Genomic DNA, 144179 nt, shown 5'->3' on the forward strand with positions numbered 1-144179 from the left:
GGAGGTGTTACAATTACCATGCCAGGTCACTAAAAATAACAATGCCACTGGAAATAGTGACATTTTTAATAATATATCACTCATACTCCTATGTGAATCATGCTTAAACCTCAGCTTTGAAATCATGTTATATTCATATTGCATGTAATTTGTGTCAGGTGGACTTAATGTAAGAGTTCACCTATTTGCAGATGTTTGTGAGATTTAAGAGTGGATTTTATGATTATTTAAAGCTTTTTCAGGCACACGGAAATAAATAGGTAAGTCAGTCACGACATTCTGAATGACGATAAAAAGCTAATCATACCTGTGCCCAGCAGCCCAAAGACCTGACTACAGCGAAGCATCATGTAAAGTCTGTAAATTTTTTCTATTCACATTTGTGAAGTATACTGACCAAAGTAGGAATAAGGTGGAGAGAATATATTAATTTTTTTTGCCAATTTAATAGGTATTAATCTTCTAGAATATGTCTTGATTTCATTCTAAATAATTAAAATGTGGTTACAGTTTGAAATAAGACTCTCAGAGAAAAGTAGTAATTCACAGTTTGGGAGGCCAGTCGCTGATGAGAATGGCTTATGGAGAACTTCAGTTATCTAAAGCATCTCAGGTTGCTGTTGTAGACAAAAGCAGATTAAGTTAAATGAAATAAAAACATTGATTCTTTTGCTATCAATATGAATATTGCCCACATTGCTGTTAACTTCAGTGCTAAGACTCCCTGCCAGGTATTCTGTGTGACAGTTTTAATGTCACTACAGAAGTCTTCACTTATTTGTGGAAAGCAGATAAACCTTTCAAAAAAAATGACCTGTGAGTAACAACGTATGTGGCAGGAGATATTGTTTTGTGTCTCACAAATAGACAAGAGCAGCTCCAGAAGCTACAGCATGTGGCATCTTGCGTGTGACAACTTGCCCAAGGCTTAGAACAGAACTGAGAGGGTTTTTTCATTCTTTGTTTGTGGGTTTTTTGGTTTGTTTTTTTTTTTCCATTTTCAAAGGTTAAGCAAAAACTAGAGATTGGTGACATTTTTGTAGGGAAAGGAAAGGAAGGAGAAACAGAAAGGGAAGGGGGTAACATCAGGGATTCAGATAACAGTTTCACCATGGCAACTACTGTACCACAGAAAAGATTGCTTAATGTAAACCTGGAGATTAGGATCGAATGACAGTGGTGTCACTAACTTTCTTCTTCCCTCCCTTCAAGGGATATGTTTTTCCTCAGGAAATATGAAGATGGCCAAGAGAGATATAGAGCATTTTATTAGTTGTTCCCTATCGAAATACAGAGAACCAGAAAACATTTGTCAGTCTTTGCCCCTGTGATGGTACGTGGGTCACTCAATTTGCTCTCTGCTGGATATGCTAATGGAAGTCCTGCTGTGTCCTATTTCTGCAAGCTATAAACTTTGACAACTTTCTGAAAGCTTGTATAGTAAAGGGTAGGTTTTAGACGAACTCATGTTAAAGGCTTATCTTGTCCTGGAAGGTTCCAAAGTTTCATCCAAGCAGGTAAGCTTTTTTTCAAGACAGGAATAACCTTCAGATAAGAATGTATTTTGGTTCTTTTAAAGAGTTTTCTTGAAAGAATTATGTCCTTCTTCACCCTTACTGCAGACTTTCTGCTAGATGCTAGATTTATTTATGATGATGACAGTTTAAACACCTTTTTCTGCTTTTAAGAATTTTAAATATTGATGCAAAGCTAAATCTGTATAATATCAGATGAAAAATGTATTTTAGCATGTGTGCTATGAACATAACTTAATGAAAAGATGTTTGATGCTGATAAACACAAATGCAGCATGTCCTGATAGCCCATTCATTTGACTAGGCAATTCATTACAGCAGCTGCAGGGACACATGTCACTCTTCGAAGTGGTGTAGTCACAGTGAAGGGTACAGCAGGGCCTTAATCAGCATTTGTAAGTGCTTTCTGCAGTAGCATGGCTACTGCTAGTAGAGCAGCTAGCAGTCAGCAAAGCATTTCTGCACATAGCTTAAAAGATGGGAATCCTGGATTTTAAATATATTTTAAAGTGACTCTGTTGCATTTTTTTTTTCACTGATGTCTCCATGATTCCATTCCTCATCTCCTCACCTCTGATGCTGGCTTTTTAATGATCATAATTTTGACAACTCTGAATCAAGGTTACAGATATGGGCCTAGCTCAGAAATAAAAGGGATTTTTGTCTAGCTAGATTTACATTTTCAAAGAAATTAAATACTAAAGCATTAAATATGACTTTCCGCACTCTTCCAGTAAAAAAACCCCAAACCTTAAATTACAATAGTTAAACTGGAAAAAAAAAAAAAAAAAAAAAAGCAGTGCAGAGAGAAAATATTTTAGGATGTAAAAGTTTCAGTGAGATGCAGGCAAGATGCAGGTCAGAGGTACAGCAGCAGCAGTCTGCTGATTACAATGTTTTCATTTCCGACCCTATACAATCTCTTTCTCTAAGCTCTTGTTTTGTTGAAGTGCATCTGACCTTTCTCTTCCCCTAAGTGCAGAGAGTAATTCTCTATAGAAGTCGCCAGCTATACTAGTAGATGGAACAGAATGTAAATGATAAAATACAGTGTTCCCAGTGGGCCTGTGGGGAAAAAAAACCAACCCAAACCTGATAGTTTTCCAGTCTTAGAAATCAATAACAACAACAATGTTAATTACCAAAACTAAAGTAAGTATTGAGTATAAAAACTGTGTAAAAAATTGTAGGTTTACTGAAATTATATGATTTTGTATGCAGAGGCTTACACTGCACTGCCACTGAAGACGTGAAAAAAGAAGTGAAGACACAGTTATAAAAATAAAATCCCATTCTGAAGTCATATTCAAGCTGTTCAATTTGTTATAAGCTACCAAAACAGGTTCGCTATTGCCAGCCTGTGCTTAGGCTTATGTATAACATCAGAGTTGGGAATTGATGCTCAGGGAAAGTGACTCTGGAAGTGAACTTGAATTCTAATTCAACCTCTCACCTTGTCGTTGATTGCTTCATGGGATGAACAGGGTAGCTGAAGGCAAAAGCGCATTTCTTTTCCGTTCAGCGCTGAGAACAACCTCTGCCCACACTTGTCCAAGTTTCCTTACCCTGGGTTGACTTACAAGGGCTCAGAATTAAAGTGAAGTATCTTCAAACTGTGGTAAGTCTTCTCTGGCCAGATTAGGAATCCAAGTGAAAGGATACTCCGTCAAAGGATACCCTACTCCAGATTCTAAAAGTTTTGAAGAATGAAAACACTATTGAAAGGAATAAATTCTTCCCATCTTTTTGTTTTATCCCAATGCTGACTGCCATGCTATAGCATACTGAAATTCTTTCCAGGTTTCAGATTTCTATAAAGGCAGTGGCAATGACTGAAAATGTTTTGGTTTGTTGTTGTGGTTTTTTTGTAGCTATTTCACTCAGGGAATATTCTTGAAGTCTCATAGGATAGAATCTGTGATGCAAGTGGGAAAATTGTCACCAATATATTAGCAAAATATTCCTCTGCTTCTCATGGCATGCATATCCTTGAGATACTTATAATCCATCATGTGAAGAAGCTATTGTCAGTCATCTCTAGGTGGTTAATTGGTATGGATATACTTCAGAGTGGAATGATATGGATTTAAGTGTGAGTACCTGACATACGTTTATCTGTTTTAAGGGATAGCGGTAGCTTAGTGAGGAATAATTTATTGGTACCATATGGCAATCCCCCAAACGATAGTCTAATTAAGATTAATTTATCTCACAAAAGCCCCAATTTTTTGTCATCAAGAAGGACTTAAGGAGTGAAAATATTGTTTAACTTAGCTTGTGGGTTTTTTAGGATTGTTCCCTTTTTTCCTTTTATGACTTCTTAAGATGTTTAGTGCATCATTTAAGCTGTATGCTGCTACCATAAGGAAATAAAGTTCAGGAATGCCTTTTTAGGTATTCCCAAGTGTTCGTTTTAACGCTGTTGTTTTAATAACCTCTTGCAGCTTGCTTTGAAGGCTTGTTTTCTCAGAAATCTCTCAATCTCCAGAGGTCTATTAAAGATATATAGTAGATACCTAGAAATCTGCTACAGATCCAGAAGTCAGACAGAATGTATGTGCAATAAACTTTGTGATTCAATAAAACAGTCTAATAAGAAGCTCTTCAGCTTACCCACATAAAGCAAATTAAGAATAAAGTTCCTTTAAAAGTATGCTATCTCTACAATATGAGAGTAAAATAAAAAGAAATATATTTGATGCTATGACTGAAAACAAGTGCAGAAATATAGAGGAAAAATTGCTTTTGAAACACTTAGGTATGACCTCTAAAAATATAGTAGAAAATCAGAAAGGAATGTAAAAAAGTTCATAAAGGGCTACGTTATTACTGTATTGCGTGTTGTATCTTTGTGCTGAAATTGAGTGCGTGTTGCAAACTGCTTTTTCATTGTGCCTGGTGTTTAATCAAAATAAGAGGACCTGGGAAATTTGAAACTACTGCTTAATATGACCTACTCTATTGAATTTATGTTGGTCATTATGATATATAGCGTTTTAATTGCCTACTGCAGGACATAAGAGCTCACAAAATTACAGGAAATGCCAAGTTTCTTTTTCCGACCTCCTCAATGAAAAAAGAATGACAATCTGCAAATAGGGCCTAAACAACTACCTAAAACTACTAAAAATAATCTATTTTTAGTAATTATCTATAATCTATTTTCACTGTCATATTTTTATATCAATGTAATTATTAGGAAGGTTAAAATTGCAGTTGCCATTATTGGTACCACTAACTAATAAATAATATTATAAGCAACAAAGGGAAGAGGAAACCTAGAAGTCAGTTTCTAAAGCGAGTATCTGTGAAAACAGTTTATGTAAATATTAGGTGCACTTAATATACTCAACAATACAGTAGAACAGTATAATAACTTTAAAAGATTCAAATACATATTTAGGTACACTTTTCTAATGAATATCAAAACCTTATAAAATCAGTGTTTCTGGCAAGCACATAACATTAAAAATCTGAAATGAAGAAACCAAAAGGCAAATTTCATTTGGAATCTGTTTTCTCCCTTATCTGGAGCAAGTTGCAGGTGTATATTCCCCTCTATTTCACATGACACATGTGTGCCTTGCTTAGGGAGTTTGTCCATGAATGACTCAAGGACAGTACATAGTAACATCTGTTACATATGCATGCCTAGGTCTATTAAACAATTCTATCATGCTGCAGAATAGCAAATCTGCATTACAATATACAACATCCATTTAGTATACTTCAGGAACAGGTTTTCCTAAATTTTTGCATAACTGTTTAATGCAGCTAAGCATATAATTTCATTCAGATAATATAATCATGTTATATTTTCCCCTCTTTTTTTTTTTTTTCCTTTCTTGTGATCATGCAATGAATGTAAGCAGAAGAATATTTCTGACTAATTGATTTCAATATTTTGGGAGGACTGCTGGGGTGCCTTGTTCTGTTTTATTTTATAGATTTCTGTCAATTATTAAAGGGTTTATTTTTCCAAATGTGGTTCTAGATCTTGCTATTCCTGAGCCAAAGCTCACCAGGAGAGTAACTTAGACATCTAAATTCAGGGAAGGAAGAAAAGTGATGTCCTACCTCCTCTTAAACTCAGATGCAAGAGATATTATAGAATGTCTAAATTTATGAAAGGGAAAAAGTAAAAAACTTCCTTGTGAACAATAACAGACCTTTACGTACTCAACTAGAGGTTTTGTTGCCTTGACTTAGATGATTAGAAAGGTAGGATACACTTCTCTGATGCTCTTTAAAATCCAGAAACCAGGCTTTTCCATGCTTACTTATATTCAGGATCTGAATTTTCTAAGTGTTCTTGGAGCAAAATTAACATACACTATAGGAAGTGACTCAAACCTCTATAAAAGAAGCTTGATCTTGTAACTTGGGCATCTTGACAAGCCTTATGTTTTTGCATTTTCAGTGAAAATTCACATGGCAGGATCATGCTTAAGAGGTTTCTTAGATGCTAGCCATCCTGTCCCTCAGTTTGAAGATGAAGGAGTTTGTAGCCCAAGATGCCTGACTTGTGGGGACCAAGAGGAAACAAGAGTGCGCCTCATTAGTGATCAAATTCATATCTGAAGGTAACAGGTCTTGACAGTTAGGACTCATCTTTTGCAGACAAATATACTAATGACCTAAGCTAAAGGTGAGACTGAGCAGCAAAAGCACCACCACCACTTTAATAAAAAGCACGATACAGCTGCCTTTGTCTTTTGCTTTAGCTACGCTGCTTTCCAAGCAAAAGATAAGTCTTCAGGCTCTTCACAGAATCACTCACCTTCACTCCTGGGTTCAACATGTTCTTGTATGAAGAACAGTGTTTCACACACAACCTTATGCTGCAGTTTCCTGTGCACCGACTCTGGTCTGATTGCTGTGATTGCCAGTCCAGGATACCTAACTCTCCTCCCAAATGAGCGTACCAGCATTACCAATGACGGTCTCGGAGCTAGCTGCCTATTTCTAGGATTCACAATGTTAAGGGTTACAACGTCAAAGTCGTATTTTTGTATCTGACTTGGACTTTGGCTGTTTTAAGCCATTTAGACCTGACATTGTCAAACAGAGCAGCCTCTACATAGCCTTAAAAAGTGGGCCCAGGAAAAAGTACGAGAGAAGGGCATGCAAGTTAGTGACATTTCACTTCTAACATGAAACTACAAAGAATTCAAGATCTGTCATGTTCAGAAGAGATGGCTCCTAACAATAGATTCTGTGGAGAGTTTCTGGTAAATAAAGAAACAGAAAGGAGGAAAACTAGCCGCTAGTTTATTATTATTAATATGTTTGGATGAGGATGTTAGGAGGATTAGCCAGGATAAAGACTGTACCAGCTAAGTGATTTGCAAAGAGACAAGGTAGTGGAGAGCTTAGGGCGATTTGGAAGAATCAGGCAAAGCTGTGGACAAGCTGAGGATGGGTTGGAAGAATAAACAAAAAGACTCTGCCAATGGACTTAAACACCTTTGGGATGAAAAGGAATGCTGTTTTTTCATCGTAATGTCTGATTTCAGGGTTTCCAAGACAAAGCTTCTTGCTTTCTTTCAGGGCAAAAGAGGAAAAAGCTCCTAAGAAACTCCATTGGGATGGGGGTAATTTTAGACAAAATTTCCAGAGGAAGAACAGCCAAGGAGAGGCAAAGGCAACTCTGATTTGGTTCTAAACCTTGTTATTGACTAGGAAAAAGCATTTTCATTTGAATAGTCTCTATATTGTCTCTCTAAATAGCATCTCTGAAGCAAAGACTGAAGCAATGTCCAGAGGGAGGTAGTTAGTCTTCCCTATCACAGAAAGATTAAATGAGCTCATCTTTCCTTCTGGACCAATTGGGTTGTGCATAGTAAAACAAGCACCATGAAAAAAAATTCTTATGATTTATGAAGTATGGTCCATCTGCGTGAGATCCAAAGCAAGGTAGTAGAATCTTTTCTACGGTTGTAATTCTAGCACATTGCTGGTATTAAAGTTTGCTTAAAAAGCCTGAAATTCCACAGTATAATTTTCCACCTAATTCTAGTGGTTATAAAATAGATCCTTTGCAAGGAAGCTGAAGTTCTTCTGTGTGAAAAGAATGAATTTAAAAAAGGTTCAAAGTGACAAAACCATTAAATAGTCATTTTTATGAACTCAAATAAGCAACCTGATGTAAGGGACTGGTAATTTGAAGAACCATAAGAGATATTGCAAGAAACAGAGAAGCAAATTTTAAAGTGATATTTAAAAAGATTAGGGATGTTAAGAAATGTGAACACCTACATATAAGTGAAATCTGAAAAAAAAGAAAAATAGGCCTAGAAAGAAATGGAAATAAAAGTTTAAGTAGTGGCATTTACAAGATATAGATAAGAAATGACAAAATTCATACCATTTTGTTTTTTACGGGGAAGATTTAGTCTTTGTCTGAACCCAAGGATGGCAGGATGTGATTTACTGTGTTACACTAGAATAAAGCCTTAGGAATCTAAGAACTTGCTATTGAGATATATATAAAAAAACCTAATCTATATAAAATATTTTTAAATCATTTTCCCATATATTTTAGAATGGCAAGAGTCTTAATTAACTAAGAACAGAAGACAAAGACAGAAAGAGAACAGACTCTTCTTTTAAATGTGGTGCTTTGATTCACAAGGTGTAGCTGGAAATTTCACGGTCTGTTCCTCTACTTTGTTTAAAAATACAATTGTGTATTTATTGTTTTGGCTAGCTAAGCAGTTTATAACGAAATGTCTGAGGTCATAAAAAGTTATGAAAGGATTTTTTTAGGTTTCACAGGTTGATTTGTTGAGAAATCACATTCCACTGTGATGAAATTTTTATTCTGGTTCCCACAGAAGCAAGAGCTTGGAAAAACTAAGTAGCAGACTGAAAAAACTCTCAGAAGGTGGCCTTCTTGTATTACCGGAAGGCAGTGTTCTGTAATGTTTATGAAATTGCCAATGAAATTAAATAAAGTCAATATTATTAAAGAAAATGTTTTTCTAAGGTGGAAAGAATATGTGTTTGAAAGTAGATAAACTATTTGGACTCAGATATTCTCTCCATATGCAAACTGTTGGTGTCTATGAAGAAAAATTTAATTACATTATTACTGACAACTTTATTTCAAGTTTCACATTTTACTGTCTCCAAATTTGACCATTTTCTGCATACTTTCATAATATTGCCAAAGGTATAGTAGCACATTTTATTCCAGATTTCCAAACAAGCCATATAGTGAACGAATGTTCATCGTTTGCTCCTTAGATTTCAAAAAGTACAAGTTTTGCCTCTCCCCTATCAGTGCCTGTTTCAATTAGAAAGATGATGCAGAGGCCCCACTTTGATTTTCTCATTTTGGCAGGTGTAGGCTTAAACATAGGATCACTCACTGCCAATATGTTTGCTGAGGCGACCTTATTAGTGGTTAGTTGGTTGTTCCCTCATCCAGTCTGTATGATCACCATGTAAAAGATTTTCTCCAGAGTGCTCACCTTCACTGTCACATTTTATTTCTTCTGTCTGACAGCTGCAGTTTGGCTGCATATTTATTTAGTCAAGAAATTGATTCTAATTTTGTGTGGAAAAGGCTTAGAAGACTTTACTGCCTGCTGACCTCAAATCGACTCATAATGCATGTTTTCAAAGCTGGCCACTCTGATGGCATGATTCATGTACACATTTATCAATCAAACTATATTGATATTGTGCATAATGGGGAGAGTGGGCGGTAAAGAGGAGTGTTTTGAAAGGACACTAAAGATTAGGCAGATGAAGCTGGATAAGGGTGAAAAGGAAAGAGTAAATCTAAGTGTACCGTAAGCTTAAATAGTGTACCTATAGTTTTATCATATCGATAAAGCCTTGAAGGTACAGTGGGAAAAGGAGATGCATTCTACAAAGAAAACCTGGTAGTTTTAAGGGTAGTCTGTCCTCTTTAACATGGCAAACAGGAGACTTGTTTGCTCAGCCATTACCTTTAGGAGATCCATATGGAAGGATTTATACAATAATAAGATGTAGAAAACCATAGGAGATAATGCGGATTAAAGCAGCATTTTCTGCACCTGCAGAAGTAAGACATGAATAGGACAAATTTTCTGTAAATGGCAGATCCTGTGGTTCACAGTCTTGCAGACACTGTTGTTATGAAGTCCCAAAAAACAACATCAGGATGTTGGAAAGAGTTTAGCTAAAATTAATGGGAGCCAGCTCACTTTTCACCTCACTTACCTGCTTGCTTGAGGTGGCTTCCTGTCATAAAAATGAAGAGGTGATCTAAATCCCAGACAGCAATCTTGATCTAGGCCATTATACGTATGTATAAAATATGTATTTTAATAGTAGAAATTAGCAATCACATCACAGTGCTTTTCCTTTGTTCCAAGTCTTTACGATGTATTACTGAAGCATAGTCTGTTAGATGTGTCCTTAGTGACGTTCCTGGCTACAAAATCTGTTTGAATGTACTAATGTCAATCCTGACAAAGAAATGTCCTTCTGACTCTTTAAGAACGTGTATGTATGGATAACCCAAAGTAGTAGTAGTTTTTCCGAAGGTACTGTGATAGCTTTTGTAATGCAGGCTGAAGTTTAAAAAGCTTGTGTCCTTGCAAACTCTTGCCGTAGTTCTGTTCCTATGAGTAGGCTGACATTTTCAAACTATTTCCTTTCTTTTCTCTCCACATTTGACACATCTGAAGATGTAGTACCTACGGTCAGCCTGTGTGCAGCGAGCCGAGATTTTGACACTTTGCAAAGGCGCATGCCAGAACATAAAATGACACCACTGAGAGATGAGAAATAGGTATGTTATTTTGTTAGCCTACTTAGCTGTAAAATTGTAAGTGCTATAATGGCCAAGATTTTGATCAGGTATATGTATAAAAACACTTAATATCCGATAAATACGTATTTTCTCTTTTTCCAACCCTTAAAATGCGGGAGAAAGCTTGAAATCAATTTCTAAATTTTCCCCTAAAGAAAGCATATCTTTTTCTTTCCTTTTTGTACAGAAGATTGCATTTAGTACATTATGTAATGCAGTATGAATAACTCATCTGCCAAGTTCTGCTACAGCGCAGCTGAGTGGTCTCAGCAATAGCTCTTAGCTTAAATGCTGCAGAAGGGGAAGTACAAAGGATGCTGGCTGTACTAAAGAGTTAATAAACTAAGGATGGATGGAAAGAGAATCATTGACTAAACCAGACAGATGGAAGGGAATAAGAAACCATTAAGATTATACTGATAAGCATGAAAAACAATGGGCACAGAACAGCATGCAGCCTCCAGGCTGTCACAACTAAGAATTTCAGACCGTTTTCCCACAATCTTGTCTCTACCTGACATAAGAAGCTGTTTAGATGGTTAAATGAAAACCAACACAAAGGGGACATGACCTGAAACAACACTAATGTCTTAAGAACTTGATAGGTTGTGTACTGAAATTATTTTATAACATGCCTCTAGATCAGGTCCTTCTACTTGCAGATGTGCACTTTAAACGGGCATAACACACAAATCTGTGTTCCTAGGGAGGAAAACAACTAATTCGTGCAATGGCTGAAAAAAGTAGTCTTAATTTACTAACTCTCAGGTACTGAGTGCATCTATTGTCAGTGTCAGTGTCATCTTCCAAAAGATGAAGTTTGCTTTTACTTTCCTTTAGCTTAAGGTTCTATATTGATCTATGGGATCACTCCAGCAGGTTATAACTATACAAAATGAAAACTATTTGCCCAATACAAAAGTAGAAGAGAGGCAGTACTTTAGTGAGGTGATGCATTGTCCAGGAATATTCATTATCTGATCTGTCTAAATGAAGTCTGACATATCTATCAAACACTTTTCCATTTGATACTTGGTGCTTGGCTCTTTCTTGCAGAACGCAGGAAATGGTCACGTACTTTACAGTTGGGTGGTGGTTGTTGTTGCTATTGCTGTTGTTGTGGTTGTTTAGGGATTTTTTGTGCAAAACTGCATAACCTCCTGTATTCTACTGAAACATCCCTCCCAAATACACTTATAAATTTTTAGGCTGTTCTACTTTAAAGCAGTCTATTTCAAATACTTGTAACATCTAGAATGAAGAAACCGAATGCCTTCCTCTCTCAGTAAAATCCCAGGAAGGAGATAAAAGAAAAACAGCTAAAAGTCAACCCAGGGGAGAAGGAATTATGGCACGGATGTCTCCCATCTGCTAATTTTGGTGCCTTTCAATGTTTATTTCCCTTTCTGTCTTGTGCAGATTATGAAAGCTTTAGATTTTGATTTTGCTCCGCACTTAAGAACTTAAGCAAATATAAGCCAAAATGCCTCAAGTCAGGGACGTAATTAGGAAGTGGTCTCTAAGACAGAGGAAATCTTAAAAGGCTGCCCTCTTATTGACTTTCTTAAGTATCTATTTGGAAAATACTATAAACCTAACAACCTATTCATTAGTGTGGGTACATTAAAATCCTCAACCTACTCGTAATTTCTGTTCAAAAACACTAAATCAATGTTTTAATTCATTCAGTAGCACAGACTTCCCGAATTTATTGTTCTTGAGGTTGCACAAATACTGCATCAGCCCCTCCGTACAAATTTGTCAAACAGCTAAATCAGTTGACGGGAGCTCAAGTTGTGTTGGCTGCAAATAGCAAGCAGAGACTTTGGCGATGGTAGCAGCACAAGGCTCCGAGCAACTCTATTAGTGTTCCTAAACAATTGATCCTAAACAAAAATAGATAATTTTCTTTTAGTACTTCTGATACGTAAAGTAAGAGTAATAAGAAGAGTAAGACTAATAATTTATTTGTAAATAGCTACAGCCTCCTGATTTGCTGAAAATTATGACGTTTCTTTGAAGGCTTCTAAGATTGGTGTCCCCTCGTATAACTTGAAAAAATAATCTCAGCCCAGTGTGTATCACCTCTGCCTCAGTTCTAAACCTCTTCAAAGGAAAAGAATCAGGTTATTCTCTGCCATTGTGAACAGCAGTGATATCACGTCAGATCACTGTCTTTGTGCTAGAAACCTGATGACACATTCCTGACGACATCAGTAGCTAATGCAGAATTTGACTATTGCAAGGTTTACTTCTATGGTGTGTTTAGCTCTTGGTTTCTAAGAAATTAGTCCTGGAGCTTTCAAAAGAAGTCTTCAATATAAGGAAGAAGCAACAAGCATGAGAGGCAAGAACGTGACATATACAAAAATAAATGTCTGCTTTTTTTTTTCTGCCCTAATCACATATTTACCTCATTTGGACACCAGGATCCAGAAGAATGATCCGGTAGTGTCTCATTTTAGTAAAGTATTGGACACTCTTAAGCCACAGATTAGTAAGAGTATTAAAGGACTTTACAGGTTTAGAATAATTTAGGGCATTTTTAAGTAAGTAAACTGAAAAGGCAATTTGATTGGTCAGGAAGAGGTTAAGAACAGAGAATTTCTGGGAATTAAATTGTAGTAATCACCTTAGACACAGTTGAGGGGATTTTCTGTACTTTGATGGACTTTAATTATGAACCTGGCTATACAGAACATCCAGGCACAAGCACCATGAGAAGTCTCCAGCCAAACTGCCTGTATTTCTCACTTTTGTGAATGAATAGCACTTACATTGCCATTACTGTTTCTAGGTTCCTTTTCAAAAACTATGTAATTATTTAAAAGTATAATACAAATATGAGAATAAGTTTTCTGCATTATAATAGAACCCCATAAAGGCTTGTTCAATGTCATTTGTTTCAAGTTTTTATAGAGGAAATAGTGAAATACTTTTTACCATATTCTTATGTAATCTTTTCTTGTGCATCCCCATAAAGAAATTGTTAGTCGTATTTGATCACATTCTTTGACTCAACTTTTCTTCACCTGTTACATGTTTCAGGTCAAATTTATATCTCCTCCTTCAAAATGGGTTACAGCTTCCTCAGAAAGAAACTGTCTATATTTTAAAGACCTGAACACTTAATGAAAGGGGGTTTTATTTGCAATACAAAAATTCATCTCTGGTTTCAAGAAATTGGTGTTTTTCAGGCACAAACTAACGTAGTTACTACAAATGATGGTCAGACAGCCTTGTTGTTTTCAGTGGCATTTGATAGCACTGATATTGGACTCTATTACTGTGGCTGAGTACAGCTGGGTTGTTTCACACTAGCTCTGCTGAAGCACCGCCAGCTAGTAGCAGTGGCAATTTTTCTTTTGGGCATCCAGAAACATATATGTTTCCCCAAGGAACCATGCTGACCCAACTGTTTCTGAAGCTACTATATGTTGCTTCTTGAATAGCACTATTAGAGGCTTATACTGGTGTATGACTGTTAGGAAGGTGATCCCTAACTATATATCTCATGCTCTTTAACAATTGTAGGAGGCAGTAGACCCCTCAGCCTTTATACTAGAAAAATCCCAGAAGAGCTGTTTACAGGACTGAGGTTTTGAATTACAAGCTCTGCATCAGATAGATCACATCTTCCCAGATTTCAGCACAAAACCCAGTCAATTCTGGGTAATAATAGTATTAGAGAAATATATCTGCTTTAAATGCTTCTCGTATAAAAACATTGTAACATTTTATCAGAAGAGCTTTCAGAACGTTGTCTCAAAGTTAGGAGATTCCAGAATTTGCTGATGAACTATGAGATGGCTCTTGTGCAAAAGCATTGCTTGACAGAATATCAGACATGAAATAAGCATATGCACAGAGGCATAGTTTTCTGTTGGTTTTTCTATTTTTTTTCCCCCTCCTTGTTGATCATCTCCTAATTTACTATGTATTACTGAAGACTTTCTTACAAAAGAAAAAAAAAATTATTTTTTGTCTACTCATTTTCTCTCATGGCTATTATTATCCTGTTGCAGTGTTTCAAAAACACTAAGCTCTGATGAACGCTTTGACCAAGCATGGCACGCACTTCCTACCATGCACTCCATCTTACTCTACATTTCACCCCATCCTCATCCGAGACCCACTCTACAGTTACCTGATGTTGAAACTTCCATCACAGTCCGTTCTTTTTTCCAAATGAGTAGCGCTTGTCAGATACTGACAAAAATTGCGCTAAACCCCTTTGTTATTCCACTTCTACTATTTAATGTTACCTAATATGTATATATATTACAGTGTTCATTTCTTCAGGCTGCTCATTCCAGATCCTGTTTGCCCAGTGCCCATTAATTTTCTCATCTCCTTAACCTTCTTGCTTGATCACCTCTCCTTACTAGTGTTTCCCTGCCAGACTCCTCCTTCCTTGCTCAGACAGAATAATTTCTTCTTGCTTCCCAATCCTCATCAAATCAGTTTATCTTTTCTCTGTTTATGCAACCTACAAGAAACCCAACTCATGCCAGGGCTTCTCCTGGCTGTTTAGCCCATCCTCTTGTTCATTTGGTCACAGTTCTTTATCCACTGTCAGTGTCCGTGGGACCTGTGAGTCTTCATGCTTCTCCTTCTCTTGGAGCCATCTGTCTCACAGCCGAATTAATACCAGCCACCTCTGTTGCCATTCTAATTTCTATCTTACCCTTTCCTCTCCTCTATAACGAATAACATATTCCTGACCAAACCCCATCAAATACCAGATATCTTTCTTGTAACACAATGATTCAGTTCATCAGAGAAATTCCTAGAATTCCTTAGCACCATTAAAGCTTGCCTTTCTCTACCTAACAATGACTGAATTAATTTTGCTGAAATCTTCAAAAAATTTAGTCCAAGTAAAAACATATTAGGTGGAATTCCACAGAAAATAATGACTTCTATTTTCATTCTTACATATCACAGTTGAACAACCCTACAAATGGGTGATGCTGTAGACTACTGATAATATAACTAATATATGTTATATTTATAGGCACTGCAATTTCCATAACCCCTGTATTGTAGTCTAAAAAGAAACATGAAACTGACAATTATCAAGCTGTAAAAGGAAATTGCTTCACAGAGCCTTAGAAATGAGATATCAAGTTTAGTGACTTTTGTTCTTGTTTTGATAGGTTTTAAATTTTATACATATGCTGTCTTTTTTTAACATGATTTGTGAGGCATATATTTGGAGTAATAGTAAGAATAAGCATAATCAGAAGCAGATTCTTGAAACAATAATAAAAAAAATAAGAACAATAGCAGTTTTAAAAATCCCTTTAAAATTCCTACTACTGTAACTAAACAAGCATATGAACCTTTCATTAAATCAACATATAGATAAGTGTATGTTAGTATCGGTATGGTTCAAATATGTCCCTATCTTATTCCTCAACAAATATTATCATTTTAATCTTTTAGCAGACTTCCATTATTGAAAGAGCTAGGTTATTTTAAGAGTTCTCCATAGATAAAATTCAGGTGAAAGTTCTAGAAAAATGAGATAATAAAAACCCCTCTCAAAGTAATTTATCATTAAAAGGAGTATCCATCCAACTCCACTGTAATACTATAATAAGAAAAAGCATTCTCACGAATCTTAGTGCTTTTTGTCTTCTAGCACTTGGTTATATTTCTTTAGACAGATGTTAAATGTAGTGCTGCAAAAGCAAAAAGTAACATATGCCAAATATGTGGCAGGAAAGCAGCAGGAAATAAAGCCCCTTTTTGAAACAATCAATTACCAAGAACAGTGCAGCAAAAAGAGCTTGCAGAGAAATGAATCTTTAAAAGAGGTGGGAAAAGTGCATAGATGGTTGGAAAAAGAAAGAGAAAGGAAAAAAAGAAAGCTTGAGCTTTCCAGAAAAAGAGGTTAAGAAAGGTTAACCATCTAAAAGTTAGGCATGTCTTAAGCTAGTTACCTAGAGAGTCAATAGAGGTAAGCAGCTCCTGAGAAGTGTCTGTAATATGAGAAGGTAAGTAGACCTGCAAGTACTTAATGCTCTTGTAAGGGGAACTTACAAGGGGAACTATAAGGGCAAGCTTTAAAGAAGGATAAATTTTGGAGAAAAGAATAGCACACTAATGCAATAGAAAGAGACAACAGATGCTTGAAACCTGGTAGAGACTTGAACCTTGAACTATAGCATTAAAAAAAAGTCATAGTCAACTTAAATTTTGCCCGCTATGAGACTGCTATGCTACTATTAATGAAACAGAGTAAGTTAAAAAATCTTCAAAATGCCCATTACCAGAAGTGTTCATAAGAGGAAAAATCAGCTATTCTTGATAAAAAGAACTTAAATACTGAATAAGACTCAAAAATAGTCTTATTCTGCGATGCATATATACAGATGATGCAAGTTGCAGTGCGATATCATGTAGGCACAGGGATGACTATGAGTGAAATGCTCCTCTGTGGAGAGGTGAGAAGTCACCCAGGTGAACCAGCCAAAAGGCAGTTCTGAAGCTTTTTCTGAGTACAGCCCTGCCACCTCCACTTTGTGTGTCACAGCTGATTACAGCTGACACATACCTTCTCTATAAACAATATGTGATAAAAACAAGACTTTAAAGCACAAGGAGTGAAAACTGACGTGAAATAACACATGCTAATCTTTGATCAAGACATCAAATTTGAAATCTTATTAGCTATTGATATTGATTGTAAATCGAATTGTGGTAAATGTCATTTTAAAAAGCCATTTCTAATCAACCGATCAGCTAGATCATCAGCTTCATCCCTGTGGAAACTGATACCAAGGTAATTTGAACACTGAGAATTTTAGGTTCAATTTTGTAACATGACAGAAGTTGTGACAACTTGCAGCAACCTCAGAAGTTAAGATTGAGGAAGGACTAAGATGGGATGTTTCCAGTCTTAAAGTAGATTTTAGCTCATACTGGTGTTATGTTTCTCACCAGCTCATTTTTCTCCTGAGTTCTAGGGGAACTGGGTCCTAGATGAGACACTTAATTTTTAGATAGTTAACATAAGCTAACGCTTTAGGCCAAGTCCTCTGAAAGAAGCAAGATGTATGAAACTTTACTGTGAGGTGAAATACTTTTTGCAGAATTGAATTTTTCTGTCCCATATTTCCACCACTAATTTTTCTACCCAATGATTTTTACCACTTCCTTTTAAACTTTGGAAGGTCTGTCTTATATCAGGCTCAGTCCATTAGTGTGAAGACACAAGATAATTCAGCTTTGCTTTATGAAAGTGATGTTCTTTTAAATAGCCTAGCTCTAGACACCAAAAGTCATTTTCATCAAATGGCATTGCAAGACTAAGGGAGTATCTTTATGCCAATCTCGTTCTTCAGAAACCATTCTTCAAATATGGTATCAGTAAAACCGTCTCTAAGCTTACCTATTATTTAAAATACAATTTCTGGCCTTCAGTAACAGCTGGCTTTAATTGTGACATATTTTTACTCATTTTGAATTTCTCATGTTGTGCTTTCACGTGGAACACCAACAGAGACTCTTAACCTATCATTGTAACCTATATAATGTTTTAATTTTTTTTAAGTTAAAATTAATGATTGAAAAACAAAGATCCAAATAGCTCTCATTACTAGGAGTAATTTTTCAATAAATAATGAAATAAATATTCAGTTTTCTGGAGGAGGGATTTGTGTCCCAAAGAGTAGTAATAAAGATCTCAATGTTTATTTTTTTAAATGAAAAATTATCAATTACCTTAATGAATGCAGGTGCTCTAAAGTGAAAAATGTGAAACAGATTTTTCAAGCTTGCAACTGCTTAAATGTTTTCTGAGATGTCAACTTTCTTTTTGTATAAAATTAATATCCAGATTTGTCTAACTCTTTCTTCCTTTTAAAAAAATGTTTTTGTCATTGTGTCCTAAGAATAGCTCCTCTTGATCTGATTTTATCCCTTCTCATTGAAAAGTGTCATAGTCACCTTCAAATATTGGCTCTGGTGAAAAAGGCCTTACTGAGAAACAAATCCTATTAAAATATACTACAAAACTAATTTGATTCACTCTTTAGGGAGGACAGAGAAAGAAGAGAAGGTAATTTTAAAGCTCATCTCAAAGACACAGTACTCTGTAAATAAGAATAAGTTTTCTTCCAGTAATTCAAGACTATCACTGTGACCACTTTTCTAAAACACGTCACTAATTCTATCATTATGTTTCCTGGTCTACAGTTATGAAGTGTGATTATATTCTAAGCAGATGTAAATTAGAATATTTTTTCAGGCTGTATTAAGTTATGTTCTGCCTACCACGGTGACAGCTGATAGCCACTTGTTACTTAAAATAAATACACCAGATCAACATCTATTTTTTGGTATGTGCATGTTACATATATAAAAGTACTTTTACCTTCTGCAAAAAAAATCTGTTATTGAGTTTTCCTTCTCACGCATGGAAATCCACCCCATTCCAAGCCAGACCTCCTAAGATAATGCCTTGGCAAGGACTCTTTGGAAGCTATAGACTTCCTGGAGAACAGTCCTTTCGTTGAGATCTTCACCAATACTCCCTTCCCATATCATTTGTGCTCTGTGCTTCATGCCCTTCCAGGGAAGATTTAGACTCAAAAGCAGCTACATCCTCCTGCTTACTTTTTACTTAATCTTCCAAGGGCATCCTTAGTGCTGTGACTTCCCATTTAGCTGACCATCTATCTGACCTCTAACCATGTTCTTGACTTGGCCCTCTGCATTATAGTACCTGAGTTTTCTACCACGCTCTGGCCTGCTTTTAACTACAACTCAGTCCTTCGTCTTTAAGTTGTTCTTTTTCTTCTCTCTGTGGTTTATACGTTAGTTCAGACATCAGTTCTTATGGCTAACATGGTCTTCAAAACAAGCCCATTGCAGGTTTAACTGCTCAAAAAGACCTGAAGGTCAAAATTGAATATCACTTTTCTTTCAAAAAATGGCATCCCTTTAATATTCTTGTCCATTATGAACAAGCATTGCATCCTCCCATTTGTAGCCCTAAGATTATTCTTGAAGAAATACTGGATATAGGAAAAAAAAAATCTTTATGCAGAAGAAAGAGAAATATAGACAGTAGTAAAAATTTCTGCAAATTTGTTTTACTTTAGTCGGAAAAAATAAATGAACATCAGACACAGCCCTTTGCAGGCTAGTCTGCAAATTTTCGACTGGTTCACTGGTTTAGGTGACATGAGTAAAGTAACACATGTCACAAAGCATGACAACACCAAAACAGTCAGTTAAGGGTCAGCTTACATCTTTTCACATATTAAACACTGATAATAGAATCAAGGGCTTCAATAAGTGAGAATCAGAAGTATGAACTAATCCTTAAAGGACAAAGATCTACATCCAGTTTACAGCTACCTAGCTCCGAAGTGCTTTCCAGCCTTGCCATTACACACCCAAATTGGTAAAATAAATTACATATTATTTCCTACCACGTCATCAAAAACTCTGAAAATACAATGAACTAATATGTTGTGTCTGAGAGCTGTTTACATGAGATACTCTTCGTATTGGCAGTTCATTCAGAGGAAATAAAGCTTTCTTAATCATTAACTGCTTATTATTAGAATAAAATTGAATGCATTTCACAAATTCATTCTCTATTTATGTTAGAAAAAAATATAAAACACTGAGTTTTTTTCTGTATCACAGAATATAGCTTGGTAACTGATTTAGTGTACTTTAATAGCTGGTTCCTAGCTAACCCTTATATCATACACAAAGCGTCAGCCCAGCAAGGGCTGCTTGTTTAGAGCTAGTGATTCTTGTCAGACTTAAATAGATTCTGTTCCTATTCAGCCACATATTTCAATTAATAACTCCCGTTTCCAAGAGTTATAAATGGAATATGCTTGCTTCGTTGTTTTTTTCTCTAACGTTATTACAGATTTTAAAACTGTAAGTGTTCTCTTTGAATTGGTTTTCTGTGTAAACTGTGTTACATTCAATGCAGGAAATCTGCAGTTACTGCAATTGGCCACAATTTGCTTGGAATGAAAAGGAACTAATCAATCAGAAAACTCATTCTCATATCTATGATAAATAAAGCTGTTTGCATACATTCAAAGTGGATATGCTCCACCTGTTTGTTCAATGAGATGCCCTAGATTTAAGTGGCAATTAAAACTCATGACTCTCGCCTGAACATCAGCTGCCAAGAAATGCCCCACCCAGACGAAATTTTTGCTTAATTAACAAAAGAAGAAGTGTTCTATGAGTACTTAACACATGGTTACTTTGCACTGAGTGCTTTATATTTCCCTTTTTATGGGAACAAAACCATTCAATTTTATGATTTTCTTCACTTACGAAGCACTCATAAATATGAACCTGATCCTAGAAGATGCTGAGCATCTGGACCAGGTCCAGAAAAGCACTTCAGCGCATCTTTAAGTATGAATCTAATCTTAGGGTTTAACTGAGAGTTTTCCCAGCTGCCTATGGGCTTTCATGAATCAGTAGGGCTAGGCAGGAAGGATAGGGTTTTGGAAAACAAAATTTCTGTCTGTTCGTGCTAGGTACTGCCTGCAGTTCACTGCAGGGTTAGTGGAAAGCCCGGACATTTCCATAACGTGGCAGACCACTTCTTTATTACTGGCTGTTATCTGATAAGTGCTGTCAGGTACAACAACAAATGATGTGAATCCAGTTGTTTCTTGTAATAATTATGGAATATGACAGAGAATAGTGATTGCATGGTGACAAATATGCCAGAAGTGATGATGGTTCTGATTTCCTGTGGGTCTAGTCATATTTCATATCTCAGTGCAAAACCATGGCAGTTGCATAGTCCTCATCACATAGCAACGAAACCTTGCTGACAACTTTGTCTAGGTTAAGAGAAGCTCCACTGTTTCATAAAGAGTTTGATGAGAATACTTAGGTGCATAATTGAGCAAAAACTTAAGAATGCCCATTCACTGAGAGGTGGATACAACTCGCTACATGCAGAATTTGATCCACATGATCAGGCACAAGAATATGAGAATGGTTTCACAGGCCGAGACCAAGAGTCAAGCTAACCCAACATTATTCCTCCAACAGTGAACCTAAGCAGATGTCTAGGAAATATCAGGAGGAGGCCAAACATCATTTCTAACCATGCCCCTGCCATATCATCTGAACCTTGAATATTTTCATCTGAAAGGATTCCTCAGCCCAAGAATGATAGGTCGATTTAGCAACCCACAGTGGCTTACCCTTTCCATCTTTTCCACAGTTTCCCTGAGCCTTTTTAAACTTCTGAAACCCAGAACATACTTTGGCAAAAATCTGTTGCAAGAAAAGACAACTTTTCATGTTTTTAACATGGCTCCTATTGACTAGCAGTTTTATGAGTCTCCCTGATTCTTTTAAGTGTTATCTTGGCAGAGTTGTGAAGTTTTTATGTATATCCACTCTCTTCATGCCAAAAGTCTCATTATCTTGAAGACCTCTTTCATAATGTCCCTATATTCTCTTTTTTCAGGCTGCTCATATAGCATTTGATCACCCTGTTCTCATCCCAATCCACTCTTTCTTTTTTGGAGGAGGAGGGAATAAGGCTTTCCATGGTGAGTGTTTCAGTTGACTAGTTTTCTAAAGAGCTTATTCATTTGAATCACCACGCTTTGTCCTAATTAGTATGTGATAATTAATTTTTAGTGACTGATGTCAAAGCTTTACACTAAAGCCTATCTGTCCCAATTCCTCATCTTCTCTCATCTAGTTGCTTTCATAGAACAGTTGCATTAATTGCACTGTATAGTAACTAATCCATTTAATATAAACTGAAAAATTTTCCTTAGCGTTGGATCAGATCTGTAACAGAAACAAATGTTTTCTTTTCTTGTCATATTCATGACTTAACAAAATTGGTTTGAAAATGGAAAGATGTGAACAAAAATATAAATAGGATTATCTGTCTCAGGAACCCAAATACAAGCAAGAGTTATTGCAAGATGGAAAGGAGAAGACTGCTCTCGTTTGAATTTCAAGCAAGGTGAGCGAACAAGTGTAAAATGCTCAGAGTTCTAACCCATGAGCCTACATTCAGAGCTTTTCAGATCAAACCAGCATTGTGTGACCATTTATGCCAAAAAGAAAAAGTATATTTCTAGTCCATTCATGAATCATTTTGCCTAGGCGAGAAATAAAACTTCCCTGTAAAAACAGATATTGTGGTGAACTATTTCTATTATATTAGCATACAAAAATCTACAGATGGTATGCTTTGGAAGAACATGGATTAATTTGAATATTTGCTGTGAACGCTTTTGTTAAAGTAAAATGAACGTGCAAAGAATATCGTAGCTGTCATCCGTCTGGTCAAAGCAAAATTTGTGTTAAACTAGGGATTTAAGAATGATTATTTCTATTCATATTTAAAATGGTTAGAGTCTTATTAGGAAGCAACATTTCTAAGGGTAAAATGTTTTAATTTTCCAGTTCTTCTATAATGAAACTTCAGGTCACAAAATAACACAGATCAAAACTGTTAAAAATTATATAGGATATATCGACTTTTTAATCCCCCCAACAGAATTAATATAAGCATTGTGTACAAATAAATACCGCTGTTCTGATGGAGTACTGTGGTCCTTACAAGAATAAAGACTAAATATACCCTATTAACTCCTACAGTTCTTTAACTTAACCCTTAATTACTTTTGTATTTCAGGCTATTGGTTCTTATCTGCAAGAATATGATGCAAAAGTTGTTCACTCCTACCAGCACAAACCCTAGCCTTAGTGGTTGACTAAGGAATGGCTTATCCTGCTTCTCAAGTAGGTAGACTATGGGGCTATTATCTAACGTCAAGATATGGCTGAACCATTGCTATAGCTATGGTTCAGTACTGCAGGAACTGAGAGATTCTGTTTATTGAGGTTTAGTGATGGCTTATACCAGATCTGCATTTCTGGGGTAAGTTTTTCAGGGCTGAATGAATCTCACTGGTTTTTAGGACAAAAAAAAATAAAAGAGTTGTAATATGGTTAATGTTCTGAAACTAAAACCGAACTCATAAATAAGATATCTAGTAAGGTACCTTGAACACATTGACTCTTATACTTACTTCCCCTGCTTCACCTGTCTTAAGTCTTTCCACCATTTACTTTGGGTCTGATATCTCTGTGTGCTGTTCTCTTCTCATACAGAGTAACTCCAGTCACACATCAGTGATGATGCCTGCAATGAGTTCAAAGTTGGAGAGAATAATCTGTCATTACATGTTTTGCAATTGAAAGTGCAAGATGTGGCGTGGAAAATTTTGGCGAAGTAAGTAATCAGTGTTTTATGTGTAACTTGAAACTGCGATTAGAATATGACAAATAGATAAAAAAGTAGTACTGAATGAGACCATGGGTATGTAATACTTATCGAGTGGTAAAGCTGGCTCACCAAGTCCTTTACTTTGATCCAATCTGCCCATTCTTCCCATCGTGTCCCAAGGCTGCCACAACTATGGTGGTATAACTGCTTGTAAAGTAAACATCAAAAACTTTTGAGTTTCTGTCTGTGGGCTTTATAACCCGGTTCATTATAGCGATTCAGTTCAGAGTATTGTATCAGCACAAGTCACGGTACCACAACTGCCGCACAGGAGTGGGTACAAGTGACAAAGGATGGATGCATCTTAATTTATCTCACCACCAAAAAGTAAGTATACCGTGACAACCAGAAAGGAGGAGAGCACTGAATTTAAGCTCCCCTCAAATGAATTTTATACACAGAAAGGTTCTTATTGCATACCTATGATCAATAAAAAATATTTTCACTAACAGTTTGCCTGAAGTTAACCTGTTTTCTTCTCATATGCTGTACTACTATTGCTTTTCAGTTTTTACACTCCAACATTTCTGTCATTCTCTTCACCATCTTCAATCTATTCTTCACTTCTAGTGTCTTCACTATTTTCAGGTTTTTCTTTGTACTCATATAATCCTCTGTTCCATCTGTGGAATCTAAAATACAGTATTTCTTAAAAACATTAGCTACAAGTTCTCGATTTATCTGATCTGGTGGTCTCTTAATATAATGACAGAGCAGTTCTGCACCATTCCATATTTTTCCAGTAGAAGCTAGAGCATGATCCCTGCCAATAGTCATTCTGAGCATGAAGACTTCAAGTGGTCTTTAAAGGGCACATTCACTACTACATAAAGAGTTTTGATGTCATTCCTCTTTATATAACCCCAAGATCAATATTAATTTTCTTGGCAGTATCCCTCACAGCAAGCGTTAGGTGACCTTTGAACGTATCTAGGACAAGGATTCTTCTTTTTCTTAACAGCACACCAGGTCCTCTGAGCCAAATGGTGTTCATCCAATCCTTCATTAAATCTGTAGACATCCATCCTTAGTTTTGACACCTCACAATTATTGCAGTAGGCAGCTATTCCTTCGGCATTGCTTTATGTTTCCATATCACATATGGTAGCAATATTACACCATCTGTTAACACTGCTAACATTACTGTATCATGCATTTTTTCATCCATCAGAGCTTTGATGGTGGTAGATTTTGTACCTATTTTTTCAATGCTACAATGGATCTCAGGTCAATGTAAACCAGTTGTCTTGTGTGGCTCAGCAGATAATGAAATAAAGGGACAGATCCAGGCAAATTCTGAAGTTCTTTGCCACAGGCAAAGAAGATTATGTTGTATCATTTGAACACAACACCACTCACTGGTCTTGAATTCTTGCTGTGAAAAGTTTTGTACTTGTGCTGGTTCTTGATCTTTATGTTTAATAATTTCCCATCTATTTGGGTTTCCATCTCTTCTTTGACTATACACAAATTATACAACTTTGTTCTACCTCTCCATGGCCGTATCCTCTTCCAGGTCCAAGTGGGCATCAATTTAGTGCATAAAAGCTTCTATTTTGATTTTTTCAATATTCTCACATTTTCTTCTACCATTATATTTCTTCTAAGCCTCACAGCTGTTAATTGTTTCTGCACACAATACCACCATTAGTTGAAAATTTGCGTCATATCCTCTTCCTGTAACTTTTAGTACATTTCCTTTTGTACTCATACCTCTCATCTCCAGAACAGCTGCCATTTCACAGTTCAATTATAAGATTCAGGGAGATTCATAAAACCACCAGAAATGCCAGTGGGATTCTCTGAGCTACAGCAGGTCACACAGCCCGTGCCAGTGAGGAAGTGAGGAAAGCAGCAGTAACCATGGACTCTCTGTACTCCACCTTAGTCCCTCTGGGCATATTTGTGGTTCTTTATCACTATGCAAACCCCCCCCACTGCACAGTCATATTGCACTTTAACCTGAAAGGAAGATGAACCAGAATTTAAGACAACCCCTGATTTTTAAGTCAAACTATTTGGAAAGAAAACCTCATCTTCTTCTGGGCACATACAGTATATATTGAGTAGAGGCATTATTAGAGTCTTGATAGGATAAGGAAAATAAAACGTGAAGCTTTAAATTATTAAATACCTTCCTGTAGTCCAGCTCCTGAAGGTTGAATGAAAGGTTACCTAAATGTCTGTAGTGAAAAAAAAAAAAAAAAAAAAAGAGGTAAGCCCACCTTTGAGGTCCTTAAGATGGAGAGAATGGAGAGAAGTGGCGAATTGACTGGCAACAGGTGACATAACTTGGAGCTTCAATATGGTATCTTCCTTAGCTTCCTTAGGTATCTTCAAATGGTAATATCTTTTGTTTGAATCACCATAGAAGTTAATAACAGTTCTAGCTACACCAGCTATTTAAACAGCATAACTGAGGCTGAACTAAAGGTCCTGTCTTGTGTACATTCTGCAAAGTTTAACTCATCTACTTTTACTGAAAGTCAGCAAAAGTGAGAGATAAGGAAAAGAAGGCGGCATATATATTTTGTGTGAGTATCAAGCAAATAGATACATTAAATATTTCGTGATGAGACTGGAAGCTATCAAAAAAGTGAGGAGTTCTTAGCAAATCAAAGAAAGAGGTTTCCATAATGTATTTTGTTTCTGAGTGTAATAAGCAAATCTTTTATTTTAAACTAAAGCTGATGATTTGCTTCTCTTCAGGTCTTCTTCAATCAAATGTGCCTTATCTGATGATTAGATTTATAGTGAGGTTTTTACTCTCTCTTACGGTTTGGAGACTGAATCTGTCACATCTTTCACAGAGACATATATTGCACTTAAAAAGACTACTGGTATTTGATCCATCCTTGGGACAGATCAAAGATACAATAACCTGCATATTTGCTCATTTAAAACACTTCAGTACCTTTCTGGCCCTTGCATACACAGTAAATACTCATTATCGTCATTAAGAATTCAGCCTTATTACATAAAAGATATAGCCCTGTCTCTTAGATGTTATGATACTTATTTGAGTTTGAACATATGGTCTACTCTTCATACCAATACGATACAGACAGCCTTTGGAGATTTCTCTTCTTCTTTTGTCCTTCCAAAGAAATAGAAGGCATAGAAAAAGGCAACAGTAAAAAGAGCTTACTGGACATTAATAACAGCATGAAGTATAAAGCTCTATCGGGTCTGCTGGTAGTTAGTTCTCTATTTATAGACTAGATGTCAGAGGTATTTCCCTCTGTTTTGAATAATTGTTAATAGTACAGACTTTGACAGAATGAGCTGTCAAAAAAAAAATGTTTCACTGGTTTGGAAAGACAGAGCCCAGCTTTGGTTTGTCCTTTTTAAAGCTTCTGCCTTCTTTCTTTCTTTTTTTTTTTGAGAAAGTGTCATCGATAGCAGCTAATACCTGATGTGTCAAGGTTGCCAAGTAACAGGCCAGAGATGTGTCAGTGAAGGCTGGTTCTATGAGTGGAATTCAGTAGGTTACAGTTTCAAATACTTGGAAATAAACTCACTCCTGTGTCTCTCTCTCTTTTTTTTTTAAACGAAAAAAAAATTTGTGCTCCAACCAACGAAAACTAATGTAGGCAAACAAAGGATACAGTACATGCTTAAGACACAGGTCTAAAAATGGTAGCTGTGCTAATAGTTTGTGTTGCTTCTAAATCTTAAAAATAGTGGAATAATTAACATAACATACAGTTGCAATTTCCAGAAATTAATGTCTGATGGAAAAATGACTTGAGCATACCATAGTTTCCTGTGACGTTACTTGGATTAAAGAAGTGCTATAAGCAAAGTGTGAGCTTAATTGCTGAATCAATTTTAAAAGAGCAGAATTTGACTGAACAGAATAACAAGGTGTTAAGAAATTGCCAGTGTGAATTTCTTAGGAAGAAATCAAGTCAAACCAGTATAATGTTTTTCTTTTTTTCTTTTCACAGTCTGAGAACTGACTTGGTCAAGAGTGGGGAAAGCTGTAGACGTGACTCCTTACGAACCACTACTTTTTTGACACCGACTTTATTGATTCATGACTTACTCTCAGGCTGCATACCGGGAGTTTTGCGGTGGTCTGTGCCGGACAAGATAGCGGTCAATATCTCCATTAGTGCTTTTCATTATGGAATAAAGTGTTTCCTTATAAAATCCAATGGGAATGTTTGCAAGCACTTTGGAGGGCAGGATTAGAATTCACAGTGTTCTTGATAGACCGGAGAAACAGACTGAAATCAATAAGATAAAATTCAATAAGGAATAAAGACAAGTATAAAGTACTACACACAGGAAAGCAGAATCAAATCTCTCCCAAACAAAATTACTTCAGTGCAGAATTAAAGAATTAAATCATAAAATTCAGCAGTAGTTCCTTCCAGAGGACCATTTGCTTGCTTGGCATTAATCTGTGTATCCTCTTGCCATGATTTATGATGAGTAGTCTTTCTGATTAAGGACATTCCAACAAAAGGCAAAGTACATTAGGCTGAACTCTTTGCTAACAGCTCTGTAACTACCAAGAAAGACCACAAGTCTGGCCAATATGGCCAGGACAGTTTTAGATCCATCCAAGCTTGAACTGCATGGAGAGACCTTAAATTGTGTACTTCTAATAAATGTTCCAGAGCAAACTACCTATGATTTATGTATGAAGCAGCTAAATTAGGCAACCTGGATCTTTCCTCTCTATCTGGCCAAGAACGTGCTCTGTATACAGAGATGACATTCAGAGTAGTGCAGGCCTAAGTTTTCATGAGATTTAAATTTATTTTATGTCAAGCCACATTTGGATTTATCGATAGTTTTCCTAGGCTTTACAAAAAAAGTGGTGCCTACCATCTGAAACATACAGTAGAGCGTGTATTTTGGAAGGCAGGTTACAAGCTTATTTCAATGCATTGGGAGTATGCATGTCTGCCTGCTGTAAAAAGTATCACCAAGGGAATAGGACAAAAGGGCAAAACCAGAAATAATATCCACAAAAGTTTTACTGAAAACTAGTAAATTCCATGCATGCTACCCTTGCAAGAGGCTGCCTACCTACCTCTAACATCCTTTAATTATTTTTTTTTTCTTCCTTTCTCTGGCAGTGTTCCTCATTAGCATCTTGCTAGAAATGAGGATTATTACCTTTTTTTGAATGTGGTAAATGACACATTCTGCTAAAAGATGCTAAAATTATATAAACTCATAACATAATCAATAACATAAAAATACTTTGGAAAAAATAAAGTATTATTAAAACTTGCATGGATGAAACCAATGTTTTCAGTATTTTCCCCCATTTTAAAAATGAGAGTGACTATGGTGGAACACCTCATAGCTTGTTTCAGACTTTATTTGTCTTTAGGTTACGTACATTCAAGTCTCAATTTGCCTAACCCAGAGAAATTATATTCTTGAATTGTTCATGGTTTAGAGCATTTCCTTTGTTTGAGCTTTGGGTAGTGGGCTTTTTTTCATCTTTATACTGCCTTCTCTCTGTTTTCAATATGCACCTGTGCAAAGCAGGATAGCTGTAATAAAAAAAAAGCACAAACAAAATCTGCCTGGGAACCTCAGTAAGTTTGCATACTTTTTCTTCTGATAAATCATTTCTCAGTATTGAGGGAGGGGAGGAGGCAAAAACCAAGTTTTATTTATCTCTTCTGCTTACCTAAGTCTTGGACCCTAATATTAAAGAAAAAAATAATTTTCACAAATGGGATAAACTGAAGTGATCTAGAACGGGGTTAGTATTAGCCATATGCAAAGTAAATAACTACCTCAATTGACAGTACCTGTTTTGCCTATGCTAGATATTTCTGTTAGCAGTGAGTGTAACCTGGACAATCACTTGTTGCCGCTTCCTTGCAGCAGTCTCTGTTGCCACTGATGTTCCTGATGGACTCACAAGAAAGCTTGCAGTAAGCAACAGAGCCAAACTCCTGTGTCTTCTTCCACTGTCTCATCTTCAAACTCTGTCTCCTCTAAGCTCCCAGCCCCCCACCCTACTTTCTCTCAGCCTCCGCTGTCCTTACCTAGCACTCATCATTAACATCAGCAACCCACAGAAAAAAACACTTTACACTCCCTTTCTCCTACCTGCAGCCCAACTAAAGCCTTACTAACCTCTTCCAGTGCCGCACAGGTCATCTCACAAGAACTGCTCTGCAATTCTTACTGACGAAATGGGCAGCCTTGCTTTTTTACTTCCCCCAGTATAATCAGACTAATGGCATATGTGGCATTGACCCCAGTTGACAGATAAGCCCCCACCCACCTGCTCAGTCCCTCCCTCCACAGCTGAATGGGGGCAAGTATAGAAGACAAAACAAGTTAGAAAAAGTCATGGGTCAAGATAAAGAGAGTTTAATAAGAGAAGCAAAGCTGTGTGCACAAACACAGCAAATTAAGACATTTATTCACTATTTGTTTTTGGCAGGCGTATGTCCAGCCAATTCCTGGAAAGCAGGACCTCGGCATGTGTAATGGTTACTTGGGAAGATGAAAGCCATAACTGCAAACGTTCCTCCTTCCTCCTCCTTTCCTTGAGCTTTTGTGGCTGAGCAAAACGTCATATGGCATGGGTCAGCTCTCCTCGCCATGTCCACTCCCAGCTTCTTTCACATTACCAGCCTAGTGCCTTTGAGGAAGGCAGAGTGGCAAAAAGAAAAGGCCTTGATGCTGTGCAAGCACTGCTCAGTAATAGCTAAAATATTGGTGTGTTACCAACACTGCTTTAGTCACAAATTCAAAACACAGCACCATACAGGCTGCCATGAAGAAAATTAAGTCCATTCCAGCCAAACCAAGTACATGGCAAAATTCAATGTTACCAGCAGGCTAAATATGAGCAAGCAGTGTGCTCAGGTGACCAAGAAGGTCAACAGCATCCTGGCTTGTACCAGGACTAGGGAAGTGATTGTCCCCATGTACTCGGCCTGGTGAGGCCCCACCTCAAATACTGTGTTCAGTTTTGGCCCCTCACCACAAGAAAATCATTGAGATGCTGAAGTGTGTCCAGAGAAGGGCAATGAAGCCAGTGGGGGATCTCAAGAACGAGTTTGATGAGGAACATCTGAGGGAGCTCCTGGGGTTGTTTAGCCTGGAGAAAAGGAGGCTGAGGAGAGACCCTATTGCTCTCTACAACTACCTGAAAGGAGGTTGTAGCGAGGTAGGGGTGGGTCTCTTCTCCCAGGTAACAAATGACAGAAAAAGAGGAAATGGCCTCAAGTTGCACCAGGGGAGGTTGAGATTGGCTATTAGGAAACAGTTCTTCACTGAAAGCTTTATAAAGCGTTATAACAGGCTGCCCAGGGAAGTGGTTGAATCGTCATCCCTGGACGTATTTAAAAGACAGGTGGACGTGGTGCTTAGGGGCATGGCTTAGTGTTGGTTTTGTCAGCGTTAGGCTAATGGCTGGACTCGATGATCTTAAAGGTCCCTTCTAACCTTGACGATTCTATGATTCTGTGTCGCTAGGAAGTGCGGATTGACCTCCGGCTTGAAGTTTGAAAGTTCAGAATGAAAGTTCACAGCAGCTCAAAACAAAGCGGTGAAAAATTTAGGATTATATCAAGAGAACTGACATTTCTGCATTACCAATGCCTTACAAAAAATCTGATTATAATTGCGAACTTTATCCGCTTCAATGAAACTCTTGCTAATTTCCTTTCTATATTCTTCTAAATGGTAGTACCTCAATTTTAAGGTATAATTCTGAAAGAAAATAGAATATGTGTTTGAAAAGCACATTATTAATAGTAAAAATAAATATTAGGCTAATATATGAAGGAAACTGCTAGTTTGATTTTCCAATTTAGCTTCAAAAACTGACAGGATATCTCTGTCAGCAAACAAAAATATGGTGGAAGTCAGTTTATTTACTATTCCACTCGATTTCCATAGATGCAATATGAAAATTGTATGTACTGAACAATACATTCAAAATAATGGCAAATAATAACTACTCCTGTCTTTTTCAAATATTCAAAAATGCACTAAAATAACATTTTAACACCTTTTTGTGGAAATAAAAGATTTGCCACTGATATTTCAAATGCAGTCATACACTCAATGACTACTCACTATGCTTTCATTCCAATTTCTTTTGAAATTTACAGGAATATCGTACCATTGAGTAAAGAAGGGCAATTTTTCACTACTTTAGCTAATGCTAAAATGAAGTTGTTCTCAATTGTCATTGCTGATCATTCTCCATTATGGAAAACAGAACTTAAAAAGTAAAGGCAGCACTTTGCTGGGGAGCATGCAACGTCTTCTCTTATTCACAGTGCAAATTGGATTCAGCCCTCACTGCAATGGTGTGAACAGAGATAATTCACTGAAACTAGAGTTCTTAGAAAAGTGGAAAGAATGATGAGGAAAGAAGATATAGGTTTTCTTTCCTAGTACAACTTCATCACAGGTAGGTAGTCTCTTTCTGATTCAACTGCCAGGATTTCCAGGAGTCAGTAATTATGCTAGTATGTTCAGACAGCTGTCTGAACATCTAAAATCTAGAATCAAGCCAATCAACCCACACTACTTTAAAAAGCCACTCGAAACATTCTTTTTTTTCTGTTATACTTGATCATTCCAGCCATCATTAGCTTTTGCTTCCTATAGTTATCTAAATGGTAAGGAAAATTGGTCAAGTTTCTTTTTTGGTTCCTGCAATAATGCAGTGTTTAAGAAAGTTTTGCATAATTACTTCACTTTCTACCAAATTCAATTATTTCCCCCAATAAAATTGTATCTTTTCATCTTTCACAACACAAAGGAACTACAACAATGCTTACCCACCCTTCTGTATCAAGCACAATCTTTATATTCATGGGGACTTCCTCTCTGACCCACATAGCAAATGAAGCAGTATTTAGTATTCTGAAAGCCATACTGTCATAATTCTTGAAAAGGCTGCCAGTATATGGTACAACAAAATGTAATGATGAGCAAAACAGCTCATTAGCATTTTCTTTTCATGTTTAGTGTATTCCCTTTCAAATTACTATACTGCATAATAGTTGCATATCACAGCTGGACTTTCAAGTCAGCTATTACAAAATCAGCAAGTGCTTTGAAAACCATGGCTTCCCATGCCTAACCGAGTCCATATTCTCGGTTGTGTTTGTATTAATTGTCATGGCACTTTAAGTGCAGTATTTAGTCTCAGAAAATGTTCTGTAATCAGTCAACCCACAGGGCTCTTCAGAGCCTGAGGTGCATATAGCCTCCCTGAATAAAGACGAGCACAGCTACTGTCCAGATGGCTGCTCTGTGTCCTGGGAAGAGGATCTATGAGTTCCCTCCTGTCATCTCCACGCTCTCCTTAGGGCCTTCAGTGTTCTCGCTCTGACTAACATTATTATTGCACTGGAGAACAAGGGAAAAAGTGTCAGATGACACAGGGACTGATTCCTTCTCCCTCTATGCAGCCTTTTCTCTCAAGAGCTGATCTGTAGCATTGGTCCCCATCAGTAGGAAGGTGGAATTTCATTATTCAGCTTAGTAGTGAAATGATGAAGGGGGTATTCTGTAACATTAATATCTGCAGATTGAAAAAAGCTTAAAGTACGGGCTTTTCTGCTGGACTCCCATGTTAGAAACACTCTGTCGGGCCTGCTCCCCAGCATTACATATTGGGAGGAGCAACTGCAGGGTACGAACAAACAAGCAACCTGCACGTCAGCCCTTCAGGCTTCACTATTTCAATTATCTTCTTAATAAATACAGATCTCATAATTAATAGGATCTCAAAATCTTCCTCCAACAAGATTTTGAGATGTGTGCAGCAGGTGAGTTTATTGTTTGTCAGCATTCCCCTAGGTACGCTTACCTTTTCATCTGAAGTCCTTAATCATCTACTTGTGCATTTCCAGTTCTTTTATCTCTTACAGCTTTCAGTTTCTTTTTTTTTTTCATTAGTCTCCTAGTTTCTCATTTAACTGCTATTATTTATTATATCATTGCCCTTTTCTTATAAATTGCTTTCCCTTTTGCTTTAATCCAGACACCATTATTTTATAACTTGATCTTTCATTTGCAAAAGCTATAATGTATTTTTTCCATTCTGTGAAATTCTTTACTCATATAAAACTCAAAACATTCACTCTTAAACTGTCTTCAGTTGAATTCAAGAAAGTTCTAAATTTCTCCTCAAATGCCCCAGTATTAGTTTAACAAGAGTTATGTTCACTTACTAAGGTCCTGTAGTGATAAAACAGGACGACATTAATTACGGTCAATAGTCAATAAGCAGCAATTACTGTAAACTTAACTAAATTACAAAAACAAGTGCATCTCCAAGACACCTTCCTACCAGTAATCCATACGGGTTTTGTCCTTTGTTTTGTTAGAACATTGAGGTGTAACATTCAAATCAGCAATAAACAACAGGACTTAATCTCAGTATTTCAGCCAGATACCTGAGAGATTTTGACTTAGAGAGTCAAATTGAGACTTAGAACTGATTTCTAGGGGAAATGTGCTGACTTTTCAATTAATTGAGGAAAATGCATAGTTTCCACTGAAAACAAATAGTAACTCTCCTTTTTCTTCCTGCTTCGATCTGATAATACTCAAACCGTGATATCTTCAAATGTGTAGATTTGTTTACAATAAAATTGATGTGCTAGAAAGTGAGACAGTGAATCTGACAACAGAAAACACAAAGAAGGATGCCTGCAAGCTGAACCCATAATTTCAATAGTTCAAGGAATATGTTATAACCTCAAGTAATCTAGTTTGCCTATTATTTGAAATTGCCATTTTTACATGAAAATACAGCCTTGATATCAGAAAATATCTTGACAGCCTGTAAATAAGCTTAAAGAAATGTAAGCTTCAACTAGTAATCATGATATACAAATACCTCTTCTCTGATAAAAACCACCTCAACAACAACAAATAATGTTGTAAAAAAAAGAAAAGGAGTGGCTAGTAAGTTGATTGCATCTCTGACAGACTAGAGGAGTTCAAAGTGGTCTTGTAGCAAGGAAAATCATTCTTCAGTGGAATTGTAGTATGTCAATATATTTTAATATTATTAGACTTTAAAAATTAACAAATAAATAATAAAAATATGTGAACAAATAATAAAAGCATCTTTGTTAATATGCCTATTAGGAGCATTTAATTATATTTAAAACTAAAAAAACCCCACAACTTAAAAAGCACATTGGTATGTTTTCCTTAGTCCATCTTAAATGTAAGCCTTACCTCTGGCGACAGCTTTTGTAATTGGTTGGGATGTTATTAAGCAGACTGTGTTGTAAATGGCATCGAATTCTTCTGTGTTTATTTTCCATGAGAGCTTTTCTCTGACCTCCGGATTCTCAGACACTTTTAAGAGGAGGTTAAAAAACTATCTCTCAGGAACAGTTTTGATTTAGTGGATTATACCCTTTGATGGAGAAATGACTTAGACGGAATCTTGAGGTCCCTTCCATTTCTATTTTCTAATTCTGTGATCTCCCAAACAGATAGTCTAATTTGGAAGTAGCGTCCCTCTTGTGTACTCCCTCTGTTTTCTTTTGGTATTGTTTCTTAAGGAACAGTATTCTTAAACCTCCTTCTCTTCTGGCAGTCAGTGATTGACACATCTTTTTTAAGGTATCAAGTGGTTCACGCTGCATTTGTAAGCAATTGCTTCTTTTTTCAGATATTTGCCAATTTTCAAGAAATTATTTCTGGAGTTACCACAGGTGTCCCTTGATTATCCTTTTTTTTCATTTTTCAGGATGCCACATTAGAAATCAACCAAACCAGTTTCATCTCCATTTGTGCCCTACATGGCCTACTTTGTATTTCACTCGTTACTGTGCTTCGGTTTTGTATTTCCCTCTTGTTCTCTTTGAAGTGCACTGTATTTTGTCTATTTTCTGGTATCCTAGCACATAGTTTTCACCTGTAATAATGGGAGTGGCTGGTTTATCTTTAGGTGGAAGAGGATGACGTTTCTATAAATAAAACACAAGATCATCTATATTTTACACATGTATGTACAGGACAATTTAGTACTGTTTCCACTAATCTCTGAGGTAGGTGCAGGGGGAAGGGACCTATTCAGCAATGCCTTTGAAACTGAGCTAACATAGTAACATACTGTTCCTCCTGAAGTATTCAAATGCACATCAGTAGCTCTAGCAATGGCACACAATCACTGACATTGAAGTATTGAAAAAAAACACACCATAGCTACAGAAGGCTGTCTCCCACACAGTAATTCTCTTATCATTTTTTTTTTCGGTATATCAGTATAATTTTAAATATAACATTAAAAAATTACATTTTGCCACTGTGTGTCTAAGTTAATGGAAATAAGCTTTCATGGAGCCCTCTGGGACTTCAGGTTTCTGTGTGCAGAAGCAGTAAGAGAAATCATAAAATGGGATATTTGTCAGATACAGAAATATTTTTTCAAATGTTATTGTTCAGTGACAGGGGAAAAAAAACCCACTGCGGCACAGAAATCATAATTGTCCTGTACTAGCACATTACAATTCCAGAGGATTTAATGGTTTGGCACACAAATCTGAATAACTTAAGTCTGACCACCAACTCTTTTTAGTTGCATGCAATTTGTAATTGACATCTAGTATTTTATATACTAATGTGTACCAGTTTGAAACCTCAGACTTAAGGCTTAGAAAAAAGGAACTCGTTTCCCTTTGAATAGTTAGCAAGAACATCCTCAGTCGTTTGTAAGAGCTCTGTTAAGGGATACAAGGTATGAAAGGGGACTGGGTGGAAGGAGGCAGCAGCAGTGCCTCTGTAGGGGAGCTTTGTACAGTTCTGGGCAGGAAGCCTACACATTGGCCTGCTGTGTCTTAGGCGTAGCTATGCATTTCCCTGCCCAGAGAATTACCTTTTTGAAGCTAAACCGGATTATCGAATAGGGTTGCTTCTTGTCCTGTATGTCATATGTCAGAGGGACTTTCTAATAAGTACTTCAGAGCCATGGACATGAAACATGTTTTCTGACTGAAAGTATGTGTGGCGGTTTGCTTTTTTCACAGTATGAAGAGGTATTAAAAGGGATTCTGCAATTAATGTCTAATTTGTGTTGTAGGAGTGTGCTTGGTGCTTCTTAACAAGAAGTCTTTCCTAAATGGACTTCTTGATAGAAATTATCAACTTTAAGCAAGCAACCTAAAGGAAGGGAATCATAAACCAGTTCCTAGTGTTGTCACAAGATCCCTCTCAGAAGACATACACCCGATTATAACACTATGCTAGAAATATTTTTCTTTTATAATGAGTCTCTCTAAATTTTTACCTCTGTTTAGAAATATCCGTCAGGTCTACGGTTCAGTTCTACAAGTGCAACATAGCAGAAGGTTCCATTAACTCTTTAGGGCCTGCAGCTGCTTCTACCCAGTCTCCTTTAGCGCTCTGCTTTATTTGAAGTTTTCCTGTGGTCACTTTCAAGACAGAGTCTGATTGCCAGCACTGCTTAATCTCTCTAGTCTCAAAGAGATTAAAAAACAGTTGGTACTTTCACAGAAGTATTTTTCCCTTTTTTAACTTGCATCTTCTTAATCCTGAGTTGTTTTAAGCATCCCTTGTTCTTCCTGAAAAACAAAAATCATAGAAAACAAGATTTACTCTCTGAGTGACATGTATTATATAAGACTATCAGAAGATTTACCAGAATGATATAATGCATATATCATTGATCTGACAAAAGATTAAGACAGCAATTCAAAAAAATACTGAAACTTTCACTTCCAGTTCTTGATAAATTTAGCCCTAAGCCTCATTAAAATATAACATTCTAACATTTCAAACTGACATCTCATGCATTAAGTGTGACTCAGTTCTGTGAAATGACGTCTTCTGAGTAGTTTGTATTTAAATGTGTGCACAATGACTTTGAAACACCTCTGAAACACAGGAAATTAAAATATTAATTAGATGCTTGAAAATAAATAAATAGGACTTGGACTGTTTGGAAAGCTTTCCTCACTCAATCAAAGACACGGCTTTCAGTAAGACCTGTTAACATGGGACAATTAGCCCTAGCTACTGATAAGCGTAGAGCAGATTAGAGTGAATTACTGAAGAGATTAATGGTCTAGTACTTTTCCTTAAAGACTATTAACTACTATATTAATGCTCTTTCCACTGCACTAATATTAACTAGTCAAATTGCCAGTCCTAGTATGGGGTAATTCTAGGCATGTTGATGTCTAGAGACACGGTCCTTATGAAGTCCTCACTTATAAAGAGACTATGAATATTAGAGCCTTATAGAAGGAGAGAAAATATTTTTTTAAAACACCATTATTTTTTTAAATATTGCCATATCTAAACTCTCAATATTGTATACAGTAGCACAAACCTGGACATGTGTTGTTTATCCTACTAACAAAGTTTGGGTTTTTTTGTCTTTCAAAGAGTTCTTACGTATTGGACTTTCAAACCTCTAAGGTGATGGTGACTGCATGTATTTCTAGATATTTAATGCAGTCCAAATGCGAATGTGTAACACCTGCATAAGGACATTTAGGAATTATATAATTGATTATCTTTTTTGTGGTTACTTTTCATTGTGATCTTGTTTGGGAGATACCTAACACTTGCAAAAAGTTTCAATCATTTTTGCCTTTGACTCTACCTTGCTTTTCTCCATCTTCAAGTGTATTTAATGTTCTTCATCAATGTCTAAAACTGGACATTTTGTGAAACATAGGGTTGTGCAATTACTCATCTATCATGGACTGGATTCAGTGGGCAATTCAGGCTTGGAAATGTTTGGAGCTATTTTTTTCTGTAAAGTAAAAAACGCATTATCTGTAAGCCAATAATATTAGATCAAATGAAACAAAGCAGTATAAACAAGTGTCCTATGGAAGTTTCTGTTCTGAACCTTTCTGTAAGTCTATGTGAAATATAGTTTGTAAAAATTTTCATAAAGTAAAAAAATGGAAGACTTCAGAAAAGAAAAACAACAACAAAACCACAAAAAAGCAAAGACAGTTAAAGAAAAGAGGACTAAAGTAAAGAAACAAAAACTTAAAGCAGAACATCACAGATTCATGATAACAATGAGCAGATCTCCTTTTGGTAGTAGTTTCTGTAGCCTCCAAGAAAGATGCACTCTTGTCGGGAGTAAAGGACTAGTGGTAAAGCAGGAAAGCCTCACAGCTGATCGACCTGCTTATTATTTACTTCTCATGTTGATACAGTTCTCTATTATGTGGCCAGATGCTGCGAAACTCAGGTTTACAATACCTATAGAACAATATCTGTAAAACATCACAATGTATTTGTGTATTATCTAAATGGTTAACTATTGCCTCACTCCCATTTCATTTGAATGGTGTAAATTCAGCAGAAACTTCTTGCAAGTCCCCTGGTGCAGAGACACAAGGTGTGGTTTTCAAAGCCTTGCTAAGGCATAGACCACAAAAATGATAGATGGGAAAAGGAATGAGAGATTCTGACCAGCATTGAGGTTTAGTTATGGAGACGTATGTTTGTCATTTTCAGCATCGCAGGAGCCCTTCAGATAGTCATGTACTGACAAGCATGAAAGCACACTGACGTGAGTCCGTAAGAGTGAAACTGAAAAAGCAATCCTGTGAGTTAGTTGTTTCCAGAGAGGTTTAATGTATTTCATTCAGATTTTTAAAACATAAAGCTGTTAAACATCAAGGAAAATGGAGGATCTGCAGACTGTCAGAGCACCAGTGCATTAAACAGATTTAATCAGTTTAGAATATCTTATTTCTCCTCCTCAGGCCATGATTTGCTTATGCCTTTCACAGATGGATTTTACAGTGAATCTGCTGATTGTTCTGACTAGGTGTCATAGTTTCTGGCTTAATTTTTCTTTCTTTCCCTTTTAAAAAAATAATAAGAGACTTGATAAATCTGTTTGATGCAAACTGAACAGAAGCTGTTTTGAATTTTCTGGCAGAAGAATTTTATCTGGTTCACAGATCTCACATCTACAGCCCTGCTTGATGTCCTATTGAGGCACAGAATGAATCATTTCCCCCAAAATAGAGAAATAATGTCAAATCTAATGGCAATGCAAAGTGTAAGATTACCCACCGAATTTGGCTACACTGCCCTGACTTTCAGGCACATAACTTGTCAAATGGAATGGCAGTCTACAGCGGCATGTTATGTGGTGAGTTTTTGAGTCGCAGAGCATGCCTTGAGTCACCCTTCTGTCCTAGGAGAAGGATGACGACCAGCACATTGCAGCCTACTGTAGAAGAGGACATTCTGCAACTCCTCCTTTAGCTCAGCAAGATGCACCGGCACACACCGCATGAAGTCACCAGAACTTAGAGCATCAAAACACCCAGCAAAGCTCTGAAGTGCCTGCATTTCTGCTGCTCAGGATGAACAGCAATGCCTACAGTAAAGCTCCTCTTTGTCTATGCTGCATCCCAATTACACTGGGATTCACAGATTAGACCTCCGGGGTAGGATCTCGCAGGTGTGCTTAGTGCGATCTGAATCCTTTGCAAAAATACATGGAGAAGTGTCCACTCCTGCCATAGAGCACAGCTGCAGAGCTGACAGGGTGCTCAGCTGGGACTCAGTTAATGTCTCTTCCGTATCTGATTGCATTTTGATGAAAGTATTTTACATCTCAGCAGAGTGCCCTAATTGCAATGTTTCCAGATAGTCTGGGACATCTCTCTCTTGCTCTGAATTTCTTCAGCTGAAGGTATTTAATTAATTTCCCTACCAGAAAGTAATGAAATAGTCACTGGAACAAAGAGAAAGGAGAGGGAAGAAACACAAGGTTGATTCATGTGCAGGCTATAGTCCTTGCTCCAATGAACACTGAAGCCTCTTAATTGAAAGGTAGCATTTTCCACAGGAGAGAAATTTACCCTGGAGTACAGCTCAGCCCCGTGGTTGAGTTATTTGGTCAAGTATTAGCATAGACCTGAGCTCTGCTAAATTGCTTGAGACTGTAACTGGACTGCTCTGCTTGGGGGCAGGGGAGGTGCAGGGGAAAGGCTCTTTCTGCATAGCTCTGTCCATATATTCTTTACTGCTACCTGTTCCCTAAAAGCCCAAATATATTGTTCATTATAGAGAAGTTAAATTAGGTGCTAGAACATCTGCCAGCAGTCATTGCAATACCTAACTTCAATCTTCCTGTCAAATATAACCCCTCACGAACATTAGGGATGCACAGGTTTTGGAGTAGTGGGAATGTGGAGCTACCTACTATCTTTTCCCCTCCAGTGTACCTCTAGTGGAGGTGGTTGTGACTACTTACTACTTTCTGAAAAGGTAATTTTGAAACAATATGAAAATATATCAGCAATACAAAGTCATGCTGGAATGAGAGAGGCATAACTTCAAAACAAAGGCATTATACAGATCTCATGAAAAATCAGAATCTTATAACTCTACCGGACATTTTTAACCCTGTCAGCAATTATAATAACAGGTCATGACTGTCAGCGGGATGAATTTATTCCTACCTGCAAGGATGTATGATTGTGGAATTTGCATTGATGTTGCATTTGTGAGAATCAATAAATTAAATTGACTATCTATTTTCTTTTCATAACCAGTGTGTACATATATGACAGATGAAAAGTAGAGGTACAAAAAGAAATTTAATTTAATTTACAGTAAAGGAGCAACAGGTAAATGATGTATCATTGATGTCATTTAAGTATTAATAATTAGAGGGTTGTGAGACTGAAGCTATAACTGGTTAAAGAATCTTGTTAACACTGTGCTAAAATTAAGTATATAGTTGATTACATAAAATAAAATATCGGTATGGGATGAAGGAAAGGAGGGGAAGGAGTTTTTGTCATTATGTATAGATATAAATTGATACTGGGGAAAGGTACAGGAAAAAAACCCTCTACATAAAATTACTTGTACCCCAGAAAGTTTATGTTCTTTTGTTTTCTTTCCTGCTAAACTTCTCACTTACCCTGCTTAAGAAAGTGCATTTATTTTGCATCTACAGAAGGTTCAGTAAAATATTGCCATTCAGTTGATTTCACTTGTTACTTTTCAATTGCTTGAACATTGCTGGGACTATTTGTTTCTTTCCAGTCTCTTATGTCTATAGATCAAACAATAATCATATCTACATATTGTATTATCATCTCCACTTCAATCTATTCCTTCTAGAACACTCAGCCTTCTTCTATCTCCTAGTCTACATACAACACCTATTTTTCATTCTCTTCTAAATACATATATCTTCTCCATTATTCCTATCTTTATAATATCTGGTTTTATTCATTAGCGTACACTGGTAAATCTCTCTTTTCCTAGTGCTGCTTGAGTAATGCAAACTGATATGTAAATGGGAACAATGACTTTGGCTCACAGTTGCTTGTTAAAATCTTCTCATTAATGTTTTTTTTCCATTCACTGGTTAAATTTTGACACCCTGACAATTCAAATGGGACATAGAGTACTAATTATTTTTGTTGTTACATCATTTTTTAAAATGTTGCATTCATGCATATCAGAATTAATATTGCATGACTCAGGGGAATGGTTCTCCACAAAGGGTGAAATAACGCCATCAACCAAAACATTGCTTTTTAGTCTGTAAATACTTATGTAAGTAGCAAATGAATTATTAAAAAATAGGGTTGATTAATGAAGGATTTTCACATGTGAAAGCTAAGGTTTTTATCACTATTATTTGAAATAAAAAACCCTAATCAAGTCTACTGAAACATAATTGGGATCTGCATAATAGATGCTATGCTAGCAAAGGGTCAGTTGAGTTTCCACTGAAGACAATGACAATATTGTACTTGTTCAAATACGAATAGCCTTGGATGCTAAAGATATTTCATTGCATGCTTGCATAATTTGTGCCCTCACGCTGTGGACTTGAGCTAAAAACCTGCCCTTTCAAGAATACGTTTATCCACATAGTAAAAAACAAATTATTTAACTGCAGTTGCTACACAAAATTCTCACTCTCCTTAATATCTGACAGGTATTAACAAGAGTAAGCAATAAGTTAACATTTCTCCTATATTTCATTTTCTTTGCTTTTGAAGTGCAAAGGAAAACTTGGGAATCTTATAACTATGGAGGTAGAAGAGATTCTTTTCATGTACTACTGTTGATGTCACATTTGTACTATCCTAATGAGGGGTACACCTCAGCTTCTCTTTCCAACTCACTGATTTTGGTAGGAATTAGATATCCAGTGCAAATTCTGTACAGGATTCAGTTGGCTGAAGTAGGTTGTTTTTTGAACACAGGGTAAGTTTTGTCTGTATCTGGTTCCTAGGAAGCTGTTACACAGCTGGGAACAATTGCCTCTGGCAATAAATTTCAGTTGCTGATTAGGAAAACAGTTGGCCGGTGAAAAACATTAAGTATAACAGTGTCTGAGTCACTTGTCACAGCTTAATGATGGCTTCAGAAGTACTGGCAGCCACTCAGCTACTTCTTAGATATCTTAATACAGTAGTGCAGCTTCTGAAATGGTGAGCGGAACAAACTTTACATTTTAAAACCTCCAACATGATGTTGGAGGCCCTCTGTTACTAAATACCTAGTAGTCTTCCAAGCATTGGGATATCTGGGCCCTTCTCAGCCTAAAGCTTGAGCTGAATTTTTATTTTGTTAGTGTCTAAAGGTAGAAACAAAGATGAGAAAACCCACTATCTTCTTCTTCTTCTTATAACACACAAGATGCTACAGTTCATTTCTTAAAGACTTTATGTTCTAATTCAAAAAGCACTACAAATGTAATGTAAAGTCAAAGAGCTTTGAAGTGGAAGGGGGTAAGGTCCCTATCACTAAGCAAGTTAAATGGTTGTGAGTCACCTAAAAGCTTTTTTTTTCCTTTTCTTTAATTTATTCTTTATACAGTAATGCGTGTGTGCATGAATCCATATTTATAAAGCAAATAGTTAAGGCTGACACAACAGTCTCAAAGTAACAGACAAGGGTCATTCTCCCTGTTTATAAGTATTCTAAGTGCTAAAGAAAGGAGCTTCACTTAAAATTTTGTTTACCATATCCAGTACATCATACAGTCTCTGCATCTAAGGGCTGGATATCATTTTTAGCTTCCTAATTAACTATTCCCCTTTCCTCCCTTCCAAAATGACTCAATAACTAGTTGGGTGGCAGGTACAAAATTGGTAATTATGGAATTGAACAGCTAGTGGGCACAAACAGTCATGCATCCATTTATTCAGACATCTCTCTGGTATGCTTATGTTTATGGAAAACACTCATTTATCTTAGAACATAAATCAGAAGTACATTTTATTATTTCTACTTTCCCCCTGCCCCTGCTATTATGGTTCTCTCAGGAAATTACGTGTTCTATAGTGTAGGATTTTTTCCTTGTAAAATAGAATCATAGAATGGTTAGAGTTGGAAGGGACCTTAAAGATCATCTAGTTCCAACCCCCCTGCCATGGGCAGGGACACCTCCCACTGGACCATGTTGCTCAAAGTCCATCCAACCTGGCCTTGAACACTTCCAGGGATGGGGCATCCACAGCTTCCCTGGGCAACCTGTTCCAGTATCTCACCACTCTCACAGTAAAGAATGTCTTCCTAGCATCTAATCTAAATCTACCTTCTTTCAGTTTAAAGCCACTACCCCGTGTCCTATCACTACACTCCCTGACAAAGGGTCCCTCCTTCCTGCAGGCCGCCTTCATGTACTGGAAGGGCGCTATAAGGTCTCCCCAAAGCCTTCTCTTCCTCAGGCTGAACAACCCCATCTCTCTCAGCCTGTCCTCATAGCAGAGGTGCTCCAGGCCTCTGATCATCTTCATGGCCCTCTTCTGGACTCACTCCAACAGGTCCATGTGCTTCTTATGTTGGGGGCCCCAGAGCTGGATACGGTACTCCAGGTGGGGTCTCACCAGAGCAGAGTAGAGGGATAAAATCACCTCCCTTAACCCGATGGACACGATTCTTTTGATGCAACCCAGAATGCAGTTGGCTTTCTGTGCTGTGAGTGCATTTTTCTTCCTCATGTTGACCAACACCGCCAGGTCCTTCTCCTCAAGGCTGCTCTCAATTCGTTCTGTGCCCAGCCTCTACTTATGCTCGGAATTGTCCTGACCCATGTGCAGGCCTTGGCCTTGTTGAACTTCATGAAGTTTGCACAGGCCCACATGTAAGTAATTAATTGATAGATTCTTGAACCCCTTGAGGAAGGAAAGAATTAGATCTTAACTCATGCTAAAGTATTTTTAAAAGGTGCTGTATGTGTGTGAGATGGAAATATCAAGTCCTTGCCCTGGCCTAGAGCCGAGTACAATGCAAACAGCCTTGTGAGCTGTGACATGAACAGAGGCATCAGTAACTAATGGAAGAATAATACTTGAGCCTGCTGGAAAGGTATGCCATGATGTCACCATGGGCTGATCATGAGCCTGTGGTGATACCTCACCATAGAGACTCTCAATGGTAGACACCAGGAGGGATGTAGTTCTGTGGTCACCTGACACCACACAGAAGCAGCGCACCCAAGGGGAAAATACCTGCATTGGTGCTGAGCTGCCACAGAGGAGCCTGACATCAGGATGGGCTGGAGTGTTATGTTCATCATTCACTGGAGTGATAACTGGGGGTACAGGAGGCCTCCATCAATACTCTGTGTGTGCGCATTTGAGTGTGCACAAAGTTCTCCCTGACACAGCCTCCTTCAGTCAACTTAATGAACAGGGCTTAGCAGTGTGATGCTGTTTGGCATGTGAGTGTTGACGGGTTCACTTGTAAGTGCTGTACCCTGTGCGTGGGCCGGGCACCATTCTCTAAATGGAAAGATCTTCCTCAGCGCAATATTTTCATACAAGAGTTTAAGCATGAGGGAGAAAAAAAATAATATTTTTTACACAAGTGCCTGAAGGCCCCAATGACTACATAAATTATGTTAAGAAAAAAAGCCAGCACACACACACACACATAGCTGGGAGCCTCTGGCTCTGAGGACAAATGGTGGAGACTGGCTGCATTTCAGCTCCTAGTTTCCTGCAATACTCCTAAGACATGATAAACACTTTCTATACGTCTATGTGTGTGTATGTGTCTGAATGTTCAATTCAAGGTATATGAAATAATGCGAAGGCTGTACAGGCAGTTTCTGAAAAGTTTCAGAGCACGAAACTGGTGGATGTGTCACACCACAGCCCATGCAATTAGGGAGAAGGGAGAGGGCAATGCTTCCTCGGCTAGTGTTGAAAGTCACTGTCTGACAGAGAGGAGACAAACCTGGTGCAATCTTGTCCATGATGTCTACTGTGGAGCTTCCTTGGCCTGTGCTATGGCTTCAACCCAAGGCCTGAGAAGTGCTAGTTGAACCAAAATCCCATACCTCGGTAACAACTGATCAGTGTGGATATCAGAGGTCTAGTGCACAGACTTATTTAGATATCAGCAACAATAGCTGGGACAAATAGTACTAGGAATGCTTCAAGTACAGAGAAGAAAAAGAGAATACTTACTCCAAAAGATTATTTAAACATATGAAACTGAGAAAAGAAGCAACCTAATCAGCTTTTTTTAAAACATAACAAACCGCTGCACAGCATTATTACGTGACTTGCCATAAGCAATACAGTTGCACAATGTAGCTCTCCTGCATTCCAGGCCGTGGCTGTACGTGCTTATTTGCAAACTAAAGCAGCATTCTACCTATCGTTACAGAAGAGCAGCATTGTACTTCTCTGTTTTATCACGCTTTGTTGACTGTTTGTGTTCCCAGTAGAAGAGGTTGTAAGAAGGGAACAGAGGACTCAGAACTCCCATGCACCAGACCTCACCAGCCTCATGACACCATTGCCAGCAGCAATGTTCGGATAGCACGCTATATTTTAGTAAATAACTAATAATTACTAATATTTATTAAGACTCTGAAAGGTTTCTTGGCCTTCGTTTCTTTTCTACATGGCAGGGGAAAGTAAGATCTACTTCTAATTAATATAAAAGCTTTACTTCTACATATCCAAAGGCTTTGCAAATTCAGAACTCTCGTATTGATTTTTTGGAGATCGTTTGCTGTAAATTATTCAGGTGAAAGAATTGACAGTAAATGTAATGAATGGGCACTTATGGGATGCTCAGTACATTTCTATAATGTAAAACCAACTGAAAAAGGATCTATTTTAACATGTTTTTTTTTTAAGTTAACAGAGAATAACCTACCTGGGTCATAGCCAATATAGATAATTTTCTCAGTCTGTAGCTATTAAGTCAGTCTCATTACATCATTCAGGTAAAATATAAAAGCAAATTCTTGCTTTTTCAGTGAAAAGTAGCTTTTCAAGCCTCTGGCAGACAGAATTTAAACCATAATAAATAAAACTTATCTCTAATACAATTCCATCGCCATAATTTAAACTGCATCAAAATTAAGTTTGTCTTTAAAAACCATTTTGCAATGAGACCTTGCAGGTACCCACATCTTTTTGATTTAGATCACTTCCCTAGGAGCATGCTCTAAAAGCACTTTTTCTCTTACCAGATCTGGGCTTGCAGGCTGATACTGCTGCCAGGCTCAACAGTATGGGTGACGGTAGCCACAAGTGCAGAAGATGGCTGTTTTCCAACACCCTCCCTTTCATCCTTTGGAGGTGAGGTGCTTCTTCAGGACAATGTTAACCCAAGCAAGGAGGAGTGTCAAGAACGGGAGCCACTGCAAAATCATGAACAAGCTGGGGCTTCTAGCCCTCCAGCTGGACCTCTTTTGCAATTTGGAGCACATACAGCAACTATTCCAAGTTACACAGGACCAGCCTTGTCAGGGACTGGCCTTCAAGCAGACCACTTTAACCCACTTGAATATAACTGTGGAACTGTAGGTATCCATTGCTGTGCGCTAGGCCATCTTGGTGTAAATGCTGAAGGAGATCTGCTGGATCAAATTGTACATGCTCCTGAGACAGTTTCCTTCAAATAAAGGCCAGGAATTCAGTCTTCTAGTCATGCTCTTTGCTGTTAGCACCAGATCCCTAGAGCAAGCTGATTAAAATTAGGAGGTTGAGGTTCTACAGTTCTCAGGAGTGGGTTTTTTTCATGATAGGACACCAGAGCGTGTGTGCAGAGCGATGAAGGCATTTGTGGAGCAGTGCACTGTGGGGCAACCTATACTGAGACCTGTGTATGGGCAAGAAAGACAGTGTAGCAAAATCACATGGCTTTGGCCATACCGCTCACTGGTACCATTCTCTGCCCCAGTCCATCTCCTGTGCCAGGGAACAGGAATTGTTTGCTAGTGGTAGTATTAGCTGAACTGTCCTAGCAACCATTCTAAAAATACAACAGAATAAACATTTACATGCTGAGTGCATGTCATGGAATTATTACATTTACTAGGGTAACATAGCCTTTTCAACTAAACATTACCTAGAATTTTGAACATGTACTTTACAAGGAATCATAGAATCAGAATTGTTTAGGTTGGAAAATACCTTTAAGATCACCGAGTCCAACTGTTAACCTAGCACTGCCAAGTTCACCACTAAATCACATCCTTAAGCGCCATATCTACCCATCTTTTAAATCCCTCCAGGGATGGTGACTCAACCACTTCACTGGCAGCCCATTCATATGCTTGACAACCCTTTTGGTGGAGAAATTTTTCCTAATATCCAATCGAAAACTCCCCTTGAAGTTACTTGAGGCCTCTTGTCCTATCACCTGTTACTTGGGAGAAGACACCAACACCCACCTCGCTACAACTTCCTTTCAGGTAGTTGTAGAGAGCAATAAGGTCTCTCCTCAGCCTCCTTTTCTCCAGGCTAAACAACCCCAGTTCCCTTAGATGCTATTCATAACACTTCATAACACTTGTTCTCTAGACCACTCAGCAGCTTTGTTGCTCTTCTTTGGACCCACTCCAGCATCTCTGCGTCTTTCTTGTGGTGAGGGGCCCAAAACTGAACACAGTATTTGAGGTGTGGTCTTGCCAGTGCTGAGTACAGAGGGACAATCACTTCCCTAGTCCTGCTGGCCACACTGTCCCTTCTACAGGTGAGGATGCTACTGGCCTTTTTGGTCATCTCATATTCAGCCTGCTGTTGACCAATACCCCCAAGATCCTTCTCCACCAGGCAGTTTTCCAGATACCCTTCCCCAAGCCTGTAGCGCTGCATGGGGTTTTTGTAACCCAAGAGCAGGACTCACCACTTGGCCTTGCTGAACTTCATACTGTTGGCCTCAGCCCATTGATCCAGCCTGTCCACATCCCTCTGTAGGGTCTTCCTCAAGCAGATCAACACTCCTGCCCAACTTGGTGTTGTCTGCAAATTTACTGAGGGTGCGCTTGATCCCCTCATCCAAATCATTGATATGTGCACTCTTTTGTGACGTAAAGCACACTGAGGCCACACACTGACCTGCAAAAAGATGGAAAAGAGATATACCAAGCAAAATGCTATGTGAAAGAATATGGGTTTCCCTACCATTCACACATATATGCAAGAATCTGTGTCTGCTAGATCATCTAAATTAGGTTTATGGCTCCAGGATGACTAGAACCTCTGTTTTCACTCTTTCTCAGTCTGTGTCAAACAGAAGCCTTTCTTTCATCCAAATATCATGTTTTTCTCTTCTAGACTAGAAGTTTACCCTCTTTCTATCTTATAACTTACTTTTCTGATGTGTTAAGGCCAAATATATTCAGATGCTTATAAATGCTTTCCTGAATACAAATGTGTTCTTGAATTAAGACTGAGCAGTGATAAAAACTGAGTGCATGAACATTGAAAACAAAGTCAACTTCAGGTATTTTAGAAACATTCTTACATCATAGTTTATATATAGTGTTTGTTGCTTGCTGTTCCTGTTAGTCAATTAATCCCTAGCTTTGATCACAGTTTAGCAAATTGTGTCAGGACAACCACTCCTTTTTTTTTTTTTCATTTGGGTATGAAGATATAGTTTTGTTGAACAGCTTGTTCATAGGAGGATTGTGCCCAGCGGAAAACTTAAAAGATCTCCAGCACAGCACTTTTTTTCTGACAGTCAGAGGGCCTTTGCTGACCTAGCCCATAATGTTTTAGCTATGCAAAAGCTCCTGAGACACATAGTTTATTGTGCGGAGAGAACAATATTTTGCGAATGCTTATTGCCAGAGTAAATCAAAAGACATGTCAGACAAATTCATTGTCATTGCAATCACTGGCAGGGCAGGGCCAGTTTCAAGCAAGAGAAATAAAGAATGCAAGCAACTCATCTAACTGGCAAGAATGACAAATGGAGACTAGTCAATTCTACATTTTTCTGCCAGAACAATTTCTTCTTTAGAATGCTTATTTATCCACAGTAATATAAAATGTGTCACAAAATCACTGAGGTTGGAAGGGAGATTTTCTCGTCCAACCCTATGCTCAGAGCAAGGTCAGCATGCTCAAAGGCAGGTTGCTCAGGCCCATGCCCAGTCAGGTTTTGAATGGCTCCAAGGATTTGAATGGCTCCAAGGATGGAGACTCCACAACCAGCCTAGGCAACCTGTTGCACTGTTCAGTCACACTTACAGAAAATAAGGGTTTTTTTCTTTTGTTTAAATGAGATTTCCTATATTCCAGTTTGTGCCCACTGCCTCTCCTCCTTTCATGAGGGCATTGTTGAGAAAGGTCTGGCTCTGTCTTCTGTACACCCCCATTAGGTATTTGCATACATTGATAAGATCTCCCTGAACCTTCACTTCTCAAGGCTAAACAGTCCCAGCTCTCAGCCTCCCCTTGCATGAGATACACTCCAGTCCCTTAAAAATCTTTGTATAATTATGCGAACAAAAATATTTTAAATAGTATGATATACACATTTACTCCTTTGGCAAATATGAAGCTGTCATAATTTATAGGTGAAAGTATGCTTTCCTTTGTTCTTTAGCATGTTTACTCAGATTCCCGCACAGTTATTTCCAGTTATTTTTCCATTTTTTTGTGTTTTTTTTTTTTCCCATGAAGATGTCATTCCTCGTGCTCCATTAAGCAAGTATACTGGAGTTTCTCCTACAAGGGCACAGTCCTGCTTCCTTAGTTTTCTGTTGTTCTCATGCATTGCAGGAAAAATTCAACAATGGAAAAAACTAACAGACTAATAGCTTTTCCTCTAAGAGCGCAAGCTTGTGCCTGAAGCAATAGGTCTAGTCATCTGCAAAGACTTGGTCATTACTTGTTGAATTCATTATTATTTTAGGCTGGTTTATTTTCATACAAAAATGAGTCCCAGTTGAAAAAGCACATTTGCTAATGATATGTTGCAAACCTATGCACTTATGTAAGAGTACATCTTTTCCTATTCTGCCCTCCCCTAAATCTCATTTCTTTTTCCTTTAGGTCCCTAAAAAATCATTTCTATTCCATCTAAACTCAGCTCCCAGTCATTGCTAAGCAATGAATTATTTTTAAGCACAAGGTTCTATATACAAGTGATGGCCAGTGAATACGAAATTCTCTTTCTAATTTTAAAACATATGCATTGAACCAGTTTCTTGATTTAACTCTCATCTTAAAAACTTAGTGTACTCTGCAGCTTGTGTTTGACTCTATGTAAAGTGCTTTGTAGGGATGATGATATAAAAATCCAGCTTGCAGCACCAAGAGGTGCAAAGACTCTAAAAAAAAAAGAATAAATTGCAATGTAAATAAAAAAAAAAAAGACTAAAAAAAACCCAACTGAACTTTTCACATTTTTACTGTGTTTGATGCTGAGGTTCCTTGATTATCGTGTTGAAAATGTTAATGGCCACTATCTTGCATACTATGCAAAATATATATATATTGCAAAATATTCTTAACATCCTAAGAAGCTGGCATGATCCTTGTGCTACCTTATCTACGCAAGGAAGGAGTCATGGAGAGTGGGAAAACGCTGCCTGTATCTTATAATAAACTTCAACGTTATTTCCTTAAAATTCAAGTTGAAAGCATTCCTCTAGTATGCATTTATTCCCAAACAGTCATCCATGAGCTTTAACCCCTGCAGTACAGAGTTTTTAAATAACCTCAGGCAATAAAAAATTTTTGAAAGCGCTAACTATTGCCACTCTTCACCCATCTGCCTATTCTGCGGATTTTTATCCAATCACTGTCATAATAAGCATGAGTTTCAAAAACTGTCCTTTTAAAATTTAAGAGGTGCCTTGACTGATGCAATTTGGATATAGATTCAGCCACAGTTCAAGAGATGTTTTTTTCTTTTTAATTCCTTCAGGACATATATGAACAAATAGACACTTTAGGTCAAATTCCAGTACAGGAATCTGGAGGTTACATTTGAATTGAGCTCCATTTGCATATCTTGAACACTGATCATGGGAATAAATCACACCTAAAAACATCATCCTAATAATTTGTCAAATTCTTATCAGCATATAAAATAGCCATCAATTTAATAATCAGCTCACATCTTCCAAAGTAACAGTTTTGCATAGCTATAACTTTTCATAATCAATACTGATATTTCTTTACTCTTCATCTCAAAACATTAACTTTTAAAAACCATCAAATTGCATTATCATTTTACAAAAGATATTACCTTGAGGCTGACCAATTAATATTCCTTAGTATTGCAAAATTACTTAAGTACCCTTGTACCTCAATGAAGATATTAAATCAGTTAGTTATGCATGTGACCCATTCACAGTCCTCTGTATATCAAACCTGAATTTTTAGGAAATATATCTTTAGCTCCCATTGAACAAATAACACATAGAAAAGAATTCCTAGATGTAATCTTCCATCTTCCAGATCACTTTCAGATGAGTTATTTGTATCCATGGATACCGAGTCATTGTGAACAGCATTCATTTTCAGCATTGCGAATAATAACATTACCTTTCAAACCTAACCTTCAGTACTTAAATTTCCTATGTCAGATTTCAGTGATAAACCACATATGGATACAATTAGGGCATGAAACCCAGCATTTAGTCTAATCTCTCATTTTGGAAAACGATCTATGCCATCTGCTAGACGTAGAACTTCACAGCCAGGACTGTGGCTGTGCTCATGCAACTATTAGTGGCTGATAGTGAAGATTGGGATCAATTTTGTTTTAATGTAATATATTTAAACATGTTATACAGTCCAGAAGAGAGCATCTCTCATATTTATTCTACTTTTAGCATCTGAGTATGTAGCAATCTCAACAGCATTCAAAACACAGAGAAATGTTATTGACAGTATACCACTTTTCCATTTTTGTTTTTAAATAAAAACTGTTGCAATTATGAACCTGCCTTAATGTGCTTTAGTACCAAGGAAAACTTATTAACCATTTCTGGAAATTCTGCTTATTTAAAAACTTATACCTTCCAATCTCCACTGGTATAAATACCAGGGATAAAAGCAGTATGTCAGTACACACAGGTATACATATGCACATTTGTATGATAAATAAAACAGATCCCTATTTTCCCACAATCTCACTTTATTTTTTTCTCTCTCTTACACCTGTTCTGAAAGGAGCACAAAGCTAACAACAAGAAAAAGTAGGAAAGCAAGATGGTCATTTTTAAAATTGAAGATGGCTGTAATTTTCCGCACCAAAGGGTACAGTGGAAAGAAGGTCTGATACTTACTTGTTCAGACTGTACCAACCCACTCTATTTGCCAACGTTTCACGCAAAACTGCTAGCAGCCATGGAAGGTCAACTCCTTGTTGAAATTTGGATCCAGGTTTTTTGGCATAATTTCATGGAAAGACTGTTCTAGAAGCTTGAAAGTGGCTGAGCAGAAGGCATTATATAATATTGAGTTATATCATGTTCAGCAAATATGATACAAAAGATTTTTTTCTTAGGAATCTGTATTTCATTTTTCCAAACTATACAAGTGTGTAACAAGCTATCAGGTAGTCTCTAATGTGACCATTGTTAATGTTCTGTTCCATTTAAACCTATTAAAAACAAGTTTTAGGAAAACAAGTAATGTAGAATGTTATCCTAAATGCTCATGTTTTGTTGAATGCTCATATGGTTGTTTGCCATTACATTCCTTTAGAGTTATTACTTGTTCCAACTATTTTTTTCCTTATTACTGGTAACTGCAATAATGTCATTACTACTGAAACATTTACATTTATAAGTTAGTTAAACATAGGGAAGAATTTTAAAATAACATGCATTTTATATTGAAACACCCATCTAATCATGCCTAATATAATTTTTATCATATAATGTCACTTACTGCAAAACAAATTTAACCTATGCTTTTATTATTGGAAGAATAAATTAATCCTGAGTATTATTTAGAACTACTACATGATAGTAACTAACATGTTACAGATGTATCATATTTTAGTGCCACAAAAAATGGCATTTTAAGTCAATATTTCATAATTCTATTTAACACTGACCAGAATGATTATTATTTAAATATGTTCTCACTGCCTTTATCATACAGAACATAGGTGCAGGCTATTAGATTATACACAGTATAGACTGATAAAATCTGTTTCCACTTACTTTTACTTCAGGTGTTCTTGTTAACATTTTAATGGAATTTATATACTACAAATGTATGCAGAAGTATCTCAAGTCCTCTCCTGTTCAGGATACATACAGATATTAATTCAAATGGTCCCTAAGTGCACAGAGTGGGGAGCAGGGAGATAGGTGTAATTAATTTACTTAGAAATGTCATAAAACTCAGTGATGTATAATGAAATTACACAGCAATAAATATGTAAGCATCACTTAATTCCATTATAAACTCTGATGTGACAGAAGTAATGATGAATAGTAATGTAGGATGAAACTTGTTCTTGGCAATCAACCATTTTTATTAGCAAGGTCAAGTTTATGGTATTTAAGGTGAATATTTCTTTAAGAAATGTATATGGGTTCATACTCATCAACAATTAAAATTGGAAAGATTCACTGATACTTAATCATCCTAAAATAAATCCTCAATATTTTACTGTAGTGTAAGCTTAAAGACAATATTGATAAATGGGTACAAACATCAGAATAAAACTTCCAGTATTTCTTATTAACTTGTGTTCTTAATCAACAAACACCGTACAAATAAAAATGAAACAAAACCTCAAAATCCTCCCCATACTTGAAATATTTGTCTTTACATTGAAAATACTGAATGATGTAAGATTGCTAAAACAGTATGATTCCTTCTTGTAAAATGTAATCAGAGTTAGCAAAAAAAAGCCCTGTAGACCAGAGAAACAAATTGTTATTAAAATTACACAAAAAGCTACGCTGGAAAAACACCTTGAAAAATAAATAATAACAAGAAAAAGATACCAATTAGGCAATGGTGAGTTACATTTCACTTAACACACTAATCTTTCCTCCTAAAGGTTTTATCTCATGCATTTTGATAAAACAGAATAAGCACAACTAAAAAGTATAATCATGCACTAGAGAGTCTATCATAAATGTATATTAAGAGTGTGGCATGTAGAATTTTAATCTTATATTTCTCTGCATGGAGTCCTCTCCATATATTTGTAGTCTTCAGGATGACCAGATGAACTGACCTCCTGAGACACTTGCCAGGCTTTTTCTTATGACTTTATGTTATACAAAAAAATAACTCTCCATGCCTTGTTTCACATCATGCCCGGACTTGCAGGATGAAAATATACATTAGCTGACGTGAGAGTTGTCATAAAGGATACACACAATGGCCTTTTCCCAAATCCTAATGCAGTCCTCATGCACAGCATGACAACTACAGTGAAAAAGAGTCTGCTAGATTGGCTGTGTAAAAGGAACTGGAAAACTGTATCATTGCAGATACATACCAAAATGCAAAAGAAAAATATACACATGGGACCGCTTTAGAATTATAAATTGGTATAATTTATCAGAGTTCATCCACAATATGGAGAAGCCAACAGATGCAGAATTGAAACTGCCAGCATTAACACAATAGCTGTATTTTCATTACTGACCCTTTCACACCTTTCAGCAACAAATAAGTGTATTAAATCTAAAGCTCTCAATCTGAGTATTGGAAGGGTTCATGTGTTTGAAGGTAGAAATTCTTTATTAAAATTCGAGTTTACTTCAGGAAGGTTTAAGACGTGATTATCCCAAACAGCCATAAAAATCGGTTCCACTTAAGAACGGTGAGAAATGCTATATAGTTAGCAATTATAACAGCAGCACATTTTTCTATAATAATTGGAAGAACTCTGAAATTATACTGACTCTAGCTAACCACCATGAGTGCACTAGAGAAAGTAAAGAAAGTGCTGAGGTTCACCTGATGAGTTTTCAGAATCAGATAACCTGAAATGCTTATTTCCAGGTTAAAAGTAAAGACAATAATAGTTGAATAAACCGTAATTTTAAAATTATAACTTACTACAGGCAGTACAGTGCACCTTTATTAAGATTGCCAGGCATATCACATTTTCATATTTATACACAGTCTCTGTAATGTGAAGAAAATTCCAGTTTCTTGAACACTCATATCATCTTTTGAATTTGAAGGCCTTAACTACACATCTTTTTTTCCCCCTTTGAATTAAAATTAATAAACTTACTGTCACCTAAACCCACATTATCTTCAACCAGTAAGTCTTGACTACTTCTTACCAAAACTGGGTCTAATACAGATTCATCTTTTATTTGTTCAGTGATTACTTGGTGAATAAAATTGGTAGGTAATAAAAGGTTAAAAAAAAAAAAAAAGAAACCAAACCAAAAAAACCAAGAAGAATAAGTTCTAAGTCCTACCATGACTATTATAATTTGTTTACCTTTTTTAAGGTTATTTCGACACAAGCTATTTCTGTTGTTATTAGTATGCTGTCTTCCCATTCTGCCTGTGTTTTTTCAGCTCTTCAATGCTCATTCCTCCTTGAACACCTTTTATACTGCTTCTGCTTTTTTTAAATTTTAGTAATTGAGTTCTACTAACCCACTATCTTTCTGATATCCTCAGAGCACCTACTTCACTCCTGTAGTTCTGGTTCTTCTGTTTTTTGACCCACCTGGGTTTGTCTTTGGACTTGTTTGTAAACTTTGCAGTTATTTCTTGCTGACTATAACCAACCTTCTGTGTGCAACTTTTTCATGAACAGTTATCGCCTACTTTGCTATTGTGTTATTATTATGACTTCCTTGCTCATGATAAATCTTATCTATTGTAATGTCCCACGTGACTCCTTTTTTTCTTTTTTTTTTTTTTGCATTGTAAAAGTAGGCATGGGAATTGCATAGTGTCTCAAGATTTGTCTCCTTGAATTTCAGGATCTTTACAATCATGACTGCCTGAAGGCTGGTTCTCTCCAAAATGGACATCGTCCGATTACAGGAGCTTGTGTTTCTGAACAACTACCTATGGCTGAAGGTCTCAAAAACCCAGTAAATGTTATTTTACCTCCATAGTTATTTGTCTGTTTTTACAGTTTATTCAATCCTTCCACCTACTTTTTTAAAGATGAGAAAATAACACTTGAAATCCTTTAAGATTCTAATTCTTTGACTGCCTCATAGGTTGGCAAAGTAATTCTTGATACTTTAGGAGGAATCTGTCAAATCTATCATGATGGATGAATAGCAGATGCTACTGTGTTCACCTTTGGACTTTATTCAGCCTCAGATAAACATCTGTTGCCATTTATTCTTTCATATGACTTGGTCTCATTTCTCCTGTATCTCCAGGCTGTAGCTGTCTGCCATCATTCTTTTCTATGCTCTTGTGATACTAGCTGTTATTTTCTTCTTCTTCTTCTTCTTCTACTATTGGATTTTTTTTCTCCAGCAGCACATCTTTTTCTGAGCAGTCTTCTCCTTCATTTTCTATGTTCTTGGAGACTCTTTTCCATAAGCTTCTCAAATAAAATCTCCTTCCATTTTCACAGCAGCTCAGTAGCCACCAGGTCTTGATCAAGTGACCCTACAATCTTTCATTGGGGCACCATTCAAGATTAAGGAAGAAAAGGTGGACTCTTATTTTGTCATCGTTGTTGAAGACCTCCATTCTTCAGGTCCTCTGTGGCTCTGCATCACTATCGCCTTATTTTCCTTAGTTCCAACTCTGAAGAAAAAATAAAAAAAGTCTAGTTCTTTCTCTCAGATACCACAGGATATAGGATATAAGTAAGATATGAGAAGAGATATGGCAGGAAAAAGACAAATGCTGACACAAAGAGGGGACAAAAAGAAGACAAGCAGAACCTGTTTCTGCCACAGCACTTGAATCAATATGGACCAACAGAAATAGGAGATTATCTGATGGAGTTTTGTATGATTCATTCACAGTTTCCTGTTTTGGTTATGAATAAGATAGAGTATGACACCATTCATTAACTTGTACTCATTAAAACAAGGAAAATGGATGAAAAAAGTTGTAAATTAACTAATTAAAAAGTAAATCAGAATTAAGATTACCTCAAATAACTTCTATTCTCATCTAGCTTTAGTCAATTGACTTCATTGGATCTATGCTGATTACGTTGTCTGAGAACCTCGTCTATGCCTGGTACAAGGCATTAATTCAAATAGGGCACATATCATGTCAGCTTGGGAAACCAAGAACTTGAACTGCATGATGGGCTGTCTTGAAGTATTTATTGCTGCTATTAAGTAGTTATCCTTACTTCCAAAATCACATGCAACATAATTTCCCTTCAAACAGGTATTGAGTCTGTTTTCATTCGCTCATGAAGACTTCTTTCTGAGAGATATTAGAAACAAATATGATAGAGTTAGAGTTTACACTGAAGTTGAAAGGAATATCAACCTCTGTGAAAAGTTTGGAGAATGCTATAACAAAATCTTATTCTAGGAAAAAGTTTTGTGATGGTGTTTTGTGGGTTTTGGGGGAGGGTGTTCGGTTTGGGGTTTTGGTTTGGTTTGGTTTTCAGCTAGGATTCAAAAGGCCAACAAAAAATTCCACAATGTTTAACATTATCTTCTCTTCCGGTATTTCTCATCACAACGATATATCCCTAACAGTAGCTTTGTGTTGCTGTTCATTTTATACCAAATATTGAGTTATACTCTTGGATAGACACAAAATATTTACAAAGATGTCAATATAAATTATGCCAGCACATCAGTTGCCCTCTAATAAGCCCAGGTGAACCCTAGATGGCTCTGAAAAAAAAATCTGTCAAGCTTTTTTTCATGTTAGCTACAGCAGAAGGACAGACTTGCTGTGGAAAGGACTGATTCCAGCCAGGTCAATCTGCCCAGGACTGAGACTATAGGAAACACAATGCACAAATACCTAAGTGGCTTTGCAGGTGCCAGTTTTGCCTTACATATCTTGCGCTAAGCCAGAGCTAATCGTTATCGAACCATGCTGACTGTCTTGTCAGTGTCTCTGTACTTGACTTGATGTGTCCTGTAGTACCTATATTGTGTTTATTATAACTAAGGCATCAGACGTTCAGCTTGGAAAAATGGGAAAGACCAAAGCAGGGATTTGGAATCTCCTCAGTGTGGAGGAATAACACAGCACAAGAAACTTCTGAAGTTGATTCAGCTAGTTTTCTTACAGCCACTGGAGTAACTTTGGTTCCATTCATTCAGAGGCAATATTATTATGATGATGGGTCCAGCTTCTGCATCAACATGACACTCATGTTGTCCTTGAATGAGGGCTGTGAAGAGCCAAGCTGATCCATCCTTCTGCAAGTGGAGGAAAGGCTCTTTGTATGTCTCTACCCTTCTGACCCTCTTTTTTTTTCTTTTTTTTTTTTTGTCTGTCTCAGTCTCCTAGAGTTTAGGAAAGGAGTGAGCAATCTTTTGAGGTTATGATCGATCTTTCAAAAGCTAGGTTTTTCTTTCCCAAATTCTCTCTCAAAATACCTCACTCAGGACTGTCTCATTACCTATCTGCTTGACATTTAGTCAAACTGTGGCCCTAAATGAGAAGACCCAAGCAAACACACAATAGTAGCCAAAAGAGGGATAATAAGAGTTAAAAAATGTCCTTATTTATCCTAACTTTGATACATATTTTTGAGTGGAATTTCACTTATTACCGAAACAGATTATAAGGTACATCTTAAAATAAAACTGCCTATTCATAAAACTAAAATATGAATTTCCTAAATAATTCAGAAGAAATCATTATTTTACAAGTTTCCCAGTTAAATGTAATTAATGCCTGGAAGTATCAAAGACTGCTTCATAAATCAGAGATGTCAGAAATTCTAGCAATGTTCTTTTCTAGTAAATCTCTTCAGTAAATAATAGTAGATCAAACACAATAATTTCTTCACATTAAGGGATTTGCATATTTTTCTTCAGAGTAACTATAATAGGCATCATTTTTTTCATAAACTAAGAGTTCTTTTCAAATTAGTTTCCTCTATGTATGCTGAAAAATACGTATGTCCTTTTAAAACAGGAAAAAACAAGCAAGAGTAAGGCAACACATGGAGTATCTGGTGTGTTACTTGGCCTGCATGGAGGGAAGGAGTTCGACTTGTCAGAGAAGATTTTCTCGTTGATTCAAAGCTAAACGGAGATGGAAGGTCTGGTCTCCTGAAGGATCCTTCTTTCTTTTGTATGATTCACTATCTTTGTACAATACACTAAAGCCACAGAAAACTTGCAATCTGATTGCTGGCAAAACTCTCACATCCCAATTAGAAGAGGACTTGCCCCATGCACTTTTTACTCCCAGCTAGAAGTCTGAATCTAATTCATCACAAGCATGTTTCTTTTGCACCACATGGTCTCTAGTCAGAATAATTTTTTCCTGAGAGATGTATAAGCAGACTTTCTGCATATAAGGGTGCAGAAAATAAAAGCCAAAGCTTTCAATAGACATTATGCTGTTCTTTCCAGTGGTATCTGCCATTCTCACTTAAGATCATGCTGTTAGTCAGAATTCTAAACTTTTTGCTGAGTGTATGATCATTAAAATGATAAAAGTGTGATCTTCCCGCTGCTATTGATTTTTCCACTGAGTTTTCAGCATGAGCATTCTCTACTCCTGAGAGCACTCCAGCTGTGCTGCACAACAGGATAAATAACATCTTTCTGTTTCCCTGAGAAGCTGCTTTCTTCATCTTCTGATCTTTCTAACTTTTCCAACTCCAGTTCATTTTTCTTTACACAAACCAGTTTATGGACTAAATGAGAAGAAAAAATTAAAAAAGAAAACAGTCAAATGAAAAGGACATAAATGAAAAAATTACTTAGAAGGTGTTAAGTTCTTTCTAAGGCTCAACTGAAATATATGCTTTCTAGATTTCACCTTTTATTTTCTCATGAGTCTTCATGAGAAGGAAGGTTTTCTTTTTTTCAGTGATTCCAGGTAATTGACTTCCTAAGGAAAGCAAAGAAACCAGAAAATATTGTGATGTGGGTAGTTTTAATTTTGGTTTTAATGTGAAGATGTTTGAGATTTCTTGGACTTTATTTACACTGTCAGAGTGTATTTTTCACAACAACTAGCAGATACATATGAAAGCACAGCACTGTCTGCATTTTCTCTGAGCAGTAGATACAGATTTTTTTTTATTTCATGAATCATTCAAAATTTGTTTTAGTTATTCTATGAAGTGAGAATATACTGTATCCTCCTTGGCAAAGAGAAAGAAAAAAAAAAACAGTATTTTTGTCTGCTTTTCAACAACACATACTTGATTAGCCACACATTTTTTGTCATTAAGCTACAGTGCCATAAACCACATCAATTTATCCGTGAATTAAAAAAGAAAGATAATATTTTCCTGCTTTACTATGAATTCATTCTTTGCTGTTCAGGAACACAGAACATGGATACCCAATTTCTGGAAATTCACGAGCAAAACTGGTTCAAATTGAGTAGTTTTAATATTGACAAATATTAAAAGTATGCCTGGAAATAAATAGACATATTATGATGTTAGTAGCTACATATGTTCTGTGTAATCTCTGTTTTCCCTCAGTTGCTCATGATTGGATGTTATCATTAACCATTACCAAGCATTTAATAAATATAATTCATGACACTGTCTGCAAAATATTTTCTTTATTTTTAATTTGTAGGTTTTAGTCTCCGGGGTATACAGTGAACTTCATAATCCTCAAACTATTTAAAGGTTGATGTTGACATATAATGTAATGCTTACATTGGCAGAAGCAATCAAGATGTGCATGCAATGTTTCTCAATTGCCCTTGAGTAGACTGGGACATTATCTATCCTTAATGACCTGAAGTCAGCAGCAGAACCTACGTGCAAACAATGCTCTAGGACCTTTTTGCAGCCTTTTAGAGCTCAGATCAGAGCTCTTCATGAGTCTTCAGGTGACATGTTCTAATACTTAATCAAAATAACTATTATTTCATAGCAACTAAATGTGCACTACAACCATTTTCACGCAATTAAGAATCACAGAATCACAGAAAGATTGAGGTGGAAAGGACCTCTGGAGGTCATCTTATCCAACCCCAACCTCTCCCACTCACACAGAGGTAGTAGCCCTAGAGAAGACCATGCTCCAGATGGCCTTTGAATGTCTCCAAGGAAATGCGGTTCAATATTTGTAGTTCTTCCTAGTAAAATTGTGGGGACACAGTTGGAATTGGAGGATAGAGATACTGTTATTAGGATCACACTAAGTGTGCTGATACTAAATTGCCTTTGTAGCTATGCTTTTGTTGTCTATGGCTTAAAAGTCCGCTGCGAAGCAGTGACAGTGTTTTAAAGATGGCATAATACAAGGGCTTTCATACCACCTGACTTTGGGCACCCAAATTAAAAAGTTAAGTGAGTCAAATATCCTTCCTAGTGTTTTCTAGTCATTTCAGATATTTACTAAGTACTATGAAGAAACCTACATGATGTCTTCCTTGGATTGTCATCTACAGGATCCCACTCTCTCTAGTTTGCCTGCAGAGGGAGCCTAGGGAGAATAGCCACCTACTGTTGCCTGGTAGTTATGACTTCTCCCAGTCTAGCCCAGAGATACAATGCAGGAAAACAAAATGCTGTGGATTGTCTCTGCAGCTCCTCACTCAGATTAGCTAAGAAACACCACTTCATTCACCTCTGTTCTGCTAGTTGTCAGTATTCTGAATTAACATGGTCTCCAGTGTCTGGCATAACATGAATAAAACAGAAAAAAATAAAACTTTCATAATATATAGTGGAATGTGACAATCTGTGTTAATTCAAAAGATCTATATTTCATGCTTACATTCATAACCTATTTAAAGCCCCAAGAACAGACTCCATCAGAAACAACAGGAGGGCTCTCAGTTGCAAATGCAATAAATATACTTTCATAGACTATTCATAAATACACCTTGTGGTATGTGGTACTGTACTGGTTATTTAAAGTAGCACATTTATCTCTTTCTGATTCTAAACATACCTAAGAATAGTAAGAAAGCTGTCAATGTACATATCTTATTTTTCTTCACAACCCTTAAACTACCACTGTCATTGCACAAGGTTTTTCCTCTGCCTGCATATATTTAAAATACCACAAACCAGATTTGTTTCATTGTTAGTAGCTAGTGAGTAGGTCTTGCTGAGCCCAGGATGTTTTAGAACGATCGGCTCAGATTAAATTTACCAAAATCACTTAGAGCAACAACTGATGCTGTGAAGGCATCTCCTCTCCGCTCTCAAAACTCGAATTGGAAAGGGCTGACTACAAGCAGATGTTTATGGGAAGGTGAGAATAGGGTTGATACTTGAAGGTATTGTGCGATTCATTGCAGTGTTTCTGCAAGCTGTTATCAGAAAGCAGAAAGACTCTATGCCTTTTTGTGTATTGCTGGTTTTGCTCAATAAAATTTACATTTTAATCTACAGGTAATTTCATATTGTTCTGTCAGAGTAGCAGCAGATACTCCAGAAAGTGTTCAGTTCACTAGCACAACTACCTTGGCATTATTTTCTTTTCATGTAATGAAATCTATTTTTTGCCTTGAAATAACAGAGCAATCATATTTACCTTGTTCTTAAATTTTATATTGAAACGTGGCTAAGTCAATAGACAACCTGAAAATGTGCTTCATCTTCATTATGGCAAATGTGAAGTATACTATGTCTCGCTCACCCTCTCTCTTTCCCATTTTCTCGCAAAAAGTTGAGTCAAAGTAAATACTTTACATGTCAATATTTTTACTGAAATTTGCATGTATCTACATTTTTATTTAATTATTACTTATTTAATACATGTATTTACATGTATTAAAATATTTACATGTAAATTTTTTACGTGCAGTGTGGCCGTATGTTGAAACCTAAGGTGTCAGCTGGTGTCCTGGGATTAAAGGTAGCCTCTCAGACTTCCGTATCCTCTACGATCTTTTCTTGTTCTTTCCATTTTGTTAAGTCTATGCTTTGCCCTTCACTACTTCAACCCGTCCTCCATTAGACTGCTCAGTGTCACTTTTCTCTCCCTTTTTTTGGTCATGACACTCGCAAGCTTCCATACCTGCTTCTTAATGTTCCCTCATTACCCTGCATGTAAAAGAAATTGAGTTCTCTGTGGCATAGCACAGTCAGAGAACAAACTCTAATAGTATCATTTAAAAGAGTGTTCAGAACAGTATTGCTGAAAACTATGCTTGAATGGCTCAAAACTACTGTTCTCATTAACAGGATGCTTTTTCTGAGCCAACTGAGAGAAAATCAGTGGAACTTTATAATGAAAGGTGCAGAAACATTAGGAGGAAAATGCAACAGCAACAAGAAAATGTTGAAACGAGTGTTGGCATTGCAAGGTGTCAGTGCTCTGCTCTGACAGAACTGAAGTTAATATCAGTTTTGACAGAATTTAATGGGAAAAGCCCTCGGTTCGTTGTGAAAACTAATGTCTATTTTTTTGTTTGCTATTCATGACAAGCCTATGAAAACATATTACCTGCTGTCTGGCAGTGGCATATATATATGCTATTTATATTAGAGTAGCTCCCCTTCAAAGTCTGTACAATGCATTTTGTGCAGTTTATGACTTCAGCTTTGGGCAAGGATATGAAGGTTCTAAAAGCATAGTATCCCCTTGTGGGACACTTCTGGTTTTCATTAATAAAATTAAATAGCCTGCACAGGATTTTGAATCCATCACTTCTTTTTTTTAAATTTCAATAGGATTGCAGCTGAACGTGGGGAAAACACACTTGTCTAAACTACTATATCTTATCCTGAAAGCACAACACGACAGCTAGAAGGCAGACTACCTGTGGTTGAATTAGAGATGACATACATAGATTCACTCACCTATTAAGACACCAAATTTAAGGAGGTTTTATTTTAGATCCCTCATTTCTTCACCGAAATAAACAGACATCCTAACCCTGCAGCTTCAAGAAAAAAAATCTAACTCGTAACACTGTGTGATGACTGTGATGACTCTATTTTGGTCTCAAAGAGGTCCTCTGGATATTTTTCACTCCGTGTGCTCTGTATACAATGAGAGGGAAAGTGAGATAACATACCCCACAAGCTTGCATGTGACTGTGGCATTTATCAAAGCCGTTACATTCGATGACAGCTGAAAGGTGTGCAGTCATCTGATTGTGCAGGGGAGTGAATCCCCCTGTCATCACTCCGAAGCCTAAAAACTGCTCGGTCCTATGCCAGAAGCACTGCAGTTTAGCAAATGCAGTGTGTTGATATACCAATATTGCTTAGACCTAGCAACGCACTCAGGTTAATGACAGCTGCTCTGTCAACTGCTTCCTGATGCAGCAGTGTTTACAGATTAAGGAGTAAAGGCAATGTTTTGATAGGTTATTTTGGGTATTGTATTTGAATGTTTGTCTGGCTTTGTTTGTTTGTTTACTTTTTTGGTTAAACTCACATGTGAGGGAACTGGTAAAATATGCTTCTATAAACTAGCAATCATATACTAGCAATAAGACTTATTGCTATTGGGACTTTTCAGACAATATTCACTTCTGCAGAACACTAAAACATGATTCTGTATTTCATCTCCCTGAGAACAGGGCAAGAATGAGACCCTTTCCACCGCAACAACAGTTAAACTATCTGAGTAGATGTTTAAATGCATGCTGTTAAGTTTTTTATCTAACTTAGATGGTGGTTAGAATAATTGCTGAATCCAAAGAAGGCCAAAGCCTTATTTTGCCATCTGATTTGATTCTGTGGATGACCTCCTGACTTTACTAAGTCGAGCATAAATGTCTCATTTTCTGCAATGAAGGCAGTATTTCATCCTGCTTGTATCACTAAAGCGCAGCAAAATATACTCAGGTTTTGACAGACTCTTTACACAATTTTGCTCTTCCACAGTTAATGTCAGAACAAAACTGCTTCAGTATAAGATGCCACAAAATTTCTGCTCCTCTGGAAACTTTCATCATTTCATACAAATTAAATCCAGAGATACCATTACATGATCCTACATGTACCATTGCTTCCTAAGGTGCAAATGCAGAATGAGAAAGAAAAATCTGCAGGGTCTCAAGCAGCCTACAGGGAGCTGCAGCAGACGCCAGACACACAGGCAGGCGAAGGCCTCAAAAACGTCTTTTCATCTCTAACCTCTGCTGTGCCATCCTTCTTTAGAAATTTCAATTACTACATTGTCTGTCCCTCCGTACATCAAAAGCCAGTAGGTTTCACTCAGATATGCTCGATCAAGTGAAAAAAACTTTAGTTTAGTCAGCGAAATATTTCAGTCTTCAGAAAAATTAAAACATGAGGTACAGGTAGGGTACAGCAGACATTAAGGAACTGCTGGTGCCTGAGGCCCCATACAGACAGAGAACCTCTGCTGCTGTCCCTGCCCTTCCCTTTGAAGTTCTGCAAGGCCAGGGGGGCTTCTCAGCCCTAATATTTTTTTTTCTTCTTCTGATCTACATCTCTTGCTGAATTCGTATCTTTTATGCCTCCAGGCACTAACCAGGACATCTTAATGGTAAATGGAGAACAGCATTAGCCAGATATACTGACCCCCTACAAATTGATCTTAAATAACAAAGAAGCACGGAGAGTGGTAGAGAACTTAACAGGAGTCTGGATCCCAAGATACGGATGCACTGAATGAGGAGGTGCATGAACAACATTTCACTAAGCAGCATCCAGCAGAGATGAAGACCCTGTCCTGAATCTGTGCACGGACGCAATACTCACATTTGGAACTGGTGGTCTGGACTAGATGACCTTGGGAAGTACATTCCAAACACCATTCTTGCAATTCTACACTTCTGTGAAAATAGTCCTACAATGCAATAGTATAATGAAAGGTATACAGAACATAAACAAGTGCAAGATAAAGCTAGGCGCCAAGCCAAAATGGATGTGAGTTGTCATCAGTCACAATTCTGGAATCTATTGCAGATCACAAAATAAACATCAGCTAATAATATCAAGCTGTCACAAAACAAGGGAAAGTGTACTTGAGTGCATAAACAGACAAGACATCGGAGGAATTCCTCCTAATTTATTCAGTACATACAATGTCTCAGCTGGAATATTGTATCAAGTTTTGGTTGCTGTATTTCCAAAGAAGTGTGGACAGATAGAGAGTTGAAAGAATGATAGGACAGGAAGTTACAAAACACGATGCCCAAGAAAACTGAAACTGAGATCATCTTGTCTAAAAAAAGAGGTAAGTTTTGAAATAAGTGCCCTGCCTGGTTTGAGGGATGAATGAATCTTATTTGTTTCAGACAAGAATTTTCAGAGAAACCTGCATGGAAACAGGACAACATGCTACATCTTGGAGTAATTTTAAAATGTCTTAGAGAAACCTTTGAAACATCTCTTAGAGAGAAAAAGATGATCTGTGATTTCAAATAACCAGCACCAGTTTAATTTCAGAATATATTTTTTTCTGGAGCTGCTCCAAAAAATCTTTAAGGAATTAGTAATCATTATTCTCAAGTTATAGAAAGAGTAGACACACACACAAAAAAGAGTAATGGAGGTTCATCGCCTAATCAGTTGAAGCAGCTCAAAACTCTACTGCATTAATGATACATACTAAAAATGTCAATTTTACTTAAAGTAAGTTTTAAACATGAGGGTTTGTTTCATTTTTGTCTAATTTCTAGTTCATATGGGTATATTTGATTATTATGATAAGAAATAATATTTTTAGTAAAGCATGTCTCCAATCATCATCGTGCTTTTCCCACAGAGAAAGGTAGAACAGGTGCAATTAAAATTGGATTTTGGGTTTAGGTGACAATCTCCATTATGTCTAAAATGTGGAGTGCTACAAGAACTTGTCATACCTTTAAACCTTGGATGAAGTCTTTCTCAGCCTCAATGTCATGTTCTCTATCAAATATGCTTTTTCTAATGGAAGTACCTAATCTTCAGTTTCATTCACGTACAACTAGAAGAACAGTATCACAAGAGCCAAAACCAGCATCTGTTGCTTTATTTCCAGTTTTCAGCTGATCAAAGGAGATCTGGGAAAAAAAAAAAAATAAATTGACTACAGTTTCTGCTTTCTAAGAAAATGACTTTACACGGGATTCAGAAAATAAAATAATGTCTACAGGTGAGCTTGCCAAATATAATTTATCAAATACACAATTCATTGATTTTTTGTCATTTTTCATTGACTAATTTATTCAAAAAATACTTCTTATGATATTCATCCAATTCTGCAGCAGCCAAAATACACTGTCAAATAAATTATTTGACAGTAATTAATGACAGTATTATTCATATCCCTTACTCAAATGGTTCTATTTATTTATTTGTTTGGTTTTTTGTTTGTTTATTTTCAGCTAGCCACAATCTCTGCCATGGAGTCAAGCAACCTAAATATAAATTGATGCTGATGCCCATTAAATGCTAACAGTCATAAGGTTTCATTCCAGACAGTGCTGTATTTTCCACCAGTCTCTATCTTTCAGTTGTTCTTTAACAATTTTTTTTTTGTTTCCTCGGATCCTTCTTTCCTTACTCTTTTCTTCTTTCCAGCTTATCACATTATTTTCTAGATAATAATTGTCTTTTTTATATAGTTTATATCCAGGAGGTAACTCAATACCATATTTGAGAAATGCTTATGATTCGCAATCTTTAACTATTGTTAAAAATTTAACTGCAATTTAACTACTAAGATGTGGCTTCATAAAAGCAGAATTCTGACCACTAATGCTATTTGTGTACTAGAGAATGATCTGAGCTCTGCTTCAGTTATTGCTGTGGCTGAAAAATGGGGAATACATGGTGCAGCAATAGACAGGAAAAGAGACTATTTTGCAATTAGGAAAACGTTAGTATAGACAACTGGACAGAAACCTTGCCCATGGGCAGGGTGCTGAGCAAGTGGAACAAGAATTTTTATCAGTAATCACGTCTTCCACCTTTTCTGTATGCCCAGTGTGAGACATCTGGAGCTACATTTGTAAAATTACTGAGCATTCATGACTGCATCGAAAGTCAATCAGAGTCAATTTCAAATGCATGCAACACTTCAGAATTATTAACCTCTGCAGAAATAAATAAATAAATAAATAAATAACTACAATGCACAGCAATACACAAGTAAGTTTATCAAAATTAGCATGGAAGCTTCAGATGCCACTTGACAGTTTTGGCCTTTGTCACTGAATGCCTCACTTCTCCCTTCTTAAAACAGGGCCGCCGATGTTCCTAGAGTACTTGGATATTATGCAATAAATTTGTATTCTTTCTAAAGCACTTAAATGCTGTTTAAGAGAGTCTTCTGGGTTGATTTAAGAAGAAATGAATATTTCTTTGTTCAATGTGTAACTCAGATATTGTGCATTAAATACGGCTCGTGACCCTTCATCAATTAAACAGGCAGAATAGCTGCTTATTGAGTGAGAGAGTAACCTTCTGGCAATATACTGATTCTGTACTGAAGGAGTGAGTACAGCGCATAACCACAAAGCCAGCAATTCCAGTTTAAGTGGGCAATATAAGTTCTGTGGTGGGGTTTAGGGTTTTTTGGGTTTGTTTTTTTTTTTTTTTCTCCTTGAATTCTTTCTCTTTACGGCATTGCTAGTCATTTACTGTTGGGCAGAAGGCTGAGCCTGGGGTAGAGCTGCCACAGGTAGAAGCCCATCAGAGGGGATGAGGGGATGTCTGTTTTCCTGGCTCCTTGGTGCAGATCTGAACTGGGCATGAGAGGCTGGGGACATGGGTTGTGGGACTGCACAGCGTGTGTGCCAAAAACCAGAAATTTTAAAGTAGAAACTGTCAATCACCTGCTACATCCATCCTCCTTAGTAAATAAATTTCAGATTACATGCTTCTGAGCACTGTAGTTCTGTTCTTGTGGCCATCCCACCTGAATTCATCCTGACAATGAACAATTTCACCAGGTTTTAAACACCGAAGTTCCTCCATTCCTTGTGGGAACTGGCATTGAGAATTCAACAGGAGCTCAGATACCTAAATTTCTTCTTTATTTTTAATGATTTAAACAAGTAATTTACTACTTCTATCATTAATTTCAGGGACATAAAATTAAATTTAATTTTTTCAACAATTATTATATTGAACACTTGTTTTTTGTAAATTCAAGCTGTTTCTGCAACCGTTAAATCCAACTATGTGTAGGTGGGGCCACAACTTATTCAATGCACCTAATTATTCAGTCCAAACTCAAGAAAAGTATAATTAAGATGCTAAAAATTTGTAACTGTAAAAGTAGCTCTAAGCATCTTAAAATTACATCACCTGACAATCCCAAAATGGACTAGTTAATTTATTCTGCTGCAAACAAGCATGAATTTGTTTTGATTTATATTTTATATTGTATCTCTTTGATGGTTCTATTTTTTCCTTTTCGAAAACTATAAGCATACCTGTCGAATAAAGAATTGACGAAAGAGAAAATTCATGAGACCTAACACTGTAACGACCAAATAACATATGAATCACCCAGATAACCTTTCTCTCTGGAGTCAGATAGCCTTTCTGCTCTTAGTGTCTAGGAGTAACGCTGGTCCTTACCTGCAGTGGTCCTTTTATTAGCTTGTGTGACTTTAACGCTGCTCTCAGGACTGGATGTATGCCCAGATCTACTTTACATGTTTCTTTTTTTTTGTTGTTTTATCTCTGAATTTGTTTGCTAACTACATGAATGGCCATTAGCTGTAGGAATCCAATCAAAAAAAGTGAAGCAAATACAAAAGAGAAATGCAACCTCTTCTTAGTTGATAAACGGACAAGAACACCACTTACATCATTTTACCCATGTGCCACTTCTGCATACTTTTCAATCTGACCCCAAGTGGCTAAGGCACAAATGTTTATGTCAGAAAGAACAAGATCTGAGGGTACATATCTGAAATATGGAAATTTATACACTGATGCTCTGACTCTAAGCTTATCTGTATTTTCATAATTACAAAATGGATAACTAACTGTGATATTACAAACTCTGTCCCTATTGTATCAGTAGTGTATAATTCTACAATGATTATTCATGGAGGATTGATATTTATAGTATTATATCCAAGAAAGTTAACACAATACTGAGATTTTTTTCCTTTCTCTTTACAATAAGATCTTCATGGAAGTAATAAATAACACTTACAAACACTGAAACAGAGCCTGCAAACAAAATTTAGCATATGTTGTAGGACGCCTCTGAAAAACAAATGCTCTAAATGAAGTCAAAGTTGTTTAAAACGTACTTGATACGCAACCTGAAAGATTTTTTCTATGCGAGTAGGAAGATGATGTCAGAGTTATTAAACCCAGCACATTTCATGCAACCTTCTTTCTCCTTATAGCAGATGCAGTGCTGTCAAGAGAAACTACATGGCTCTGCTTTCAGCTGATGGTGTCACTGAAAAACATAAAACTTCAGAGTTTATCTGAATATCTGAACCACACACATAATTCATGATGTAATTTCTTTAGCACTCTAAATACAGTGTTATCTTGGGTGTCTGGCACAAATGATAACTTTGAGAATAAATAAAAAAAACCCCAAAAAATTCCTTAGAGAAGACAGTAGAAATGAGGAAGAGAGAGCTCTAGTCAGAGAAGACTCCAGAACAACAAGAGAAGACCTGCATACCCTACTCCACAGAAGCACCAAGAGCCAAATTACCCCTAACTGAAAGCCTGAATCTGAGTGACAGCTGAGAATCTGGCTCATGGTATTTAACTAGACTGCTAATGATTCAGCTGTGGGAAACAATGAATGATCTCTGTCTGATGCTAAAATTCACTTAGCAGCTGTGATGTTACTTTTAAGGATTAAAGTAACTGCATTAACTGAAAATAAAGAGTTGTTTAACAAAACTACTAATAACTATGCTTTAACTTCCCAAGTGGCTTTTATATAAAATGTAGAAACCAAAGTAATCCACCATATTAGTATGATTTATCTGCATGCTTTTAATGACTTCTGATTATAGCTTTACATAAACAACGTTTTGCAAATTCAGCAAGATAAAAGATTGCATTCTGTAGTAAATTTCTTCTTTATGAGTTGCTAATTTTTAGTTTTATGAAAAAAAACCACAACAACCAACCAACCAACCAAATCTGAACTGCAGTACGCCTGGCTGCCTTGTTTCAGGTGTGTGGGATAACGAGCCATCTGTCTTTCTTCCTGAACTAGGCAGCACACAGGCCAGACAGAGTTGATGCTTTAATGCTGCTCTGAGGCTGCATTCTGTTCCAAAGTGTGAAGTAAGGGGTAACAGGCGGGCAAAGCTAAAGCTAGGGAGAGAGCTCGTGCAGAGGGACAGTGCCGCAACCCCACTGCGAGGTGGCAGTTTGTGCACGGCCTTGTAGACAAATGAGCTCCAGGAGGGAGGCATGGCGTTCTCGGTGACCCAGTGTTGGTCTGAGCCACGCAGCTCTGTGTCTTGACGGGTTCTCACTCTGGTATTCATATGCATATTTTTCATATTTTATACAGCCTTTCATCTGTGAGAGCACATTATGACAAGAAGGGGAGAAAGAAAACGTAAGATTCAGCAATTATACCAAGAAAAATATATTATAAAGACGTATGCTAACTTCCTTGGTGGGAGTTTGCTGTTTCAAACATATGGCAAATTAAGGGTCTCGCTCTACATGTTTTGAAGCACCCTGCACGGCAGCATACGTAAACGCCCAAATTCTGCTACCCTGCACTGATGTGAATCAGTGGCAATTGTCCTGGTAAATGAGATGTCTCCAGACTTATTTCAGAAACAAGGACAGCAGAACTTGGCCCAAGGGGAGTTGAGGGTAGTCATCATTTTGTAGGAACAGAGCCAAAGTCTGGGCATTTCTGCAGCTGAAGAAAGTACACAAAGCATACGCTGCCACTTATGAACTAAATGTCACTGGTCTTCTAAAGCTGTCTTTACCGTGAGGTTGCTATTACTTGTTTCCCCACAGTCCCCATAGTAACTATAAAAATTTCATTTCTACTCTAAATATTTAAATCCCAGTCAGACCTGTTAACATTTTGGAGAGTAAACACAAAGGAGCTGTGTGATTACTCTGCACCGTACTGGGCTTCGCTGGAAGGCTGTATCAGCTATAACTCTTTTTTTGTTTTGGGCCATAGAGAGTTCTTAGTAACTTCAAATATAATGTGTTCTAGGGTAATCTAATTGTTCCAAGAAAAGCTAGTTACAACACATTAGTGAACTGTTGGGTGCTGGAGTATTATTTCCTTCATGGTTTTTTTTGTTGCAAATTGAAACACTTATGAATCAAGGAGCATCACCTCATCAGGCAGTTAGACTTTTTCAAACATTTTCAGTGTTTGAACTGACATCAGTTTAATTATTAGCATTTGTATTGCATATTACGGGTTTTTTTCTCAGTTGTGATTAAAATTGAACATGCAAACAAAAACTTTCTCAGGTCACTGGAAGTCAGCATTTTCTAAGAGTCACTACAGTTATTGTGTAATTGGTCTTACAGGTGGATTCAGAGGTCCGCATCCATATAACACCACCATTGTGCTAGTATAAAAATATGTGAAAACATGATGCCTATCACACAGGCCTTATAGTCTAAATATGACCAAAAATAGTAAACAATCAAACAGAAAAGATTGATCTGAATGTTGAGGTTAACAAGAAAATCACATCACTTTACAAATTAAATATAGCCCAAACATATAATTCTAGAAAACTTAAAAGTGGTTTCCATAGTTGCCTTTTCATCTCAAAAAAAAAAAAAAAAAAAGAATTTGTTGTAACAGATGAATAATGAACACCTTTAGTGCTAATACTAATCTGAGTATTTTCCTGCTCAGAAAATTTGCATGGTTTCATATTGTTTTCTTCATAGAATTTGTTGGCTTAGTTAATTATAAAGCAAACAGCCTGAAAACACCACAGATGAAAATTAATAACATTGTGCTTTTATATTGATCTCAGACCAGTCTTACTGAGCACATCAGCATAATATTAGTGCCATAGGCACATGTGTCAGTTGGTACAAAATCAATTTTATCTACCATCATACTTGAAATCATATTTTATTAATGAGAAATCCAAGAAAATACTTTTTGAAACAAAATAACTCTGATGTCTCTTTAGGAGCTCCATTAATTCACAATGATCTTTAGACCCTGAAAATTGTTCAGTTTTATCCTTTCAATGAATAGGGATTTGCTCCTGTGACTATAAAAAAAAATTCCTCAGGCAAGTTTCCCAAGCCTCTCTAACACATCAATTGTTGCAGAACACAAAAACATACTTTAAATAACCGCAGCATGGTTATACCCACAAGCACAATTTGGCCAACAGAAATTTAATATCTGTGGAAAACTAATAAATATTTCTGCTTGTTATTTGCATGGAAGATGGCTGAAAAGGAATCATATGTTTATTTAACATATTTTTATAGGTTTTATTAATTGAATCTAAAAATTGTAAGCCTAAGTCCACTTGATATATTACACGTAAGTGCAAGTCTACTGTGCCGATACTAAAAAAACAGTGATGTTTACATTAATTGCACTATTTTTGGTCTCTTACTTGACAAAATACTGTTATAAACTGAACTCTTACCATAAAATACTCAAGAGAGGCAGTGTTCACTGAGCAACATAATGTAGAAGGGTGGAAGGGGACAGTAAAGTAAAAACTAGAATAGTTAAGGCAGCTTTAAGTCCCACCTGTGGTCTCTTGGGGCACCAATAGCTTTGCAATAATAACGACAGCTACAAGTGGCACCCACCTGATCTACTGGCCCATCTTTGCACTGCCAAAAATATAGGCCTTGTGCGGTGCACCAAAATTTCTGAGAAGTTCCCTGGAGGACAGAACATTTTCTCATCCAGTGGTGATATCTACCAATTCTATTGTTTTACCCACCAAAAATGCCTTTTATATCTGACGAACTGCACTTGAAGACTTGTATTGTTGACTTATGGAGGAGGACGGAGGGGAGCAGATTCCAACCTCCCTTGCTACTCTCATGTTTTTGCAACTGCTTTTGCACAAGATAGTGCTCTAGTTTAAGCCCATGACCCCCATGGCCAGCAGTCGAGCACCCGCCTGGCCACTCACTCACTCCCTGCCTCAGTGGGACAGGGGAAAAAATAGGAAGAACGTGAAGGGGAAAGCCTGTGGGTCAGGATAAAGTCGAGGAGATTGCTTACCAGTTATTGTCATGGGCAAAACAGGCTCAGCTTGGTGAAATTGAAATTAAGTTTGTTGGTTTGTTATGGTAATACCTCCTCCTCCTTCCTCTCACGCTTTTTTGTTCTCTCCTCCTTTCTCTATCCGGTGTTTTATGCCCTTTCTTGAATACACTTTCCCCGAGGCTTCACCAGCGTGTCTGAGGGGCTGAGCTGTGCCCTGTGGTGGGTCCATTGGGACTGGCCATGTCTGGCACAGGGCAGCCCCTGGCCTCTTCCCTCAGAGGCCACCCCTGCAGCCCTCCTGGCTGCCAATACCTGAGCACCTGCACCCAGCACAAGAATCATATTTAGGCATTTCTCTCCCGGATGCTGGAAACTTCGACTGTATGCTACCTCCGATTTGAAACTGAACAGGGCTTTTCTTCTGAAATGAAAAGAGCTATACGTCTTATTTTTCTTCCCCCCCCTTCCCCACTCAGAAAATGAATAAATCACCAAAAAAATCTCATTGCCTGGCATAAACTGACTGGGGGCTGGAGCACCTCTGCTATGAGGAGAGGCTGAGAGAGTTGGGATGTTCAGCCTGGAGAAAAGAAGGCTCCGGAGGAGACCTTATAGCAGCCTTCCAGTACCTAAAGTGGGCCTACAGGAAGGATGGGGAGGGACTCTTTATCAGGGAGTGTAATGATAGGATGAGGGATAACAGTTGCAAACTGAAAGAGAGTAGATTTAGATTGGATATTAGGAAGACATTCTTTACTGTAAGGGTGGTGAGGCACTGGAACAGGTTCCCTGGAATGCTCCATCCCTGGAGGTGTTCAAGGCCAGGCTGGATGAGGCTTTGAGCAGCCTGGTCTAGTGGGAGGTGTCCCTGCCCATGGCAGGGGTTTGGAAGTAGATGATCTTTAAGGTCCCTTCCAATCCGAACCATTCTGTGATTTTGTGTGATTCTGTGACTGTGTACTATGTAAATAATTTATTTTCTACTCATTCGTCCATCCATCCACAGGCTAGTCCATGTGTTTCTGTGTATTCTTCTAGAAAAATGTAAAAGTCTTGACGGCTCATGTAAGAGAGCCGTATGTATTGAGATCGATAACAGTGCATTGTACTGAATGCAAGTTACAGTATTTACAGAAGTGCCTCCTTGGTGCAGTTCTCAGTCAATGAAAGAATTAATCTCCTTCACATGTGTGCTGGCATCCAAAATAAAGTAAATAATAAAGACCAGTGAGTGAAAAGTTACTACCTGTTTCAAAGAGTTTGTTTGAAATCTACCAGGCCTCCACGCAAGATCTTAATTTGCCAATTTGTAGAACAGGACAGATGATTACACCCTGTAATAGATCAGACATCAGGATTTTGTAATTTTTTAAGTATTCTCAGGCATAATGGAAAGTATAGATTAAATACCTAAATACATTAAAAAACATCAACATGGCAAAAAGAAGAGAAAACATTTTATCTTAATACCCTCTCCTTCTCCTTTGATCTCACTCATAATGGAAATGATACGCTGGAAAAGAAAACCTGGAGATAGTTTGAGGAAGGTATGGAAGATAACGCAACAACAAAGAAATAGTCTAGAATGGCTAAAGAGTGAGCATTTACATTTAGAATCAAAGTTTTTATCACACACAAAGGGAGAGAGAGCAGAAGCTTTAGAGTTTATTTCGGGTGCTAGTTGCCTGAATCAGAAACTATTGCTTTAAAACCAAAAAACCCTAGATCAATTGCATAAAAGACCCAAGCTGGGGCATAGTACCTGGGTCAGAAAATTGTTAAACAGGAATGATTTTTCATAATATTCTGGCTTCAATGTGATCTGAGTTAGGAATGAAGAAAAGCTCATTTTGTTTCACGGTTGTTTAGCGGACTGTGAGACACTTATGGAGAATCATTTCATATGTATTCAATTTGCAATGGGCAGTATTCCACGGGAGACCTGCGGACGGTAATCCTGGTAGAGCAGCTAAGGATTAAAGGGACAATCTGCTTCCCTGAAGCAGTTCTAGCTCAGGGCAAGGCTGACTGAAACAGCAGAACAGGGGTTTTTACTGTTCCTGAGCACCCTGTGTCATCTGGGGAGGCAGAGCGGGAGAGAAGAATGAAGAAATATTCCTTATAAATAAAACAAAAACCTAGAATATATCTTCTTACCAGTTGAGCAGCTAAAATAGTTTCTCATTTACCTATATTGACAGATGACTTCCTCTGATCTTGACAAATTATTTTTGATCCATTCAGGCAGGTTCCTACAGGAATTAAAGTATGAGCACGGTAAAAAGAAGAAACTAATTTTTTGTAACCTTAGTGTTTATAAAATTGGATTGATAATAACTGTAGACTCTTAAGTGAATTACAGTGAATTATAAATCAGTTTTTGCAAGGATTTTGTTTTATAATCATAACTGTTTATAAGATTTTAAGAAATGGTTATACCCAGAAGGTAAAGCAGTCATTTTCACCAGGAAAGCTGATCTGCTTGTCTGTTTTTAATCTTCTTACTTCATGAATACAACACACAGGGCGGAGGTAACATAAAGGACACGACTATGACTAGTCTTAAAGCAGAACAAGCAGAACAAGCAAAACAAATGAAAAAAGTTCTTGTAACTGGTGATACTTTTCAGTGTTTTAATCTTTGAAATAGAGAATAATTAGTAGTGGGAAGGAAAAAAAAAAAAAAAAGATATTTGCAAACGTGAAAGAAAAGAACCACTGTTCCTAGAGCAGAACCTGATGATATCTGAACAAGAGAGTGAGGGACTTCTACAGTATCTACTTATTTCAAAATAAAATTCAACTAAAGTACAGAAAAAATCTTTCCAAAGGCTGTTAACTCAAAATCTATGATTTTCATTGCATTAACTTCCAACAGAATCATCTATATGAGCAAAATATTGTCAGAGTAGTTGTGAAAAGAAGAAATGGAACCATTGCCATTCTTCAGTTTGAGAATCTAATGTTTTCATCATCATCCTTGCTACTATATTATATCCAAAATCCTGTTTTGAGAAAGGCTTCTGGTGTAGAAGTATATTACTCTAAAAGGGGTGAATTTCAAGTATGGAGGCATTAAAGCTCTCAAAGATTTTAAAACTGTGGATTCTTCAGCATCATCGAAGTATTCCGTGAAGGAGTTTGTAAGACTTCACTGACATGGATGGACAACTAGATGCAACTGAGTGCAAAGACAAGCTAACCAAACTAGTATACCAGAGAAAGAGTCTCTCATTTATTTTGTAAAGAATCAGAATTAGGTATTTCAAAGGGAAAGAGAAGAGAGAGACGTGAAGCTAGGAGTCTGCCTACAATAATTGTTCCCCAAGGTTTCACTCAAGGGATTGCAAAGATCAGAGACAGCACTCAAAATGTCTCCTCAGACTTATCCTTTACAAATTTGGGACTGTAGTTTACCAAGGGATATTCACAAGATAGAAAATGAAATTTATCTCTTGGCATCTTCACCTAACTCTCTGAGTTGCTCTTAACTGCCTCCCATCAAAATCAGGAAATGACCGACGTAAATGCCTCTCTGCACAAGAAAACACATACAATCACTTTCATATGTAGAAAGGAGATGAGAGTGGAAGGAGAAAGAGAGGAAAAAACAATACCATACTGGAGCTTTCCTAAAAGACAATAAGAGCTGACTGGTCTCACAGGTCACGTGTGAGCTGTGCAAGGCACCACCATATAGAGATGCCCCAAGTAAGCACTGAATATGTTGATGCAGTTTAGCCTTCCTTATACTCAGTAGTATTATTAATGTGGATCCCAGAAAGAAGATAAACATGTTTGTATAGCAATAAGTTTTGGAAAATTAATTTTACCCCTCAGCCAGGCTTTTAGGTTCACACCGATGCACTAAAAAGGCTGTGGTATTTCTTTTTCAAGGGCTGACTTCCAGAGTTGACTTCAAGAGCTCACTTGGATAAAGGTGTCCAGAGGATCTCCGTATGTAGCTGCAGTCATGTTCTCCTATGCCTTAATTTATAAAGCATCACATGTGTGGTAAAAAGAAATGGTACTGGACCAGCCCATGAGATTCACGACCTCTGCGCCTCTCCTTTAAGTCAGAAGGTAGAACAGTGACGATCTTCCCAAAATTTTGTGAAAAAAGGATACTAAAAATAAAGAGAAAAAAATATCGGTAGCTGAGAATTATCACAATGTTTTCCATGTATGAGAAACAGGAAAAAGTAGCGGATTTGGGTTTTTTTTTAAATTCATATGTCTATCTTAATAAAATATTTATATCTTCTCCATATTGACACCAATATAAATATTGTATATGCATATGCACATTTATATTGTAACTTACAGTTTAGGTTTTAAATTCAGGAATTTAAGGAGCACGATGGCAGCCTAAAATGAGGGACCTGTCTAGAATTCTTTGAAAGGCTGTATATGCTTTTATTGCACCTATAATAAAGTCATAAAAAGGATCAAATGAATTTCAGTAATCCCTTCAAGTACTTTATTTAAAGATTACAAGATCAAGTACTCATTTGCCCCTGCTTCATGAAAAGATTTTCTGAAACCACATAATGAATGGAAAAGTGAGGGGAAAAAAAGAGATTGAGACTACAACATGAGAGAAAGATAGGTAACCAGGGTTATATGAAGTGCCTCCAGATGTTAATGATTATGCTGTGTTTGTGGAACGGTTATAGTTCATTTGTTCTTAGTTTAACATTAACAGCTGGTTTCATAATGCAAATATATATTTTAAAGAAGTCATAGAACAAGCAAGATTTATATTTTTTCCAGTTATTTATTGCAGAATACAGACATTTGCATACAAGCCACACAACATGCATGTATGCACACAAACATACATGCTGTGTGTGTGTATGCCCATCTATATCCCACCATTATGGAAAATGAACATGCATTGTGTACAGTAAAGCTTTTTGATAAAACAGACACAATCTTTGACAGTTCAGATCACTATGCAACTGCATTGTTTAAAATATAGTAAGTAAATTATTGCAGCGGTGCAAACTCCAGGCTTGGAGGTCTAGCTGTGGACCACACAGGGTACTAGAGTGCCAAGAAAAAAATTGATCTATCCCTAAAGGAAGGTTCTATAGATTAACAATACTGTGGAACTAATAAGAAACAAAAGATTTGATCTAGAACCATTCCAGATGGAATGGTATCCACACCCTGTGTCTGTACCCATGTCCCACATGCATGTTCAAAAGAAGAGAAACGCATCTATGGAGTCAGACCCATGCTTTCTGCTATGGATGGGTAGTTTTACTCACCGTATGTCAACCATCTTACACCATCATCCTTCCTAGCACTGATCCACAGGATTGAGCCCTGATATGAATTTATATTTCCAAATAGCACCAGTACTCTAAGAAGAAAACAATAAACACAATTTAAAAAATGGAAAGAGGTGATACAGGTTCTTTGAACATCTATTATTAGGTGCATAGAACCATCTAGAAGAACACTTTGGGGAAGATGGGGTGTTTACTCTTAGCTGTAAAAGATGCTATTTTCATTGGCTTCTGTTTTCTTAGTCTGACTTCTTTCATGGCATGAGCCATGAAAGCAAGCACATAGGAGTACAGAGTTATCCTGTCCTGAAGCGAGTCTTTCGAAAACTAAAAGAATCAGAAAGCTGTAGATTTTCTACTGAATTAAGCCCATGGCTATTAGAGGACTGCATTTTAATCATTACAAACTAACAGTCACCTCTAAGCAGAGGCTTATAATTTTCTACGCGTACTAAGGCACATTTAAATACTAAGTGTTATTAATAGGAAAAATGCACATACATTAAATTATCTCTATGCAACTTATCTCTATGTAACAGAAAGTTCCACAGAAAAAGAAAACAAAATAGAATGATGAGTCAAAAATCCAGGTAGTAACATTTTTTCCATATCTGTAACATATTTGACTGCAAAGGTTTACACATCACAGCGAACAGTGAGGTCACCTTCATTGTATGTAACAGAAAACTGACCACAGCTGCATCATAGTCATCATATTTCAGATAATACAGTCACAGCAAAACAGTACCTCATATTTTCACCACATCAGAGCTGTCTCCTGACAGCAGTCGATAGGAGCTGGATATAAGTAATTGGCTTAGTAATACTGAAAGGAAAGCAGTTCAACCAGATCAACAGATGAAAGAGAGAAAAATTTTATCTTTAGGCAATCAGGATATCAAATAGGCAGATGGAAGTGTAGATGAATTAGGAAACAGTGAGGAACAAGACATATGTATCCCATAGCTTTAGTGGAAATTACAATGAATGAGAAGTTTTTGCACAGGTTTTCAATAAAGGTAGGTATCATTGTTTTATGTTCTCGTTGATTCAAGTCCAATCCATGTTTTGGGATATTTTTCATTCCTTAAGAAAAGCAAAGTATTTTAACAAGCGCAAAGCATAAGATCCTTCAAGAAAATAAAGGAACGAAGAAAGAAAGAAAGAAACATTGCTGTACAGGCATTTTAACAGCCAGCTTCTCTCCATAGCAACCATTTCGTAATGCAGTGGCAAAAATGCTTACAGAATTATCAGCTCATTGAGCTCATGTTGCTGCTTGGCACATTAAGAAAGTTCTGTTTTCTTTAGCATCCGAATATAAAGGAAATTCTCTGTTGGTTTTACTCTAGTTTCTTTTGGCACACTGAGAGGAATGTCTATTTTGGTGGGTTTTATTTCAAGGATGACTGTCTGGTGAATGAAGTCAGTCTAATTTCTCCTTAAGACCTCAGTCTTTAAAATGCTGAAGTTCTCCTGTGGGTCCCAAGAAGGATTACTTTACCTTCCACAAGAAGAAAAAGAACAGATGTGGAAAGGAAAATATGTATGGTAGAAAAGGAGTACGTCCCGCTATATGGGTGTCTCACCAGCTATAGTGGAGGCTAACTCCATTGTTTCTCGGCTGCCATCTTCAGCACCCAACAGCTCTAGCCTCACAGTTCAGCCAATACCTTGTAAATGCAGAATTGAATACCCTTTGAGTATGAATTTTATCTATTTATGCTATGAGAGATACAGATGAGAAAATGAAAACAGGGCTCTAAACAACACAAGCAAGTGCAAAGCCAGATAAAGAGAAATGCTGGGAGACACTTGCGTTTGTTGTTGTTGTTTTCAACCTGCAAGCCAAGAAATTACAAGTTTGCTATCAGCTTTTCATAGACGAGATGCAAAATTAACATCCGGAGATTAAGTCCAAAATATCTTAGTCAGATTTATCCACAGAAAGATGAGTGTAGTCCTACCTTAGTTGAATTGAAGGAAGAGAAAACTGTACAGACTCAGACACCATGTCTTCAAACAATGTGGAAGTAGATCCTGGTATGGCAAAAGCAAATATTTCGCAAGCTTCCCCCCAGAAAATCTGCATCTTATGCCACCTTTCCCAAGGCGAAAGCACAGTAGAAGGCTTGGCAGCTGATGGTGATCTATCAAAATATATTTAGCATGAGAGAAAACAGCTGCTATGATTCTGATCCTTCTTCCAATCTATATAGCCCCACAGAGAAGAAAATAGTTCAAGATATAGTGAGGCAGACTGACTGGAGTTTCTTTAAGTGAGCACGAAGTGAACTGGGCATAAACTTGCTCTGTCCTGCAAAGTAGAGCAAAGATTTCTCTGTGGTGGCTGAAACTAAAAATTCAGACTTCTGACCAAAAGAACACTGGAGTACAGTTTTGTTTTGCATATTAAGTGAGATGTTTTTCTTACCACATAAGAAGATGTAAGAAACGTGTTTCCTATCATGATTATGTCTATAAGTGTCTGTTTTGCCAAAATCCAGTGACCCCATTATTGCCGTGATAACATGACACTGTGAGTTGTTATGACATGCTGGCTTCACAGCTGAAGTTAGCTGGACAAGCAAAAATTCTGTTCCTGAGTAGGAGTAGTTGGGATGTGAGTTTGGGGAGTTGAAGAACACAGTATACCAAGTAGGAAAATCAATACTGAATCCTTTACGTTATTCGTATTTATATAAAATTCCCCTGTTGGACAAGTTAGGAAGGAATTTTAAAGTTGTAACTGGAGACACTACATAGAAATCATTGGTCATGGAATAATTAAAAGAGCTAGCAGGAAGAATTAAGGGAACTGACATTTACACTATAACCTTAGGTTATAAGGCTAAACAGCTGAAGGGAACCGAGTACATCCTTAAATACAACATTTCGAACTCTCTGTAGGGTTGGCAATGCAAGATCAGCAAGATAGATAGCTTGTCATTCTCATTTTCAAAATTCTTTTTATTTCAGAAGTGTAAAAAAGATCTTTGATTGAGCATTTTTTCCTCCTTCTGAGGTAAATTCAGGAGCAAAAAACATTTCAGCCAGGCTTGGGTCCTAGATAAACCAAGTGGCAAGAAATTAAATGGAAGTCTTAATTAATAAGTTATGCCGATAAATTGGAATAAAAATGGATTCTATAGTGCGCAGAAACCTAAAGTTAAAAATCTTTAGAGGACTACACAGTTGTTTAGTTAAAAAAAAAAGTTCTAGCTATCTTAAAGAAGCAAGATCTAATGATCAAATAACTAGATCTAAATCAGAAAAAAATCCATTATAATCTTTGTGCTTTAAAGCCAAAATATAAGGTTAAATTCAGGCCCTCAGTAGCATAAATTGCATATATCATCAGTTACGGATGAATATCATCAAATGAAGAAACATTCTTTTCTCGTCACATTAGAATATAAAATGTCAACACACATGGATGATTTTTATGAACTTGCACGTATCTGAATTTTTCTGGTAGATTTACGCCATCAATAATACAGACTATTTTCCAATCTCTACATAAATCCTTTTAAAAATACATTACTCTGCTACTGATTGACAAGAACTGTTGAGGTTTTTCCTAGCACTAATATAGAGCCCCAAGATATGAGAGAAGAAATTTTTGAATTTGCAACAGCGGCAAAGTACAGGCTGGGTGATTAAACTGACGTTAATTGTTTTTTTGATGTGAATCATCGTTGGAAGCACAGTTTAAAACTGAAGAATGACTCTTAAACATCTCCATCCATGTTGTTGCAGAGCTTTAGCACCGCTTCCAGTGTTTTAACAGTGAAGAGCATAACATTTCCCCACCACGCTAAGACTGCTGAGGTGGCAGAGCCTGCCTTCTGCCCTCCCCAGCCATTGAGGCCTTCACAAAGCATCATCTCCATGTGGGAAGAAATGGCAGAATGGTTGCTGTTATCCAGCAGTCTGTACCGTCATCAATGCCTTCTGAATCAAAACAACTACTTCTGAAACTGAAGTAACAGGAAACGCAGAGAGAGGGCCAAAACAGTTGGGAACAACACAAATGTAAATGCAAAGCAGAGATTAAACAGATCAGAATATCAGGGCTGTGTCATCTACTCTTTATATTTGTTTGACAAGGTTTTCTGTATTTTCTGCTCTGGAACCTAAAAAGCTTATCTTTGTTTAGTAAATGAGAAGCCGATACGAGGTTTTCAAGATCTAATATATCCATTTACTTCCTATTTGCAGAAAGCGTGTGAACTTTGACAGGGGGAAACCTTCAGGCAATGAAAGCATCCCCCTCCCCTCACTTCCCCAGTGGAAGAGGTGTTTAGTCTCCTGTGCATTATAAAATCCAACAATTGTCCTTCTGTGCTGTATATAAAATCCAACAACTGTCCATTCCTGAAAAAGCAAAGACTAATACTGAATGCTTTAACTTGACAAGTTAACAGCAACACAAAGACAGTAACACATCGATAAACATAGCACAGAAATTCTGTTTCCCCCAGATGCTAAGATCTTGTAAATTTAATTTAGTTCCACATTACATTGGGAAAAACACATTCATAGCTTTTCAACTGTTTTTCATTAAATGTAAATCTTAATAAAGTGCACAATCTTTATGTATAAGTAGTTTAAAGGGGGGTTATTTAGGTTGAAAAGCTCAAATGTTAGGACATGGTAGATTTATACTTCCTTGGACAATTGTAATTCCTTTGTGATTGTCCTTATGCAACTTGACATGATCTTCAGCTTCAGGATCACATGTATTTACCACACGCCGTTTTCTCAGGACTAAAGCTGCATAAGAAAATAAAAAATATGATTCTTCAAGTGTTTGCCTTTGCAAATGAAACATTTCTGGACATCTTATGATGTTTTTCATTTTTCCTTTAGCTATACATTTTTGTGGTTATCAGCAGAGTAACTACATTAGTATTTACAGTCAGGATAAATTAGACATCTTTGTTTTATTTGGTTTCACTTTGTAGTAAGCTAGCATGAGCTTAGGAGCCTCTGGGACAAATTATCTTCATGCCTTTCTTAAAGCTTCCATAACTGTGCCTGAGTTTATACGCCTCATACAATGCAGAATAAGCAGACCTAAACCACAATCGGTACTCTACTTGTTTTCCCTAAGATATTTCTTCCACCTAAACCACAGTGTTGTATTGAAATTCAAAGGTCATCTCAAAGAACCGTTAAGAACTTCCGCCTATACAGAAATTTCACGATACTGCTTTTCCAGCCATTACATATGGCTTTCTATAGATCCTATGAAGAAGCAAATATTTTAAAAAAAATCATCAGTGCTCACCAGGTAGGAAATCAAAATAATAAATTAGTTCCTGTCCCTAAACTGTTTTGATGTTTCAGTGTTGCCAGGCTCTTCCTTTAACACCAACCGGATACTCAGCAAGAAACTGTACCCTTCTAGGTACGTTAGAAGCGTGATCGTTAAAAGGAGCAGAGGATTGTTGTTTGAAAACTAACACCACTCTGTCAGTGTATTTTCAGCAGTTTTCTTCTTTTTTTGGAAAGAGGAAATGCAGGGTACTGATGTGTACTAACTGACAGCTTGCCAGGAGGTGTATCATTGAGAACACTTACTATGAAATACCAAGATAACATTTCTTTTCCTGCAAACTGTAGTGGAAAGCTGTCAAATTCTGGTCTCTTCCCATGCATAATGAACTTCTGCTGCTGTTACATTGTTCTGACTGATGTGGGGATTATAAATGGATTATAAATTATTCTTAGGTATGTAGTCTTACCTTTGTCATTTGCATGTATTTTGGAAGCGTTATGAACATTTATTATGCCTATAACCTAAGGTCCCTAAGCTGTTCATCCGCTGTTCATCACCTGATGGGAATAAAGAGTCTATGTAAAAGTAACAGAAGGAACTTCTCTGTAAATGTAGACTTTCAGCTGTAACATCAAATTGAGTTAGCTGTTTGCTTTATCTTCCTTTTCCATAGCTAATGGACTTTTGGACTTAGTCACTTTTAATCTTCTCTCTGTTTACACTTCCCCCCACAGGTATTACATCTTTTTTATGTTGGAATTTTTAAATGTCAGATAGCAGCTTCCTCCCCAAAAATGTTTTTCCAGAATATATCCCGGGAAATTAATGCCAAAATTCTTCAAGTCAGACATGCCTTTTCATTGCCTTGATTTTTGAGCGTCTGTTTATGATTGATTTTCTGAGGCACAAACTGTCATGACCCTGGTAAACACAATGGAGATCATGGCAGAATGGTGCTTATAGAAATCAGAGACAAACAGCTGTCACTCACCTTTATAGCAATGGGCCCTTATCCAAAACCCACTGCAGTTAGCTTGGTTAACTTCAGATAACTTGGTTATTTCAAGGTAACAACATGCTAGTGAATACTTAGTTTGTTAGCTTAAGATCAAGGTTCCATCAGGGTATTCACCTGGTTCCCTACTGAAAAATTAAGGTACCATTTTCAAAACTGATTTAAAATCTACACCACGGTGAACAGACTGCAATTATTAAGATATTTGTCTTCCAGAATATTTCTGTCCTTCCTGGTACAGACCTCTAGATCACAACCAGGACAACCTACATCTGACACTATAACCAGTCATTGCCAATTTAGTATCTGGTAGCTACTTCTTGTTGAAACATTGAACGCTGCTTTTTTTTCCCCTTTGTCCTTCAAAGTGGGAAAACAGTTTGACTTTCTGCCTCAGGCTATTAGATTTTAAACACTTAAGTTCAGTCACTTTCATTTTTTTAATACTTTTTTTTAAATTCCCCGCATACTGTAGTCAGCTCTGGATCCCTCAGCAAACTTTTTGCAAGTGTAGGATATGTCGAGCATCAGTGTTTCACTGTCGACATTCCGTGAGGATGCATGAGAGGGCAGCAATGGAAACTGGTTTCATCCATCTCTTCTGTCAAATTACACAGCTTTGAAACAGATAGCCATTCTACTACTAAGCATTTTAAAAATTTAATTGTAGTGAGCTGCTGACAGACCAGAACCATGTCTTTGTCTTATGGAAGCTGCTATTATAATTTGCTCATAATTAAAAATGGTTTCTAGAGAAATGAAGGCATTGTAGAGTAATCTGTGCATAAACCCTCCTTTTCTCCTTTGGCGTCTCTTCATTTAGCAAGGCTCATTCTGCAAGCAGAGGATAGATCTTTCCCTTTGAAATTCAGAAATTTCCTTCATGGTCAGCTTCAGGGAGGTCACCAAGTGATGCCAGGTACTTGGGCAGCACCCCCGGCTGTTTACGCGAGACCTGCTAAATAAAAAAGTGAAAGAAGTAAACATTAACACTGTAGAAAAGGACAAAACAATTTCCAAATACAGCAGGATCAAAGAAAAACAACTGTGACAGCCTATGGAACATGCAACAGCACAAAACACTACACTGTGCTCCTCAGCTGCAGGTCCGAAAAGCCCCAGAATTCAAAGAGCTCTTCAGCAGTTGCCTCAGGCATACAAAAGGCTGCAAGAGAATTAACTGAAATTTGTGTAATGTTTCAATGAATAATGGAGGTTTATTTTTATGTTCAATACAAATATCAGTCCTTTTTCTGTTTAGTCTTTTTATCTAACCCATTTGTTCTCACTGATAGGTAAAAGAAAGTAAAATATTGAAAGTGAACTATTTAAAAATTCCCTTATATAACTCAAAAGTAACAAAATCCAAGAGAGATTAAATTTTTTTTATTTTCACATGATTCTTTGCCCCTATTTTCTGACTAATGTGAGACCATAACTTTTAAAGGCATTTCTTTGTGCAAGGCAAGCTTTTAAAAATTCAGAGGTTTACAAGCTGCTGTGAAATACACAGGTAAGACAAATGGATAATGAATATTACAACCAAATAGTGTGTTACATATATTGTATAACATGTAATTACCTGTGCTACAATATAGGTAAGAATATTACCTGTTCATTTATACTTTCGCAAAGGTCATTATTGACTTTCTCTCCTCACTCATGACAAAATTTATGTGACTGGATTTCTTTACCACGACAAAGTTGTGTGAAAAAGATCTGTATGTAAGTATTCAAGAAAATGAACTTTTAAGAACACCCCGGCAAGATGTCTGACAAGAGTTTCCAGGAAAAAACAGAATACTATGCTTTGTAGCAATAATACATTATGTTCTATTTTTTATGTTTTGCTGATAAGTAAGGCTATTACATAGCCTTTCATTGTGTTTTCTTCCTGTCATGCAGAAATGTTTTTCTGAACAGAATTTGAAAACTTCCTGCATTTTCTGGAGTCCATGGTCATCTTGCCGTTTGATTTGGTTCCCGGAGATAATGGATAAGAAGTGATGTTAGATTGGATGTCACACCTACAATAAAATACTTTGATACCGTCAAGATCCTTTTGAATTATAGTGCACGTGCTATCCAGATGTGTTCCGTGTGCAAGAACAATTTAGACACATTAGGTTCGCAGTACCTGTATCACACCATGTGTATGCACATGGAAATCCTGGACATAAAAATGACAACCAGTGCACTTGAGGGGAGGTACAGTGTAAAAGATCCTCCTGCTCTCTGCTTATCCCTTCACCTTTTGTGCAAGGGAGTAGTGATCCTGTCACAGCTGTCTCTCTACTCCTTTTGGGGTTGGTAGATATGTTTATACAGAGAAACACGGAATACTTTGACACATTAGGGACTGTTGAATATGGGAGTGGAACAACATTTCTTGTTGGTTTTATTTAATACTTTCCCTTAAATTAATTTTTAATATTCCATATCAAATTCTCACAACAGTCATTTTCTGAAATCACAAATTTTACCCCTAACAGTTAAACTATGAATAAATAGAAGGGAAGTGTTACCTGCTTCAGCAGCACAGGTACAACCACTTATTTTTAATCAGGTCAGCACTAGCCCGAACAGCATAAACCACATTATTTGTTCTTGTTAAAGAAAACTCTTCACATTTGGATGCACAGATGCAAGTACAATCACAACACCAGGATTTAATCTCATTGGAACTGAGGCCTTGCCTCTCTATAAAGAGCCAGCTGAATTATACTTGCCGAGCTATAGTCCAGGAACAAACTTTCCTTAGACAGCTAGAACTTCTTCCAAAGGAATCTTGAATTTTTATGGGAGCTGAATATCTTATGTCCCTTAGGATTTTTTTAGGTTGCTGTTCTGCTTTTTTATTTGTTTTCCAAAGTTAAAATTCGTACTGTTCCTAGTATCTTGTGTGGAATCTTTTTTTCCAATTTGAGACTGAAATCTACAAAATGCCATGTAAATCTGTTCTTTAGTTTGTGAAGTAAATTCCCCGATGCTTCTGAGGCAATCTAGTTGTGTTTTCCTTCTTCAGCACGGAAGAGGGACAAGGATAGTACATGAATCAGCAGAGGCAAAGTACAGTGGAGCAACCCTCTTTTACGCATTCTCACCCACGTGCCTAGTTCAGCAATCGGCAGTGGAGTTGTTTCCTTTCCCATTTCAACATGTCACTTTGCCTTAAGAAAGGTGAAGGAGAGTTGCCGTGGTGCGGATGGGGAAGCATTTCTTCCTCGTTTTCATCCCATCAAAGAAAGCCATATGACCTACGTCATTTTAAATCCCTTCACGATCTATCCTTACATAAAGGAAAAAAATATACGTGCAGTTATAATAGTTAGCCTGCCACAAATATACACTCCAAATTCCAACAAGCCTCTAAAACTATTAGGTTCCATCATCATTTGTGCACCAGCAGCGAGGGTCCTTCAAGAATACCAAAATCAATAGGATATTATATCAAGAGTGTCTGACCGTTGCCCAAATTGGTATAATTATACTACGACATAAGAACAAGATGTCAGCTAGGTAATCTTGCTCTCCATTCAATACCAGTCTGACTTAGACACAAACATACCATCAGGTGCTGGGCACTCTAATTGAGGAAAAAACTTGGCTTAGGTAGGCCAAAAAAGAACAATTAGTAATCACAGAATGGTAGGGTTGGAAGGGACCTCTGGAGATCATCTCGTCCACCCCCCCTGCCAGAGCAGGGTCACCTAGAGCAGGTTGCACAGGAACGCGTCCAGGCAGGTCTTGAATGTCTCCAGAGATGGAGACTCCACCACCTCTCTGGGCAGCCTGTGCCAGTGCTCTGCCACCCTCAGGGTAAAGAAGTTCCTCATGTTCAAGTTTGTGCTCGTTACCTCTTGTCCTGTCACTGCGCACGACTGAAAAGAGCCTGGCCCCATCCTCCTGACAAAATATAAACTACTACATAGTACCAAAATATAAACTATTAGAAAACGCCGAAAAAAGGTTTTATTAAATCTGGGGAGAAAAAAAACAACAAATAAACCCAAGAAATCCCACCTATCATAATTTTCAAATATATAAAAATCTACTGCAAAGCATGCTTACTTATTTTCCTCCTAGTCCCTGAAGACCTGAAAAGAAATACTGGGCATCAGGAAGATTGTGGAATCATAAAGGAAACATCAGGAAACACTGTCTAAAAAGTAGAGGGATAAGCTCCCAAAGGAGCCTAAGCATTGGAGAACAGTATTATCACTGCCAGAAATCTCTCAGTCCATCTGTCTGTCTACTGGAATACAGTGTCAAAGGGAAATAAACTAAAGCACTTTTCTTTCCCCTGACTCTGAGATTTTTCCATTTTAACTCTCTCTTATGTGAAAAACATTTTCAGTCCCTGCTGTCCCTGCCTGTCAAAGAAAAACCTTAGGCAACAGCTGGCTGATCAGAAGTCAATATGACAATCAGAACAGAACAGCAATCTACAGAGCTACATCAGAGCAAAACCAGAGTAAGATGAACACCACGTTCTCAATCTTGACTTTTCTAACCATAACATAGCACACTTTTACCTAAGGCTTTCTTTAAGATCAAATGAAAATCTGAGACAATAAGCTTAAGAAAAATCTTTCATATGCTTAGCCTTTACCTAGGGAGTTTATGTGGCTGCAAAAGAAATCGAAGGAAACTCAAGCTTTATAAAACCTAACTTTAAGAAATCTTACTTTGATTTCCTAGTCCCATACTGCAACTCTTCACAAAAAGATTCTGAATACTCCCACACAGTGCCCATACCTCTAGCTAGATCAGACTGATGTACCTTCACTGACTTTGATACCTTGATCTGCATCAGGCAGAAATCCGGCCCTTTTGCCTTTACACACTTTTGTTTTAAGTATTTGCGCTGATGATAAATTTTCAAGGTTAAATCAGATAGAAAATAATAACTTTTTTTCCCAATTCCTATTTTACATCTTTTTTTCTGCAATCTTGCCTTACAATATAGCCACCTATAATTTCATGAAAGACAAGTCGGACATACGCAATTACAATTCAACAGAGGAAACAAAAAAGAAGAGGATTCGACATCTGAAAAGACACCATAGGATAAGAAGTACGAATATTCCGAATGTGGTTTTGTGACATGATGAAACATTGCTTGAAGCATTAAAATGATGCATGTGGTTTTATTTTGACTGGTTCTGATTTAGGGATGTGAGCGAGATGGGAAAGGAAGAGCAGTTATGCATACTGTGCTTATTGGTTATTGCTTTGCAGGCACATAGCCCAATCAGAGCTGGCCTTCAAATAGTCAGGTGAGATAACTAATAGAAATATAGATGAATCAACCTAAAATTTCAAATATAGTATTCAAAACTTGTGGGTGACCCAGGGTAAATACTTAACCATGTGATCAAATATTGATCTGTACAATATAGATGCCTATGTCTTGCTAGTCATCTGGTTTCCCTTCATAACTAGTGGAGGCTCACTAGAGTACAATTCACCCTAATAAGGAATTCCAAAATGTCAGATAAATTACACACTGCAAATGCCTAGTTCTCTTTATTGACTGTAAAAATAGCTTATGCTGATTATTTCAGAAGATCGACAGTATTTATCTAAAATTAGGTGACATTAATTCCATGATTAATCTGTTATTATTATCTCAGCTAGCTGTTTAAAGCTAGTTAGGACATCTCATGAGACCTGCAAAACATACAAGCTATGTGTTTCTTTTGTAGTATCAACTTTCCTGCAGTGGGAAAGCCATGGAGAGAAGCAGGCTACTTCTCTAACACACATACTGTCTGGATGAATGTGGACTTTGAAGAAAAACTGATGGCTTTGCAACTCACTTTCAGCCCGTGACACCATGCTAAAAATGTGTTTCCTTAGTGGAATTTCTGATTAAGCTACCTTCTGCTTTTGTCCACGAAACATCTGCATGTAAATCAAGTTTTCTTGAATTTTCTGCTCTCAGATTAGTAGACAAGTTGTAGGGGGATTTTGTGGTAGGAAATAGACAGAACAGTTGGAATAATATTTCCAAACATGAGAGAAACATACACTGCAGCAATAACTAGTCAGCAAAGACAGATGATGTTCTGTATTTTAGGAGACCAGGCAGCCATTTACAGAAAAAAAAATTATAAAAAGGGACATTAAATATTCAGTTACCATTAATATTTCTAACATGTCTTTGAAACTCTTTTTCCATAAAACTCAGTTATTCAGATGTTCACAGAGAATAAATACAAAAGGAAATTGAGTATGCTGCTACAAGTTAATTAAAAGCCTCTGACAGTACATCGATGGACACGTGTAAGAAGCTACATAGCTATTTTTATTTTTTTTAAATCAAACAAATCTTTGCAGACTTTTTTTTTCCCCCCCATATTTTAACCAGTGCTACTGCCATGATTTCTGTTTAGCAGAGATCCTTGTTTCTGAAGTATGAAAGTCTGTGTATCTAAACCCTTTGACTTTATTCAGCTGTGTTGCATTTATATGCAGCTTTCTTATAATATGCTTTGGACAAATAACTCGAGGATCAGTCACTCAAAACCTGCTGCTGCTTGAAGTGCACATTTACAGTCATATCTGGTTTCAGTCAAAATAAAACTAAAACTCAAAAAAGTTAGATGTCTTAATTTGAGCTGAATCCGGTGCCCTGAGGTATCTAAGACAGCCACACGGGGCTTGCCATCACTCCGGAGCTAAAGGAAACCTATGCCCTTCTGGGCCACCCGCTAGAGGCTGGGTCAGGCACCCAAAAAGCATCTAAAACAATTTTAGATGTTAGTCTCCAGGCACCTCCACCAAGCCGCTGTTCTAAATAGAGAAATGCAGCTTATTTTGAGGAAGAACAGTAAGACTGTCACCCGGATGAAAGACTTAATCTGTCTGAAGTCTGTGGAAAATTTCAAAAGAGCAGTGGTCTACAAAGGCAACAGAGGCACCAGAAGGAGTTATCCTCTGGGAGTGTTCTGTGGTGAAGGCTAGAAAGGTTAATGCTTTCTAATAGATGCAACCTGAAATATAATATACACTGAAAGAAGAAACCCTGATAAATGTTTTGTTAGAAGAAGAAAAGAAAAGTCATCTGAAGGAGGGAGAAAGAAAAGGAAAAAAAGAGGGAGATAAATCTTCTAATTTGCTCTTATTTTAAGTAATTAGAACTTTTTTTCATATCTCTGTGTCTTTTATAAATATTCTGAACCGTTTGTCTATTTTGGATATTCTCCGCAAATACTTCTATCAAAATTTTACCTTAATCTGGATTGAAGGGAACGTGATTTTAAGAGAAATTGGTAACAGCAAGACCAGATTTTAATGAGTGTATAAACCAAAGAACCGAGGCCTCCGAACTGGCAGTGAGCTGGTGATGCAGGAGACACAGAAAAGTCTTTCAATGACGAAACATAATCAGGAGGACACTCCAGCATGCAGTAAGATATCAGCTGCAGACTTACCCCAACCCAAGCCCAATTTTAAGATGTCAAGGGGTAAAGCATTCTTCCAATGAAGCATTAGCCAAAAATTTATACTGTACAGTAGAGTATTTTATCAAGACAAGCGCAAAACCTTCTCAAATGCAAGCAAAACAATTTTTAAATAGATTGACACTTTTTCATTGGGTTTTTTCCCCCCATGTCCTTACAGGAGCAGCATATTTGCAGGTACCATATTTCATTCCTTCATTTTTGTGTCAGATCTATAACACTTCTTCAGATTTATTCTTAAACTCCAGGGCTGATCTCTTTTATAATAATAAATTGTTCCATATCTATTCTTGATGTAGGACTTACTAGTTAAAGTGTATTCTTTCCTCAATGGCTAAGTCACAAGTTTGCTTTCTTGCCATAGTGAAAGCATTTCTGTTTCAGCCTGAGAGACTATAAAGCACCATTTTGGTTAACAAGCTGCCAAAGTTAAATGTACCTTGAATCAATCGTTTCTCAGTTACTGTAGATTTAACTTGCTAAATATTTCTTGGAGTGCTGATTCCCCAAAATTATCATCTGAAGAATTTAATGGGAAGCCTTTCCATTATGAACCAAAAAAAAGGAAGTGATACTTGCCCTAAAAGTGACTTTTAAATTATTTTCAACAAGAAAATAAGATGTGCAGATCTGAGAGACTGTAGTGATACAAGACAAGAGAAAATTAGCAACAGAAGGATTCTCGGCTGGCTCATATCATATCACGTCACATCACAGATGAGTCAAAAATACCTTTCTGCTCTGTGTTGAAGTTTTCTTTACAATATAATTTAGGTTGGTTTTTTGGAATTGAGTTTCTATGAGGGACTTTATGCGCTCACACTATTAGTTTTAATACTTTATATCTCGTCAACAAGGAAAAGCTCTTGAAATTAATTTCATATTTGTAAAGAAGGCCTGCATTTTATTTCTTTTGTTTTTATATTAAGCTGTGTAATTATATCATTAGAAAATAAATTATTACTGTTCTGCACCTTTACCAGTTCTAAATTGAGGATTAAACTTGCATATGTAAGACAGTGACACTGCATCAGCAAAGATTCTGTAACTGTAATCCTTGGACCTCCTTGTGGTCCAAGTAGATTTGGCTTGAAACATCTTACTGAGCAGCAAATCTTTATATTCAATTGATACATTACAGTAAGAAACATTTATTGCTGAAAAAAAATATTTTTAGAGACCAGCCTCCTAAGAGGGGCAGAACAAGATAGAAGTACAACTATTTTTTTTCCTTTAGGAAGAGGATGAATAATTATGGAAAACAACAAAACAAGATCAAATCAAAGTATTAAAAATGCCTCCAAATAATCATTGAAACTTTTCCCCTGCTGCTTTTCAACAAATATTAAATACCTATCTATGTTTAAAAGCTTCTTTTCTGATAATCTATGAAGAAAAATTGGTAAGTGGGGGGAAAAAAAAAAAAATCAAGTTCAAACAGTAGAAGGAAAGTGACTAGAGGGATTAAAGAGAGCAATTCTTCAGAGAATCAAATATGGATTTAATAATTCAATAATTCAGATACAAATACTATTTATTTGTAATTTTAGGGTTATAAATTATGCAAACATAATAAGATTTCTCTAAATATATAAAGTAAATATTGTAATTTAGTTTTATCTTCACAAGTAATCATGGTCAATACAATGGCATTGTCTGTGCCATTAGTGGAAGTATTTAACAGAATTTGTTCCTTTGTAAAATTGCAGTAAACCAAATATGTTTTCAAAGTTAGTCAAAGAAGGTTCCTGCATGCTAAACGTTAATATATTACATGTAAATGACTAATTACATACACTGAAGATTTTAACTTTCATTAGATATTTATGATTTATGCAGAACATTAGATGCCGTTGATAGAAAATTAAATTAAAAGGCAACAGGACTCAGTAATGTGCTTACTCAATGCACTGGTAACATGAGGCTTTCACTAACTGCAAATACTTAGAAGAGCTTATGAACTTAAGAAGTTCTGTTATTTGTACCAAGTTCATTACCAAGTTCCTATCCAAAAGCCTGGTTCCTATGAGCACTCTTATAGCTTATCTGGTAAGTTTTACATGATGTTGCTCAATAACACACACAAAGTGCTAAAATACATCTTAAGGGTCCTCTAAACTAGGCATAACACAGAACATGAAGCTCAGGGCCAAAGGAAAAAAAAAAAAGTATCTCTGACTTCCAACTTCTCGTGCAAGAATCCACAGCAACCCAGAATCCCTAAAAACTGTGCCCACAGGTTTGAGGGGGTTTTTTGTTGTTGTTTTTGGTTTTCTGTTTGTTTGTTTTGGACTTTTTTGGGCATTTTCCACTAGCTTGAGACCTACGGAGGGAGCTGGGGGACAGATCCCGGGGGAAATGTTCACCCACTGGTGCAGTTTGTTCACATCCTCCAAATACTGTTACAGTACTGAAAAGGGACAAGGGCAGAGAAATAATTTGCTCCATCCTGAAATGCACTCAAGTGCCAAATAACTTCCTTTCGAAACCAGTGTGATATGAATGTGTTATAGCTACCACAATTGCTGCTAACTGCCAGTTATGGATCTTTTCCCAGCTTTATATTTCGAGCTTCTGCCTGCTGCTACACCAGTGTACAAATCTGAAACAAATCAGCAGAGGAGCTATTTCCTCCTATCTGTTGCATCTCATAAGAGACTGGCTATATCTGTAACACAGTGAAATACACCAGGAGGGCTGCCTAGCTAATGAACCAATCCAGCCAACGTCTGGCATGAAACAGGGCACAAACGGCTGAAAGAAGTACCCGTCATCTCCTGGCGAGGTACCATACTATAAAGCTATCTATCATGCTGTCAAAGGTATCAAATCAGCACTGCTGTGGAGGGATCCCTGCCACCGTGACAGAGACATTTTCCTACCATGTAGTGCCACCTAACTATTAGACACCTAGCTTAGCTTTAGGTCCAACCCATCACTACTTTTGTCCCTTGCAACCTTTCTCCTTGCATTTCAGACCTGAAAAATGGGAAACAATTTACACTTGTTAATTAATCACACAAATCAGACACCAATCCGTTAATGGAAAATTAACTGGCAACATGAAATAATCTTTGCAATCCATCATCTAAGCACAAGCCATGGACATTCCTGTTCTTGCTTTCTTGCAGGTTGCTGAAATAGAGTAGAACTGAGATAACTTTTCCAGCTGACAAATCTAGTCTGTTCTGATGCTGACATATTTCATATCTTCTTGATATTACAAGAAACCATGAAAATAATTTTGCTTAGGAGAATTTTCTGGACAGGGATGTTATGACAGTTTTATCTTTTTTAATTTTGAGTTGTACAAAGAAAATCCATGCATTTTTGCCAAACCAAATTGCTAGCGATGCATAGAAGCTAATCATAGTAGTGTATAAAGGTCATGTCTGATGCAGATAACAAACTTTAAAGATATTTGGACGAGACCTTCTTGTTATGATGGATGCTACATAAGCCATTATATCAACATATCAACGTAACAGCAACCTATGTGTGAGAGGGAGAGGAGCAGTCTGAAGATAACAAAAGATGACGATGTAAAGGCTGGTGGGCCTAAAGTAAAGAGGACACCTACTGGAAATCCCTTTTCACGTAGCCACAACTCAAGACTTACTTTTGGATTATGTAATCATTTATTTGTCCTGCTTGAGAGATCCTTTGCTCCTGGCCTTGGTCCTACGTCGAAGAAAAAAAATCTCAGTATGTACAAATGTTCCAGTCACAACTCCATCTGACAAAGCCAGTGATCTTTGGTATGTTTTCCCTCACCTTTCCCATGTAATATGTGACTTTGGTCACACTTCATTTATTACAAGTTGTTTATGAGCATTATGTGCAAACACTGATTTTATTGTTCCCAGTTTTAAAAAATAACTTCCAAAGCCAAGAGCTTTTATAAGGCTCCCCAGGACTTCAGTCCTGCTTTTTTGTTTTTCTTGATGGTATTCTCCTTGGCGGGAAAGTTTTCTTTTCCTCTCAAATCCACCAACAGATATCCCAGTATTTACATTCAGAATGAAGTCCAAGAAACTCCTCAGCATAACAGGAAAAGTTTTGCACTTGGCTTATAGGTCTTTGTCCTCAAGTTCAACGCAATAATTTAGACCACTTACTGCACAATGCTATCAGACCTGTCAGTCACCTGAGCATACTCATTGCCTCTGTACTGGATCATGAGGTTGCCTACTTACCTCCGTGTCACAGCACACGATCAAAACATTCTGGATGACATGTAGGTCATGTTTAATCTCCTGTGCAACCAGGGGATGGGTAGGGATGCATTGAAACTCTGTGTTGAGTTGAAATCTGTAAGGACAAAGGGGTTTGGCAGTTCTTCAGACAGGTGCAGGATGTCTGTGCTGCTCCCAAATGCTGTGGCTCCCCTGCTTCCTTCAAAGCATGCGTGGAAGCTTAACCAAGAAACACAGGCCACTCAAACACCATATGCCATAACTGGAGAGATGAGGTCTCCTTTTAAGCCTAATGAGTTACTCTTTGGAGGTATCTGACTTCTCCCTTGACTTAAGTTCCCAGCTAATAATTACTCCATCAAGCCAGATTCTTATTATTAAGGGATCAAAAAAACACAAATTAGTCACTTTGAGTAGAAATTCAGAATACAGACCTGTAATCTCAGCAGGCACTTCTTCTGTTACTGTCCATCTTCATTACTTCTACCATTTTACCAAGATGAGGGGTAGCTATCGTATTTATTAGCTTTTTAAAAGTTTCAAATTGCGCATGTAATAAAGATACGTTTGTTGGCAGCTACTGTCACGCTCTGGTAGACTAATAAAGTCACAAATATGACCCAAATTGCCTTCCCTAACAGAAAAAACACAAAACTTACGCACATTTTTAAATGCATTTAAATACAAAGACCATAATTAAGGGCAAGTGTTCATAAGATCAGGGTTTAAATGTGAATGCTTGGTGTTGATACTGATATATTTAAGCATACATTTAGAATTATAACTGTCTTTCGCTACTTTAAATCCATTAGAATTATTTGACCTTTTAAAATGAGAGTTAATCTGGTTGCCCTGGCATATACTGCAGATGATCATTTAAGGCACAGCTAGTGTTAAGTGCTGTGTTAACAGTTCAGTAGTTTTGATATTGATAGTGTGGCTCTCATCCTTCCAAAATAGCAAATTAGATGAGATTAGCACTTTAAAATGAGATTCAGATTACTGTGTATTTAATTAATTGAATTGCATTACAATTTCTTGTTAAACCTTTGAACATTTCATGCTAAATGAATATTCATCGGACAAATTTGTATCACCTCTGAGACAACAGTGTGTGCTGCACGTTGGGGGATGGAGGGAAGCACTGGCTGCACAGGAGAGGTCACAGGTCTTCTGCACTACGCTTCTGGGGGCAGCGGGGAGGGTCTTGCACAGCGATGCAGCCGGCACACCGTCCTACGCAGCCCTGCAACCAGGCAGACAGAAAGGCTGTTGTCTCTTAGATGTAGCTTCTTTGAGAACCCTCAGGCTCCCACTGGGGCAACCAACGCAGCCCATCTCCTCGTATCCTGCAGTGTATACAGCTATATAAAAGTGGCTTAATCTCAGTGGGGGGGGGGGGAATCTTACAAAAGATCAGTATGGGAAAATTTATTAGAAAATTTATTAGAATAGACTTTGAAATTCCCTGACAATCCTGGGTATTTTAGCTAAATGTCCTTCCCTGCCTCACTCCCTCACACACAATAGTTTTCCTGCTCACTAGCAAACCAAATAAATCATCAGAACGTGTTAACACAAAATAGGAAACAGAAAACTTTACTTCCCAGGGGATATCTTTTCTTCCCCAGACTCTTTCCCTTCTCTATCTTGTGCCTCACTAAGAATCTAGTTTTTGTTGCCTAGTGCTGCAAGCTCAACAGTGAAATTAAATCATCTCATATCAGCTTAGTGCTTACAGCATTCTCAGAAGCAGAAGCAGCATACCTGAGCAGAGGAGACCTAAAATTTCACTTTCCAGGGATGTGATCTAACTTTTAAGTTGTTTCAAAAAAAAGGTAACAATTTGAATGCTGGCTCTGTGCACATTCTGAACTAAATTCCGATTCCCACATCTTGACTATGTTTTCTTGGTGAAATGCCTGCTCTGTCAGTCCCTGAGGGTCAAATCTCTCTGAAGACTTTAACAGTTCAGGAGCCACATGTCTGAACTGTAATGGAGTTTAGCTGTCATCTGAGCGTATAGCCAGTCAAACTCTAAACTATGCAGAGATACTTATTCACAGTCGCATAGAGAAATATGCAATCTAAAATAGAAACAGTCCTAAGTATTAGGTGTTTCCCAGGTAAGTGACAAAGGAAAGTAGGTGGCCTGAATAACTTTCTTGGTCTAACATTGCAACTAAATTTGTATTAAAGTTAGGCCACCTGCATATTTCTCAGTTTAACTTAGATGAAACCACGAGCTCTACCCTATCCTATCACATTTATCTGTTTTGTACATAACAATACTAGATTAGCACATAGAAGGAAACAGAAATTTTTGCCTTATCACTCACAAGTAGAAGAAAACGTCTTCTGAATTTCCAGAGGTGTTCATACACATGCAAATATACTTTCAGACTTGAAAACACAGACTTTCCCACAACTTACCATACCTTTGCTTTTTTTTCCCTTTACATTATATCATCTTGACACTATTTTAAATCCTTTCTTTATAAAGCTCTATTTCATAGGTCTTGTTATTTCTTTACTTCTATGTACTAATAGTTTAATAAATGCTTTCGCCGAGATGAAATGTGTTTCTTTACATGCTAACAAGATAAGCAGCATATTTCTGAAAGCAAATAGTCTTTACACTGCTTTCACTAAGACGACAACATGTCATTGTGTCTTTCTGAACAAACAGCCCAGCTGACACTTTCCTTTAAAGATTTTGGTACTCCTGTTAAGCCACATAGAAACAGACCTTGGTCTGTTAGAACTGTCAGAAACTTAATGCTTCTTCATTACAGGTCTTGCTCTCTCAAATGTTCTCATTTTTTTAATTTTATTTTTTCCACTGGGGGAAAGTAAGCAGTTGAATGTGCATAGCAGAGTCAATTTCCAATTAGTAATTCATAATGTATCCTATATTATAACCTTGACATCTATCCTTCACCTTCCTAAGCTTGATTCCAGCCTTTACTAGTGCCAGTAAATGCCTCACCTAGGATTTCCTAGAGGCACCAATGGTTGCATTTCATATCGCGTTCATTGCAATCGATATGTTTCCCCCTCTTTCAAGCCCTGAATACCGGATGGGATGCACAAGTGCCTTAGTTGTATATCCTAGCAGATGATTTAACTAGTCAGCTTCTGCAAAACTACATTACCAGCTTTGCAGTCAGTCATATAATGCAGTCAGTGCTGTATACCCAGTAACAAATACTCAGCCTACAAGCTGCCACTTCTTTTATAGCACATCTGCAATCAAAAGTCTACAGTCCTGAGCTTAGATATCTTATTTACTTTCCATCTACCATTTACTGTATCAGGACTTAGAATGATCCTACTGAAGCAAATGCTCATCTGCTTTTGGGTATCAGTAGTAGACCCGCAAAGTATAATCCTTAGAAACTTAAGTTTGATTTTATGTAGATACAAAGAACTTTCCTTGCATAGGATGATTCACAGAAGAATTGCTGCTTAAGAACCTGAGCATCCTGCCTACATGTTTGCTGCAAGGCACAGTTAGGCCTCTCAGATTTTGCTGATGTACATACCATGGTGCATTATATTCTTGGCTGAGCTGAGGCATACATCAAGCGCATAATCACATTCCTGTGACTGAACAAGTTACCAAGCGTCTTTTAATCCACTAAATACACACAGGCATTTACTCCAAGCTTGCAGTAAATATGAGAAAACTTGGCTATGTTACTAGACTTGTCATCAGATAAGACTGTACATCCATGATCAATATCCCTTCCTCCATTCAAAAGATGTACCAAAGAGCACCTACTTGGCATTCCTGGAACTGCAAAGGAGAGATGCGAGGCAGAAACCCACTGCCAACATAGTTAAGGTTTCAGGTGAAGACCATGAGCAAAAGGGTGGCATCCAGAATGAAGGCAGGTGAGACAAACTCTCCCAAGGCTGTTTATTTGTGAGGGTTTCACCTGTTATATCCTAATAGATGGATGCCATGATCCTCCCATGCGACAGCTAATCTCAGTTTGGGGGTCATTCATAAAACTATATTCTCTTTCCTAAATAGAGACAGGAGGAAAAAGAGGCTTAATACAGCTTTTCATAAACAAGTTAGTTGCAAAATTGGATTGCTTTGAAAATACAGACAAGGGTGATTTGCATCTAGATAAGAATGCAATAGATTTACCTATGGAGAGGAAGGCCATATTACCGGTATGTCTAAGATCATTCTTTAACACCCAGAGCTCTCCAGTCAAGTGTTTTCACAAAGAACAATGCATGGTTAGACGTGTTTGGATGCCTAACTAAATAACTGAAGAGAAATCTTTTGAATACTCCAGGATGAATGTTGTCATTATAAAGGCTGAAACCACAAATGAATCGTGATGAAGCTTTTTAGAAATGCTGTGTTATACCTAGCACTGTTTCAGCAGTTGCCCAGCTGTGAATCGTTCTGATGTCTCTCAGTGTGGGCTGCCATTTTAATGCGCCTTCCTCAGCAGGAAGCCCAGCCTGTGACCCACGCTTTGTGTCAGAGGAAGTGCTACAGTAATCACCAGATGAATAAACGAGGGAATCGGCAGATGGATGATGGAATACTTCACTGGTGGTGTTTTAAGATAAACTCTGTTCTTCACTAAATTTCCTACACTTAGTTTCTTTATTGTGTTTTCATATCATAGCTTCTCAAGAACATAAGTTGCAAAAGTAACTAAGAACCATTTTATTACTTTCCCAGATATTCCCTGCATACCTTCCCTGTTTCTACCTAATTTTTGCTTGATAGTTTCAGAACTTCATAGTTATCCAAATACTGTATTGCTTTAAGCCAAATACGATCTCACAGACACAGAAATACAGACCTGTCTGACCTGCCTTCTCCATCAGCATCTAGCAACATAATAAGTAGCTGAGATGAGGAGACACATCACACAATCATGGTATGTGACACAGTAATAGGTCCACAACAGGACTAGGTGCCTAAGGATTTTTCTTAGTGCCTATATCCAATGTGGGTGAGTCAATGTCATTCATAGAATCACAGAAAGGCTAGAGTTAGAAAGGACCTTGAAGATCGTTAGTTCCAACCCCTCTTTCTTCTTAAATCACTTAAGCCTGGGGTTAGATGATCATTAAGATCAGATCTTTGAATTATGACATGACCAGGCAGTAGAAATGACAAAGCTGTGCAATTTGGTGCATCAGAGGGAAGGCACACCCACATTGCACAGTATACTAAAGATGTCATTCACGAGTTATGCACTGAGTTCATTCCTTACAAAGGCAGGAAACTAATATGAAAGTAACTTTAAACTTTAAGAAGGGGACAGCTTGATACCAACATCTTCTCTTCTCCTTGGCACTTATACAAAACAAAATAAGAACTGCACTGTGCCATACCAAAAGGTTCATCAAGCCCTATATGCTGCCCAGCAGTGCCTACAGAAAGTTATAGGAAAAGGACAAGCCCAATACAGCCTGTTCAGGCTCCTCACCATAGCACCTATGGGCAGCAGGTGCCGTAGGCTTTGCTTTCATGGAACCTCCCAGAAAGCTCCTGTACCAGACTGCTGCTTGTCCGCTGCGGGATGCTGAGGACACATGAGCCAACGAGACTGCAGACAACAAGAAGGAGGTAACAAAATCCTGCTTAACATTACCAGCACTGCAGATGATGTCTTCTCCCTTAAACATATTCCCTCTCGAACATGACTGAGCAGTATTTTCAGTAAAACATGACATTACAGGCTTGCTGTGGCCAGCTCACTCCATCCTTTTCAACATTGCATACATCTGCATACTGTATTTTTTTTATCTCCTCTAGATCATCTTACAGCTTCCAGGCTTGTTTCAGAATATATTCATCACGATTTTGGTTGTTGTCTATAGGTATCATTGGGGTGTAGCTTCTTACTGAGATTCATTACCTCAGAAAACAAAAGCAGCCTTTTGTCTCTCCATGCTCTCCTAAATTCAGTACTGCAGCAAAGACTTTGAAATTCCCGGCCTGGCAGATGAAGGACTAGACCCAAGGATCGCTGAGGGATTCAGGGGAAAGGTGAAAGAAGACACTGACAGGCAAACTACTGACCTTTTTGATACTTTGTTAGCAGCTCTCAAACTTTATGATGTGATGATGATCCTTTTCACCTCAGGTCAGCAAAGAGACCCTAGTCAGCATGTCCTGTGAGCACCCGTATTGCAATCTGATCCAATTCCTCATAGCAGGACCAAAATAGCAAACTGAACTGAATCACTCACTGTTATATAAAAGTAATTCCACAATTATCCATGGATTCTTTTATATGTTTTTCTCGAAAACTTCACTTTGGCTATATGGAGTTCACTAAAAATCCACACTAAAATATATGGGGACAGAGGTGTCATAGTAAATCCCACCATCTCAAATGACAGCCATGCTACCTCCCTGCATGAACACTTTCCCCTGCAACCTGAGCTGCTTACCCCAGTGTGACCTTGAAGCATATGATCTTGCAGGCAATCGTGGCTCTGGTTTCAAGGTGGTCTCTGACCATAGTTTTGGGTTTAGCTGAACATCACCGTCAGACTGTGCACTGAGCAACGCTGTCATTTTGGTATATATAGACATACACCAGCTTCACAGGAAGACTACAGTTGTGGAGCATAGAGAACAAGAGACAAAGGGGCAAGGTGGACTAGCAAAAGAAATTTCAAAAATAAATCCCATCTCAAGGGAAGTCTCGTTAGAGAGACAGTTCAACACCTAATACTTTCATTGGCAAGAAGTCAGTTTTATTCCTCTCCCAAGTAGTTTTTTAAAAAGGTTTTATGTGTTGGTCATTTTTCATATAAGCAAAGAAATTTACATCATACAGAAGCAGGGCTTCTAACCTCATACTGTTACTCTAGAACCAGACATTCTCCAGTTGTTGCATTATATCAAGTGAGCCCTTGAAAAACTAAGTTTTCAAAGAAACGGAGGCAGACAGAAGAATACTATTGAGAGCGAGAAGTAATTAAAGTTCTCTGGCAATGCTGCAGGGTCATGGAGAAAATTTAAGCAGGCTTTTGAATCTACGAATGACCAGCTGGACACAAACAGTCACAAAAGGTAACTATTTCTTTAATATAGCAATAGCTGAAATTCTCCATTTTCTTGTTAGTATGATACTAAAAGAGAATGGAAGAACTGACTCAGAGTGTGTAGGAAAAATACCGTACTCCTAAGAAAAGTGAAAGTTTTGAAGGACATCATTGTTATCATATGCACCTCTCAAAGAACAGAATTTCTTTCATTTCTCTAAATTTGAGGAATGTTTGACTGACAGTCACTTAACAAGTCAGCCGTGTAATTATGGCATACTGACTGATTCCATTAGGAAAGATCAAATAGTGATTGGAATCAAAGATATAAAGCTACTGGAATGACAGCTACAAGATAGAAACCTAAATCAGAAAAAGAGTAAGGACATGTCAAAAAGATGCTGGAATAAAACTGAGATGCAGTTACACTGGATAAACAGATTATCACAAGGGGAAATTGGAAAATGGAAAGACAAAATAAAGTGAGAAACATCACAGAATAGCAAGAAGCTGTGATAGACAGAAACTGCATTAGCTGTAGAAACATGCACAGACCCAAACATCCAGCATCTGTATTTAGACAGCATAAACTTAAAAGTTTTACAATATTTTGCAATTTAACAAGAATATCAGTGCTCCATATTTAGAAAAAATGTGTGCAAAAAATCTGAAAAGAACTTCTAGAGAGAGCCTAAATCTTCATGAGGGCTGACATCTTGCCTTACACACTGAGGGAACACTTCTGAACTATAGATTGGATATTAATACCGAAGTGAATATTGGATGGGAAACATAGCTGTGGCGTTTTGAGCGAGAAAACAAGACCACTAAAATCCCATCAAAAATGCTTGTGGGGGTAAAATTCCTGAAGAATAACACAGTCTTGAACTGAAAATCAAAGCTGGTTACCTTTGTTGTAATTGCTAAGCCCATAAATATTCTAAGCATTTACCAGCAGGTTAAATTCAAAAGTCAAAGAGAGATCCTGAAGCTGTGATACACAGTAAGAAGTTTGGTCTATATTTACAGACACTGGCTAAAACAGTTTGATGTTATATTATTATTCACATTTCTTTGAGAGCGGAATCTTGGAGGACCAAGCATGAAAATCTTAGTGCACATCTGCAATATCACTAAGGCGCATAATGTAATATGTCATAAGTGTAGATTAAATCTGTACTTACAGGACATGAAACTCCAGAAGTTTTTGTCTCATCACTGTTCAGAGTTTAATGAACAAAAAAAACAGGGTCTCCTGTAAACTGTTTAAACTTCTTTTTCACCAGAGTCTGTATTTCAGCATTTAACATAACACGTATCTGTGATTGAACAGTTTGATGAACAAAGAAATTAAGGTTGTTAAAAGATAATTCAAAAGGTTACAGAGGTTGGAAGGGTTTAGCTCTCTAAACCTAAGGCCATCACCTTTACACCACAGTACATCACCATTGAAATTGTGTTTAGCAGGGGAAAGCAGATTCTCAATTTAGCAGAACTGCAGCAGACAGTAGAACAAATTGTAATGTGCGGCAAGAAGAACTGATAAAGACACAAAAAATGCATGGTATAACAGGGACTCAAAAGTATGAAAGCCGTTATAAAGTGGAACTACGGTTCATTTCTACAAAGGTATTTCAGGAACTTTAAAAGACTACAACTATCAGAAAGGTTACTCCTCATTTCTGTGAGGTACAGAATCCCAAAGCTGAGGTTTTGAGGAAAACAAAAGGTAGATGACCACCAGTTCTTAGCAACAGGCAGATAGACAGGTAGAATTTGCAGAGACAGCTCCCCCCCAACGTAATTATTCCACAGAGACCCCAAAGAAACAGTAGCAAAGATGGCAAAGGAGCAGAAACAGGAACATTTCATAAGATTTCATCTGGAATTCAGGAAAGATTTGTTGACCATTGCTAAAAAGGTCAATGGAGCTGTAGTAGTGTTTGACAGAAGGAACATATACTGTTATGTTTAATAACTGAACCAGATCATCAGGAGGCAAGTCAGATACAGAAACGTGACTATCTAGTTGTCACAGTTTGGGCCAGGTTGGCCAACGGCAAGATGACAGATGCTCTCCCCTACCTCCCGCTCCAAGGAGAGGAAGGAGAGAGATGAAGAGATTTATGAGTTTAGAAAGAACTAAACTACTTTAATGAAATATTAATAATAAAATAGAAATAATGAAATAGATACAATACATACATACAAAACCCTACCAAGTTCCCAGGAAGATGTCCCCAGCAAGCACTGGGGAAGTCCCAGACTGGACTCACTGATGGATGCGAACTGGATTCTGGGTCTTGATTCAAGAACCCACAGATCGGGATCAAAGGTAGACAGACATAGTCCTCCTTAGACATCAGTCATTGAAGAAAGAGGCTGACCCTTTGATCCTCAGCTTTTATAATGAGCATGGGGCAGATGGGATGGAATACCTGATTGGTCAGTTTGGGTCACCTGACCTGTCCACGCCTCCCCACAGGTGCGACCCCTCCATGGGGTAAACAACCAAGTCAGCTGACCCTGGTTGCCACGGCAGCAAGTGTGAGCACCAGCGCCTCTGACCCAACAGAAAGTTACCCCTGCTTTACCCCAAACCAGGACACTAGTCAGTCCGTGCCCAGTTTTAGGAAATGCAGATTGCACAACTCACAACCAGAGAGACAAGCAATAGTATCTGTTCCCTTGTGGTTTAGTGGTATCTTCTTTGGGGCGCTTATGTCACGTTGTCCTTCTCCTTTAGTTAAGTTACTGCATAGTCTTACCAAACTACCTTATAGAACTGCTCGCTTTAGGTCAATAAGGTCTTGAGGTTTTGAGCTGATTATTTTCCTCTTTCTGCTCTTTAAGAAGCGAACTGGTGGTTCAGCTGTCCTTTCACTGCTGCCAACTACCAGAAGACTACATGACTCTGCTGCTGGCTCCAAGCAGGCAGTTTTGCTGCTGGATCAGATTTTCTTGCCCTGCCTGTTAAACAACAATGCTGCCTTGTGTTGCTGCCTAAGCTCACCTTATTCTCTCTGCTGACTCTTCCTGAGCCCTGCCAAACTCCCCTCAAATTTTGACTTCAGCTGTAAAAAAGTGTAAGTTTTCCAAAGAAATATTACATTAATAATAAATCATTAATTTGCATTAGTTTTTGCTGTGAGTTATGCAAATTATGCATAGATGGACCCTCTGGAAATGTGCTCAAGTGTCCTACAGTGTCACAATATTTGCTTGACCTATGCTTAGATATGCATGAGGAATCTCTGTGAAATGTAAATTTATCCATAATTCATTTTGCAACATGGATGAATTGACACAGCACGAGAATATCTTGACTGTGACAACAAGTGTGCGAGATATTCCAACATTCACTTCCAAAAACCTTCATCTTGAATAATTTATTTCATGTGATACAGGTTCAGGAATTTGTAAACTTAAATGTCTAAGCAAAAATTTATGGATCACTCAGTACATGTTAATAATCATATGGAAATGCATACTTAGACAATACAGGAGTTTGACAGCTCGGCAGAACACGTCTACTTGTATGAAAACTGTGATATTTTTCATCGTAACCGTCAATTGGTAGAGAAAGGACTATAGCTGAACTGAGAAAAGCAGTGACAAATTCATGTACAGCTTCATCTGTGTTCATTGTATTTGTGTTAGAAGCCACGATAAAGTTAGCAACTGCTGTAGATCTCTCCTGTCTGAAATGTGGGCATAAAGTGTAAAACTTCAGATTACTGTGATGCTGCTGACTTCTAAAATTTGTATTTTTAATTGTGATCACTCTACCCCTGCATTAGCTGTGACAGGAAAGTTCAAAATCACAATTTGAGTACAGATCCCACAGACATCCTACTTGAAGATTAATGTCAATGCAAGCAAGTTAGTCTGCTTTTTTTCCTCCCTCTCTCTTGGTTTGACGTTACTCATTTCAATACCAAACCTAGGTCTTTAAATTTAGGGTTTTATCCTTGAACCACAAATTCCAACGGCCATTTTTTTAAGAGAAAAGTAAAGTTTATCTTTCTTACACCACATTTTAAGGTTTTTTTATTTCCTTAATTTAGTTTACTTGCTTACTCTAAAACAGTGAGATATCTCAATACTTTTGTAACTCCAAAAATTGAGCACGAGCTCTTATAAGTAGATTGAAATTCAGTAGTATTTATTTACTGAACAGTAGATAGATGTTGGTATGGACATCTACAGTGGGTAAAGATTCATAACCTGTGGTGACTATAAGGAAATGTCATGCATTGATGATACTTTTTCAAACATTCTGCTCTGGACATGTGTCTGCTATGCTTCAAAGTCTGGACTGTTGTGGGGATCACAGAATCACAGAATGGTTGAGGTTGGAAGGGACCTCTGCAGGTCATCTGGTTCAACCACCCCCTGCTCATGTAGGGCCATCTGGAGCCAGCTGCCCCGGGCCATGTCCAAATGGCTTTTAAGTATCTCCACATCCTCCTTGGGTAACCTGTGACAGTGCTCAGTCACCCTCACAGAAAAAAATGCTTCCTGCTGCTCAGACAGAGCCTCCTGTGTTTCAGTTTGTGCTCATTTTGTCTCTTGTCCTGGCACTGGGCACCACTGAAAAGAACCTGCTCCATCCCCTTTGCACCTTCAGGAATCTTTATACATTATTAAATTCCTACTTGAGCCTTCTCTTCTCTAGGTCAAACAGTCCCAACTCTCCTAACCTCTCCTTGAATGACAGATGCTCCAGTCCCTTAATCATCTTTATGGCCCTTTGCTGGACCCACTCCACTAGTTCTGTATCTCTCTCATGCTAGGGAGCTCAGAACTGGGCACAACACTCCAGGTGTGTGTCTCTCACTCTGACAGTGCTGAATAGAGGGGAAGGCACACCTTCCTCGACCTGCTGGCAACACTTTTCCTAATGCAGCCCAGGAGACCATTAGCTTTCTCTGCCACAGGGGCACATTGCTGGCTTATGGTCAACTTGGTGTCCACCTGTAAAATTTTTCTTTAAAGATGCTTTCAGGTAATTTTCTGTAAAGCTGCTTTCCAGCCAGGCAGCCTCCAGCATATATTGGTACATGGGGTTGTTCCTCCCCAGATGCAATACTTTGCACTTCCATTTGTTGAACTTCATGAGATTCCTGTCAGCCCATTTTTCCAGTCTGTTAAGGTCCCTCTGGATGGCAGCACAGCCCTCCAGCATATCAGCTACTTCTCCCAGTTTGGTGTCACCAGCAAACCGGCTGAAGGTACACTCTCCCCAGTCCTCCAGACCATTAATGAAGGTGTTGAGCAGGATTGGACCCACTATTGACCCCTGGGATACACCGCTAACTACTGGCCTCCAAACAGACTTTGTACCCACGGATCACCACCCTCTCAGCCAGGCTGTTCATCCAGTTTTCAATCCACCTCACTGTCTGATCATCCAGCCCATACCTCAACAGCTTCTCTATGAGGATCTCATGGGTGACAGCACTGAAATCATTACTGAAGTCTACGAAACAATATCTACTGCTCTTCCCTCATTTCATCACAGAAGGTTATCAAGTCAGTCAGACCGTCAAACGTGACTACCACTTGGTGGATCCACGCTGACTACTCCTGTTCACTGTCTTGACCTTCACGTGCCTAGAAATGGTTTCCAGGATTGGTTGTTCCACCACCTTCCCTGGGACTGAGGTGAAGCTGATCACCGAATGTTTCAGAACAGTGTAGTTCTCCTCCTGGTAGCAGAGAACAGCTCTTTTCGTGATTCTTCATGGCTGTTATTAGACAATGATCTCCTAATTCTAATTTTTCTGCTCATGTTAGTTCACACCAACAGCTTATTTATTTGTTACGTTTTAAAACACTCTTTGTCTCCCTCTGATTGCTAACCCATAACTCAAAGATGCACAAAGCCTTTTTATGTAGAGGATCTAGTTAAGAAATTTCAGCATGAATACCCTTGTTTGCACAAAAATGTGATCACTCATGCTCCAGTAACCTTATTCACATGCACAGAAGCTCTTCTACAAATATTTGTGTGAACAAAAAGAGTCTGTATTAATTTTTATGGGAAAATTAAACAAATAAATGTGTGTCCATTGCTGAATCATAGAGAAATTAGAATTTGTAAAAAATACTCATGATCAAAATTACTCTTGTTGAGGTAGAAATCTGGTAGAAATCTCTAACTTAACCATTTTCAATAAGCTCTGGACTTGATTTCTGTGTATTAATTATCTCAATACCAGTAGAAATTGTTCTTTTATCTGAAAGAAGTTGGGCTAATTCTTGCCATTTCTAAGGCCACAGAGATGTGTCTGTACAAATTCACCTGCTAGATATTAAATCCCTTTATTCAGATCCTAGTTCTAGATCACTACATTTGTTAACTTATTAATTTGAGGAGATTCCATTGATGTGTTCACCCATTTTGCCATGCAGCTCCTGCGCCATACAATATCTGGATATATATTTTGAACAGAGATTCAAAGATAAAAATCTATCTTACTTTACACAGATAGATAAATCTACAAAAAAAACCCACAAAACCAGACCAAAAAAAACCCAACTAAAAGCCATCATGCCTGCCAGAGCAAGTTAGGAAATATTTTTTAGGATTTAAAATTACTTTCGCTCTCCATGAAATGGAACTTTCAAAAGAGAAGTGAGGGAAAAGAGAGGGAGAAGAATTGGAAGAAAGACAGGGTTAGTAGGAGTGCAGCTGATTTGGGGAAGCTGGAAGTTTAAGTCAAGACAGTTCAGGGCTTTAACACATATTGAATTACTTATGAAATGTGGAAAATCTTGAGCAAAGATGAATTAGCAGATTTTACTCTGTGATGATCTGTAACCTAATAGAAGAAGTATTTACTTGAAACAAACATGAGAGATTTAAACATCTATTGTGAGTAAGGCATGACAATTCCAAGTGTGATTCTGTCACCTACCAAGTAAATACCATGAGCATCACTGCATTAAGCTGTAGGCTAATCTGAGTCCTTACTCCTCTCCTCGTTTCAGGTCCACCCAAGCCTGATACATATATCACACGGAAGTGATTGAGCTTGTACACATAAATATTTCACTAAAACAACAAAAGGTTTTCCAAGAAAATTCTAATTTGTCTCTCCTGCATAGGTACCTTATCTCTGCGTCGCTCCTTTTCTTTACAGATGCTATCAGCCTGGAGGAAGAGGAGATCTCTGCCACCCCTTTCCAGAAAACAGCTCATATTTCTTTCGTAAAAATCATCATCATAGAATCATAGAATTGTCTAAGTTGGGAGGGACCTTTAAGATCATTGAGTCCAACCATTAACCTAACACTTCCAAAACTGCAACTAAACCATGTTCCTGAGCACCGTGTCTACCCATCTTTTAAATACTTCCAGGGATGATTGAAGGTGATGTTACTTAGGCCTCTGCAATTACCTGACAGTTATGACTGATCGTTAAGTCAACAATTCCTGTGATCCTAAAGTCAATCTCCTTGTCTTTCTCTGTAAATCCTTCTGTGATTTTGAAGGCTAGTAAGAAATGCAGTCTCTGTTGTACTTTTGAGGAACTTCCTCCATTCCCAGCGCAATGAAACTTACACAATTTGCTCTAGGCATCACCTTCAATCATCCCACATTCTATTCTTCTGATGAAGACTGATGTACAGCACAGGGCCGTGCATTACGCCAATCCCTCAGTCCTGGAGCAGAGCACTGGGAACTATTGACAAATTTACAGCAGCATTGGTGGAATAATACACAGTCCTTAGAGCCAGTTTGGCACCAGAGTGTGTCACACTCCATGCCAGGCCATGCACCCCACAGCCATTCTCAAAACACTGGCAGTTATGCTTGAATGCACATGCTGCATAGTTTCTGCGCAAAACTACTTAACTTTGCTTTGCTTTAGGTGAATGGGAGTCCCCGAGTTCACAGTGTTCTGGTCCTCATCAGTGTTGAGAAAGACCATTTTATTAGCAGAGTTCACAGGGACTTAGCTTGGGAACAGCTTCTAACTCTTGGTCTAATGGAGTAACATTGGTTAGTGGTTACAAAATTGATTGGCTTTATAAGGGAAATTAATTGGCCATGAAAGGAAAGAAAGGAAAACTGTACACTTTAGTTAACTATCAAATAAAATAGACTGAAAGTTCCTCCTACGGGCAGCAAAACACTTTAATGAAGTTTTCAGTGCTAAAGGGTGGCAGATGATTCAGAAAACTACAAAAATTATATTAAATACTAACGGAAGTAAGACAGACTCTTTTAAGGCTTCTAGACCATTTTTCTCTTCTTTTTTTTTTTTTTTTTTTCTCCCAGAACTCTAAGTGCCCTAACGTATTGGACAGTCCCTGTGACACGGTGTGTTACGTTGCGTATTTCTTGAACTGCAGACAAAAATATTCTAATGGTATCTCAGCAGTGGTCTGAACTATGCACCATGCAATGCTACTGCAATTTTAACTAATGCCTCTAAAGTCAGTAAGGTTAAGCTAGACTGATTAGTACAACACCACAAGAGCTGGTCCAAGGTTTTCAGAAGCAATGACAATAAAATATGTTGATTTTGTTTAAGTGACAAAAGCGAAAAAAAACCTAAATCTATGTTAAAGGTTATTTAATGCTTTTTTTGCTTCCTGTTTCATGCTGAAAAGAAGTCAGCTGCAGTGCCTTGCTAAAAGGGAATGGAAACCACTGTATTTAATGCTTGTCTACAGCTGTGGAACACTGCATTTAATGACTCAATGATTACTTTCTTCCAGTCTCTGTTCCTATAATAAAAGCTAAAACAGCATTTTTTTTAAAGGATCATTATTACCAGTTAGAGGGATGAGGGATTTCCATGCTCAACAAATAAGCCATGTGTTTAGGTGTTTAAACATTAATTAAAATGTTTGGTTCAGGTGAATAGTTGAACATCACATGTGAAAACACTATGAATAGGACCCCTCTGGCAGATAGATGGATCTAGAAAGTTCATTTGCCTGTTGCCTAACTGTCTGTGCTCACCAGTAAGTAACAGAGCTTAGATCAAGCTCTGTTGTTATGGGCACAACAAATCATTCTAATTAGCATATAATTCTAGGTGGTTGTGTTCATTTTATTATTATTTCTTAACTGCTACTGCATTGTTATACAGACAGCTTTTATATGTTTTCTTGCTATTTTCCTACATTACATATTTCCAAGATGAATATAAATGTGATAAAGACTGTTATTTTTCATGCTAACGAACAACTCAAACTATTGAGAAACATCTGAATTATTGCCAAATTCATATCAAACTCAGTGTTGCTTAATTATATTTTATTGTACTATGAAAACTGTTTTAATGTTACAGAAAGTACCCGTTGTATAGTGCCTGGGAAGGGTTTAGAGTTTAATGGCGTTTTAGCAAACATGGGGCAATCTATCAGTACTATGGTTACTTACATCTGATTGTGTTAGCCCTTCTGTGTGTACAGAAGTTCTCTCACTCTGCTTGGCTTCTCAAATGTCCCACGAAAGGATCTGAAGTGATAGCAACTTCTACATTCATGTCTGATGCTCTCAACGGCTGGAAAAAACAGCAATTCCACCTACGAATTTTGAATGACGAAGAGCACGTAGTGAGAATAGCTACTCCCTCACTGTAGCTCCCTTTGGAGAACAAATGCTCTGGACCTGTCCCTAGGTCGAACAGCATTACTACCTGTATCTAAATATTGCTAAGCCAGTCCACTTCACCTTTTCTCAGTTATTATACCTGGCTTCCTGAAGAAACCACAAGCATTCCTTTATAGCACAACTGAAGTTTTGTCAGTGCTGGCACTAAAACTAAGGAAAGTTCTATATTGCTGAGTGGCTTCTTGCTTTTGAGAACAAGTTCCTGCATTTACTGTTGCTCTGGCTCGCCTCTCATCTGAGGAACCTGAAGGTGCAGAAGTCCATGGGACCAGATGAAATCCATCCACAGGTCTTGAGGGAGCTGGCAGATGAAGTCGCCAAGCCACTTTCCATTATATTTGAAAAGTCGTGGCAGTCTGGTGAAGTTCCGGCTGATTGGAAAAGGGGAAACGTAACCCCCATTTTCAAAAAGGGAAAAAGGGATGACCCAGGGAACTACAGACTGGTCAGTCTCACCTCTGTGCCTGGCAAGATCATGGAGCGGATCCTCCTGGAAACTCTGCTAAGGCACATGGAAAATAAGGAGGTGATTGGCGATAGCCAACATGGCTTCACCAAAGGCAAATCATGCCTGACAAATTTGGTGGCCTTCTATGATGTTGCCACAGCATTGGCAGATAAGGGGAGAGCAACTGACGTCATCTACGCTTATCCAAAGCGTTTGACAATGTCCCGCACGACATCCTGGTCTCTAAATTGGAAAAGCATGGATTTGATGGATGGACCACTGGGTGGATAAGGAACTGTCTAGATGACCACACTCAAAGGGTTGCAGTCAATGGCTCAATGTACACATGGAAACCGGTGACGAGGGGTCAGTACTGGGACCAGTGCTGTTTAACATCTTTGTTGGTGACATGGATAGTGGGATTGAGTGCACCCTCAGCAAATTTACTGACAACACCAAGCTGTGTGGAACAGTCGACACACTGGAGGATAGGGATGCCATCCAGAGGGACCTTGACAGGCTTGAGAGGTGAGCCTGTGCGAACCTCATGAAGTTCAACCAGGCCAAGTGCAAGGTCCTGCACCTGGGTCATGGCAATCCCAGGCACAAATACAGGTTGGGCAGAGAAAGGCTTAAGAGCAGCCCTGAGGAGAAGGACTTGGGAGTGTTGGTGGATGAGAAGCTCAACATGAGCAGGCAATGCACACTTGCAGCCCAGAAAGCCAACCGCATCCTGGGCTGCATCAAAAGAAGCGTGGCCAGTAGGTCGAGGCAGGCAATTCTGCCCCTCTTCTCTGCTCTGGTGAGAACCCACCTGGAGTACCGTATCCAGCTCTGGAGTCCTCACCACAAGAAGGACACGGACCTGTTGGAACGTGTCCAGCAGAGGGCCACAAAGATGATCAGAGGGCTGGAGCATCTGTCCTATGAGGACAGGCTGAGAGAGTTGGGGTTGTTCAGCCTGGAGAAAGAAAGGCTCTGAGGATACCTTATAGTGGCCTTTCAGTACCTAAAAGGGGCCTACAGGAAGGATGGGGAGGGTCTCTATCAGGGAGTGTAATGATAGGACACTTGGTAACGGCCTCAAACTGATAGAGGGTAGATTTAGATTGGATATCATGAAGAAATTCTTTCCTGTGAGGGTGGCGAGGCACTGGAACAGGTTGCCCAGGGAAGCTGTGGATGCCCCATCCCTGGAAGTGTTCAAGGCCAGGCTGGATGGGGCTTTGAGCAACCTGGTCTAGTGGGAGGTGTCCCTGCCCATGGCAGAGGGGTTGGAACTAGATGGTCTTTAAGGTCCCTTCCAACCCGAACCATTCTGTGATTCTGTGATAATGCACCAGTATATTGTATTATTTAAACAACAACATATTCCCTTCACGTGTCCAGAAGAGATGATAAAGTAAACTTACGATATACTAAGGTGGTTCCGCATAAATTTTCAGTATTTGTCATGAACACCAGACTCACGGACTTCAGTACAATTTATCTTTCCTGTTCTCTGAAGTCTGTCTTTTAACAATGAAGTAATTGGTTCGAAGTCTTGTTGCAATGAAAATCTGGAGGGGGAAAAAAGAAATCACAAAAAACCTCAAAGGTCATAAAATCTATAAAATCAGACCATTATGATGGTCACCTTTAGGTCACAGTTCTACACAGTGCTCAGGTGAACAACTAAATATAGAGGCTCGTTTTTCATTACTTTGTCAGGAGCACAAATACTGAACCTACCAGAAACTCTAATGGCAAGAGCTATGCTGCACCAGATACAGCAGCATACTTGGTATCAACATCTTATTTTACTGCAAAGTCAATACAGTGCCCACTATATTAAAATGTTGTCCCAGCCATCTACTTTTGGGCAATCAGTATTCATGGTGAGGAGTGAAGTTTTACACAATATTTCAACTACTTAGTGTCAAGGAGTGCTTCTGTTAGCATCAATGTCTAAGTTCGAATCTACTTCAAAGACAGCTGGAGCCACGATATGTTAACAAGAATAAAGGAACCTAAATATATATATTTGGGGGGGGGGGCACTTCGAGCTTCATTCCTTGTTTTCTGTCACTCTGGTAGCACTAAAGGCCACAAGACATGTAAAATGATGTTACATTCATGGAATTTTGTCTCCCCACCACCTGCATGGCATGAACAGATTTTTCCATTTTTTTTCCATTTTTTTTCCATTTTTTAATGAAATGTTAACATTTAAAATAATGAGTTAGAATAGAATAAAGTTTTTAATATAGTGGTACTGTATGTTACCAGTAGAGAACGTACTCAGTATGAAAAAATCAGGGTAGCTCTCTATTCCTCAGTGATAACCACTTTTGGGTTTTGGTGGGGTTTATTTGAACGTTTCCTCATTTGGGAGCAATCCAGATATCCACTTTGTTATATTCAGATATTATTCATTATGAAGTTGCTAAAAATACAGTAGAGAACAATGACAGCAGGGTCTACTACAATGACAAATAACATCCCATTTCTCATTAAAAAGACAGCGGCTGCTAATCAGTGTGTATAAATACTTCTTGGTGCCTGTGGCAAAATGACATTTTAAAGGCTATTCCCCTTTCTCCACTTGTAAGCGAGGTCTTTGCCACTCCATCTCAAATTACAGCAAAGGAAAACTCCCTAGACACTAGAATGTGAGTCTGTATGGCCTAAGAAAAGTGAAAGTGCTTTTTTTTAAAAAAAGAAAAAAAAAGTTTTATTTGCTTTTGCTATCCCCCTTTCGATTATTCTCTGCCCAGGTCACACCTTCCTTGGTACAGAACGGGTTAATACACCTCTCTGGTTTTGATCAGGTATCTTGAAAGTCTGACATTCTGCTCATATTTGAGATTATGTGTACCCATTCCTGCCCTCAGCCCTTTCCTTCTCCAGACCTAACCTGTTGCTGAATAAACAATACAGTTCCCTTCTGTTTAACCACAAAGAGTTATTTTGACGCTGTAATAAGGCAGGGAGAAGAGAACCACTGCAGAGTTACAAAGAACATCTAGGAATTTGCTAGGTGAAGCTAGCAGTTCACTTACTCTGGTGATGGGTTACTGCATATAACAGAGGCAGCAGTTCACGCAGAGGGGCACACAGAGGGGGCCAGAAACCCTGCTGAGGACAGCGTATGAGCTGCCCAGCAGTGGTGGAGACACGCTCCAGGGCACAGTCCCCAGCAGCCACCGGAGCATTTCCCACAGTACATCTGAGGTCTCGGCTCAAGTGCATACGCGTCTCTTCAAGTCTGGGACTGCAGGGACGCCTGGGCTCTCTCGCTGAGGCCGGGGTAGCAGGATGTGGGCTCCTTGCCTGCTGGAGGAGTGCACCGGTGGTGTGAACTCATCACAGAGGCGTGGTAAGATAACTCACACAACTGAAGTGCTGCAATGGATGGATTTCAATGTAGAACTGACAGGCCACGATGGCACGAAGGGAGAGTCATTCTTTATGAGGGAGGAGCTAGAATGCACAGAGCTCTGCCGTCAGATGGATGATGAGCTAGCTGAGACCTTATGGGTCAGAATTAGAGGGCGGACCAAAGTAGGTGATATTGGTGGATGTGTGTCTGCTGCAGAACACCTGATCTAAAAAGCAGATGAAGTCTTCAGATAACTTCACTTTTGCAGGCCATGATCCTCACGGGGAACTTGAACAACCCCAGTATCTCCTGGAGAAACAACACAGAAGGACACCAGCAATCCAAGACACACCAGTGGTGTACCCCAAGGGTCAATACGGGGACAAATACCATTTAACGTCTTTATTAATGACGTGGGTGATGGGACAGAGTGCACCCTCAGCAAATTTAGACATGACACAAAAACTGGGAGAAGTGAATGATAAATCATATCACTGTGCTATTATTCCAAGGGACCTCAACAGGCTGGAAAAATGGTCTGAAAGGAATCTCATGAAGTACAGCAAAGAGAAAAACAAACTCCTGCACATGCATGGGAATAAATTTATGCACCAGTACAGGCTGCAAACTGGTTGAAAACAGCTTTTCCAAAAAGGACTTGGGGGTCCTGGTAGACAAGCTGAACATCAGCTGAGGCCCAAGTGCTCTTGTGGCACAAGAAGGCCAAGAACCTCCTGGACTGTATTTGGAAGAACATTGCAGGAAGGTTGAGGAAGATGATACTTCCCCTCTGCTCAGTCCTGGTGAGACACATCTGGAGGATTGTGTCTCACTTTGGTCTCTCCAGTACAAGATAGGGACATACTGCAGTGGGTCCAGCAAAGGGCCACAAAGATGATTAAGGGACTGGAGCATCTGTCATACAAGGAGAGGCTGAAAGTGCTGGGACTTTATCCTGAAAAAGAAATGGCTCAGGGGAGATATTTTCAGTGTTTATAAATATCTGATGGGGGAAGTAAAGAAGAGGGACCCGGACTTTTCTCCATGGGACCCAATGACTAGAGAAGACAGCACAAACTATAATACTGCTTAACAGTATAATAGGAAATATAGAACAGGAAATTCTGTTTAAACACAAGAAAAATCTTTTTTTTTTACTGTGAGGGTGACAGCACTGCACAGATTGCACAGAGAGCTTGTGGAGTTTCCTTCCTTGGCAATATTCAAAACCTGACGAGACACAACCCTAAGCATCCTGCTCTAGGTGACCCTGCTTTGAGCGGGAGTTTGGACTAGATCTTCAGAGGTGCCTGTCGGCCTCAACTGTTCTGTGATTCTGTGATACAGTAGCAATGGTGATATACATAGGCTGCCACATCTGTGAATCTATAGGTATGAATAGAATATATCTGAAAATAAACATGGTGAGAAATTGTCACATGGACTGTAGCAGTAATCTGTTTAAATTATTCTTAGAGGCGGGGGGAAAAGGGAAAGGGAAGAGCAAGGCGAAGAAAGAGAAACAGTTACAGGTTGTCATTGAACCAGACGCAATCAGCAGTTTGAGTTTATCAGGTGTCATGACAGCAATAAAAATGAAAGGTTATAATAGGCTATATTTCCCTTGTATAAGCTATGCTATGTAGAAGAGATGCTGACTGCCAAAAAAAGATGCTGATTTCTCCCTTTGTCCTTCAGCATGCCTCTATTTTATGAATTTTCAGTTGTTGTGTCACCAGTCCCAAGGCTTCTCTTATGCTCCTTATTACTATGCATAGTTCAAGGAAGATGCCAAAAAACTCTCAGGGTTTTTTGTGAGGGAATATATATGTGTATGTATATCTATCTGCGTGTGTGCACACTGGCATGTATATATATATGACAAGTGTCATCATAAATCTTATTAGTCAGTAGCTAGCTAAATTTCTACAAGATACAGACATATATTTTCATATACAAAAATAAAAAAAAATCTATAGATAAAGATAATATATATTTATATAACATCTAACAGACTTCTGGATGTTTTCACCATCAGACTAAGCATCTGATTCTTTTCTGAATCTTTTTCTGAACTCTCCTGACTGTAGAAATACTTAATGACAGAAAGTTCCACAGGATAATTGCAATGTGTACAAAGTAGAGTTTTCCCTAATTTTAAATATATCCCTTTTGTCTTACTGAACTATAGCCTGGTACTGTAAAACAAAAGGTACATGAAAACAGCCTTTTCCTTCTCCTTATCCTTTTGCAACCTCTACCGTATAGTCATTACTGAAGCTTCTCCCTGTCTCTTTTTCCATATAGTTAACTTTTTAATATCTCTGTCATATTCTTATGGTATTTCATCATACAGCACTCATCATCTTACTTAATCTTTTTAGAGACAGAAAAATCAGAACTGAACATGGTATTCAAAACAACTGGGTAGCATTATATGTTGGCATTGTACCCCTTTTCTCAGGAACACTAGCAGGATATGAGTTTGGGATCACTGTTACACATTGTGTCAATATTTAACGAGCTGCCCAGGTGGTTTTTATGCATAGATCCAGTGTTAAAGCTAGGAATTTCTATGATCTGGGATCAGCAACTGTAAGCCTGCCAGTGGCCTTAGAGTCACATCACATGCAACCAGCTCGCTGTGTACAGGCACTGCTAATTTACTTTGGAAAGTGGAAACCTCAGCAGAGTGACACTTGTCCTCCCTTTGTCCTTTGTATCTCTAATCTGTGAATTTGCAGTTGTCACGCTAGCAACGCCAAAGCTCCCCTTAAACTCTTTACCTTGTTCAGACTTGGAGAAACTCACATAAAGATGTCCACGGCTTTCCTCCAGGTTCCTGAGCCTCCATTTTGTTGCTTGCACATCCTAGGAGCACTCTGCTTGAATAGAGAAGTGCACACATATTTGTGCTTAGAGGGTGCGTATGAGCACTCATAAGTTGGCTGAAATTGCACATCTTGGATCTGCATATGTGTTGCCTACCTTATCATTAATGGACAAAGCTACAGCATTGATCAACACACAAGGAAATTAATGCTTTCACATTTCCAACAATCTAGGAAATCATCACATAATAATATATTCTCTCAGCAATAAGTGGATGTTTGATGGAAAGCTATGAACAGAGACAGAAAATGTTGCAGGAATAGGAAACTAATTAAGTAAGGTCCATATGGAATACACCGTGAGCACAGTGGGATGCAGAGCAGAGGGACTGAGCGCCATATGGAGTGTAGATGGGGAGCCCATCTGGGTGTTTTCTCTACAAAGGAGACCCACAATGTTATTATACCCATTCTGATCTTCAAATTACAAACATCTTAAAAATGTTTGAATAATTTTTATTTTTACTCTGATTCATTTACGGGTACACGCGATACATGTCAGTTGGAAGTATGTGGTTTTCAGTTACAAAGAATAAATCTCTGTTACCGAGATTCACTAATGTAGGGTCAGATTTGAAAGTTCCCTGGCAATCAGTAGCAAGAGACAGCAAAAAGCTGTACTGCCATGGGAATGGAACAGGAAGAAAATGATATAAGGGCACAGTTATGCCCCTGGTTCTTTTTAAACTCCAGGGTGGGGGTGGGGGATTGCGGGGGGGGGGAATTAATCTGCAATTTTCCTCAACTTGTTACCATTTTTTACTCTATTACTTTTCTAGTTCCAGTATTTCAGCTTGGTTTGTTGGAATTAATTCTCCATTCAGGTGTGTAGTAAGGGGGAGAAGAAGATTTGATGACTCGATCATCAAATTCCCTGCAATGTCTCTCTTAGGTTGCCTGCCCAGAGGAATAATGAATCTCCTTACACCTGTTTACACAGGAGAAGCCACATTCTTTATCAGGGACTGTAGTGATAGGATGTGGGGCAACCATTGTAGACTGAAAGAAGGTAGATTTAGATTAGATATTAGGAAGAAATTCTTTACTGTGAGGGTGGTGAGACACTGGAACAGGTTGCCCAGGGAAGCTGTGGATGCCCCATCCCTGGAAGTGTTCAAGGCCAGGCTGGATGGGGCTTTGAGAAACCTGGTCTAGGGTCTGGGTGTCGGAACTAGATGATCTTCAAGGTCCCTTCCAACCCAAACCATTCTATCATTCTATGATAACCTTAAATAAAGAAGAGGAATCCTGTGTCTCCAAAATCTGGAACGTACTTTTTGTACATAGAGGACATTTGTTGTGAGCCCATGTCATTTTGCACTGCAGCAGAATCACGTAATCAATTACATGTCTCAGTTGAACTTTTAAAATCAGCATATCACACTCTCAAGCACTTACCTGCTTGTGCAGAGTCTTCTTTTCTTATTTGTTGCTTTTCTTATTGTGGAGCTGGATGTTTTTTCAATTATAAATAGGTGTATTGCCTTTAGACAGTTCATTAATATAGGGTCTGAAAAACATACATTTTCTCTTTCAGCCCAGAATGTATACAGCCTGTTTTAGAACATTCAGTGCTTTTAGCTTTATCTGTTTTTACGTGCCCGATCCATCATCAAAAGGAACACAGACACTGAAACAACCTGGCAAAGATCATACTTATTTGCTTCTATGGCTAACCACAGAAACCTCTTCCCGTACCTGACTAGCTCACCTTCAAGGAATTAGTCAGTGATTGCTCAGAGACCCAAAGACATGACAAAAAGAGATAAAGTGGTATTTGTGGAGTTTTCACCACTAACGATACTTGTGTCTGATTGATAGATACAGTGTGCTGAATTAAACACGTTTATCTTCATTCAGAATATATTAGGACCTTTATTCATTTTCCAGCATAAGTCTGGTTTCTCTGCTTATGGATCAAAATATATGCAAAACAATTCACTGCTTAAAAACAACATCACCAAATGAAACTCTATTATCCAGCTACAAACCTTAGTTTGAAATTCAGATGACCGGACCAGTTTTTGCCAGCTCAAGGGCAACAAGAACTTTTTGTCTTGTACTTGTCATTTCAGTGTGCTTGATAAATTGGACTGGACAGTAATAAGAAACTAGAGCCTTTGGAATCTGGCACCATGATAACTTCAAATACGGTAGGAGAGGCAAGTACTGGGCACTTTTGCAGACATGTATCAGAAGGAAAAAATCTGTCTAGGTTCAACACGACACCAACTGCATCAGTGTTGCTTTGTATAAACACAACTGCAAGAACAGTGATATGACTGCAAGCTTGAGGCATTATAAGTTTTGCTTATACAAAAAACCAAAACACTTACTTTCGGTTCCATAGAAGAAATAATGAGTTTCTAAATGGAAAATAAATTTGTATTGCATTAAGAATATGGAGACCATTCTTTAGTATATTTTATGTACCAGAAAAGAGACATGAAGCAATTTAGGAGATGTATGTGGGAATGTGCATGTTATTTTTATTCTGTTACAAGAGTGACTGGAATACCACCGTAAATCATTTATAGATGTGTGAACCCATCGGAAATGTCTGTCATTCTCAAAACGTGGAAAGAAAATTATTTTTAACATCTTTAAGTATTGTGACTGTTTTTGAGAACACTTGGTATTCATCTTTTTTAGGCTTTCAGCAGGTTTCATTGGGCCAGGATGTCTCTCTCATCTGTGTCTTTATCCTCAAGAAGTGATCTACCTAGGGTAAGTTTTTCCTTTACCAGTGTAGGTCTGATGTAGACCAGAGGCCTCCAGATTAGCCTGAATCCTTTGAAGTAACCAGAAATAAACTCTCACAGGATTTGCATCAAACACTAAGCATATCCTCCCTACTACTATTAATAAGCCCCAATGACACAGAACACATTTATATGGTACTGTATTTGTACTTCAAGTTAAAATCTGCATGTTTTATATTCTCCTATAATTTTCATTTCAACTACATTATTTAATAATTTCTCATATAAAATCTCTTCCAGAAGGTCTCTTCCAGTTTTATTAGTTTTCTTTACCATTTGAAATGTCAAGTGATTCCATCTTTTTCTAAAATTTATTGTCATATATAAAATTTTATTTATGAATTTCCAAGAAAAAGTAGCAAATGTAGTTACCATACATCAGTGTAGTATTCCCAACGGGGTAACAAATATTTTCTATGAAAACATCCCATTCTTTGTTCTGTATGCTATTTTTTCTGCTACTTCAATCCAGTATTTTATGCTTGCTATTGATTGTTCTATTTATTTCATATTCCCTGAGTCTGGCTGCCTGGTTGCTTTTTGATTTTGGAAACTACAAAATAAAAAGGAAGTTCACTCTTTAGCAAGTACAGCCAAACAAGAAATCAGCTGGAGCATTTTTATATCAACTCTATGATTATGGAAAGCCAAGCCTACAAAGAAACTGGAGCACTGCCTTCAGAGCCAAAGCTAGAGGAGGAGAAGAAACACTCAAAACAGAGGGAACAGAAATTTTAAAATGTACAAGCTCTTTATCAGTGACTATGAACAAAGATTCCTATCATAATTTGGAAAGTAGAAATGATTCAACTAAACTAAAAGAAAGGCATTTTCACTCTGGAAAAGAGTATATGCTCAGAAATAAACCATGATTTAATAATTAATTTCAAAATTAATAAGGATTGAATTTCTGGTGGACAAGCTCTGTAAGTATCGTTCCTCAGAATGACCTCTCTCAATGACAGACTTTTTTTCTGTCACTTTAAATAGTTATAGTAAGGGGGTTTTATTCACCTGTACTAATTATAAAATATCTATTAAAATCTGAGTACCAGACTGTATGCAATACTTCACTCTTGATTTTACCAGTGTTGCAGACAGATGGATAATGGCTTCTCAGTCCTACTCACTGATAACATGTAAAAATGATATTAACCCTCTTAGCCACAGACCTGTATTGTGGTTTTCTTTCATTCACTTACCTTTATAGTTCCTAGAGTTTTCTTAGAGTTACAGCTTTCCTTATTCTAAACTCTTCAGCGATTCTTATTCTTAAATGTTTTGCTTCCTATTTGTGCCTATTACAACTTTTTTTTTTTTAATGGGTCGAAGTGGATCTAGAGTGAGGCAACTTCACAGGATCCAGTTCATCTTCAAAGTATTATTTTCAAAAATTATCACTGAAATTTCCTTGGTATTCCAAGAGTTTTCTGAAAAGACTATTAGGATGATAAATATAACTTCATTAAGTTAGGAAGTCACAGAATCACAGAGTAGCAGGGTTTGGAAGGGACCTCTGGAGATCATCTAATGCAATCCTGTTGCTAAAGCAGGTTCACCTAAAGCAGGTTGCACAGGATCATGTCCAGGTGGATTTTGAGTGTCTCCAGAGAAGGAAACTCCACAACCTCTCTGGGCAGCCTATTCCAGTGCTCTGTCACTTTCAAGGTAAAGGAGTTTTTCCTCATGTTCAGATGGAACTTCCTGTGTTCCAGTTTATGCCCATTGCCCCTTTTTCTGTTGCTGGGCACCACTGAAAAGACCCTGATCCCATGCTCTTGACAACCGCCCTTTAGATATTTATAAGCATCGGTGAGATCCCCTCTCTGTCTCTTCTCCAGGCTAAACAGACCCAGGTCTCCCAGCCTTTCCTCATAAGATAGATGCTCCAGTCTCCTGATCACCTTCGTAGCCCTCTGCTGGACTCTCTCCAGTAGTTCCTTGTCTTTCTTGAGCTGGGAAGCCTAGAACTGGACACAGGACTCCAGATGTGGCCTCACCAGGGCAGAGTGGAGGGGGAGGACAACCTCCCTCGACCTGCTGGCCACGCTCTTTTAAATGCACTCTGGGATACCATTGGCCTTGTTGGCCACAAGGACATATTCAAGGGCTCATGGTCAACTTATTGTCCACCAGGATTCATGGCTCCCTCTCTGCAGAGCTGCTTTCCAGCAGGTCAACCCCTAACCTGTACCAGTACATGGGGTTATTCTTCCCTAGGTGCAGGACCCTACACTTGCCCTTGTTGAACTTCATTATGTTCCTCTCCACCCAACTCTCTACACCGTCCAGGTCTTGTTGAATGGCAGCACAGCCTTCTGCTGTGTCAGCCACTCCTCCCAGTTTTGTGTCATCAGCAAATTTGCTCAAAGTACACTCTGTCCCCTCATCTAGGTTGTTGATGAATATATTGATCAAGACTGGACCCAGTACTGACCCCTGGGGAACACCGGTATTTACAGGCCTCCAACTGGTCTCCGCGCTGCTGATCACAACCCTCTGCCGTTCAGCCAGTTCTCAATCCACCTCACTGTCCACTCATCGAACCTACACTTCCTAAGCTTACCTGTGAGGATGTTATGGGAGGCAGTGTCAAAAGCCTTGCTGAATTGGAGGTAGACAACATCCACTGCTCTCCCTTCATCTACCACGCCAGTCAGGCCATCACAGAAGGCTATTAGATTGGTCAAGGATGATTTCCGCTTGGTGAATCCATGTTGACCACTCCTGATAACCTTCTTTTCCACCACATGCTTAGAGATGACATCCAGAATGAGCTGTTCCGTCACCTTTCCAGGGATGGAGGTGAGGCTGACTGGCCTCAAGTAATGTAATTTTCTGAGGAGAAGGCCTGAAAGACCCGCACAATACTTCAATTCATCATTTCAGACTGCTTCCAATAACTTGTTTTCTGCTGGGCAGATGGCATATGAGTCAGCTGTATTGTCCTTTTAATTTTGAGCACTTGTGTTCCATGCACTACTGAGACAAAGAAAATAAGTTTTCAACCCCATTCCTCTCCCAAATACACAGTGTCTTTCTCCTCCTTCCTCAGGGTGTATTCCTTCTGCTCTCTGTTATTAAAGTCTTCTGCATGTTGAGGAACTGGTTGTCTGGGTTTTGATTTTTTGTTTGGAGTTTCTTTCCCAAATTTGCTTTTGTTTATTTAGCACAGATCTCATTTGTCTCTCTCCATGCATTGTTAGGTGTATTTACTGTCAGAGCCAAATTAACCTTAACATGAATCTGATCCTACCACCTGGAATAAACATCAGCTTGAATTTATGAAGACTTCACATCTTTTCATATTACTTTAAGAAAAAAGTTATCTTGGAATCTCTTTTGAAGGAAAGGATTTTGCTCAAAAGATTGAATGCCAAGAACTTCTACTAAGACTACTTCAATCAAATCACAGAGATCTAAATGTGAATGCCATGAAAGCTTCTTTAGAGTAGACACAGCTTCAACACTGTAGCCATTCTCCCTAAAATAAGAATAACCATTAGTTACCTTCTAAAGTTGTTGCACTATTAAATCAATAACTACAAGTTAGACAAAGTATTCATTAAATAACTGTTCTACAACAAAGGTGAGTTGATTAAAATATATATGTCGTAATTGGAACGAATAGCAGTCTTTTCCTTCCTAGACTAAATGCAACTTTCAGGCTTTTCTATCTGCACTTTCTTGAACTTCATAATGCTGGGTTATTTATGAAGTCAAAAAGAGATAACTGAAGAAAAGAAGGGAAAAAAAAATCCAAAAGAATGTGGACTTTGAAATTTGACTTGATTTCTTGGCTACCCTTCACCATCCACACTCCAAAACGAAACTGAAGTATTTCACTTAAGGCCAGAAAACACGATATAATCCCAAATTACAGACTTTACATACATTCATTTTGATGACTTTGAAATGAAGTTTGAACTTTACCTAAGGCGTTTCTACCAATTTCCACTTCATATGCCAAACAAACAAACAAATAAAAAAACAACAAAAAACCCCACCTCACTTACTATGTAACTGTACAAACAACACAGTAAGCTAAAAATATACTTACTTTTTCCTAGCTTTTTCTTTCTTTCTTTCTAGTATTCTTTACCATGAAATTGTTCCAGCTGTGGTAAATATTGTTCAGGCCTGGATCTGCAATACATTTTGCACTTTGATATTCATAAGTATACGTTTCCTTCCAAGCTGAAGACTTTTATTGCAGTTTGACTGGCAGTTAGAGACACATTTTCTAGAAGAAATATACTATATGTTTAGCTTTCTTTCCCACTTTTCACTTTTGTTTGTAACTAGATTATATTCCTTTTTTATTTATGGGGTTTTTTTCCAATTATTTGTTCATCCTTAGACATATCTACTGCAAACTACCAGTCCGATTCTTTCACTTATTTTCTGCGGATGAAAATGTGAATCAAATTCTATATCTTTATTCCAATAATTCAGTAGTTCTTCAAAAAGCATCAAAGCACTCTTTGATCAAATGGGAAATGATCAAAGACTAAGCTTGTTAGAAAAAAAAACACCACACAGTGGAGATTCTACTGCCTTTTTTCACTTTTATCTTAGCTCCTTGCTTTGATTATGTGTTTTATTGTATGAAGAAGGTTGATGACAGAATAAAGTAAAACAGAAATTGAGGGCTACTGGAAGTATAAGTATTACTGAAGTGCTTGACTGTTTTGTGCTCTTGTTTTCAGTGCAACGCTAGCTTGTGGAACAAGAAGAGTTATACCTCATTGAGAATTCCATTCTCATGTACATACATAAACTTCCACCTCAGGTTAAATAGGACTTTAAATTCAAATAGTATCTACCAGTATGAAAATAATGTCAGCTGCGTGTTTCTGATTAACCTAGTAGTGCACTGGCGTACAAAGTACTCTGAGAGGCTGATGCAACTCTTTTATTCTACTAATCCAGCTCTCCTGTATAGTTCTAACTCTATTTTTTCAATGTGACTGCTTGCCTTACAGCTAAGGTGACTTGAAATGTTAATTCAAGTATAGATACCTTGAGTTATCACTGCACCAGAAATAAAGTGTGAAATTGATAACGAATAAGAAGTTGGGGAGGGAAAGGGAGTGTTGTTATTTTCATTAATTTCTTAATATGTACCTGGTCCTGAATTAGGGCCCCATGTTTTTTCTAAATATGCCTGAAATCAAAGCTTTCATCATATGATCTGTACGCAATACCTAAACATATATGCTACAAGGAATGTTTTAGGAAGGCATTAAAGGAATCCCTTTAAAATCATAATATCATATTTTTCAATTGTGGGAACTTACCTTTCAGGCTTTGTTTATGCTATTTTAGATGCTTGACATCTATATCTCTATGCTTGCTTACTATATCTTTTATTAATTAAACCACAAATACAGAAATTGAGGATGATTATATTTCAGGGATATGTGTCAAAACAAAGTGTTCAGACAAGCTCATTCACCTTCTGAAAATTAACCAAAACCAAGAAAATCATTAAATTGTAAATCTTTGGAATGTTAACGAAATCTAAATTTTTTGAACAAGTATGTCCTAGTTTGAGGTCAGAACAAAACCAATTTTCTTTTCACTAATTTTACTTTTCAGTTAAGTCTTCTCTAACTGGCTGCAATCTCTGAAATTAACGGTATGTTTTTCAGATAGTGTCTTCCTCTGGCTGTGATAATGTCTGATGTTTATAGTTAATACTAAGGAATGGTATGCAGAGAGGCTCCTGCTTATACTTATTGTTGTAACAACCAAGGTCAACTAATTTTGTTGTATGCCCTATTGGAGGGTCAGAAGCAGAAAAGCGTAGTGGGGTTGTGCAGACAGGACAGGTGACCCAAAACTGACCAACAGGGTATTCCATCCCATATGCATCATGCTCAGTATAAAGCTGAGGGATCAAACGGTCAAGCTCCTTTCTTCAATGGCTGGTGTCCGAGGAGGACTTCCTGAATCCAGTTCCTGTCTGACAGAGTCCAGTCCCACTGCCTGCTGGTGATGTGACTGTCATCCTGTGAGCTCGATATGGTTTTATATAAATTTAGATATATTTCATTATTTTCTTATTAATATTATCTTTTCTTGTTATTGTTAGTATTTCATTAAAGCTTTTTTAGGGTTTTTTTCAATCCATAAGTCTCTCTCCCTCTGATTCTCTCTCTCTCTTTCCCTTCTGGGAAGGGAGAGGGAGACACTGTCATTCTTTTAGTGGCCAGCCCACCCTAAACTTTGACAAAGTATTACCTACTTAATCCAAAATTGAGGCTGTCCCAATAGTCAAAACGAAAAGGTTGGTGGCGGGAAGGGAGAAGGCAGAAAAAGGTTGAAATTATCTTTACACTCTTTATTTAGTCCCAGCACAGGAACTACCATTGCCTCAATCCTTTCCTAGCTTTCCCTCTCACATTTTTAGCACCACTTATCTCCAAACCTCATACCTTAACAATTAAGCTCTTTTTTTTACTCCTTCCACTCATATTTCGCTACCTTGAGAACCCACTTAACAGCCATCATAGAACTGGATTAATCTTATCCTAGGACATGCATTAATAGGAAACAGTGAATAAAACCAGGTAGGTTTACAGATGTATTGTTGGATGCATATATATTTGTATTGATGTACGTATTTACCTTTGCAAGGAGAATTCAGAATTCAGAGATGAAATGCAGATGAAAGATGACTTGATCATAGTTTACAAGAGCATTCACACAAAGAAAAGACGGGCAGTTAATCTAGCAAAGGAAACGTACCAAAGAGAAGACTAATGACTGGAGGCTTAAATCAGAAAAAGGAATTAAAAGGCAAATTATTAATGATGTTTTGTGTGATCCACCACTGTAATGAGTTATCAGGAAAATGTATTATTTTCCAGTTCTTAATATCTTCACATTATATCCCCTAACTGCTTTTTGAGAAAATAGCCTCAATCTAGTCATATCAGTTACTGGTAAAATGCAGGTATAACTGGTTGATATGTAAAATACTGTGATATGCAGAAGCCAACTAAATGCATTCATAGTTAGAAAAAGAACAGAGAAAGTGTAATGTTAATTTTGTAATGAGTGGAGGAAAAAAGTTAGTAAGTGGTAAAGTGATGTGGTAAGTGATAGGTGATGTTGAGAAAGCTGAAATATTTCACTTTTTTGCATCAGTCTTCATTAAAACAATAAATTGGAAGCATTTTATAGTATATTAATAACAGTAATTAGTATAAGGAAGCACCTTATACTAATTAATAGTAAAAAAAAAGTGGTAAGGTACCAGCCTAGAACAGAGAAGGACATGTTTATAGAATAACATCTTCATTATGTATTTTCAAAACTTTGGAAGTTGGTGAACTTCTTCCTGAGATATTTAAAGGAACATAGAATCATTCTCTTTGTGCAATCATCAAGGAGGAGTTAGGCACCAAAAGACTGGAAAAGCATAAATATAATATTAGTAAATGCAGTTAAGTGTAGTGCTAATGGAAAAAACTAAAAAGCATGCAAAGAGGAACTAAAGAAATACAGTTAGCTTGTGCTTAGTTCTGAGAAAACTGTGAGATAAATATTCCAGCAAACTATTTGCAAACGTTCTGCAGAAGAAGGGCACATCATATACTTCAATGTCATAATATACGCTCATAAGAAGCGAGGAAGCTGAAGTCGATGTAATTGCTACACGATAGTTGCAAAACTAGTTGGATAACTGTAGCCAGAGAGCAGTTAACATGATGAAATTAAAAGAGTGTTTTGGGGGACATATAGAAGTCTATACTGAGTTAGGATCTATTCAGTGACTTCATTAATGACATAGATGGTGAGGCAGAGGATGCTTAGTGAATCTGCACTAAGGTAAGGGAAGGGAGGTGGCATCCAAATTGCACAACAATGTGCAGATGACAAACTGGAAATTGGTGTAAGAGATTACCCTTGGCCAACAGCAGCCAAATATATATAAAGGGAACAGGATGGGAAGAAACTGCCTAAGTAGCAGATCTGCAGAAAAGGGTATGAGAATTATAGGACATCAGAGTCTAAATGCCTGTTCATGGCTCTAATTATCATGGGTGCAGCCATCATGAATAGAGCAGACTTGGTTACTGCAGTCCAAGAAAGACAGGAACTAACTGGATACAGCTTAGAGAAGGTCAGCGGGTGGTCAGAGGTCCAGCAAACACAGGAAGACAAGACTGGACGTCTTTTTAACCTAAAGACAAAACTGAATGGAGACATAGGATAGGTTTTAATTACCATCCCTGGAGGTGTTTAAAAAAAGGGTAGATGGGGCACTTAGGGACATGGTTTAGAAGTGGCTTTTGTCAGGGTAGGTTAAAGGTTGGACTTGATGATCTTAAAGGTCCCTTCCAACCTCAGCAATTCTATGATTCTATGATTCTACATTAAGTGCTGTGGAACAAGGGGAAAATAATTTATTCCTGCGTTACAGTGGTGTACGGGACAAGAAGTAACAGGTTTCAGTTGCAGCAAAAAGTACAGGATATTAGGAAGGAACTGAGATGATAAGGACTGAGCTGATGGAACAGTAAACTAATGACCAGTAAACTAATGGAATCCTTGCTATTGGAATGATTCACAGGCTAGGCAACACCCAGGCCTGGGTAAAGCAGAAACTAATACTGTTGATATAAGTGATACTGGTATAGCCAATGTAACAATCCATGAAAAAGCCCACAGTACCTTGGAAGGTGATGTTATATAGCTAGAGTCCCCTCACCTGCATTTGAGTTTATATAACAAGTGAAGGCTCTAGCCTCCTTTGGAAGGTCAAGTGGTATTTTGTCAAACTTCTATAGCAGGTAAAGGATCATGCCTGATTTTCATATGACATTTCCAAAGAACAGGAACTTAAAAAAAAAATTAAAAAAAATCATAGAATCATAGAATCTTCATGGTTGGAAAGGACTTTTAAGATCATCAAGTCCAACCAAACAACCTACAATCTATGAAATCATATTAAAAGACCTTGAAGAAAAGACACTTACAGAGATCAGTTTTCAGCCACATTTGCTAAAGCACTGGATTCACTCATCTGTATTTTATTAACTGAAGATAACTTGATTTAAAACCTGCCACTTCATTAAAGTGCTGTCTTAGAATTACTATTCAATAACGCAAGATTTCACAATTCTATTATTATAGAATCACAGAATCTTTTAGGTTGGAAAAGACCTTTAAGATCGAGTCCAACCGCATGGTATGCTTTCCTCTAAGTTTTTTGCTGAAGAATTAGAAGACAAAGTTGTCTATGCACTAACTATTTGACACAAACCAATTCAGTATGATTGAAGAGATATTCCGTGGGTTTTTGCATTAAAAATGCAAATAAGATGAAAAAGGTGTGCAAAGGAGATTAAATGATGACCAAGTGATTTTTTTTCCAAGTACATACTTGACAATATAGCAAACTCAATTATTCCTCCCAATCCACATTTCAGGCTTATATACACATAAAATCCACTGTCTAGTGCCCTCAACGGTTTTCAAAGTTGTTATTTACAGATTTTCAAGATGACAGCAGCGTAGCTATAACTTTTGCTGGACTTCAGTTCATCAGTCTGTTCCTCCCTATGGTAATTTCATTATGTCTTCAACCTGTGTTCTAACTCCCACTGCTACAATTAGACATGAAATTTAAAGCTACCAGATTGTAAAGTTATGCTACCTACTATGTACTACCCAAGGGTAATTTAACCATTAATTAGTGGAGCACCAGCTAACATTCCTCCCTTCTAGTGAACAAGATCCTCGGCACTCACAAACTTTCCTTCATCCCTGGGTGTATACTTTGTTGATCTGAGGCTGAATGTCCTCATTAATCTCACAATGAACAACAGGCCTTAAAAGCACTCTTTAAATTACTGGGTAATTTAAATGGAAATAAAATAAAATTTGGAGAGCCAGAATGAAAAACACCATGGAAAACTGCCATGGAGAGCAAGACCTCTGTGATTCTGGATGCTTTTATTTGGCTGCATATGTCCATGGATGAAAAGCCTGAAGGGGCCGTATATTGAATAAACACAAACATAAATTCTGCTCTTGAATTCAGTGGGACTATATTAATGGAGCATAAATCTTTGAGGATTTTATCCTTTAACAGTCAAAGGTAGGGGAAATGAAAGGGAAGACCACTCGCTCATTCTGTTCTGATGCTGCTGTAAATCATCAATATGTTACACACATAAAGCTTGTGGAGAGGGGGGTTGAGGGGTGCTAGGGGCTTGGTTTTAACTACTTTGTCATCTTGTGGGGTTCAAAATCCCACCTGATCTGTCTTAACCCTTTTGTTTTGTTTATAGAGAGAAAGTCTAGGAACAGGTATCAGAAAACCCAGTGTCAGGGTGATCTGGAAGAAGCGATGAGGCAGAAAGGGAGGAACCTAAGTCTTACATCTCTTAGGTGAGGTGCCTAAGTCAGGACACTGATCACTAGTAACTGGTTTCTATGCAAGATTCACAAGTGTAAACCTTCTCCTGGATTTAGTCATTTCAGCATCCGTAAAGAAATTTAGGCTATTTTACAGGCACTGAAGTACTACTTAAACAAAGAACCTAACACATTGCTTAGGCTTCTTTCCTTCTGAGGTATTCTTTCATGAAGAGTCTTTTCTTTTAAAGGATTTCTTGTGTGTGTATATGTATATATTTATATATACATAGTTTTGTCAGTTTTGTTTTGTTTATTTTGCACTACCACATTGGGCATCAGAGGACCCAGTGGAGCCCTTCTTTTACAGCATCCAGTAGTTCAGGGGAGAGAGAGGAGGAGACACGCACTCTTTTCAAGCTCACGGAATATCATGGTGAGCAGGGTTCAGCAATAGCTAAAACACTGGGGTGTGACCATTATAGTCACAAATCTAAAACCACAGTATGATATGAGCTGCTATGAAGAAAATGAACTCCATACCAGCCAAACCCAGTACAACCAGTCATGAAATTTTAGATTAGCTACTCCTGCTGTAATCACTGGCAGGGCAACACAGATATTTCCTACTTCAAGCATTACACTGATGCAAAATTTCTGGACTCTTACTTTCTCTTTCTCTTTCTCCCCCTTTCTCCCTTTTTTTTTTTTGTTTTTTTTTTTTGTTTTTTTTTTTAATATCCTCGCAACTTAGCTTGGCATCTGAAGCCAGCAGAGGCACATAATATATGGTTTGGATGTTGATGATGATGCTGTAAACATGCTACTAAACCCATAGAGACATAAAGCCTAGAGCCGTGTTATCTTGCCATTTTTTTCTGTGGCAATAACATTAGATCTAATGTCTTCTATCTGAGGTGGATTCTTTGCTTTTTGGTAGAAACAAAATCTTCCATTCGTTTCAAGGTAATACATCTACCAAAATCCCCCTTTACCTACATCTTTTTTCCTTCCCTCTACTGTATACAATGTATACATAGTATATTTATTAAAACCCAAAACTATCCCCAGGTCAATAGATTATGGATGTTTCATCATTTATATTAATAGGTCTTGATTTCATACAAAGGACAAAAACGTCAGGAAGTGGTAGTGAGGACACTTCACCCCTGAACACATGAGAGGGGTGTCTGAAAAAAAGGTAAGGGTGAAAATCATTAGGCAGAGGAGAATGGAAAGCAAGTTTCACGCTCTCCAGGTACTTGAGCTCAGGATGCCTTCTGTATTTATGGACTGAACCGATTTGCCAAAGAAGGACTAAAGCATTTAACTGCAGGAAAGATAAATGCTTCTTTTCTTTAGAAAAAGACTTAGAAAAGTACTAAGCACATAAGTTGCACTGCACAGAACAACTCACTGATAGACTACCACAGAGCATCTAATTTTTCATAACGCAATTTACTACCTTGTGTTCCAATTCAAAAATTTTGTTCTGTCTAAATTTGGAGACTCCTGTACAAGGTCATTCATTCAGGTCAGTCTGTAGTGGGATGTTACTTGTGAGAAATTTATTTTTCATTCTGTCCCAATAGGGCTGTTTTCTGTTTGACTGTCTATTAGCATTGACATTTTCTCTCTAAGGCTTTTTTCTTCTTTTAGCACTTTATTGGGAGAGTTTCATGGAGTTTGTACAGCTTTTATCTCAAGGAAAATGTTCTCTTTCATTTTGTGGTTATTCTGCTGCTGACATTTGGTGACACTTTCTCTTCTTGTTGACAGTTTTGTATTTAGTTAAAGAGTAAGCTAGTCTAGTGAAGGTGTTTAATTTGCTTTGTCCAGCCTTTATCATATCCAGCAGATACACTACTCTTCTTATTTTGTTCCTGCATTAGCTTTCCTCTCTGATTGCTTCTTTTCTGCACACTGGTTTCCTCTATGCCCTCTGTGTGAAGTATCTTTTCTTTTGGGCAGCAGCTGAATATCTCTTTGCTGATAGCTTTATTTTTTTCTTTTCTTTTCTTTTTTTTTATTAAATCATTCAGCATTATAGCAGAACATTTTGTAGATACTTACTTTAAAACTGTAAGTAAGAAAATCTTGTAATGTTAAGATTTGGAAGTTTCTGTTGGAAAAGGTCAAACGCAGAGTCTTTTTGTTTCTCCTGCTCCATGCGAGAGCTGAGTGATTACTAATCTTTATAGGTTACTTAATATGCTGACTGAAATTCAAGAAATTTTTTTCTGATAGCTGTTGCAAAGGTGAACTAGAAGAACAGAGTCCTGTCCCAAAATGGATGTGATTGTACCTAAAGCTTCACTGCTAATGGCAGGAAATATAAAATACTACTGAAGAGATTTCAAGCAGAGATATATGATCTATCTCACAGTCACCAGAGATGAAATATCTGCCAAGCTGCAAATAACATTGTGTCTTACAGCCACAGGATCATAAACAGCTGATGTTTATAACAGCATTTTTAAAAGCTGTTAAAGTCTGAGCACCAAACAATAAAAGTAATTGGTTAATTGCAGCTCAACTATTGAAAATTAGAAGCTTTAAGGTTAAGTCTTCCAGAGGTGATATACTCTCTCTTCTTAATCAGTGTTAGATTTCAGAATGACTTTGGTGGGGAGAGAGAAGATGGCAATTCCAATTAGCAGTGCTAAGGAATAAAAGAAATGATGTTTTCTGAAAACAAAGCCTGTTTATACACACAGCTGTATTCTGGATCACGTCATTTAATTTTTAACCAATGGTATCATGGGTTTGCAGTTTCAGCTTTCACATTGAAGGCAGAGCAAGAGGTTCACCAGAGAGAAACAAAAAAATCAGGAAGGAACTGCATTTCCCATATGATTAAAATTTTACAAAATTTTCTGTCTCTAACTTAGGCCGAAGCCAAACATTTTCAATTTTTTCATAACTCTTTCCCATGTGTGTTTTGGATGTAGATGGCAAAGTGGTAGCCAGGGGGGCTGCAGGGGTGGCCTCTGTGGGAGGCGGCCAGGGTCTGTCCCATGCCACACACAGCCAGGTCCAACGGGCTCCAATGGACCCACCACAGGACACAGCTGAGCACATCAGCAAAGCTGGTGGCACCTCCATGAAAACGTATTTTTAAAAAGGCATAAAATGCCAGACAGAGAGAGGAGGAAGGAAGAAAAAGTGCAAGAACCAGCAGGGGGAAGACCAATGTCAGAGGAGGAGGAGATGCTCCATGTCAGAGAAGATATCCCCTGCAGCTTGTGGAGGGTCCATGCTGGAGCAGAGAAGTGTGAGGAGGAAGGAGCAATAGAGAGAAACTTCCATGTACTGACCGTAACCCCCTTATCCCCTGCATCACTTGTGGCGGGGGTAGAAGATTCAGGAACAAAAGAATGATGGTGAGCATGGGAAAGGGGGCCCGGTGGGGAAGGGTGTTGCTTTAATATTTGTCTTTTTATTCCTTCTACCCAAATTAGTAACTACATATTTATTTCAATTAGCAATAGGTTAGGTTGATTTTTCCAAGTTGAGTCTGTTTTGCTCGTGACAGTAATCAGTAAGCAATCTCCCTGCCTTTATCCCAATCCATGAGCTTTCTTCTACCTTTTTTCTCCACTGTCCTGCTGAGAGAGCAGCCAGGTAGCTGTTTGGCTGTCAGCCAGGGCCAACCCAACGCAATGTGCTGTGAGAAACTCAGAATGCATTGCCTAGACTCACACAAAGTGTGATTTGAATGTTGGTTTCATACAAAAGTAAAACAAACTGAGCTATTTGTCTTTCTGATACATATGCACGCACAAATACTTTCACTCACATGTTGCCTTCACCCATGGATCTGACAATCATTTCTCAGTGAAGTCTCAAATCTTCATTTGAGCAACCAGTTTTTCTATATTTAATCAGAATTCTTCAATTTCCTAAAATTGTGTAGTAGTTACACAGCATCTTTCCACGCTTTTACATGGAAACTCAGGTAATTTTCCTTTACAACTCAGTTTACGACTCAGATAATAACAATGAAAACTGCAACATTTCTGGTTTTATCCATTTTGTGAAATACTGCAGTTTTAACCAAGTGTAACTAAATTTTAAAATGTGCGTGTGTCTTTCTCTCCTACTGTGGATTTGCAGGCCTTAATAGGCTATGAAAATGGATTAGGAAATTTAGCTTGTTGGTCAATACTTGGTCTCTGTTTCTTATTTCTATTGTTTGCGTGTTTTTTAAAGTAATTTCCCGAATTTTAATAATGTCTAATTTTTTTACATATTTGGGGTTATTTTCCATGCTTTCTCAGTTCCTGGAATTCTAATAGCTCTGAAAATGACAGCACCCATCTGCCTTGTGCTCCTGTCTGTAGCACCAGTGGTAATACTGCATGGTTATCAGCATTGAAATAAACCTCACAGTAACCTTGTTCGATCAGATTTTGACACAGAAAACTGACAATGAAACCACATGCAGTTTGGTTTCAACTTAAACAATAATTTCCAACAGAATGGATATTTTCTTACTTGTGTGATTTCACCTTTTGAGCAATAGCTTACCTTGCATGAAGCCACTAGCAACTGGAGAAGATAGAGGTACCATCTCAGTCTCGTCTGCTGGTTGCCACCATTTCTGGCATACATAAAAGAAAACAACCTCTGTGCCATTGCTGAATACCCTTCTCATTCCAGCAAGGTGAAAGTACAGGTTGAAGACTTCATTTCTTGGGCCTTCCAGAACTGAAGCTACGCTGCCATCCCACAGGAGGCTGAAAGCACCAGGAGATAAAAAATCTGTCAGGAGTCAGGCTTCTACAGTTTCATGAAGAGGCTAAGAGGTTACTGCCCAAGACCATCACAGGTTATTCCATTGACAATTTAACATTTATTTACTGTGGGGCAAAGTCAGATATTGATGATCTGTCCCTATGATTTGTCCTCATATAATTTGTACATATGTATCATTAATGTATTCGTAGATGTAATCATGTTACACAACAGTGTACACAACTTGCTACTCAACCCTCTCATCAAGAGGAGTGAGTGGCTGCCCATATAAATCTGTACTGATAAGCTGAATGCTTTCCTCCACGTAAACATTTCTCTATACCTTCACATACATTCTCACTCTGAAGATCACCTCTGAAATAATGCTGTTTCCTATTTTTTTACTAGCCTGTGATACAAAGCTGCTCCCAGATACGTGATCCCGTGAAGTTCAACGACGCCAGAGATACCATGAAATGTCCAATGCTAGTATAAAAAAAACAAACTGCAGTAAAAAGGGACTTTGTAGAGATATTGTGAGGAAGAATTGATGACTGGAATGTGCAATGTGCTATACACTCTCTTTAGCTTTAACTTTCTTCCTGTTTTCTTATGGGAAGTACAAATTATATCCCTGGCTACCATTTAAGTGACATTTTGCAGATCATATAGAGCTAGATTAAAAACTTATAAAGTGCACTTTTGGAGCAGGTTTAATTCAGGCTTGATCCATTTCAAGAAATTGCATTCTCTCACTACAAATCGTAATTTATAGTTTTTCCCATTAAACATTAAGGTTTCCACAACAGCTGCCTGCTCTTAATTGCACTTTTTCCAAATTAAAGCATTATAACTTGCTTGTTTTCTATTAATGTATGTGTAAATTGATCTTCAATTCACCTTATTATATTTTTTAATATCAAATAAAAGCAGAAATACCGAAAAACTATCCAATATTTACATATTTATCATGCTAAGGGTGGTCCTAGAAACAATCACAAGAATTTTCACCTTAAGGTACTGCTTAAAGTCTTTGTGCAGCTGTCAGAATTCAATTGCCACAGGTAGTGGAATTAAAAAAAATATGTACAGAATTAATTTCTGTGATAATTCCAATAAAACTGGTGATGTTAGACTGGATGTAAGCTTAACTTTTTTGAAATATAGAATTAAATCTTTCCAAAATTACTTGCAATCTGGAGTAAAATTCTTTGAAGACAAGTTGGTAGTTCAAAAGAGTAAAAGGTTTAAATCTTTGCTGATTTACAGTCTTACTACTTTACTCCTACTCTTTACACCAGTACTAATGTCTGACTCAATCCTGAGTGAGTTTACATCACTGCAATCTGAGGAATAAGTTTATAACATCAGTTACATTGTTAGGGTTAAATGAGCTTAAAAAAGTCAGATTCACACCGTAAAAAGAGTATAAATTTCATCCAGAGCTTCTTAACTTTGGAGATTTATTATTAAAAAGACATAAAACTACCATTTGCTACATCTCCTATAGAATAATATTTCCTAGCCCAGAGCTTCAACAGATTTATATTGCTTCTGTGGCACAAGAGAACTCATTTAAATTTCAATTCATGTCTAAAATCATCTATAAACTGTCATTAATTACAAGCATCAAATTTACATGCGTCTCCTCTATCTCCTTGGTGTTCCTCAATAGTAATACAAAATAGCTCTATCACGTTGATCAGATATGCTGGCCATCCAAAGCTTCTGATTCTTTTTTTTTTTTTTTTTGGTCTTTTTCTTGACCACCAAACTTCAAGTGAAGCAACAGTATGTTACAGTGAAGCTTATGTCAATAACTTGCTCACGTGTTATTGTATTAAGTGGGCATCTCATGGTCCAGCTGGAATTACTGTGCTTAAATGCAGAGTATAAGAATATCCTTGGGGTCATGTAAGACAACGGTCTGACATTCTTTTTTTGGCGGCAGCTGAGCTGGGTTAAGCCCATCCTGTTCTCTGCTCACATTAGCATAAGCTAATAGTAGGGGTGTTTTCTAACCCAGATAATTTTACAGAAGCAAGTCAGTAATGACGGAGTGGGCTCTTAGGTTGGCAAATAGAAGTGATGATAACTCTCAGAGGTGATGACATCCTGGGAGAAGCAATGAACTAACTTTTTCAATCCGTTGAGCTGCATCAGGAACAACACGTCTGACCGCAAACTCAGAAAGACTGTGAGTTTGAGAATAACTGGTAGCTGTATCTAAAGATTGTAAAGGGTTAGATATGTCCCTTATAGATAACACATGACTGTGCCACTAGATAATGTAGTTGTTTATCTTTCATTTTTAATTATTTATTTGTTGGGGATTAATTACTAAGTGAACTTAGCTTTTTTGTTTTTACGCTGCTCAGGTAAAAGGGTCAGTCCTGAGAGTTGTGTATATTTTTTCTGAATATTCACACTGCAAACATGAGACCAGTCATTTCTGAAACATTCATATCGATAAATTATTTTACGACATGAGTGTCAATAATAAAGAGTTACCTTAAACTAAATAGTCATTTATGACCAGAATGAAAGCCTTTAAATTCTCTTTTTTATGGTATTTGACCTTCTGTCATTAACAACTCTGGTACTAAATGTCACAGATGCTCTAAGTTGTATATTATTTTTGTATTTCAGTCTAGACAGATGGCTGGAAAATGAAACAGCTGCATGTGTTCCGAGAGCCTGGAGGCACTGCTTCTTGAACAGCAAAAATTCTTATAATGGACGGGTTCAGATTTTAGGGACAGCCCTACAAACTCTTGCTGCAATAAATGAGCTTGGATTCACCTATAGACTCTGCTAATGTCAAAGAAGATAAAGACATGGGAATCATTTTGTGCCGGAATGAGACTTTTCAACTTCCTCTCAGTGTAAGGGCTCCTTGTTGTAAACATTTTATTAAATCAGATAAGGTTCCAAGGTAACCAAAAGTAATTTGAGACCAACATGAATTTTTTTTTTATCTAGTCTGAACTTACAGATATTATGAAAGATTGAAATGTTTGCAAAATGACGTGGATGCACTCTCGCTGTTCCAGAAGGTCTGATCTCTATGTGCTATTGGATTATTTTAAAATATCTTGTTCTGTGAGGTCATTTGCCAATGAAAAAACACAGAGCTATTTACGTTTGACCTTAACATGACTTTTCTTCAGGTCTACGTACGAAGAATTTGATTGCTACAGAAATGTCATTCTGAGAAATTTATGAATTACAGGCAATAGGAGTGAAAGGGATTAGAACCTTTCTGGGAAAAAAGGTTAACAAGAACCTACAGAGCAAGTCAGAAAGAAAAAATATAGAAGTACAAAGTCTCTTTTCTATTGTTATGAAGTGGCCACCATGATGGAAAAAATACAGGGGTTCTAAAATGTCTTTAGGAAAATTTAATGAGAAAAACAGCAGCACTAATGCTTTGTTAAGGCTGTAACTGCATGGTGTAACGAGCTCTTGGTGAAGTGCTAAAATTTAAATTGAATACATTGATTAAGATCAACATAGTGAAATAATTTTTATACTGTGTAAGAGGGAAAAACGGGAATTTCAGAATACCACAACTGGTAAAAATCATGGTGTCGTAAAGGAATCAATGCAGAACTTAAAGATAATCAGAGTCATAAACGTATCATTGCTGTGAACATCTAGATTACATATTGATGCAATGACAGAATGACTCAATATTCTGGCTTTTAATGAGAAAATATATGAAATCATACAAAATTCCAGCTGCCCAACCAGAAAAGTTGTTCTCCAAGATTCATTCTGGACTTTCATTATTGCATGGACATCTTAAATTGTAAATCTGTGCTTGAAAGAGGTCATATCAAAATAATTTTCTTCTGACCCAGCCCTTAAATATCAATCTCATGTAGAGATCAGTAGAATGAATGATATGCAATTGGGCATTTGGGGCTATTCAAAATGCAATTGGAGAAATGCAAAAATCCCATGCATCTTCTGAAGTGCACGTTGTGTAGGCCATTTGTGAAGTTAGGCATAGTTACCCAAACTGTTTAAGCACCTTTCTTAGTGATCCTTCTAATTTGTACAAGCATAAGTTCTGCATGACTAGATAAAAGAACTGAACAGTTGAATCTGTGTATGAACAGATGGAAGAAGAGTCTAGAAAGGTAGTACTTGGCCTAGTTATAAACTCAAAGATGATAAAGCTGCAGTGGGGAGGATATCACAAGATGAGATACAGACAAAATTCAAAGGAATGGAATGAGACACAGTAAAATTTTAGATTATAAATGAAAAGGCAAAGTATGAGAACATGATGAGAGGACAAAACAAAGACAGAAAAAAAGATTAAAGCCCTGGTGCTTTTTAGGAATAGCAGATGTACATTTGTTCTACCTTAAGAAAATTTTGCTAAATAAAACTTCACAGTAGGATCATGTTGTCCAGAATAATGTGTCTGATACTGGCCGAACTCACAAAACCACCATCAAAAAAATTTCTGTCACACACGGAGTCAGAGTATTTGCAACATATTTAAGGGTGACTGCAAATAAAACATCAGCAAAATATAAGACCTGAGTTCACTAGAGGGAGATAGAAAAGAAAGCGTAGAAGATTATTTAATCATTTCACTTACTGGAG

At 37.7% G+C, this 144179-nt stretch overlaps 2 long non-coding RNA genes across 3 annotated transcripts; both read right to left on the reverse strand.

The window, feature by feature from the left end:
- Nucleotides 1–51912: 51912 nt before the first annotated feature.
- Nucleotides 51913–79129, reverse strand: LOC128910631 (uncharacterized). The gene is made up of 7 exons (XR_008466798.1): nucleotides 78887–79129; nucleotides 77243–77305; nucleotides 76300–76387; nucleotides 71149–71291; nucleotides 67744–67923; nucleotides 66638–66725; nucleotides 51913–57618 (listed from the first exon to the last, which is right to left on the reverse strand). It is a non-coding gene; the product is annotated as an uncharacterized LOC128910631 (long non-coding RNA).
- Nucleotides 79130–97734: 18605 nt separating this feature from the next.
- On the reverse strand, nucleotides 97735–107704 carry LOC128910718 (uncharacterized). Of its 2 annotated transcripts, none has more exons than XR_008466844.1 (3): nucleotides 107569–107704; nucleotides 98312–98426; nucleotides 97735–97796 (listed from the first exon to the last, which is right to left on the reverse strand). It is a non-coding gene; the product is annotated as an uncharacterized LOC128910718 (long non-coding RNA). The 2 variants fall into 2 exon arrangements; XR_008466843.1 differs by lacking the exon at nucleotides 107569–107704 and adding an exon at nucleotides 99409–99551.
- Nucleotides 107705–144179: the final 36475 nt, after the last annotated feature.

This window comes from Rissa tridactyla, chromosome 5 (genome assembly GCF_028500815.1).
Source record: "Rissa tridactyla isolate bRisTri1 chromosome 5, bRisTri1.patW.cur.20221130, whole genome shotgun sequence".
Taxonomy (NCBI): domain Eukaryota; kingdom Metazoa; phylum Chordata; class Aves; order Charadriiformes; family Laridae; genus Rissa; species Rissa tridactyla.